The following is a 137885-nucleotide window of genomic DNA, read 5'->3' as shown; positions in this document are numbered from 1 at the left end:
AGGGTGATACTTTTCAACAAAACTTTGCAACTCATTCCACATTCCACACACATCCTTAGTCACTGAAGAAAGCACCTCATCCACTCCCTCTTCCTCCTCCTCTGAAGCAAGTGCCTCGGCTGTGATCTGATGCTGTTCCAGTTGAACCTCTTGCAGTTCGTCAGTGGTTAGCTCTTCCCTGTGGTCCTCCACCAACTCTTCCACATCCCTGTCACTCACTTTATTTGCCAAAGGGCTTGCACTAGCTTTCCTTGGGTCCATGATGACTTATTTAGCAGTTGCAAGCACAAAAAACAGTGGATTATTATGAAATGTATGAACCCGCGGGGTGATGGTCACGTTTTGGTAAACAGTGGCACACTGAGCGTGAATGGCATGGCATGGGAGACTGGCTTTGTGTGCGCGGTGACGGGCGGACGGGTACTGGACGGTCGTCAAAACGCTAGTTTTTTCACTAAACTCGAGGCCAAATTTTTCCAAAAAAACTCACTGAAGGTCGAATTTCGTGAAAGTCAAGGCTTCCGAAACTTGGGGGTCCACTGTACCTTGAAATTGAGCTCAAAGTAGCAGAAATGTTCGATTTTTACCAAAGTTCAAAAGTGAACAAATCATGCTATGCATCCAATACATGTCAACTGGTGAGTCTAATATTCTTTCACAAGTGTGCTGATATTATTTATACCATTTCTACATTAATGCAGTAGTCTGCATAACAGTAAATCTTCTACTTTTTTTGTGAGAATAAAAATTCAAAGAGGAAAGCAAAAGAATGTAAGAGGGGGATGGGGACGTGACTAATGAACAGAGGAAATGTTATTTTAGTGCCAGTAATGTCTCTTGTTTATTCTGGACCCTATTCGGAAATTGGCATGTTTTGAAATTTGTGTGAAATTGGCAAAATTGCTAAATTCTGATCACTGTATTGGATAGTTGAAATCGGTAAATGAGTGGTTTCTTGTACTCCTTCGATAGAAAAAATGGAATTCTAGCGAAATAGTTATGATTTTTGTCGACTAGTACACTGGAATTGGCTGAAAATAGGGCTCAAAGTGGGCAAAATCGCCGATGCGTAAACATCGTCGAGACTGCTAACTTCGCAAGAACATAATTCCCTAAGTTTTCCATCAAATTTCATTTTTTTGGTGTCATTATGATCGGGAAAAGATTATCTTTTCATGAGAAAAAAAATAATTTTTTTTTTTTTTTTTTAAATTGGGTGACCCCGAGAACAAATCTGAGAGGGCCTGGCGACCCTGAAAGGGTTAAAATAGCAATGTTTTCTAAAGTTTTTGGCTCGTGCTTTATAAGAGTGAGAAACCTGCTATCTATACCAAAGATTAAGAACAAGTGAAACTACTTGCCGTGAAAATAATGGATTTGTTAATGTATGCTAATGATATACATGAAGTTAACAGATTAATTTTACTCTCAAATGAGATTCTCAGGGTAACTGAAAAGTTATAGAAATGTGATTCTCCTGTAATGGCTGGAAGCAAAAGTATCAATACCTTAAACAGTCAGATTTGCTCATTTCATATTTGTAGATACAATGCAATATCATTTGTTCTATTGCTACTGCTGTTCTTCATAAAACTTTTTGTCAGATGCAGGCTGGAAAAGCTATGTTCACATGCTGCAGAATTAACAGGCAGAGTAACATTGATGAACACTAGCTTATGCAGATCTCTGAAAGCATTATCTTGAATGCAAGATTTCTCTAGAAATAAAGCATCTTGAGGATTCAGCACTAATGAACCTTTGGTATACTACACAAGTTGTTTGAAAATTGCCTGTATACAGAATTCATTAGTAGTAGTTTTACAATACTGGAAGTTGGGAATCAACACCAAACTCCTGTAAAAGATTGAGTGTATTGTCACACTTTTTTCTTGCTTCACATCATTGCTAGAATCACAGCAAAAGCCAGCTGAAGGTGAGGGGACCAAAGGTGATCATACATTGACATTGTGATTTTGTGGTAGTCTTCACAATTATACCTCTTCAAGGGGGGCTCCTTGGCGTGGTGAAGAGGCTCTTGGTCTGAGGAATTAGACCTGTCGGTCTTCCTCAGACCGAACCTAATTACCCCCCAATCTCCCCTCCCCTATCCCATCCTCCCCTTTTTCCTTTCCTTCTCCTCCTCCCCACCCCTCCCTTTTGCCCTTCGTCTTTTTGGCCTTTGGGATTTCTCCCACAGGCGCGCTAGTTCCTAGGTAGGGGAAAGGATACCGGGGTCCATCCCATTCCGTTGAGGTTCTTGGCGGTGGCGTAGTTTGCCGTGGAATCTGAATCGCCTGGGGATGTCCCGATCCCTCTCCGGTATCCCGGAGTAGCTTTGGGTGTCTTTCGGGCGACGGGTGTATCTCTGGAAGCCACCTTTTGGATTCCGGGGGTGGTGGCCGAAGGAGGTATGCTTTGTGGCGGATATCCGGCCGCCCTCTCTTTTATCCACCGAGGTAGCTCGGCAGATGTGAGGTTGCTATCCCGGATTGCTGGTTTACTGGCATGAAGGGTAGGGTATGGCACAGGTTCCATGCTGCATCTGCGCTACTAGTGGTGCTGATGTCCTCTTGGGCGTGGAGGGAGATTTCCGGCCCTTTCATTCCTCCTGGGAACTATTCCTCCCAGCTCCCCCCTTTTTTTTATTCTTTTATTTTTTTCTTTCTTTTTTTTTCTTAAAAACAAAAAACAAAGGAGTAACCTAACCATGGAGAACCCAATCCATGAACCCACTACCCGCGGGCCCCTTCTTGATACCGCACCCCATTCTGACCCTGCCTTGTGTTTAGACCACTCTTCGGACACTCCTGATGCCCCTGTACCTCTTACTGGTGCTGTTTCCTCACCCTCTTCAGGTACCGGGGCTTCGACTGACTCCTTCGATTTGTCTGAACTCCACTCTCCTTTGACTATGCTTCCGGCTTCTCCCTCTACAGTACGGCAATTTTCGAATCGCCCGCCCATTTCACGCCGGACCAACTCCGGTCCTACTCCTAAACGCCAACGTCAATCTCCTGATGATGCTCCTTCGTTACCTTCCCTTTCTACTTGGAAAAGACCGACACGTCAAGCACTCCCTCTCCACGCTCAGTTTCGGACCACACACTGGACTAAATTTTTTACTTTAAGACCGACTTCTTCTGCCTGCCTTTTTGACCATAGTATTGGCAAAGCGCTCCTGCGTCATGTTGGTAGAGATATTTAATTTCATGCTCTCAAGAGCAGTTCGCGCATCGTCACTGTCCAGAATGCTACCCAAGCTCATGATCTTTCTCTCCTTTCGAATATTGATACTACTCCTATTACTATTGAAAAACATCTTTCTCTCAATTCTTGTAGTGGTACTGTCATTCTGCCCCATACCATAGTCCAACAGAATTTCCAGTCATGTGGCAATGACATTCTTGAACAGCTGGAACTCCAGGATCTCCCAATCCTCAAAGTAGACACTTATGTCCTTCCTGCCCGGGGGCGGAGACATTACCCTTGCAATGTGGCTCGTTTAACTTTTCACAGCCGAGAACTCCCGTCCTCTGTATATGTCGCGGGACATCGGTTACAAGTTCGAAAGGTGATACCTACACCGCAACAGTGTAGAAATTGCAGGCGTTTTGGTCACCCAGCGAAGTATTGCAGATCTATGGCCGAATGCCCAGTCTGTGGTGCCGACGACCATTCTAATACATCTTGCAGTCAACCTTCATCTTGCCTTAATTGTAATGAAGCTCACCCTTCGTACTCCCGCCGTTGCCAGGTCTACTTAAATGAACGTGAAATCCGTTGTCTCAAAGAGGCAGAAGGTCTCCCTTATGCTATGGCAGTTACTCATCTCCGCCTCCAAGGGAGACTACCCCATGTTTCTTATTCTCGTGTTTCAAAACATCCCCCCACTTCTGGGGTCCCATCTTCTGCAGCCTCCTCTGTTGTTACCCCTCCCATAGCCACTCCGGCATCTAATCCTTTTGCTGTCCTTGGCTCTGACATCCCGACTACAACTCAGTCTGTTCTCACATCTTCGCGGCCTTCCTCACAAGCCCCAGTATCGACAAGACCTCATACGACACCTAATACAAATCGCCCCTCTACTTCTCAGAAGTCCAAAAAATCCACATTGCTCAAATCTTCTTTGCCCCTTCCTTCCCTTCTTCCACCTCCACACTTTACCTTTCCAGTCTCTGTACCTAGTTCTTCCCCTCTCTCTGGCTCTATTAGAACCTGGAGACCTGGAGAGAGTTCCAGGGGTCAACGCCCCCGCGGCCCGGTCTGTGACCTGGTGGATCAGAGCTTGATCAACCAGGCTGTTACTGCTGGCTGCACGCAAACCAACGTACGAGCCACAGCCCGGCTGGTCAGGAACCGACTTTAGGTGCTTGTCCATGGCCAGCTTGAAGACTGCCAGGGGTCTGTTGGTAATCCCCCTTATGTATGCTGGGAGGCAGTTGAACAGTCTCGGGCCCCTGACACTTATTGTATGGTCTCTTAACGTGCTAGTGACACCCCTGCTTTTCATTGGGGGGATGTTGCATCGTCTGCCAAGTCTTTTGCTTTCGTAGTGAGTGATTTTCGTGTGCAAGTTCGGTACTAGTCCCTCTAAGATTTTCCAGGTGTATATAATCATGTATCTCTCCCGCCTGCGTTCCAGGGAATACAGGTTTAGGAACCTCGAGCGCTCCCAGTAATTGAGGTGTTTTATCTCCGTTATGCGCGCCGTGAAGGTTCTCTGTACATTTTCTAGGTCAGCAATTTCACCTGCTTTGAAAGGTGCTGTTAGTGTGCAGCAATATTCCAGCCTAGATAGAACAAGTGACCTGAAGAATGTCATCATGGGCTTGGCCTCCCTAGTTTTGAAGGTTCTCACTATCCATCCTGTCATTTTTCTAGCAGATGCGATTGATACAATGTTATGGTCCTTGAAGGTGAGATCCTCCGACATGATCACTCCCAGGTCTTTGACGTTGGTGTTTCGCTCTATTTTGTGGCCAGAATTTGTTTTGTACTCTGATGAAGATTTAATTTCCTCATGTTTACCATATCTGAGTAATTGAAATTTCTCATCGTTGAACTTCATAGTGTTTTCTGCAGCCCACTGAAAGATTTGGTTGATGTCCGCCTGGAGCCTTGCAGTGTCTGCAATGGAGGACACTGTCACGCAGATTCGGGTGTCATCTGCAAAGGAAGACACGGTGCTGTGGCTGACATCCTTGTCTATGTCGGATATGAGGATGAGGAACAAGATGGGAGCGAGTACTGTGCCTTGTGGAACAGAGCTTTTCACCGTAGCTGCCTCGGACTTTACTCTGTTGACGACTACTCTCTGTGTTCTGTTAGTGAGGAAATTATAGATTCATCGACCGACTTTTCCTGTTATTCCTTTAGCACGCATTTTGTGCGCTATTACGCCATGGTCACACTTGTCGAAGGCTTTTGCAAAGTCTGTATATATTACATCTGCATTCTTTTTGTCTTCTAGTGCATCTAGGACCTTGTCATAGTAATCCAATAGTTGAGACAGACAGGAGTGACCTGTTCGAAACCCATGTTGCCCTGGGTTGTGTAACTGATGGGTTTCTAGATGGGTGGTGATCTTGCTTCTTAGGACCCTTTCAAAGATTTTTATGATATGGGATGTTAGTGCTATCGGTCTGTAGTGTGGAGATTCACCCTCCTCCTCGTACTATGCCTTCCACCCCCGTCCCCTCCCAAGTTTCTCCCTCTTCTGCCACCTCCCAGGTTTCTGCCTCTTCTGTCCCCCCCCACACTTCATCTCCAGTCCCTTACACTCTTCCCTCCCCCTCTACTTTGGTACAGTCCATTACTGTCCCAGTCTTTACTCGCCCTCCTCCTTCTATCTCCAATATGGTCTCCCATACATCTTTGAATTCAGAAACACGAAGCCATTTCAGAATATATTGCAGACTAAACCTTCAATGGACACTGATTCACTTCCTGTTCCTTCTCTTCCCTCTCCTCCATCTTCACAACCCCATTCTTCGCAATACTCCGTTCCTTCGCTGCTTGAACGTCTTCCAATACCACCACACGTTGACTTTTCTAACCCCTCTAGTCCGTAGGTGCCTTTCCCTACAGATTCCTGGTATTTTCTTCATTGCCAATCATGGCCTATTTACAGTGGAATATCCGCGGCCTCGGGTAATCAGGGCGAGCTTCAGATGTTGCTTTCCAGGTTTTTCCCCTGTTGGTGCTTGCTTACAAGAACCAAAATTACACTCGGCTGTTTTCCAACCTATCTCAGGCTATAATTTATTGTATTCTTCGGATCCTTTCTCAGATGGGACCTTTAATGAAAGTGCCCTTCTTCTACGCAATGATATTCCGTACTACCAACTATTTGTCCATACCTCGCTGTATTACACTGCAGCCCGTATCCACTTGAATAAGTGGTTTACAATATGTTCTTTATATCTCTCTCCTTCTCGAGCATTTTCTATCCCAGACTTTGCCTTTCTTGTTTCATCCTTACCACCACCACTTCTGTTACTTGGTGATTTTAACGCCCACCATTTCCTCTGGGGGGGGGGTCTCATTGTGACTCACGTGGCATCCAGTTGGAGGCTTTTCTCGCCTCTCACCCCCTCCATGTTTTAAATACAGGTACTCCCACCCATTTTGATCCTCGTACTCATACTCTCTCTTGCATCGATCTATCAGTCTGCTCTTCCTCCACTGCACTAGACTTCACCTGGTCTGTTCTACCGGACTTACATGACAGCAATCATTTTCCAATTGTTCTTACTTCTCCTTCCTATTCACCACCTTTCCGTAGCCCTCACTAGCAATTTGATCGGGTAAATTGGGATCTTTACTCACACCTCACTGCTTTTAGTGGGTTCCTTCTTCATCCTCCATTGATGAGCTCCTACACCTCTTCTCGACGTCAGTTTATACCGCAGCTTCTCATTCTATACCCCAAACCTCAGGCAGGCATTCTCAGAAGTGCGTGCCTTGGTGGTCTCCTGCCTGTGCTCATGCAGTACGTTTGAAACGCGCTGCGTGGGGCAGGTACCGGTACAATAGAACCGCTGAGAGACTTCTTGATTTTAAGCAGAAGCGTGAGATCGCTCGCCGTGTCATCCGTGAAGCTAAACGCACGTGTTGGCGAGACTGTTTCCACCATCACCTCTGCTTCTTCTATGAGTGCAGTCTGGAAAAAAGTGAGGAAATTGAGTGGTAAATACTCTCCTGACCCGGCTCCTGTTCTACGGGTCACTGGTGTTGATGTAGCAAACCCTCTCGACGTTGCCATTGAACTTGGCACACATCTGGTCCATATTTCCCGGGGGCTCCATCTATGCCCTTCGTTTCTTTCCTCAAAGTCTGCCAGAGAGTTAGTACCCTTGGACTTTTCTTCTCTCAGAAAAGAACAGTATAATGTGCCTTTTACACTTCAAGAACTAGAGGCAACGCTCTCAGCTTGCCGATCATCGGCAGCTGGGCCTGACGACATTGATATTCGTATGTTACAACATTTACATCGGTCAGCCCTTGTATTCCTCTTACACCTCTTCAATCTTATTTGGGCACAAAGAGTTCTTCCCCAGCTGTGGAAATTTGCCATTGTTCTCCCTTTCCGCAAACCGGGTACTACAGGACATGATGCCTCCCACTATTGTCCCATCGCTCTTACTAGTGCAGTTTGCAAAGTGATGGAAATTCTCGTAAATCGACGTTTAATGATGTATTTAGAGACACACAACAGTCTCTCCGCTAGTCAATATGGCTTTCGTAAGGGTCGTTCTACCATAGACCCCTTACTACACTTTGATACGTATATTCGTAATGCCTTTGCGAATAATCACTCAGTTATTGCCATATTTTTTGACCTTGAGAAGGCATATGACACAACTTGGAGGTATAATATTTTGGCCCAGGCCCATTCCTTAGGCTTCCGAGGCAATCTACCATCCTTCCTTAAGAACTTTTTAACTGGCAGACATTTCCGTGTTTGAGTCAATAATGTTCTTTCCCCGGACTTCGTCCAAGCTGAAGGTGTCCCTCAGGGATGTGTTCAAAGCACAACACTTTTTCTCCTTGCTATAAATGATTTGGCCTCTGTTCTTCCACCCAATATTTGGTCATCACTCTATGTTGATGATTTCGCTATTGCTTGTGCAGGCGCTGACTGTCATCTCATTGCAGTTTCTCTCCAGCATGCGGTCGACCGTGTTTCCACTTGGGCCACCACGCATGGGTTTAAATTTTCAAGTACCAAAACTCGCCAAATTACTTTCACTAGATGCTCTGTCATCTCCGATCATTCTTTGTACCTCTATGGCTCCCATATCCCCGAACGTGATACAGTCAGGTTTCTAGGCCTTCTCTTTGACCGTAGGTTATCCTGGAAACCTCACATTACCTCTCTGAAGGCAACTTGTCACAGCCGGCTAAACCTTCTTAAAACCCTTGCTCATCTTTCCTGGGAGCTGATCGTCGAACTCTGCTTCGCCTACATTCAGCCCTCATTTTATCGAAACTCGATTATGGTGACCAGATTTATTCCGCGGCCTCTCCTGCTACTCTCTCTAGCCTTAACTCTATCCATCACCAAGGATTACATTTGTGCCTTGGTGCTTTTCGCTCTTCTCCTGTTGAGAGCCTCTATGCAGAAGCGAATGTTCCATCCTTGTCTGATCGCCGTGATGCCTATTGCCTTCGCTGCTATGTACGCTCTCACGATCTCCACAATCCTTCCATTTATAGAATGGTCACCGATATTAGTAGACATTCTTTATTCGTTCGCCACCCGTTTTCTCCGTCCCTTTTCTCTTAGCCTACATTCACTCGTCTTCCCTTCAGTTACCACCTTTATATGTTCATGTAGCATCTCACTTTTCCCTACCCCTCTGGGAAGTTCCAGCTGTTCGGGTCTGTTCTTTCTCACTCCCTTGCTCGAAAACTCAACTGCCTACGGTGGCTTCCCGCTCTCTTTTTCTTGATCACTTCCTCTCCCATTCTCATGCCACTGCTGTGTACACAGATGGTTCTAAGTCTTCAGACGGCGTCGGATTCGCAGCAGTGTTTCCGGACAGCGTCGTGCAGGGGCATTTACTATCTTCGGCTAGCATTTTTACTGCTGAACTGTATGCCATTCTTGCAGCACTTATTCGTATCGTATCTATGCCTGTGTCATCATTTGTGGTAGTCTCAGACTCCCTTAGTGCTCTACAGGCTATACGAAAATTTGACACATCTCGCCCCCTAGTTCTCCGTATCCAACTTTGGCTACGCCGTATCTCTACGAAGCATAAAGATATTGTTTTTTGTTGGGTCCCTGGTCATGTCGACGTACAGGGCAATGAACAGGCAGACACTGCTGCGCGGTCAGCAGTACATAACCTACCAATTTCCTATAGAGGTGTTCCATTTCTGGACTATTTTGCTGCAATAGCTACCCACCTTCACGCCCGTTGGCAACATTGGTCAACTCTGCTTGGTAACAAACTTCATTCTATTAAACCGAGCATAGGTTACTGGCCGTCTTCTTGTCATCAGTGCCGTGGTTGGGAGACCACTCTCTCCCGTCTTCGCATTGGCCACACTCGTCTTGCTCACGGGTATCTCATGGAGAGGCACCATGTACCTCTCTGAGCAGTGTCAAGTTCCAGTATTGATTAGACTGCCCTCTCTATCAACGAGCACGCAGAATTTACCTCCAACGCCGTCTTCGTTCTACTACTCTCTCTTTACCTTCCCTTCTTGCTGATGGACCCTCCTTTAATCCTGACTCTCTCATTGACTTCTTGACAACGACTGATTTACTCCACAAACTCTAATGATGATACTTTACGCACTCCCCTCAGCCCTTTCTAGCTCACTCTCTTGCTGCCCTTTACCCTTTCACCATCCACTGCTCCGCTGTTATCCGTAACCTATTACTCATCCACCTCCCTTTTGCCACCTGATGCCCTCGCTTCCTGCCCTGCAGCGCTGTATAGCCCTTGTGGCTTAGCGCTTCTTTTTGATTATAATAATAATTCACAATTATAAGTGTGACTACAAATGACATGTCAGTGAAACTGTATACAGTGGACCCCCGGTTTACGATATTATTTCATTCCAGAACTATGTTCAGATGCCAGTACTGACCGAATTTGTTCCCATAAGGAATATTGTGAATTAGATTAGTCCATTTCAGACCCCCAAACATACACATACAAATGCACTTAAATAAATACACTTACGTAATTGGTCGCATTGGGAGCTGATCGTAAACCGGGGATCCACTGAAGTTCTCTTGTTTCTGTTACCTGTGTGCATTTGAAGTTTTCATGATGTCTAGTAGGGTTGCAGAGGTTGCTAGTAATGTTAATTTGACAGCACAAAAAAACAGTAAAACATTGTATAGCTTCTGGACTAAGGCAAAGAACTTGGTCACTATCTGAATGCTGTGGACACACTTGACCAATGCTAGGTTTATCCTGCGAGTGAAACTGAACGTACACTGCTTGTGGAACTTCTCTGAACTTGTACCATTGCTACAGCCTGATATTACAGCAGTGCCATTGTAACACTGCCCAATACACATGTTTTTGTATAAGTTATAAAATGAGAGAATCTCTGATTTTCTTTATAAGAGAGACTACCTTCAGACCATCTGCTGCTGTGAAACTGAGAAATGACTTATGAATGTCTGCAGTACACATACTGTACCACTACAGATATCTGCTCTTTTTTGCTTGTATATTTTGTTAATTAGATGCACAATGCAGGTTATGTGAAAATATTTCATCCATTGTGGAGTTTATAAATTCACACTGAAAGGATTGGAGAGGTGTCTTTTGGTGACAAAGATGTCATGAAGTTATGTGTGAGTAGCCAGTTGAGTAAGGTTAAGTGATGAACTAGATGCATAAAGGTTTACAATACCAACCAATGAAGGTATACAGACTTGGTGATTGTAGTACAGTGGAACCCTGGTCAAGCGTACCAGTTCTTCAAACAAACCAGTGTCTAATTTTATTCAAAAAAAAAAAAAAAATAAAAAAATTGATCTGGTCTTACAATGTTTTCTAGAGTCCGAACATACGAGCTTGTTAACAATTTAGTTGTCGAAAACCATTTTAAGTGCTCTGAAGTAACCTCTGACACTAATGTAACTCTCAAACGACTTTTAGAAGTGTCAGTTCAGCATCCTCCAGCGTGAGAGTGATAATTACAGCCATGGGAGATATTTCTCAAAGGACAAGTTGTGGCCCGACTTTGTAGCAAGCAGAGACTTTGAGGCGGAGCCAGTGGTTCAGGAAGTCGTCTCCCTAGTGGAGAAATTGCACTTTGACAGTGCTTGGGTAAGCCACATCATCAATTCCTTCAGTGATAATGTGGCTAAACACTTCAGGAAGACTGAGTTTAGCACTTCTTTTTGATTGTAATAATAAGATTGAGGGATAGGCAGACACAGACCACATTGGACAGATTCTTTTAAAACAGAAAAAACAAATGCACCTGCCAGTTCTGAGCCCCCAGAATTTTCCAGTGTTAGTGCAGGGACAGAAACGAGACCATGTCACTTCAACGGTGGAGTTACCAGATGTTTGTATGGAAGATGACTCCCCCTCCACACAGTAGCCGCCTCCTTCCTCTGCAACTTCCACCTGTGCCAGTCAACTAGAGTCAATAAAGGTAAAGTTCTAGTTTGTTCATTTATGTTTTTTTAACAGGCATTATATTAATTACATGCCTTTTTATAGCATAAAAAATTATTACAATATATTGTCAGCTGTTTTTTGGGGGGTAACTTTTCATGGCTCAGAAGTAATGGATTACATTTACATGTACAGTATTTCAATGGGGAGTACATACAGCTTCTCCTCACTTAGCGACGTACTCATTTACTGATGACTCAGACTTGCAACGGGCTCTCTGACCAGTATGCATACCTAATTAATGTATATTAACCCTTTGAGGGTCGACAGGCCCTCTCCGAAACTCGTTCTCAGGGTCGGCCAAATTTAAAAAAAAAAAAAATTATTTTCTCCTATGAAAAGATAGAGAATCTTTTCCCGATCATAACGACACCAAAAGTTTGAAATTTGATAGAAAACTTACGGAATTATGCTCTCGCAAAGTTAGCGGTCTCGGCGATGTTTACGCAACGGCGATTTTGCCCACTTTGAGCCCCATTTTCAGCCAATTTCACTGTACTAGTCGACAAAAAACATGAATATTTCGCTAGAACTCCATTTTTTCTATCGAATGGGTGCAAGAAACCACCCATTTATAAATTCAACTATCCAGTACAGTGGTCAGAATTTAGCAATTTTGCCAATTTCACACAAATTTCAAAAGATGCCAATTTCCGAATAGGGTCCAGAATAAACAAGATAGACATTCCTGGCACTAAAATGACATTTCCTCTAGTCATTAGTCACGTCTCAAGGCCCCTCTTATATTCTTTTGCTTTCCACTTTGAATTTTTATTCTCACAAAAAATATAAGATTTACTGTTATGCAGACTACTGCATTAGTGTAAAAAATGGTATAAATATTATTGGTGCACTTGTGAAAGAATATTAGACTCACCAGTTGACGTGTATTGCACGCTTGGCACGATTTGTTTACTTTTGAAGTTTGGTAAAAATCGAACATTTCTGCTACTTTGAGCTCAATTTCAAGGCACTTTTCATTGTAAAACCAGTCAAAATCATCTCAATTTCAGTAATATGTCTTCCATTCTATAAAATGATACCAAGAAAACTAGAATACAACAATAAATACCATACGAAAATACACTGCAAAGTCGCTGATTTATTAAAAAAAAATGGTCAAAGTTTTTTTTTTCTCATTATGCACTGTGTGCTGCAGGATTTTTTTTAGACTGTGCACACTGACCACATAGACCCATTCTTTCATATGAAGGCCTACCAGCTTTCTCCCACTAGATTTGAGGCCGCTAGAATTTATGAGTACTAGTACGTCAAAAACCCCTACGCGTAAGACGTACTAGTACGACGAAAACCCTCAAAGGGTTAAAGCTGATTTCCTCTGTTCTGTTTAATACAGTATACAGTACACTACTGTATAAACATTTAAAAATATACTAAAAAATGTTATAAATGGTGCAAAGGTGACATTAAAACAATATCAAAGATGATTGACATAAACCCACTACCATTACAATGTGCTCCTCACTTAGCAACGAATTCGTTTACCGACGTGGTCTTAGGAACAGAACTCTGTCGTAAAGTGAGGAGAGGCTGTACCAATTCGGACATTGAACTTTTCGCAGTTCGAACACCACCTGGGTTCGACTGTATTAGAAGAATACGCTCGTAGTAGTAGTTTCTAGAATTATCGACAATGTAGTGGTTCTTTCCCTTTGACTGCGTACTCTTGGATTGTAGACATCAAAGTGTAGTGGCTTCAATTCATGTTTTTCTGTACTGTTACAGTATGCATACCTTCTTGTTCAGGAAACTTTTTTCAGTCCACAGAATATCCTGACCAGTTATAAACCTGTCTAAGGCTTCAATTCCACAGTTTCAAATTAATGTTTGTGATTGTCATTAATTAACCCTTAAAGTATCCAAACATAGATCTACATTTGCTCGTGTAGTGCTCTGAACGTAGATCTATGTTTTTTTACATTGTTTCTTATGGAGAAAATCAAGGTTGGAGTGCTACGCGTGCAAACGTAGATCTACGTTTGGACAATTTAACCCTTTCAGGGTTTCGGCCGTACTAGTACGGCTTACAAGCCAGGGTTTTTGACGTACTAGTATGCCTAAATTCTAGTGCCCTCAAATCTAGTGAGAGAAAGCTGGTAGGCCTACATATGAAAGAATGGGTCTATGTGGTCAGCGTGCGCGGTATAAAAAAAAATCCTGCAGCACACAGTGTGTAATGAGAAAAAAAAACTTTGACCGTGTTTTTGGATTAAAACAGCGACTTTGCACTGCATTTTCGTACGGTATTTATTGTTGTATTCTAGTTTTCCTGGTCTCATTTTATAGAATGGAAGAGATATTACAGAAATTGAGATGATTTTGACTGGTTTTACAAAGAAAAGTACCTTGAAATTGAGCTCTAGCAGAAATGTTTGATTTTTATCAAAGTTCAAAAGTAAACAAATCATGCTATGCATCTAATATATGTCAACTGGTGAGTCTAATATTCTTTCACAAGTGTGCTGATATTATTTATACCATTTCTACACCAATGCAGTAGTCTGCATAACAGTAAATCTTCTATTTTTTTGTGAGAATCAAAATTCAAAGTGGAAAGCAAAAGAATGTAAGAGAGGCATGGGAACGTGACTAAAGAACAGAGGAAATATTATTTTAGTGCCAGGAATGTCTTTCTTGTTTATTCTGGACCCTATTCGGAAATTGGCATGTTTTGAAATTTGTGTGAAATTGGCAAAATTGCTAAATTCTGACCACTGTATTGGATAGTTGAAATCGGTAAATGGGTGGTTTCTTGTACTCATTCGATAGAAAAAAATGGAGTTCTAGCAAAATAGTTATGATTTTTGTCGACAAGTACACTGAATTGGCCGAAAATAGGGCTCAAAGTGGGCAAAATCGCCGATGCGTAAACATCGTCGAGACCGCTAACTTCTCGAGAGCATAATTCCGTAAGTTTTCCATCAAATTTCATACTTTTGGTGTCATTATGATCAGGAAAAGATTCTCTATCTTTTCATAAGAAAAAAATAATTTTTTTTTTTTTTTTTTTTTTTAACCCTTTCAGGGTCCGTCCCGTAGATCTACGGCTTTACGGTGAGTGTCCAAACCGTAGATCTACGCCATGAGCTCAGCTCACTCTGATAAACTGTGAGTGGTACATTTGGGCCTAGATATGAGAGAATACATCTATGTGGTATGTGTGCACCACATAAAACAGATCCTGCAGCAGACTGTGTATAATGAGAGAAAAAAACTGAAATCATGATTTTTCGATTAAAACAGCAACTTTGCAGTGTTTTTTCGTATGTTTTTTATAGTTGTATTTGCGATTTCTTGGTCTCATTTGATAGAATGGAAGACATATTACAGAAATAGAGATGATTTTGATTGGTTTTAGCACTGGAAATGGCTTGAAACTGAGCTCAAAATAGCGGAAATGTTAAATTTTTGCCGATATTCAAGAGTAAACAAACGACCTCACACATCTAATACACGTCAGTTGGTGGGTCTAATATACATTCACAAATATGGTGAAGATATTTATACAATTATTACAGTATTGCATAACAGTAAATCTTCTATTTTTTGGTGTGAATAAAAATTCATTATGTGAATAAAAAATCAAAATGGAATTTATTTGTAAAGCCTCAAAACATAACTAACGAACAGAGGAAATGTTAGTTTAGTGCCAGGAATGCCTACATTGTTTATTCTGGACCCTATTTTGAAATTGAAATATTTTGAACTTTGTGTTAAATTGGCCAAATTGACAATTTCCGATCACTTTATTTTGTAGTTGAAACAGTTGACTTGGCGATTTCTTGTGCTCAATCGATAGAATAGAAGTAATACTAGTGAAATAGCTAAGAATTTGGTTGATTGGAATAATGTAATTGGCCTAAAATGGGAGTCAAAGTCGGCAAAATCGCCGATTCGTAAATATCGCTGACACATCAAAATTCGCGAGAGCATAATTTCGTCAATTTTCCACCAAATTTCGTACTTTTTGTTTTATTACCTTCACAAAAAGATTCTCTACGATTTCATAAGAAAAAATAACATTTTTTTTTTGAAAATTCTTGGACACTGGTGCGTGACTCCAGATTTGGGCCTTGGACCCTGAAAGGGTTAAATTTGGCCGACCCTGAGAACAAGTCCCTGAGAGGGCCTGTCGACCCTGAAAGGATTAAGGGTTAATGATGCTCTTAATTTTCTTTAGAATTAGTAAAAGTGCAAATTAGTATTAACAGAAGTGCAATTTTGTCCCTTCATGTGAAGTGCCTTGATGCTGCTGCTGTTCTCTTAAACCAAGAAATTGTAGTTGAAAAAAAAAAAATGCTAGTGAAGGGCTTTTGGCCCAAGGAATTTGATTTATCCTCTCCTTGGATCAAACCTGAATGCTTCCCATTCCCCAGGCTGTGTGCTATCCACATGGGTTTAGCACTTTCCATTGAATACAAGTATAATAAGCTGTATAAGAGTCAATATATTCATGACTGGGGGTTACAAAAACTACATTTTTACAAAGTACTTTTATCACAGCAATTTATCTTAAATCACTTACATTTTTTTAGTACAAATATTAGTGATTAATGTACAATAGTTTTTTTTTTTTTATATAGCAAATTCATGGAATCTGGGATGTCCCCTTCCTGTGGTCAAACCTGATTGCTTCTCATTCTTTTGTTTAATGTTTCCCCATTTATACAATGTGAGGAATTTTTAGTATAAAGCTAGTATGGCCTTTGATAACATTTCGGTCCATCCTGACCAAAACGTCACCTAGAACTTCCTAAGAGTGGATCATTTATGAAAGCCTAGTAGTATGGCTTATTTCTGTTAGGGTCCTTACCAAGATGCAACCCACAACTGTCTACCAACTCCTAGGTACAGTATTGCTAGATGAATATGAACAGCAAGTTTAAATAACTTACTCATGTCTTGCTCCACTCAGCACTTGAGCTCAGAACTTTCAGATTGTGAGCCTATTGTTCAATCAGGGCTACAGGTCACACTATGATAAGTCAAGTTCTGCCCAGCGTCCAGTGTTCCGGCCAACCTCTCGTCTGATCCTCTCTAGTTCCTGTCAACATCATAACATGTTAAAAAAAAATCTGTCTACACAATGTAAATTTGCTTATTTGCTGGGGAAAATTACTTGTCATGGGTTAAATCATATAAACCTAGTCAATGGATCATTAAGAGCATCTTTAGAGTTGTATCAATGTTCAAATAGTCATGGCCTCGACTTCGGGTCGTAGATTGTATAGTAGTAAGAATCTGTGACCTCGAATCGGGGACTGTGATTATTATTATTATAATCAAGGGGGAAGCGCTAAACCCGTAGGATTATACAGCGCCCAGGGGAGGGGGGATGTGGAAGGCATTCAGGCTTAATTCGGGGAACTGGAGCACAGATCCAATTCCTTAAATCAAGAGCCCCTCACCAACATCAAGGAACCTTCCATGAGGGGTCGGGGACTGTGAATGCTGAAACTTTTTTTTTTTAATAGATGGACTGCATGTTGCTGTTTCAAACTAGTACAAATCTAGAGTCAAGGTGGGAGAGATTGTTTCTACATACAGTATCACTCAGGGAGAGGAAGGGATGGATGGATAATTATGGTGGGGAGACTGTAGGCAGTGAGCATATTAATGAGGATGTCTTCAAAGATTGTATTGTTGCCCTTAGCAAAGATCATAGCTGGTTGTATAATGGTAGTGATCAGACAAATAGCTTGTGACAGCTGAATGTTTATGAGGAGGTCGTTGTGGAAGAGGTAGGGATTGTTGAAAAGTTGGTTGCTGGAGGATGATTCTCCACTCCTGGACTTAAAAAAATAAGTTGGCCAGGTTGTGGTTATAGCTTGAGTATGTGCAGTATGAGGTGTTTGAGGGTAGAAGGCCAGTGTCTGAGAGTTTGTGGCATAGATTCCATGCACTGAATGGAGGGGGTGGTTGTGGGATATAGTGGGAAGAAGCTTGTTGACCTGTGCCTGTGGCATAAGGTACGGAGATCTACACTATCTCGCTTCTAACTACAAACATCCTTTCAGAAGCTGTGCAAACTGTAAGCAATCGAACCATACCACGGGCAGGATTTGAACCCGCAGTCAGAGTCTCTGACCGCGGGTTCAAATCCCGCCCTTGGTATGGTTTGTTTGCAATCGTGTCATTACGATTTCGTGAGTCATGTAAGCAATCTAATAATCAACATTGTCTACATGTTACTGTCATCAACCTCAAGCACATATTACCAGCAATCCTCTACCTGTACCAACAGAAGGAAAAACCATGTCACTCAATAATCCTCTCTTCTCCCAGAGAATTCCAAAGTATACCTGCTATTTTACCCTTGTGGGTTTAGTGCTTAGTATTGAATTCAATTCAATTCAAGTTTATTCTCTATAAGGGTTACAATGTGGGGTTTACAGGTTTTGGGTATTGTGTGGTTTACATGTTATAAAATACTAATTACAGAGGGGGCCACTAGGACACCTAGCATGGCTAGGCATTTCGAGCAGACTTAGATTAATTCTTAACATTAAATCCTTACAGATTATGGTATTAAGGCTAAGTGACTACATCATAATTTGTGAGTTTAGCAATGTGAATGCTTTTGTTTTGGCACAATACAAGGTGTCTATATTGGAGTATCATAGGCAAACTTATGACTAGTTAGGATTTATTATTTTAAGATTAAGATTAGTATTTCTGGGTTTATAGTCAGTGGGTGAGTGAGTGTAATTGTGAACCACCAGGTGGTTATCATGTAGTTAGTTGTCGGGGTGTATCAGGGAGATAAGATGTTTTCTAACTGTAGTTTTGAAAGTGATGAATGTGTCTGCAGTTCTAGAGTTTTCAGGTAGGGTGTTCCAGATTTTAGGTCCTTTGAAATACATTGAATTTTTGTAAAGGTTTAGTCGAACACGGGGAATGTCATAGAGATGTTTGTGTCTGGTGTTATGCCTGTGGATCCTGTCACAACTATCAAGAAAGCATTTTAGGTCAAGGTTAATATTGGAATTTAAGGTCCTGTAGATATAGATTGCACAGTAGTAAGTGTGGATGTTCTGAACAGGGAGTAAGTTTAGATCTATGAAGAGTGGGGGGGGGGGGTGTTGCCAGGGATGGGATTTAGTGATTATTCTTACTGCGGCTTTTTGTTGGGTTATTATTGGCTTTAGGTGTGTTGCTGCAGTTGAACCCCAAGCACAGATAGCATAGGTGAGGTATGGATATATAAGTGAATGGTATAGTGTGAGAAGGGCAGTTTGCGGCACGTAGTATCGTATCTTGGAGAGGATCCCCACCATTTTGGATACTTTTTTTGTTATGTGTTGGATATGGGTGCTGAAATTTAGGTTGTTGTCGAGGTATAGGCCAAGGAATTTGCCCTCATTATGTCTGGCAATTAGAGTGTTGTCGATCTTAATGTTAAGTTGCGCAACACCTGCTCTGCTACCAAACATAATACATGTATAGTAGGTTTTGCCAGTGTTAAGTGTAAGTTTATTGGCTGTCATCCAAGTCGATATTTTGAGCAGCTCCTCGTTAACAATGGTGTTGAGGGTGGCAAGATTAGGGTGGGAGATGACATAAGTCGTGTCGTCAGCAAAGAGAATGGGTTTCAGGTGTTGGGATATGTTTGGAAGATCATTGATGTAAATGAGGAAGAGCAGGGGTCCAAGGACACTTCCCTGCGGAACTCCAGTATCAAGTGGCCGTATTGATGAGGCTGTGTCTTTAATGGTGACATACTGATACCTATTAGAAAGGTAGGATTTAAAATATGCAAGCGCATGGCCTCTTATACCATAGTGGTCAAGTTTGTGGAGTAGGATGCCGTGGTCTACTGTGTCAAACGCTTTTCTTAGGTCAATAAAAATTCCTAGCGGATATTCCTTATTTTCCAATGCTGTGTAAAGCAGGTCTAGCATTTTTATAATTGCATCATTAGTGCTTTTATTTTTCCTGAATCCAAATTGGCAGGGGTTGAGTATGTTTTGTGACATTATAAATGAATATAGTCTCCTGTGCACGAGTTTCTCGAAGATTTTGGATAGCAATGGTAAGTTTGATATTGGCCTATAGTTGTTTACGTCTGTAGGGTCACCACCTTTATGTATTGGTGTAACCCTTGCTGTCTTGAGTAGTGTCGGGAAAGTGCTAGTTTCTAGTGACTTGTTAAAAAGTAATGTAATAGCATGCGAAAGGACATGGGCCGCTCGCTTGTACAAAAATGGTGGGACGTGAGACAGATTCCCTGAGTTGTTTTTAAGTGACTTTATGATCGCAGTGACTTCCGTGGGCTCGGTAGAAGATAGAAGGAATTTGGGAAATTCCCATCTAGGTAGTCCCCAGCACGAGCATTGGTACGTGGGATTTTACTGGCGAGATTAGATCCTATGTTTGAGAAGAAGTCATTTATCTTGTTAGCTGTATCAGTGGGATGCAGTGGTGTTTCATGAGGTTTAGTTAGAACAATATTCTTGTTTTTTTTCAGTTTGTGGGTCCCCAGAATCTGGGAAAGTGTTTTCCAGGTCTTTTTTATATCTCCTCTTGTGTCAGTGAATCTGCTGGAGTAGTACAGTTGTTTGGCTTTCTTTATTAATTTGGTGAGAACTGTTGAATATTGTTTAAGAATATCTTTGTGTATTAAGCCCTGTCTATATTGCTTTTCATATTGGTGTTTCTTATCAATGGATTTCAGAATGCTGCTGGTTAGCCATGGGCAACCAAGCCGTTTATTCGTGATCTGTTTCGTTTTTATAGGACAATGTTTGTTGTATAGTCTAAGTATTTTGTTAAGAAAAATGTCTGTCCAATCGTCAGTACCATTGGCATTGGAGAATTCTGTAGGCCAGTCAACAGTCTCTAGGTCTGCTGTGAAATTCCTTATTGAGGCCTCGTCATGGAGTCTAAATGAAACTTTGTTGTATTCGAGTGGTGACTTACTAATGTTTGTTAAGAGGAAGGTTGGGTAGTGGTCACTAGTGCTGTCTGATTATCCCTGATTTAAGGGGGGCTAGTATATTGGTCCATATGTGGTCTATTATGGTTGCACTTGTCTCAGTCAGCTAGTCAGTTAGTTATTGTTGGTATGAGAAGTTGGCTTAGCACTTTTTTTTATTATAATAATAATAATGGTATGAGAAGTGCATTGTTCATATTGTTGATGAAATCAGTTACAGTTTGATCGTCTGGTAGGCCAAGGTTGATACTGAAATCTCCAGCTAAGAGAAGGTGGTGCTTGTTCATTTGTCTGTTTGTTATTAGTGACTTTAGATTCTCACTGAAGTTTGGGATGTTTGTGTGGGGTATCCGGTATATGGCACCGATTGTTATAGGCGTCTTGAGGTTTTTTACAGTAAAATTAGCAAAAATGTATTCCCCATATTCATCACTAAAGCAATTAGTGCTAATACAAGATACATGTAGTTGGTTAGAGTAATAGATTGCAGTACCACCCTCAACTTGGTATGGTCTGCAGTTGTGGATTGCTGTGTATCCTGGTAGTGGGTAGATATCAATTGTGTCCTGCTTAAGCCAGGTCTCAGTAAGAATAATGCAGGAGAAGGGTGTCTTTAGTGACTCAAGGAGTGCCAGGAGGTCATCATAGTGTTTGCTTAAGGACCTGATGTTGTAGTTAAGAACTGTTAGACTTTGAGCAGTGTTCAGGATAGTGCTGGCTTGTGATGCTGTGTAATAAAGGCAGTTACTTTCCAATAAGTTTTGATTGTGTGTTAGATTATGGAGGTTTAGATCAGGGTCAACGTGATCATTCATCTTTTAGGTTTAAATAGTGGTTGTTTATATCCTGTATTATGTGGTGAGTTCTAATACTGATTTCTGTAGTGGTGGGAGGTTTGGATAAGTATACCGCTAAAGCACTTTGGTCATATAGAGTATAGTCACTAATAAACATAATGAAATTGATATTGTCTATGTGTTGTGCTAGAATGAGCTAAAGTACAACTAGGTATAAACTAATACTATAAAAAAACAAATTACAAGTGGCACCAGACTCACTCTTGTAATTGCACTAAGGTCTAATGTAATGAATTTATTGTTTATGTATTGAGCTAGAATGAGCTAAAGTTCAACTAGGTATAGTTAGTTTAGGTGTTGTCTAAGTATTGAGCTAGAATGAGCTAAAGTACAACTAGGGATAGTTAGTGTAGGTGTTGTCTAAGTATTGAGCTAGAATGAGCTAAGTACAACTAGGTATAAACTTCTAAAAATACAAATTAAAATGGTACTTGCAATTGCACTAGGGTCTGAATACTTTCCATTCCCTTCCCCACACAGGTGTTGTATAATCCCTATGGGTTTAGCACTCCATGATTATAATACCTGAAAATGGCTTGTGGGTTTAGTGCTTAGTTTTGATAATACCTGAAAATGGCAATTCAAATTGCAGTTTAAAGTGCATATTACATGATCAGAGAGTAGGTGACCTCACTGAGACTGAAAAACCCGATGTGCTGCTACTTAGAATCATTGCCTTGCAAACATGTGTTAACACATGGTTACACATTGCAACAACCCCCCACCTGAACCACACGAAGGAGTTGCTATCATTTTCAACAAGTGAAACTCATTCCTCTCTTCTAGGGGGGCTCCTTGGCGTGGTGAAGAGGCTCTTGGTCTGAGGAATTAGACCTGTTGGTCTCCTTCCTCAGACTGAACATAATTACGCCCCCAATACCCCCTTCCCTATCCCATCCTCCCTTTTTCCTTTCCTCCTCCTCCCCCCCCTGTCCCTCCCTTATTCCCTTCCTCTTATTGGCCTTTGGGATTCTTCCCACAGGCCCACTGGTTTTTAGGTAGGGGAAGGGTACTGGGGTCAGTCCCATTCCATTGAGGTTCTTGGTGGTGGTGTAGTTTGCTGTGGAATCTGGATCACCTGGGGATGTCCCGTTCCCTCTCTGGTCTCCCTGGGGGTGGCTTTGGGTGTCTTTCAGGTGATGAGTGTATCTCTGGAGGTCGCCTTTCGGATTCCGGGGGTGGTGACCAAAGGAGGTATGCTTTGTGGTGGATATCCAGCCGCCCTCTTGTCCACCGAAGTAGCTCGGCAGATGTGAGGTTGCTATACTGGATTGCTGGTTTACTGGCATGAAGGGTAGGGTATGGCACGGGTTCCATGCCGCATCTGCACTACTTGTGATGTTGAGGTCCTCTTGGGTGCGGAGGGCGATTTCCGGCCCTTTCATTCCTCCTAGGACCTATTCCTCCCCGTTCTCCCCCCCCCCTTTTTTTTTTTTAATGCTGTATAGCCCTTGTGGCTTAGCGCTTCTTTTTGATTATAATAATTTTCTTAAAAACAAAAAGAATAACTTAACCATGGAAGCCTTAGTCCATGAACCTGCTACCTCCCAGGCCCCTCCTTGATACTGCACCCCATTCTGACCCTGCCTCGTTTTTTGATCACTCTTCAGATGCTCCTGATGCCCCTGTACCTCTTGCTGGTGCCATTTCATCACCCACTTCAGGTACCTGGGTTTTGACTGACTCCTTCAATTTGTCTGACCTCCGCTCTTTGACTATGCTTCCAGCCTCCCCCTCTACAGTACGGCAAATTTCGAATTGCCAGCCCATCCCACGTTGGACCAACTCTGGTCCCACTCCTAAACGCCAACGACAATTGCCTGATGATACTTCGCCACCTCGTTCTACTCGGAAAAAGATCAGCACATCGTGCACTCCCTTTCCATGCTCAGTTTCAGAATGCACAATGGACTAAATTCTTTATGACCAACTACCTCTATTGCCTATCTTTCCGACCACAGTATTGGCAAGGTGCTCCTATGCCATGTTCGTAGAGATATTTTCTTTCATGCTCTTAAGAGCGGTATGCTCATCATCACTGTCCAGAATTCTACCCAAGCTCATGATCTTTCTCTTCTTTCACATATCGATACTATTCCTGTCACTATCGAAAAACGTCATTCCCTCAATACCTGTAGTGGTACTGTCATTCTGCCCTATACAGTAGTCCAACAGAATTTCCAGACATGTGGCAATGACATTCTCGAACAGCTGGAACTCCAAGATTTCCCAAGCCTCAAGGAAGACACTTATGTCCTTCCTGCCCGCGGGCGGAGACACTACCCTTGCAATGTGGCTCGATTAACTTTCGACAGCCGTGAACTCCCATCTTCTGTTTATGTAGCAGGGCATCGGTTACAAGTTCGAAAGGTGATCCCTACACTGCAACAGTGTAGAAATTGCTGGCGATTTGGTCACCCAGCGAAATATTGCAGATCTATAGCCAAATGCCCAGTCTGTGGTGCCGATGACCATTCTAATACATCTTGTAGTCGACCTCCCTCTTGCCTTGTCATGAGGCTCACCCTTCGTACTCTCGCCATTGCCAGGTCTACTTAAATGAGCGAGAAATACGTTGCCTCAAAGAGGCAGAAGGTCTCCCTTATGCTATCCCTTCAATTATTATTATTATTATAATCAAAAAGAAGCGCTAAGCCACAAGGACTATATAGCGCTGCAGGGCAGGAAGGAAGCGAGGGCATCAGGTGGCAAAAGGGAGATGGATGAGTAATAGGTTATGGATAACAGCGGGGTAGTGGATGGTGAAAGGGTAAAGGGCAGCAAGAGACAACTAGAAAGGGCTGAGGGGAGAGCGAAAAGTATCATCAGAGTTTGTGGAGTAAATCAGTCGTTGTCAAGAAGTCAATGAGAGAGTCAGGATTAAAGGAGGGTCCATCAGCAAGAAGGGAAGGTAAAGAGAGAGTAGTAGAACGAAGACGACGTTGGAGGTAAATTCTGCGTGCTCGTTGATAGAGAGGGCAGTCTAACAGAATGTGGCTAATCGATACTGGAACTTGACACTGCTCACAGAGAGGAACAGGGTGCCTCTCCATGAGATACCCATGAGTAAGACGAGTGTGGCCAATGCGAAGGCGGGAGAGAGTGGTCTCCCAACCTCGGCACTGATGACAAGAAGACGGCCAGTAACCTATGCTCGGTTTAATAGAATGAAGTTTGTTACCGAGCAGAGTTGACCAACGGGTGCGAAGGTGGGTAGCTATTGCAGCAAAATAGTCCAGAAATGGAACACCTCGATAGGAAATTGGTAGGTCATGTACTGCTGACCGCACAGCAGTGTCTGTCTGTTCATTGCCCTGTACGTCGACATGACCAGGGACCCAACAAAAAACAATATCTTTGTTTGGTAGAGATACAGAGTAGCCAAAGTTGGATACGGAGAACGAGGGGATGAGATGTATCAAATTTTCGTATAGCCTGTAGAGCACTAAGGGAGTCTGAGACTACTACAAATGATGACACAGGCATAGATGCGATACGAATAAGTGCTGCAAGAATGGCATACAGTTCAGCAGTAAAAATGCTAGCTGAAGATAGTAAATGCCCCCGCACGACGCTGTCCGGAAACACTGCTGTGAATCCGACGCCGTCTGAAGACTTAGAGCCATCTGTGTACACAGCAGTGGCATGAGAATGGGAGAGGAAGTGATCAAGAAAAAGAGAGCGGGAAGCCACCGTAGGCAGTTGAGCTTTCGAGCAAGGGAGTGAGAAAGAACAGACCCGAACAGCTGGAACTTCCCAGGGGGGTAGGGAAAAGTGAGATGCTACATGAACATATAAAGGTGATAACTGAAGGGAAGACGAGTGAATGTAGGCGAAGAGAAAAGGGACGGAGCAAACAGGGGCGGCGAACGAATAAAGAATGTCTACTAATATCGGTGACCATTCTATAAATGGAAGGATTGTGTAGATCGTGAGAGCGTACATAGTAGCGAAGGCAATGGGCATCACGGCGATCAGACAAGGATGGAACATTCGCTTCTGTATAGAGGCTCTCAACAGGGGAAGAGCGAAAAGCACCAAGGCACAAACGTAATCCTTGGTGATGGATAGAGTTAAGGCTAGAGAGAGTAGCAGGAGAGGCCTCGGAATAAATCTGGTCACCATAATCGAGTTTCGATAAAACGAGGGCTGAATGTAGGCGAAGCAGAGTTTGACGATCAGCTCCCCAGGAAAGATGAGCAAGGGTTTTAAGAAGGTTTAGCTGGCTGTGACAAGTTGCCTTCAGAGAGGTAATGTGAGGTTTCCAGGATAACCTACGGTCAAAGAGAAGGCCTAGAAACCTGACTGTATCACGTTTGGGGATACGGGAGCCATAGAGATACAAAGGATGATCGGAGATAACAGAGCGTCTAGTGAAAGTAATTTGGTGAGTTTTGGTACTTGAAAATTTAAACCCATGCGTGGTGGCCCAAGTGGAAACACGGTCGACCGCACACTGGAGAGAAACTGTAATAAGATGACAGTCAGCGCCTGCACAAGCAATAGCGAAGTCATCAACATAGAGTGATGACCAAATATTGGGTGGAAGAACAGAGGCCAAATCATTTATAGCAAGGAGAAAAAGTGTTGTGCTTAGAACACATCCCTGAGGGACACCTTCAGCTTGGACGAAGCCTGGGGAAAGAACATTATTGACTCGAACACGGAAATGTCTGTCAGTTAAAAAGTTCTTAAGGAAGGATGGTAGATTGCCTCGGAGGCCTAAGGAATGGGCCTGGGCCAAAATATTATACCTCCAAGTTGTGTCATATGCCTTCTCAAGGTCAAAAAATATGGCAATAACTGAGTGATTAATCGCAAAGGCATTACGAACATACGTATCCAAGCGTAGTAAGGGGTCTATGGTAGAACGACCCTTACGAAAGCCATATTGACTAGCGGAGAGACTGTTGTGTGTCTCTAAATACCACATTAAACGTCGATTTACGAGACGTTCCATCACTTTGCAAACTGCACTAGTAAGAGCGATGGGACGATAGTGGGAGGCATCATGTCCCGTAGTACCCGGTTTGCAGAAAGGGAGAACAATGGCAGATTTCCACAGCTGGGGAAGAACTCCTTGTGCCCAAATAAGATTGAAGAGGTGTAAGAGGACTACTAGGGCTGACCGATGTAAATGTTGTAACATACGAATATGAATGTCGTCAGGCCCAGCTGCCGATGATCGGCAAGCTGAGAGCGTTGCCTCTAGTTCTTGAAGTGTAAAAGGCACATTATACTGTTCTTTTCTGAGAGAAGAAAAGTCCAAGGGTACTAACTCTCTGGCAGACTTTGAGGAAAGAAACGAAGGGCATAGATGGAGCCCTCAGGAAATACGGACCAGATGTGTGCCAAGTTCAATGGCAACGTCGAGAGGGTTTGCTACATCAACACCAGCGACCCGTAGAACAGGAGCCGGGTCAGGAGAGTATTTATCACTCAATTTCCTCACTTTTTTCCAGACTGCACTCATAGAAGAAGCAGAGGTGATGGAAACATAGTCTCGCCAACAAGTGCGTTTAGCTTCACGGATGACACGGCGAGCGATCGCACGCTTCTTAAAATCAAGAAGTTTCTCAGCGGTTCTATTGTACTGGTACCTGCCCCAAGCAGCACGTTTCAAACGTACTGCACGAGCACAAGCAGGAGACCACCAAGGCACGCACTTCTGAGAATGCCTGCCTGAGGTTTGGGGTATAGAATGAGAAGCTGCGGTATAAACTGACGTCGAGAAGATGTGTAGGAGCTCATCAATGGAGGATGAAGAAGGAACCTCACTAAAAGCAGTGAGGTGTGAGTAAAGATCCCAATTTGCCCGATCAAATTGCCAGCGAGGGCTACGGAAAGGTGGTGAATAGGAAGGAGAAGTAAGAATGATCGGAAAATGATCGCTGTCATGTAAGTCCGGTAGAACAGACCAGGTGAAGTCTAGTGCAGTGGAGGAAGAGCAGACTGATAGATCGATGCAAGAGAGAGTATGAGTACGAGGATCAAAATGGGTGGGAGTACCTGTATTTAAAACATGGAGGGGGTGAGAGGCGAGAAAAGCCTCCAACTGGATGCCACGTGAGTCACAATGAGACCTCCCCCCCAGAGGAAATGGTGGGCATTAAAATCACCAAGTAACAGAAGTGGTGGTGGTAAGGATGAAACAAGTTGAAGATTGAGACACTTATGCAACATATGGGAATCTTTATTTATGAATAAAGATTCCCATATGTTGCATAAGTGCCTCAATCTTCAACTTGTCGGTTTTTCAAACCATTCATCACAACTCTCTGACACTGCAGCATCATGGGATCTTGTTACAAAGAATTCTTCAACACTTGTCCAACCTTTGGACGAAGACCTACTTCGACTAGTGGATGGTACCACTATGACCTCACCTCCTCCTGCTTCGCTTCACCTCACTACAGTATATAAGCCACGTCTACGGCCCTAAGCTGTACATTCTACAAGATTGATGGACTGAACACATCGACTCCAGGCTGAGGGACTGATTACCTCAAACTCCTCCTCTCCTTACGCCTTTCTACTTGTATCGGAGTGATGAAGCCACTGCGTGGCGAAACGTTTCCTGAATAAAGATTCCCATATGTTGCATAAGTGTCTCAATCTTCAACTTGTCGGTTTTTCAAACCATTCATCACATTTTGGTTCTTGTAAGCAAGCACCAACAGGGGAAAACCTGGAAAGCAACATCTGAAGCTCACCCCGATTACCCCTGAGGCCGCGGATATTCCACTGTAAATAGGCCATGATTGGCGATGAAGAAAATACCAGGAATCTGTAGGTAAAGGCACCTACGGACTAGAGGGGTTAGAAAAGTCAACGTGTGGTGGCATTGGAAGACGTTCAAGTAGCGAAGGAACGGAGCGTTGCAAAGATTGGGGTTGTGAAGATGGAGGAGAGGGAAGAGAAGGAACAGGAAGTGAATCAGTGTCCATTGAAGGTTTAGTCTCTGCAATATATTCTGAAATGGCTTCAAGTGTTTCTGAATTCAAAGATGTATGGGAGACCATATTGGAGATAGAATGAGGAGGGTGAGTAAAGATTGGGACAGTAATGGACTGTACCAAAGTAGAGGGGGAGGGAAGAGTGTAAGAAACTGGAGATGAAGTGTGGGGGGGGGACAGAAGAGGCAGAAACCTGGGAGGTGGCAGAAGAGGGAGAAACTTGGGAGGGGACAGGGGTGGAAGGCATAGTACGAGGAGGAGGGTGAATCTCCACACTTGTAATAGAGCCAGAGAGAGGGGAAGAACTAGGTACAGAGACTGGAAAGGTAAAGTGTGGAGGTGGAAGAAGGGAAGGAAGGGGCAAAGAAGATTTGAGCAATGTGGATTTTTTGGACTTCTGAGAAGTAGAGGGGCGATTGGTATTAGGTGTCGTACGAGGTCTTGTCGATACTGGGGCTTGTGAGGAAGGACGCGAAGATGTGAGAACAGACTGAGTTGTAGTCGGGATGTCAGAGCCAAATACAGCAAAAAGATTAGATGCCGTAGTGGCTATGGGAGGGGTAACAACAGAGGAGGCTGCAGAAGATGGGACCCCAGAAGTGGGGGGATGTTTGGAAACACGAGAATAAGAAACACGGGGTAGTCTCCCTTGGAGGCGGAGATGAGTAACTGCCATATAATAAGGGAGACCTTCTGCCTCTTTGAGGCAACGGATTTCACATTCATTTAAGTAGACCTGGCAACGGCGGGAGTACGAAGGGTGAGCTTCATTACAATTAAGGCAAGATGGAGGTTGACTGCAAGATGTATGAGAATGGTCGTCAGCACCACAGACTGGGCATTTGGCCATAGATCTGCAATATTTCACTGGGTGACCAAAACGCCAGCAATTTCTACATTGTTGCGGTGTAGGTATCACCTTTCGAACTTGTAACCGATGTCCCGCGACATATACAGAGGACGGGAGTTCTCGGCTGTGAAAAGTTAAATGAGCCACATTGCAAGGGTAACGTCTCCGCCCCCGGGCAGGAAGGACAAAAGTGTCTACTTTGAGGATTGGGAGATCCTGGAGTTCCAGCTGTTCAAAAATGTCATTGCCACATGACTGGAAGTTCTGTTGGACTATGGTATGGGGCAGAATGAGAGTACCACTACAGGAATTGAGAGAAAGATGTTTTTCAATAGTGATAGTAGTAGTATCGATATTCGAAAGGAGAGAAAGATCATGAGCTTGGGTAGCATTCTGGACAGTGATGATGCGCATACCGCTCTTGAGAGCATGAAATGAAATATCTCTACCAACATGACGCAGGAGAGCTTTGCCAATACTATGGTCAGAAAGGTAGGCAGAAGAAGAAGTCGGTCTTAAAGTAAAGAATTTAGTCCATTGTGTGGTCCGAAACAGCGTGGAGAGGGAGTGCTTGACGTGTCGGTCTTTTCCGAGTAGAATGGGAAGGTAACGAAGGAGCATCATCAGGAGATTGACGTTGGCGTTTAGGAGTAGGACCGGAGTTGGTCCGGCGTGAAATGGGCGGGTGATTCAAAAATTGCCATACCGTAGAGGGAGAAGCCAGAAGCATAGTCAAAGGAGAGCGGAGTTCAGACAAATCGAAGGAGTCAGTCGAAGCCCTGGTACCTGAAGCGGGTGAGGAAACAGCACCAGCAAGAGGTACAGGGGCATCAGGAGTGTCCGAAGAGTGATCTAAACACAAGGCAGGGTCAGAATGGGGTGCGGTATCAAGAAGGGGCCCGGGGGTAGTGGGTTCATGGACTGACTAGGGCTGCCATGGTTAGGTTACTCCTTTGCTTTTTGTTTTTAAGAAAAAAAAAAAGAAGAAAAGAAAATAAAAATAAAAAAAGAATAAAAAAAGGGGGAAGCGGGGAGGAATAGTTCCCAGGAGGAATGAAAGGGCCGGAAATCTCCCTCCGCGCCCAAGAGGACCTCAACACCGCTAGTAGCGCAGATGCAGCATGGAACCCGTGCCATACCCTACCCTTCATGCCAGTAAACCAGCAATCCGGGATAACAACCTCACATCTGCCGAGCTACCTCAGTGGACAAAAGAGAGGGCGGCCGGATATCCGCCACAAAGCATACCTCCTTCGGCCACCACCCCCGGAATCCGAAAGGTGGCTTCCAGAGATACACCCGTCGCCCGAAAGACACCCAAAGCTACTCCGGGATACCGGAGAGGGATCGGGACATCCCCAGGCAATCCAGATTCCACGGCAAACTACGCCACCACCAAGAACCTCAACAGAATGGGATGGACCCTGGTGTCCTTTCCCCTACCTAGGAACTAGCGCGCCTGTGGGAGAAATCCCAAAGGCCAAAAAGAGGAAGGGCAAAAAGGAGGGGTGGGGAGGAGGAGGAGGAGGAATGGAAAAAGGGGAGGATGGGATAAGGGAGGGGAGAATGGGGGGTAATTAGGTTCGGTCTGAGGAAGAAGACTGACAGGGCTAATTCCTCAGACCAAGAGCCTCTTCACCACGCCAAGGAGCCCCCCTTGAAGAGGCTATCCCTTCAAGGAAGGTTCCTTGATGTTGGTGAGGGGCTCTTGATTTAGGGAATTGGATCCGTGCTCCAGTTCCCCGAATTAAGCCTGAATGCCTTCCACATCCCCCCCAGGCGCTGTATAATCCTCCGGGTTTAGCGCTTCCCCCTTGATTATGATAATTGTGGAAAATTTTTTGATTTTCCGAAGCTATAGCGCCTAATAGGTGTTTAATGTGTTGATATGAGTCAAAAATGTATTTGACAATAGGACAGAACCAAGAGTTCCCTTTGCGCATACGCGGATGTGCAGGGGTAGAGGTCGACTCTGGGCATGGGAGAGGCAGGAGTGTTTTGAAGGTAGTGAGGAGGCTGGGAAAGCATGGAACCAGGAAATTGGCATTCACGGCAGCCTAAGGATTAATATAGGCCTCATTTCATAATAGGAAGTGTCGTAACTGTTCCTGGTGGAGAGTGAGGGAACGTGATTTACGGGACCACCGTAATAAAGTGGTAAAATGAGTGAATAAGGGTAGGACCGGGTGACTGGCGCGTCACCATGGACTGTGTCCCGGGGAAAATTACCCTTGGTTTAATCATCACTCATCGGTCTCAGATCTTAATGGAGTGATCTCTAATGTGTATAATAATTATGAGACATTAAATCGTCTTGTGAATTGTAATGTAATTAATGATAATAACGCTAAGTTAAGAGAATGCGTGAAGTGAAATAAGTTGCCTTGCTCTGAGTGAACACGTTAGACCTCGTTGTTCCCGTGATGAGGAAAGTGAAGTTCATTGAGTCACGACTTCTAAACCGGGACAAACCAACAGATACCTCGTCCTGCTGGAATGAGAACCGTGTCGGTGTAGCAGGACATCGAAATGAGATGGTGAATGGAGGAAATAAGGAGTATCAATCACCCACAGTTAAGTAACCCTTCTAGTTATAGCAGACTGATACTGGCCAGTTAGGTATGTTGTAATTGGATAGGTTATGAGTGATCCAGCTACATCAAGTGACCACCAGAGAATATCTGGTAAGTGGAGAGATTATGTACAAGTGTTTTTCCATGATGGATATATCCATGTGTGACCTACCCCCCCCCCCCTTCATTCAGTTACACTAATATAATCTATACAGTCCACAATTAATTAGTAGCACCGTACTCGTGGGTGCTATCCAATCCATACTGGTCTCGGATAGATATGGATAAGATTGTGAGGTCGAAGGGACCACCTGCCATGACCAGGGGTGGTTAAGTTTTCTCACATGTCTACACGGGGTGACTACGGTAAACAATATGGTTGTCTCCCAATGAGATTACTTGTATGTATATAATGTTGAGGTACATACAGGTAATCACTTCTAGAAAATTTTCCATAATAATAATCCCTTATGCTATGGCAGTTTCTCGTCTCTGCCTCCAAGGGAGACTACCCCGTGTTTCTTATTCTTGCGTTTCTAAACATCCCCCCACTTCTGGGGTCCCATCTTCTGCAGCCTCCTCTGTGGTTACCTCTTCCATAGTCACTCCTGTATCTAATTCTTTTGCTGTCCTGGGCTCAGACGTCCCTACTTCAACACCTGTCTGTTCTCACATCTTTGTGTTCTCCCTCACAAGCCCCAGTATTGACAAGACCTCATACAACACCTACCAATTGCCCCTCTACTTCTCAGAAGTCCAAAAAATCCCCATTGCTCAAATCATCTTTGCCCCCTCCTTCCCTTCTTCCACTTCCACATTTTACTTTTCCAGTCTCTGCCTGGTTCTTTCCCTCTCACTGGCTCTATTACAAGTGTGGAGGTTCACTCTCCTCCTCGTACTGTGCCTTCCTCCCCTGTCCCCTCCCAAGTTACTCCTCTTCTGCTGTCTCCCAGGTTTCTGCCTCTTCTGTTCCCTCCCACTTCTTCTCCAATTCCCTACATGCTTTTGTCCCCCCCCCGTACTTTAGTACAGTCCATTACTGTCCCAATCTTTACTCACCCTCCTCCTCCTGTCTCCAACATTGTCTCCCATACAACGTCTTTGAATTCAGAAACACTTGAAGCCATTTCAGAGACTAAACCTTCAATGGACACTGATCCTCCACCTGTTCCTTCTCTTCCCTCTCCTCCATCTCCACAACTCCATTCTTCACAACGCTCCGTTCCTTCGCTGCTTGAGTGTTTTCCGATGTCACTGCTCATAGACTTTTCTAACCCCTCTAGTCTGTAGGTGCCCTTACCTGTGGATTCCTGGTATTTTCCTCATTGCCAATCATGGCCTATTTACAGTGGAATAACTGCGGCCTCGGGGTGAGCTTCAGATGTTGCTTTCCCCTGTTGATGTTTGCTTACAAGAACCAAAATTACACTCAGCTGTTTTCCAACCCATCTCAGGCTATAATTTATTTTATTTGGATCCTTTTTCTGATGGGACCTTTAATAAAAGTGCCCTTCTTCTACGCCAATGATATTCCGTACCATCAACTATTTGTTCATACCTCACTGCATTACACTGCAGCCCGTACCCACTTAAATAAGTGGTTTACAATATGTTCTTTATCTCTCTTCTTCTCGGGCATTATCTATTCCAGATTTTGCCTTTCTTGTTTCATCCTTACTGCCACCACTTCTGTTACTTGGCGATTTTAATGCCCACCATTTCCTCTGGAGGGTCTCATTGTGACTCGCGTGGCATTCAGTTGGAGGCTTTTCTCGTTTCTCACCCCCTCCATGTTTTAAATACGGGTACTCGCACCCATTTTGATCCTCGTACTCATACTCTCTCTTGCATCAATCTTTCGGTCTGCTCTTTCTCCACTGCACTAGACTTCGCCTAGTCTGTTCTACCTGACTTACATGGCAGCGATCGTTTTCCAATCATTCTTTCTTCTTCATATTCACCACCACTTCGTAGCCCTTGTTGGCAATATGATCGAGCAAATTGGGACCTTTACTCGCAGTCGCTTTCAATGAGGTTCCTTCTTCATCCTCCACTGATGAGCCTTTACACCTCGACGTCAGTCTTAACTGCAGCTTCTCATTCTATACCCCAAACCTCAGGCAGGCATTATCAGAAGTGCATGCTGTGGTGGTCTCCTGCTTGTGCTCGGGCAGTATGTTTGAAATGCGCTGCATGGGGCAGGTACAGGTACAATAGAACCACAGAGAGACTTCTTGATTTTAAGCAGAAGCGAGTGGTTGCTCGTCGCGTCATCCGTGACGCTAAATGCACTGGCTGGCGAGGGTGTTTCCACCATCACCTCGGCTTCCTCTATGAGTGCAGTCTGGAAAAAGGTACAGAAACCGAGTGGTAAATACTCTCCTGACCCAGCTCCTGTTCTGCAGGTTGCCATTGTTGACATAGCAAACCCTCTTGACGTTGCCATTGAAATTGGCAATCATCTGATCCATATTTTTCGGGCTCCATCTATGCCCCTTGTTTCTTACCTCAAAGGCAATCTACCATCCTTCCTTAAGAACTTCTTAACTGACAGTCATTTCCGTGTTCCGGTTAATAATATGCTCTCTCCGGACTTTGTCCAAGTTGAAGGTGTCCCCCAGGGATGTGTTCTGAGCACAACACTTACTCTCCTTGCTATAAATGATTTGGCCTCTCTTCTTCCAGTTTCTCTCCAGCATGCGGTCGACTGAGTTTCCAATTGGACCACCATGCATGGGTTTAAATTTTCCAGTACTAAAACTCGCCAAATTACTTCCACTAGATGCTCTGTCATCTCCACTCATCCTTTGTACCTCCATGGCTAGTGTGGAAAATTTTTGATTTTCCGAAGCTATAGCGCCTAATAGGTGTTTAATGTGTCGATATGAGTCAAAAATGTATTTGACAATAGGGTAGAACCAAGAGTTCCCTTTGCGCATGCACGGATGTGCGGGGGTATAGGGGGACTCGGGCCATGGGGCAGGCGGGAGTGTTTTGAATGTGGTGAGGAGGCTGGGAAAGCATGGAACCACGAAATTGGCATTCACGGCGGCCTAAGGATTAATATAGGCCTCATTTCATAATAGGAAGTGTCGTAACTGTTCCTGGTGAAGAGTGAGGGAACGTGATTTAGGGGACCACCGTAAAAGGGTGGTAAAATTAGTGAATAATGGTTTGACGGGGTGTGACTGGTGCACGGCCATGGTGTGTGTCCAGGGGAAATACCCGTGTGTTAATCTTCGCTCATCGGCCTCAGATCTTAATGGAGTGACCTCTAATGTGTATAATAATTATGAGAGGTTAAATCGTCTTGTGAATGGTAATGTAATCAGTGATGATAACATTGAGTTAAGAGAATGCGGGATGTGAAATAGATCGCCCTGTTCCGAGTGAATGTGTGATTCGTACCGAGGATAATGAAGCTTTATGGAATCACGACTTCTAAACCGGGACAAACCGACGGATACCTCGTCCTGCTGGAATGAGAACCGTGTCGGTGTAGCAGAACATCGAAATGAGATGGTGAATGGAGGAAATAAGGAGTATCAATCACCCACAGTTAAGTAACCCTTCTAGTTATAGCAGACTGATGCTGGCCAGTTAGGTATGTTGTAATTGGATAGGTTATGAGTGATCCAGCTACATCAAGTGACCACCAGAGAATATCTGGTAAGTGGAGAGATTATGTACAAGTGGTTTTCCTTGATGGATATATCCATGTGTAACCTACCCTCCCCCCTTCATTCAGTTACACTAATATAATCTATATAGTCCACAATTAATTAGTAGCACCGTACTTGTGGGTGCTATCCAATCCATACTGGTCTCGGATAGATATGGATAAGATTGTGAGGTCGAAGGGACCACCTGCCGTGACCAGGGGTGGTTAAGTTTTCTCACATGTCTACACGGGGTGACTACGGTAAACAATATGGTTGTCTCCCAATGAGATTACTGGTATGTATATAATGTTGAGGTACATACAGGTAAGCACCCTAGAAAATTTTCCATAGCTAGCATATCCCTGAACATGATACGGTCAGGTTTCTAGGCCTTCTCTTTGACCGTAGGTTATCCTGGAAACCTCACATTACCTCTCTGAAAGCAACTTGTTACAGCCGGTTGAACCTTCTTAAAACTCTTGCTCATCTTCCACGGGGAGCTGATCGTCGAACTCTCCTTCGTCTACATTCAGCCCTCATTTTATTGAAACTCGATTATGGTGACCAGATCTATTCAGCAGCCTTTCCTGCTACTCTCTCTAGCCTTAATCCCATCCATCACCAGGGATTACATTTATGCCTTGGTGCTTTTCGCTCTTTCCCTGTTGAGAGCCTCTATGCTGAAGCGAATATTCCATCCTTGTCTGATCACCATGATGCCCATTGCCTTCGCTATGTTTACTCTCATGATCTCCGTAATCTTTCCATATATAGAATAGTCACCAATGTTAGCAGACATTATTCATCGCCCCTGTTTGCTCCATCCCTTTTCTCTTCGCCTACATTCGCTCTTGTTTTCCCTTCAGTTACCACCTTTCTATGTTCATGTTGCATCTCACTTTTCCCTGCCCCCTGGGAAGTTCCAGCTGTTCGAGTCTGTTCTTTCTCACTCCCTTGTGCGAAAGCCCAACTGCCTACTGTAGCTTCCCGCTCACGCCATCGCAGTGTACACAGATGGCTCCAAGTCTTCTGATGGCATTGGATTCGTAGCAGCATTTCTGGACAATGTCGTGCGAGAACATTTACTATTCTCGGCTAGCATTTTTACAGCTGAATTGTATGCCATTCTTGCAGCACTTATCGGTATTGCATCCATGCCTGTGTCATCATTTGTGGTTGTCTCAGACTCCATTAGTGCTTTACAGGCTATACGAAAATTTGATACACCTCACCCCCCTAGTTCTCCGTATCCAACTTTGGCTATGCCACACCTCTACCAAGCATAAAGATATTGTTTTTTTGTTGGGTCCCTGGTCATGTTGACGTACAGGGCAATGAACAGGTCATGTACTGCTGTGCAGTCAGCAGTACATGACCTACCAGTTTCATATAGAGGTGTTCCATTTATGGATTATTTTGCTGTAATAGCTAACCACCTTCACACCCGTTGGCAACAACGGCCATCTTGTCATCAGTGTCGAGGTTGGGAGACTACTCTCTCCCGTCTTCACATCGGCCACACTCGTCTTACTCATGGGTATCTCATGGCAAGGCACCCTGTTCCTCTGTGAGAAGTGTCAGGTTCCAGTAACGGTTAGCCACATTCTATTAGACTGCCCTCTCTATCATGAGCACGCGGAATTTACCTCCGTCGTCGTCTCTGCTCTACTACTCTCTCTTTACCTTCCCTTCTTGCTGATGGACCCTCTTTTAATCCTGACTCTCTCACCGACTTCTTGATAACTGATTTATTCCACAAACTCTGATGATACCATTCACACTCCTCTCAGCCCTTTCTACCTCAATCTCTTGCTACCCTCTACCCCTGCACTATCCACTGCCCTGCTTTTCTCGGTAACCTACTAATCATCCCTCTCCGTTTTGCCACCTGATAGCCTCGCTTCCTTCCTGCCCTGCAGTGCTGTATAGCCCTTGTGGTTTAGCACTTTTTTATTATAATAAATCCTCAACTTACCCTTCACATTCCAACAATCTTGTATTTAAAATACACAGTACACAATACTGGACATTATCTCATCCTCATACCCATGACTCAGACCATTAAATACATCACGTTCCCTGAATTAAGCCTGAATATCTTCCAAAGGCCCCAGTGGAAACAAGTCAGTCTGACTTTTTTGGGTTATCCTAGGTTCTTTACACATGCTGCAGTATACGATAATCTGTAACTATTAGTGTTAACCTGAATAAACTAACACATCCCCCCCACAGGTGTTGCATAATCCTACGGGTTTACCACACACCGCTTGATTATAATAACACATACCTGAAGTACACTATCCCCTCAAGGGAGGTTCCTTGATGCTGGTGAGGGGCTCTTGATCTAGGGAATTGGATCTGTGCTCCAGTTCCCTGAATTGAGCCTGAATACCTTCCATCACCCCCCCACAGGCACTGTATAATCCTACAGGTTTAGCGCTCCCCCATTATATAATAATGCCTGAAATAACATAACCAGCATGACGCAACTATACCAAATAATTGGAAAGAAACACCTTGGCCCCAACTTTCAACATCTGTTTTACATACCGTGGATATGGGAGACCAAACATTATTCTCACTAACAGGACAAACTCCCATCTTCAACACTATATAACATCAGAACTTCACACAATTTCCGATTATATCACACACTGCATGTATCTCAGACCCCAATTCTCATCCGTTACTATTCCCTTTCTATATTTTACCATTGATAATACATCCTTTCATATAACAGTGTCAACTAGGAAGCCTTTAACCAACATAGACAATACCAACCCATCACAAGCATCAACACTGTTTAATACATGTGGAATTTTTTTACATAATTCCCTAAATGTAGAACATATACATGAATATAATTGTGCAATGATATATGATGATAATTTGATCCTTTCGAGAAATTTCGAGTGAGGTGGGTGTAGAACAGCTGCGGAGTAACGCCATATTGAATTTAATGTGTGAACACTGGACTGGATTGTGCAATATAATCGGGCATTCTCCAAGGTCAATTGGTGTATATCGGCGTCAGTCCGTAATTTAGAAATTGCTGACATGTTCCTGCTGAAGAATTAAGATAGTGTGGAAAATACTTACAATTCGGCAATCAAGACAGAAAAATAGAGGACACCAATTCTCCCAGGAGCACACCTCAGTTAAGTGATGTTTATCTATAACGTACAGTAGTTTTTACGCTGGCCATCGTGAATTTTAGCTGCTAGGGTAAGGTTAGGGTGTGTTCCATCACCATTAAGTGTCTTCCTGTGATAAATGCTAAGTGGTGATACTAATTTCTTTTGTGTACCCAGCAAGCCTAATCATATACAGTCCACAACTTTAATTTACCAGAGTAGCTGGTTTTAATATTGTAATTATTAATTTATTGTCAGGTCTAGCTTTTTGCGAGTGGTAGGGAGTGGGCATCGAGGGAGTTACAGTGACCTGCTGTGACTTACCTCGCCCAAATTACTTGCAGGTAATAATTCAGGTAATGCCCTGTAAGCCTCCTGCAGGTGATTTGCTCACATAATTCACAATACAAAAAAATACAAGCTGCAGATAAGAAAACACCTGTAAAACGATACTCAAGTACTCCTGCCAGATCAAAATACTACATAGTCTACCACAACCAGTTTTTCACAAATAAGGTTACATACTATGGGATTTCAACACTCCTTGGAACTACATCCTGGTCTAGAATCTCTAGATGAAGACCACAAACACTGGCTCTCACTCCTACAAAAATCAGAATAATGTATCACCACTCCAAAAGATTTATTAGGTTTCAATAAAAAGTTAAAGGAACTCTCAGATAAATTCAAACATTACACATAACAGCACTGCATAACCCTAGAGAGTTTAGCGATTCTTTTTTATTATAATCATCATAATGACACAACGAGAACATATCCTACCCAGAAGAAGCTACATAAATTTCCAAATCTATTTGGAAAAACATTTTTCTTAATCACCACCTAACCCCACTGCAGTCTAAAACACCCTTGATATACAGAACTGGAACCTACTACAAACATCAGACTACACCTCACAAATTTACCTCATTGAAGCCACTGGTTTATCAAGATCCCATGATGTTGCTGTGTCTGACAGGTATATATAAATGATCAATCATCATCTTGTTGCTGTAAGACCCTGGCCCCTCAAGGGAGGTTCCTCGACTCTGGTGAAGGGTTCTTGATCTAGGGAATTGGATCTGTGCTCAGGTTCCCTGAATTAAGCCCGAATACTTTCCATCCCCATGGGTTTAGAACAGGTCGCTCCTGTCTGTCTCAACTATTGGATCACTACGACAAGGTCCTAAATGCACTAGAAGACAAAAAGAATGCAGATGTAATATATACAGACTTTGCAAAAGCCTTCGACAAGTGTGACCATGGCGTAATAGCGCACAAAATGCGTGCTAAAGGAATAACAGGAAAAGTCGGTCGATGGATCTATAATTTCCTCACTAACAGAACACAGAGAGTAGTCGTCAACAGAGTAAAGTCCGAGGCAGCTACGGTGAAAAGCTCTGTTCCACAAGGCACAGTACTCGCTCCCATCTTGTTCCTCATCCTCATATCCGACATAGACAAGGATGTCAGCCACAGCACCGTGTCTTCCTTTGCAGATGACACCCGAATCTGCATGACAGTGTCTTCCATTGCAGACACTGCAAGGCTCCAGGCAGACATCAACCAAATCTTTCAGTGGGCTGCAGAAAACAATATGAAGTTCAACGATGAGAAATTTCAATTACTCAGATATGGTAAACATGAGGAAATTAAATCTTCATCAGAGTACAAAACAAATTCTGGCCACAAAATAGAGCGAAACACCAACGTCAAAGACCTGGGAGTGATCATGTCGGAGGATCTCACCTTCAAGGACCATAACATTGTATCAATCGCATCTGCTAGAAAAATGACAGGATGGATAATGAGAACCTTCAAAACTAGGGAGGCCAAGCCCATGATGACACTCTTCAGGTCACTTGTTCTATCTAGGCTGGAATATTGCTGCACACTAACAGCACCTTTCAAGGCAGGTGAAATTGCTGACCTAGAAAATGTACAGAGAACCTTCACGGTGCGCATAACGGAGATAAAACACCTCAATTACTGGGAGCGCTTGAGGTTCCTAAACCTGTATTCCCTGGAACGCAGGAGGGAGAGATACATGATTATATACACCTGGAAAATCCTAGAGGGACTAGTACCGAACTTGCAGACGAAAATCACTCACTACGAAAGCAAAAGACTTGGCAGACGATGCACCATCCCCCCAATGAAAAGCAGGGGTGTCACTAGCACGTTAAGAGACCATACAATAAGTGTCAGGAGCCCGAGACTGTTCAACTGCCTCCCAGCACACATAAGGGGGATTACCAACAGACCCCTGGCAGTCTTCAAGCTGGCACTGGACAAGCACCTAAAGTCAGTTCCTGATCAGCCGGGCTGTGGCTCGTACGTTGGTTTGCGTGCAGCAACAGCCTGGTTGATCAGGCTCTGATCCACCAGGAGGCCTGGTCACAGACCAGGCCGCGGGGGCGTTGACCCCCGGAACTCTCTCCAGGTAAACTCCAGGTAATCACCTCCCCCACATTCGCTGTATAATTCTACGGATTTAGCGCTCCCCATAACTATAATATCCTACGGGTTTAGCTCTCCCCATTATAATAATATATGACCCTGGTGATTTAGCGTTTAGTTTTGATTATAATCATCATGTTGTTGGCTTTATAAACCATTTATAAATTTATTTAGGCACAGGTACACATAAGTACAGTTATTATATAGTGTAAATTACTTAGGATAACGCCAAAAAAATCAAGCGACTTATTCCCACTGGGATCCGTCGGATAGCACGCGATCTGTTAACAAGCTTTGTAAAATGGCAGCATATTTTTAGTGTACACTCCGTAAAAATCAATTTACATGGTAGAGTATATGAAGGGTAAAATGTGGTACACGCCACAGTCTTCCCCTTCTGCGTCACAGTGAGACTCAGGGCCAGTCTATTGTCTTATTACCCAATGGGTGAGTACAAAGTACTGGGTGAAGAACGGTGAGTGAAGAAATCACGGAATGAGAGAGGTTTGAACCCATGGCGAATGAGTCTTAAAACTCACCTGGCATGGGTTCAAACTCAACCCGTTCCGTGATTTATTTGCAATCGTGTTATTACGATTTCGTGAGTGAAGATGTGAGCAAAGAGGTGAGTGTGACCCGCAGGTGAGTGATGTACCTGTCGTCCCATGTTCCCTTCACCCACTGTACATCCCATGTAGCACTGGAGCGAATAGTCAGATGTGCACTGGTGTAGGTGTGGGTAGAGGCAGGTGGGTGATGACAAGTGTTTTGAGGAGAGGTGGGTGCAGGCGGTATGGGAAGGGGGAAGCGTAATGGGAGTATGTTAGGTAAGACACATATGCAACAGTTAGGTATCTTTATTATGAAACGTTTCGCATTGTTCCATAGTATAAGAACATAAGAACGAAGGAACACTGCAGAAGGCCTACTGGCCCATGCGAGGCAGGTCCAAGTCTCCTACCGGCTTAAGCCAATGCACCCAACCTAGTCAGGTCAGGTCACATTGACTTAAGGGAGGAACACGGCAACCGACCTGGTAGCACAAGCTATCAGGTCTAACTCACACCCACCCACATCTACTCATGTATTTATCCAACCTATTTTTAAAGCTACACAACGTTCTGGCCTCTATAACGGTACTTGGGAGTTTGTTCCACTCATCCACAACTCTATTACCAAACCAGTACTTTCCTATATCCTTCCTGAATCTGAATTTTTCCAACTTAAAACCATTGCTGCGAGTCCTGTCTAGGCTAGATATTTTCAGCACACTATTTACATCCCCTTTATTTATTCCTGTCTTCCACTTATACACCTCAATCATATCCCCCCTAATTCTACGTCTTTCTAGAGAGTGCAGTTTCAGGGCCCTTAGTCTATCCTCATAGGGAAGGTTTCTGATACATGGGATCATCTTTGTCATCCTCCTTTGTACATTTTCCAGAGAATTTATATCCATTCTGTAATACGGTGACCAAAACTGTGCAGCATAATCTAAATGAGGCCTAACCAAGGATGTATAGAGTTGAAGAACAACCTGAGGACTCCTATTATTTATGCTTCTTGATATGAAGCCAAGGATTCTATTAGCTTTATTGCGAACACTTATGCACTGTTGTCTTGGTTTCAGATTACTGCTAACCAGAACTCCTAAATCTTTTTCGCAATCCGTAATATTAAGATCTACATTATTTAGTTTATATGTGGCATGGTTATTGTCCTGTCCAACATTTAGAACTTTGCATTTGTCTATATTAAACTGCATCTGCCACTTCTCCGACCACTGCATCAGTCTATTCAAATCTTCCTGGAGTGCTCGAATGTCCTCGTCAGAATGAATTCGACGGCCTATTTTGGTGTCATCGGCAAACTTGCCGATGTCGCTCTTTATGCCCTCATCTATGTCGTTTATGTAGATTGTGAACAGCAGGGGGCCCAACACTGACCCCTGTGGAACACCGCTCGTGACGCTACCCCACTCTGATTTCTCCCCATTTATGCAAACTCTCTGCTGCCTATTTGTCAACCATGCCTCTATCCAGGAAAAAATTTCTCCTCCTATTCCATGTGCTTTAATTTTCCTCAATAGTCTCTGATGTGGGACCCTGTCAAAAGCCTTACTGAAGTCCATATACACAATATCATATTCATTACCATGATCTACCTCCTCAAATACCTTAGTGAAAAAAGTTAATAAATTCGTAAGGCAGGAACGCCCCTTTGTAAAACCATGCTGAGATTCGTTGATTAATTTATGCTTTTCAAGGTGGCTACGAACTGCCTCGGCAATTATTGATTCCATAAATTTTCCCACTATGGAGGTTAGGCTTATTGGTCTATAGTTCGAAGCTAAGGACCTGTCACCTGTTTTGAAAATAGGTATCACATTTGCCATTTTCCACTTATCTGGCACCATGCCAGTTTGTAGTGATATGTTGAAAAGATTAGCCAAAGGTGTGCTAAGCTCCTCTTTACATTCCTTTAGAACCCTTGCATACAGTTCATCAGGGCCTGGGGATTTGTTAGGTTTTAATTTATCTATTTGCCTAAGGACCATGTCACTTGTGACCCTAATAGTGCACAGTTTATTATCGTCCTGTTCTACATAATTTATCATTACTGGAATATCGCTGGTATCCTCCTGTGTAAAAACTGAGAGGAAGTATGTGTTAAAAATTCTACACATTTCCTTATCACTGTCAGTGAGCTGACCCGAGGAACTTTTGAGTGGGCCTATCTTGTCCCTGATCTTACTTCTGTATACCTGAAAGAATCCTTTTGGGTTAGTCTTCGATTCTCTTGCAACTTTAACCTCATAATCTCTTTTTGCTTTTCTAATTCCCTTTTTTATTTCTCTCTTTAACTGAATATATCGATTTCTTAATTGCCCCTCTCCTCTTTTGATTTGCCTATATATGCCTCTCTTTTGACCAATCAGATATTTTAATCTATTGTTCATCCATTTAGGATCATTTTTGTTTGATCTGATTTCCCTATTTGGAACATAATTTGACTGAGCAGCTAGAACTATGCCCTGGAAAGCATCATATCGGCAACCATCACCACCTACCTGACCCTTAGTCAGGTCATTCCAGTTCAGCCCACCTAAGTAATTTTTCAGTCCTATGAAATCAGCCAAGCGAAAGTCAGGGACGGAGACTTGATTGCCATTATTAGGGGAATTCCATGATATATTAAAACTGAGTGATTTGTGATCACTTTCCCCAAGCTCATCATTAACCTCAAGATTATTAATTAGTGTTTCCCTACTGGCAAGAACCAAGTCAAGGAGGTTATTTCCCCTAGTTGGCTCTGTCACAAACTGTTTTAAAAAACAATCCTGGATCGTATCAAGAAAGTCACCCGACTCTAAATTTCCTGTCAAATTGCTCCAGTCAATCTGTCTATAGTTGAAATCTCCCATTAGCACAACATTTTCGTATGTAGATGCCTTACGAATTTCGTCCCATAGAAGTTTACTGCACTCCCTATCAAGATTTGGGGCCCTGTAAATCACACCCAAAATTAGTTTTTCTCGGCCCTCGAGAAGCTGTAACCAAACAGATTCAGTGGCTGACGCTTCTAATTTAATATCTTGTCTAACACAACAATTTAAATTGTCTCTGACATACATCGCTACTCCACCACCTTTCCTGTTGACCCTGTCAGTGTGGAATAATTTATAGCCTTGTATGTGACATTCAGAGGGCATCTCTCTATCTTTCAGATTGAGCCAGGTCTCTGTTATAGCAATAATATCTATGTTTCCTGCACTTGCAATTAATCTTAGCTCATCTATCTTATTTCTAACACTCCTGCTATTAGTATAGTAAACCTTAAGGGAGCTAGTCCCTTGCTGCCCTCTGCTGTCCCCCTTTGTTTGCTGACCTGTTCTATTGTCTTTATTTATAACTTCATGCTGAATGCCTTTTATACATTTACTGTTTCCAACCCTAGTGTTGCAACCTGCTTGTTTCCCACACACACCCATACCTCTATCTTCCATCAGTTTAAAATCATAGGCATTTCACCAATGGCCTTCTCAATCGAGTCTGCAAGTGCTACCACCCCTGCCCCAGAGAGATGTACCCCATCCCTTGCATACATATCATGTTTGCCATAAAAGTTGTTCCAGTTGTCAATGAATGGGATTGCAAGTTCCTTGCAGTATCTGTCTAGCCAGCAATTTACACCAATTGCCCTAGACAACCATTCATTTCCTACTCCCCTTCTAGGCAAGATGCTACATATGATTGGGATCCCTCCCTTAGACTTAATGAAATCTATAGCTGACCTGTACTTATCTAGCAGCTCTTCTCTCCTACCCTTCCCAATATCATTTCCACCAGCACTGAGACAGATAATGGGCTTGTTCCCATTACCTGACATGATATTATCCAGCCTGTTGACAATGTCCCCAACACCAGCTCCAGGGAAGCACACTCTATCTCTCATCTTCTTATTCCTATTACAAAAAGCACGGTCAATATATCTTAACTGAGAGTCACCAACCACAAGAATGCGCTTACCTTCATTAGCAGGGGCAGTAGTACCCTTACCTTCACTGGCCACTGAAGTACATTCATCCTGGAGAACAGAGAAGCGATTTCCTACCTTCAGATCTTCACTCTTAACTTTCCTTACTCTGATGCGCCTCCCATTACTGTGAACCACTCGCCACTTGTAGCAGGTGCTGGGCTGCACCTCACTGCTGGTAGCCGTTGCTACCTCCCCAACTACAGCCTCCTCACAGCAAGAGACAGACTGCACCTCACTGCTAGAAGTCTCATTCCCCACAACTCCAGCCACCTCACACTCTCTCCCAGACCCATTGAGGTGGACCTTCAGCCTCCTAATCTCCTCCTGGAGAAGCAAGACCTCCTCCTTCAACTCTCCAACCTCAGTTTTTAAAACACTGCAGAAGCAAGCCATGCTTTGTAACCGTCCACGCTAATCCCCAAAGCAGCTCAGGGTCTCTTCTCCAGACTGAGGGACTGACCACCTCAAAACTTTAGGGTGATGGACTGATTACATCGTCTTCAAGTATCTTCTGCTTCTATCAACTTTTCTGTACTCGACTGAAGAAGCCTACTGTGTAGGCGAAACGTTTCATAATAAAGATACCTAACTGTTGCATATGTGTCTTACCTAACAACCTGTCGGTATTTTATACCATTTTAATGTTCAATGGGAGTATGGGTGGTGTGGGTCCACAGCTGTCCTGCCCTCCCACATATGGGCAGGAGGTTGGGGGCATGTGTACTCCCTCTCTGACTCTGACAGCAACAGATTTATTACACACTTTGATTATACTTCCTTTAGCACCTCACACCGCCCTTACTAACTCTACCTCTTGTTAACTCTCCACCCTTTAGCAAACACTACCCTGCAACGCTGTATGACCCTTGTGAGTTTAGCGCTGACCTATAATTATAATAATGAGGGAATGTGTATGACGGGATGGGTAAAGGTGAGTGAGGGCTAAAACACATGGGTAAGAGTGTGAAAAACATGGGATGGCGTTAGGCATGGGGGGTGAAGGTTAGTGTTTAGCAGGCTAAGTGGAAGTGAGGCTCAACGCTTCGGTCATACACAAATAACCCGCACATAGAAGAGAGGAGCTTACGACGACGTTTCGGTCCAACTTGGACCATTTACAAAGTCCAGTACTAATGTGCCATACCTCAGCCCACACCAACTGGCCTGCGGTCAATTGCTCATTCAACCTCCCCCTCCCCCCGGTGGCAACACCCCCTCGCTGTACACCCAACAACCTAACCCATACCATCCACAAGCCCCATCTATACCACCCGCCTCTGTATTTCCCCCACGGCCACACTTTCACCCACACCATTCCAACTAACAACCTCCACCCACACAACTCTCCCACGGCCACACCATACTAACCAACAGCCTATTTTTCCCATGTTCTTCAGTTCTGTTTACACGATTTTGATTATTACAGGCCGGTGGAATGTAACTATCGTGTTATCGATAGTCTGCTGTACTTGACAGACACAACAACATCTTGGGATCTAATACAGAGAATTCCTCAATGCTTACCTAACCTAGGGATAACCTATTTCTACTAGTGGATTTTTTCCACCTTTGACGCCGCTTCCAACTGCTTCAGCTCACCTGTCTACAGTACATAAGCTCCTTCTCACATACACTGTACATTTATCAAGACTGATGGACTGAACACGTCTCCAGGCTTGAGGACTGATTACCTCAAACTCATCATCTTCCACCGTTCTTTTTCTGTAACTGACTGATAAAGCCACTGGCTGGTGAAACGTTTCCACATAACGATACCCAAATTTTGCACAAGGGAAACTACGTAATACACACAACCTAACCTACTGACTCTACACACCTGCACATATCCCACTATAACACTACATACCCATTTCTTCACTAGGCCTGTTTGTAATGAGGAGTGTACTCAACATATTAATACATGTGTTGCCTTTTCTGACCCAATCCATTCCTAGACCAGTTATGCATAAATAAAGGTCGTATGGTTTATAAGCTTTAAATCCAATTAACCAGTCCGAAATGTATTGCATTCTAGTGGCTTTCTTTTGTTCCTTTGTTTTGTTACATGTAAATTACATTATTTTTGTACTGCAAGGAGAAGTTAGCAGCAGACAACAGGACACTTACGTAGTGACCAGCACTTTAGAGTAAGGACACGTGGGTCCTAAGATAAGATTTTCTTTGGATTTTTAACCTCGGAGGGTTAGCCACCCAGGATAACCCAAGGAAGTCAGTGCGTCATCGAGGACTGTCTAACTTATTTCCATTGTGGTCCTCAATCTTGTCCCCCAGGATGCCACCCACACCAGTCAACTAACACCCACGTACCTATTTGCTGCTAGGTGAACAGGACAACAAGTGTAAGGAAACGTGTCGAAATGTTTCCACCAGCCGGGAATCGAACCCGGGCCCTCCGTGCGTGAAGCGGGAACTTTAGCCACCAAGCTACCTGCACTTTCTAGGTGAGAAGAGTGGACATTGTCCACAAGTTACTGGACCAGGAGGCCTGGTCACAGACCGGGCCGCGGGGGCGTTGACCCCCGGAACTCTCTCCAGATATATATAAGGTTATCATTCATCGTCATCACTTAAGTTATCGGCCAGTGGACGTCCTGGCTGGGTCAGAAAGTGTTCACGATGCTCACAACACTAGTAGCCGGTGGAATACTAGTCCCCTTCCCCTCGATCATAAGTTTATTTAGGTAAAGGTCCACTTAAGTACAACTGTCATACACATTCACATGTGTAAATTACTTAGGATAACCCCCCAAAAAATTCAGTGACTTAATTCCAACAGTGATGCATTGCGACATTTAGTGGTATAATATCAGTAATATATAACGTCGACTTTTTACCACTACAGTATTGAGACTGTCAGGGGAAGGTGTAGCAGTATCCGGGGTGCTGTGACCATAATGTATTACATAACACTAACTCACAGTTGACTAGTGAAGTGATATGTTTCAGTGTTACTGTGACAATGGAGTTGCATACACTTGCAACATTGGTGACTAGTGAAGTGTTGGTATTGCAACACCAGTGATTACCGGAGACACAACACATTCAGGATGACAAGTGGTGAAACAATACCTAGTGGGAAGATTTTGTGGTGAACAATTTCTACCATGCGCTGTTGTCTCTCTCAGTCTTCCAGTAAAGTTGTCACTGAATTTTTAACTGTGTGAACATACCAATCCTAGGCTGGTGTTCCTTCTTTTTCAGGTCACCCTAACTCGGCGGGAGACGGCCGGTGTTTAAAAAAACATATATATATTAAATATATACGTACACATAATATATCATTATATTAAATACACGAAAAAAAAGTCCAAAAACGGACAAAATTTTGGTTATAGAACTATCCATTCTTGTTCTTGTAAAAACGATCTTCTCTTTGACCAGTACCATTACAGGTCACCAACTACCCTAGTCGATACATTGTTTTATGTTAATTAATGTGGTTTATTAGCAAAATAAACAGTAAAATAAGACTGACCTCGTCTTTCTGGGTCCTGAGGTTATCTACGTCAGGTTCAGCATAGGTAGGATCTCTGCTAGGATCCTCCGGTAATACTGAAGACCGCTCCTCATTTTCCTGCCAATAATAATAATAGGCAGCTGTTAGTTACTACACAAGAAGTCTTAATATACTCTAGTTTTTAAGTAGCATGTAAGCCTCATGATTAATTGCACGAAATGCGTCGCATAATTAGTAATAATATATTTACAGTACTACATGTACAAGGTACATAGACCATAGCTGACACCAATATATATATAGAAAGCCCCTTGTTATGCTGAACATTCCCCACCAATTAGGTTCTTGCCCCAGGATGCGACTCACACCAGTCGACTAACGCCCAGGTACCCATTTTACTGATGGGTGAATAGGGACAACAGGTGTAAAGAAACACGCCCAGTGTTTCTACCCTCCCTGGGAATCGAACGCAGACCCTCGCCGTGTGAAGCAAGAGCTTTAGTGATCGTACCTACTACTGAACTAATTCACATATATCTGCTGCATTCCTTTTAATTCTGAGTCACAAGGAATGCAGCAGATATATGTGAATTAGTGCAGTAGTAGGTACGAAAGGAAGCCACTAATTATGCAACGCATTATGGTCAATTAATCATGAGACTTAAATGCTACTTTAAAACTAGAGTATATTATGTTAAGACTTCTTGTGCAGCAACAGTGAACAGCTGCGTCTTCTAACCTGACGTAGAAGCATCATCATAGCTGCCATTATTACCCCTAGACGGAGGTTTCCTCATGCTGGTGACGGGATCTTAATCAAAGGAACTGGACCTTTTCTGTTCCTCGGATCGAACCTGAGTGCCTCCTATTCCCTCAAGCTTTACGATCTTACAGGCTTAGCTCTAATCAGTAAATATAATACTAAGCTAGTAAATAGTTCATTACTTCCGTTCGTCTGTTGTTTTTAGTAACTGAGGGACGACCCCCGTGTCCATGCTCCCTCTCCAAGGATGGAAAAGGCTCGTGATAGGGGCTTCTTGCAGTTCTTGATGAACACAGAGTTCTACATGGGCATGTCATTTATCGCCTTAAATTTGGCGTCACTCGGATAGGCTTGTGTTAATCAAATTTTGTGGCTCTCTCATAAAAAATTCATTTTGAGTATATTATGTTAAGACTTCTTGTGCAGCAACAGTGAACAGCTGCGTCTTCTAACCTGACGTAGAAGCATCATCATAGCTGCCATTATTCTTTTCCGTCCCCTAGACGGAGGTTTCCTCATGCTGGTGACGGGATCTTACTTTATGTTTTTGTTATTGAAGTTGAATTTGGTGAATGCTCCCTCGTGACTAGTCTCATTTTGTCGGTCTGGGGCTCCACGCATACATGTCTGAACCTCAATTATGTTGTGATCTGAGTATATTGTTTTTGATATGGTGACATTTCTTATCAGATCATCATTGTTAGTGAAGATGAGGTCTAGTGTATTCTCCAGTCTAGTAGGCTCTATTATTTGCTGGTTTAAATTGAATTTTGTGCAGAGATTTAAAAGCTCGTGTGAGTGTGAGTTTTCATCAGAGCTGCCTCCTGGTGTTATTACTGCAACAATATTATTTGCTATATTCCTCCATTTTAGGTGCCTTAAGTTGAAATCCCCCAGGAGCAAGATGTTGGGTGCAGGAGCTGGAAGATTTTCCAGACGCATTATGGTCAATTAATCATGAGACTTAAATGCTACTTTAAAACTAGAGTATATTATGTTAAGACTTCTTGTGCAGCAACAGTGAACAGCTGCGTCTTCTAACCTGACGTAGAAGCATCATCATAGCTGCCATTATTACCCCTAGACGGAGGTTTCCTCATGCTACTTTAATCAAAGGAACTGGACCTTCTGTACGTCGGTCTGCGTGCGGCCAGCAGTAACAGCCTGGTTGATCAGACCCTGATCCACCAGGCGGCCTAGTCACAGACCGAACTGTGAGGGCGTTGATCCCCGAAACCCTCTCCAGGTATACTCCAGGTATACCTTAACTTGCTTAACAGACAAAATATTGGGCCCAGTTCCTGAGCCCATTCTGTGTCTGATCTGTTTAGTACCCCATATATTACCTGGAGGCTACCTGGAGGGCATTCCGGGGACCAATGCCCCATCGGCCTGGTCCACGACCAGGACTCCCGGTGGATCAGGGCCTGATCAACGAGGCTGTTACTGCTGGCCGCACGCAGTCCAACGTACGAACCACAGCCCGGCTGATCCGGCACCGTCTTTAGGTATCTGTCCAGCTCCCTCTTGAAGACAACCAGGGGTCTTCCCGTAATGCCCCTTATTGCTGGTGGGAGGCTGTTGAACAGTCTTGGTCCCCGGACACTTATTGCGTTTTCTCTTAAGTGTACCAGTGACGCCCCTACTTTTCACTGGGGGTATGTTGCATCGCCTGCCAAGTCTTTTGCTTTCGTATGGAGTGATTGCTGTGTGCATATTAGGGACCAGTCCCTCCAGAATCTTCCAGGTGTAGATTATGATATATCTCTCTCTCCTGAGCTCTAGTGAGTACAAGTGCTTCCAGGCGCTCCCAGTAGTTAAGGTGTTTGATGGAACTTATGCAGTAAAGGTTCTCTGTACATTCTCTAGTTCTGCAGTTTCACCTGCCTTGAATGGGGATGTTAATGTACAGCAGTATTCCAGCCTAGAGAGAATAAGTGATTTAAAAAGGATCATCATTGGCTTAGCATCTCTTGTCTTGAATGTTCTCAGTATCCATCCTATCAGTTTCCTCGCAGATGTGATAGTGGCATTGTTGTGGTCCTTGAAGGTGAGGTCTTCGGACATTACCACACCCAGGTCCTTCACATTACTTTTCCGCTCTATTGTGTGATTGGAGTTTGTAGTATACTCAGTTCTAGTTATTATTTCCTCCAGTTTTCCATAACGGAGTAGTTGGAATTTGTCTTCCTTGAACATCATATTGTTCTCTGTTGCCCATTGGAAAACTTGGTTTATATCTTCTTGGAGCTTTGCCGTGTCCTGAATGGATGACTCTCTCATGCAGATCCTAGTATCGTCTGCAAAAGATGATACAGTTCTGTGGTTTACATCTCTATGTCTGATATGAGAATAAGGAACAGGATAGGTGCGAGTACTGTGCCTTGTGGGACAGAGCTTTTCACTATGGCAGCATCTGATTTAACTCTGTTTACCACTACTCTTTGTGTGCGATTGGTCAGAAAGTTGAAGATCCATCTGCCTACTTTGCCATCTTTCCCTTTAGCACGCATTTTGTGTGCTATTACACCATGGTCGCACTTGTCAAAGGCTTTAGCAAAGTCTGTGTATACTACATCCGCATTCTGTTTGTTTTCCAGTGCATCTAGGACCATATCATAGTGGTTATGCAATTGCGAAAGGCAGGAGCGACCTGCTCTGAAACCATGTTGCCCTGGGTTGTGCAATTTTTGGGAGTCCAGGTGGTTTGCTATCCTGCTTCTTAGAACTCTTTAAAAGATATTTATGATGTGGGACGTTAAAGCTACTGGTCTATAGTTCTTAGCTACTGCTTTGCTGCCACCTTTATGGAGTGGGGCTATATCTGTTGTTTTTAGTGACTGTGGAATCTCGCCTGTGTCTAAGCTCCTCTCCATAGCATACTTAGGGCCCGTGAGAGGGGTTTCTTGCAGTTTTTAATGAACACAGAGTTCCACGAGTCTGGGCCTGGGGCTGAGTGCATGGGCGTGTCGTCGATGGCTTTCTCAAAGTCTAGTGGAGTTAGGGTTATGTCATAAATCTGGCCTACATTGGCAGGGTTTTGAGGCTCATTCATGAAAAAAATTTTTGGATTGTCTATCTTTAAACTGGTTAGTGGCTCGCTGAACACTGAGTCATACTGCAATTTCTGTATCTCGCTCATTTCTTTGTTGTCTGTGTAGGATCCGTCTTGTCTGACCAGGGGCCCTATACTAGAAGTGGTTTTTAACTTGTTTTTGGCATATGAAAAGAAATATCTCGAATTTCTTTCAATTTCATTAATCGCTTTTAGCTCCTCTTGTCTCTCCTGGATCCTGTATGAGTCCTTTAGCTTTAGTTCAATATTTTCCACTTCCCTGGTTAGCACTTCCTTCCGTGTATCAGACATCTGGCATTCTTGAGGAGCTCAATGATTCTTCGTCTTCTCCTGTTTACCTGGAGTTTACCTGGAGAGAGTTCCGGGGGTCAACGCCCCCGCGGCCCGGTCTGAGACCAGGCCTCCTGGTGGATCAGAGCCTGATCAACCAGGCTGTTGCTGCTGGCTGCACGCAAACCAACATACGAGCCACAGCCCGGCTGATCCGGAACTGACTTTAGGTGCTTGTCCAGTGCCAGCTTGAAGACTGCCAGGAGTCTGTTGGTAATCCCCCTTATGTGTGCTGGGAGGCAGTTGAACAGTCTCGGGCCCCTGACATTCTGCATTCTTTTTGTCTTCTAGTGCATTTAGGACCTTGTCGTAGTGGTCCAATAGTTGAGACAGACAGGAGCGACCTGTTCTAAACCCATGTTGCCCTGGGTTGTGTAACTGATGGGTTTCTAGATGCGTGGTGATCTTGCTTCTTAGGACCCTTTCAAAGATTTTTATGATATGGGATGTTAGTGCTATTGGTCTGTAGTTCTTTGGTGTTGCTTTACTGCCCCCTTTGTGGAGTGGGGCTATGTCTGTTGTTTTTAGTAACTGTGGGACGACCCCCGTGTCCATGCTCCCTCTCCATAGGATGGTAAAAGCTCGTGATAGGGGCTTCTTGCAGTTCTTGATGAACACAGAGTTCCACGAGTCTGGCCCTGGGGCAGAGTGCATGGGCATGTCATTTATCGCCTGTTCGAAGTCATTTGGCGTCAGGATAACATCGGATAGGCTTGTGTTAATCAAATTTTGTGGCTCTCTCATAAAAAATTCATTTTGATCTTCGACTCTCAGTCTGGTTAGCGGCTTGCTAAAAACTGAGTCATATTGGGACTTGAGTAGCTCACTCATTTCCTTGCTGTCATCTGTGTAGGACCCATCTTGTTTAAGTAGGGGCCCAACACTGGACGTTGTTCTCGATTTTGATTTGGCATAGAAGAAATACTTTGGGTTTCTTTCGATTTCATTTATGGCTTTTAGTTCTTCCCGCGATTCCTGACTCCTAAAGGATTCTTTTAGCTTAAGTTCGATGCTTGCTATTTCTCTGACCAGTGTCTCCCTACGCATTTCAGATATATTGACCTCTTTTAGCCGCTCTGTTATTCTTTTCCGTCGCCTGTAAAGGGAGCGCCTGTCTCTTTCTGTTTTACATCTACTCCTCCTTTTTCTTAGAGGAATAAGCCTTGTGCATACATCGAGTGCCACCGAGTTAATCTGTTCTAGGCATAAGTTGGGGTCTGTGTTGCTTAGTATATCTTCCCAGCTTATATCGGTTAGGACTTGGTTTACTTGGTCCCACTTTATGTTTTTGTTATTGAAGTTGAATTTGGTGAATGCTCCCTCGTGACTAATCTCATTATGTCGGTCTGGGGCTCCGCGCATACATGACTGAACCTCAATTATGTTGTGATCTGAGTATATTGTTTTTGATATGGTGATATTTCTTATCAGATCATCATTGTTAGTGAAGATGAGGTCTAGTGTATTCTCCAGTCTAGTAGGCTCTATTATTTGCTGGTTTAAATTGAATTTTGTGCAGAGATTTAAAAGCTCGCGTGAGTGTGAGTTTTCATCAGAGCTGCCTCCTGGTGTTATTACTGCAACAATATTATTTGCTATATTCCTCCATTTTAGGTGCCTTAAGTTGAAATCCCCCAGGAGCAAGATGTTGGGTGCAGGAGCTGGAAGGTTTTCCAGACAGTGGTCAATTTTTAACAGCTGTTCCTGGAATTGCTGGGATGTTGCATCCGGAGGCTTGTAGACTACCACAATGACTAGGTTTTGGTTCTCGACCTTTACTGCTAAAACTTCCACTACATCATTTGAGGCATTTAGCAGTTCTGTGCAAACAAGTGACTCTGCAATGTACAGGCCAGTTTACTTTTTCTTTTCTTTTGTCTTGTAGGAATATTTATTTATTTATTTATTTATTTATTTATTATAAATTTGTGCACACATACAGAGGTACAAAAAAAAAAAAATACAGATAAGAGCAGTATGCCAAAGCCACTTATACTATGCATAGCATTACGGGCTGGCTTAAAATTAACTTAAGATTAACTAAGCAATGATGAAGTCAGTGATAAAACATTAATGTAAACAGATTACTATAAAGCACAAGTGAGTATTACAAAGACAGGTCATATGAAGGATTCTGTTAGGTAGTGTATTTAAAAAATAATAAAGTTAGATTCGGTTTTAGGTTTAACATTTATGTGATATAATTGTGAGTAACATATAGGATATACAATTTATAAGGTTCAGTTATTCAGTATTTATTTGGTTTTGGGTGAGTAAGTGATCTTTGAGTAGAGACTTGAATTTATAAACAGGTAGTGTTTCTTTTATATTTACAGGTAATGAATTCCAGATTTTAGGGCCTTTTATGTGCATTGAGTTTTTGCATAGTGTGAGATGAACACGAGGAACATCAAAGAGTGATCTGTGCCTTGTGTTATGGTCATGTGTTCTGTTGAGGTTGGCAAGGAGATGTTTGAGGGGAGGGTTAATATCAGAGTTAAGTGTTCTATGTATGTAATAGGTGCAGTAATAAGTATGGATGTTTTGTATGGTGAGTAGGTTTAGTGTATTGAATATTGGTGGAGTGTGCTGCCTGTAGTGAGAATTTGTTATCATTCTAACTGCAGCCTTTTGTTGGGTAATTAGTGGTCTGAGATGGTTAATTGTTGTTGAGCCCCATGCACAAATTCCATAGGTGAGATAGGGGTAAATAAGAGAGTGATATAGGGCCAGGAGGGCTGACTGTGGAACATAGTACCGTATCTTCGATAGTATGCCTACAGTCTTGGAAATTTTCTTAGAAATTTGTTGTATATGTGTATGAAATTTGAGTCTATTATCAAGGTGGATTCCTAAGAATTTTCCCTCTGTTAGCTTTGTGATAGGTGATCCGTTTATCATTATGTTAAGAGGGACATCTGTAGCTCTGTTACCAAACTGAATGAAGTAGGTTTTGTCAATGTTTAGTGTAAGTTTGTTAGTCCTCATCCAGGTAGATATTTTCTGTAATTCGGTATTTACAGTATTGGCTAGTGTGACTGGGCTCGGGTGAGAGAAGACGTATGTAGTGTCATCTGCAAATAGTGTGGGTTTGAGTAATTGCGAAGCATTTGGAAGGTCATTTATGTATAGGAGAAAGAGAAGAGGGCCAAGGACACTTCCCTGTGGGACACCAACTGTAATTGGTTGCGCAGAAGAGTTTGCCCCATTTGCGTACACATATTGGCTTCTGTTGCTGAGGTATGACTTGAGGTAGTTGAGGGAGTGCCCTCTTATACCATAGTGTGACAATTTTACGTGGAGCAAGTCATGGTCAACTGTATCAAAAGCTTTACGTAAGTCAATGAAGATCCCCAGTGGGACTTCTTTTTTCTCTATTGCAGTGTATATATGTTCTAGCATGTGTATAATAGCATCATTAGTATTTTTATTAGGCCTGAATCCAAATTGGCAGGGGTTGAGTATGTTTTGGGAGATAAGGTAGGAGTAGATTCGTTTATGAATTAATTTTTCGAAGATTTTTGAGAGAGGGTGTAAGTTGGATATTGGCCTATAGTTATTCAACTCTGTTTGGTCTCCTCCTTTGTGGATCGGGGTGACCCTTGCTATTTTGAGTACTGTAGGGAAGGTGGAGGATTCAATGGATTTGTTAAAGAGTGTTGCAATGATTGGAGATAGCACTTGTGACACTTTTTTGTATATAAAGGGTGGTAAGGTACTTAAATCTCCTGCCTTGTTTTTTAGTGCATTGATAATAAGGGAGACTTCGTATGGGTTAGTCGGAGCTAGGAACAGTGTGTTCGGGTAGTTGCCGGTGAGGTAGTCATTTGGTGGGGTATCTGAGCTTGGGATTTTATTGGCAAGGTTTTGTCCTATAGTGGAGAAGAAATCATTGAGTCTGTTTGCTGTTTCTGTTGGTGGGAGTTGGGGTTCATCTGATTTTGCTAATTTTATTTCGCTATTTCGTGATATCTTTTTTGTTCCCAGAATTTCTGATAGGGTTTTCCAGGTCTTTTTTATATCACCTCGTAAGTTGGATAATCTGTTCTCATAATACAATTTTTTTGCCCTTCTTATCAGGCTGGTTAGGATTGACGAGTAACGTTTTGTTTGGTCTCTGGTTATGTGACCCATTCTGTACTGTTTTTCATATTGGTGTTTTGTATTTATGGATTTGAGAATGCTGGGTGTTAGCCAGGGACTGTTCAGTCTCTTTGCTGTCATCTGTTTAGTTTTTTTAGGGCAGTGCTTGTTATAGAGGTATTGGGTCTTTTTTAGAAAATTATTAATACATTCGTCAATATCTGTATAGATTTCTAGCTCAGTGTGCCAATCAATGTTTGCTAATGCTGTTGTGAAGTTATTAATGGCTGCCTCATTGTGAAGTCTGAAGGTGACTTTAGTAGTGTCTTGGGGTAGTTTACCAAGAGTTGTTATGAGGAAAGTAGGGTAGTGGTCTGTGGTATTATCTGTAATTATGCCTGATTTTAAAGGGGATATGGTGTTGGTCCAGATGTGGTCAAGTAGGGAAACACTAGTCTCTGTAACTCTTGTAGGTTTTGTTACTGCTGGTAGTAACATACAGTTACTCATTGTGTTTGTGAATTCAGTAACGTGTGGGTCCTGGTCTTGCAGGAGATTTATATTGAAGTCACCTGAGAGTAGTAAGTGATCTTTGTTCATGCGTGCATCAGTTATCATACTCCCTAGATTTTGACTAAATTGTGCTATACCTTGAACATACTTCAGCTACCAGGAGGGTGATCATTTCGAGGCATTGGTTAGGGTCCATGTAATTTAAAATATCCTCCCAGCATGTTTCATTTAGGGCATAGTTTACCTGATCCCAGATGATGATCTTGTTGTTGAAGTTGAATTTGGTAAAGGTACTCTCATAACTGTATACATCTTGCCGATCAGGACTCCTGTGCATGCAAGTCTGGACTTCGATTAGATTGTGATCAGAATTTGTTGTTTTTGATATTGTTATATTCCTTACCATGTCCTAATCATTTGTGAAAATAAGGTCAAGTGTGTTCTCCAGTCTTGTATAATTAATCTTGTATAATTAATCTAACCTAGCCTGGCCAGGTCCGGTGTTGTCTCTCCTGGGGTACACAAATAACCCGCGTGTATTGTTCCAGTCACGGTACTGTGCCTTTGTGTTATTTATCCTGGGGCAGTCTAAACTAACTTCAAGTTGAACGCTAACAGCACAGAAATAACACACGAGTCGTATAACGGAAAGTTGTGTTATAAGGATAGTGTGTCAGTGTGACTGATTTATGTGAGTTAAACACTTACCTGAGGGAACCTAGTAGTGTACAGGTGCCTCCAGGAGTCCAGGTTAAGCTCATCATTCATGTTAATGGTAGCCAGACTGTCACTGCCGGCTGGGATGATCAGTGGCTGGTTGTAGTCCTGTGCTAGGCTCCGGCTGCCAATACATTTATAACGAAATAAAACATTTATTTATTTTGAATATATGTTACAATTTACAGTTCGTTTGGTTATAAATTAGTTACGAAAGTACATAAATCTTGCATATTCTAAGGAAAGCCTTTTGTTTTACAAAGCATTTCAGGGAAACTAATTCAAGGCTTCACGAGAAAGATTTTATGTATTGATGGGCGTAACTCAGGCTAACTCAAGAAAATGTGGACTATTTCCACTGGGAGTCCTTAAGTTCTCTTTCCCAGGATGCCACCCATAACGACTAACACCCAGGTACCAGGGGTACAGATTAATAACTAAAATAAATTACTCAGTATTACCATGACTCAGTAATGAATATTACCATGACTCAATAATCAATATCACCATGTAGATAAATGGTTTAGAGAACCGATAAGTTGATAAATTAGACATGTGCAACACTTGTGTTCAACATGTCTGAAGTAATTAGTCCCTCAACCAGGCTGAGGGACTAATTACTTCAGTCTCCTTCTGATCTTTGCTATTCTTTGTATTGGACTGATGAAGCCACTGTGTAGCGAAACGTTTCCACAATAAAAGTGCCCAAGTGTTGCACATGTGTTTACTTTATCAGTACCACCATGATCCAGTTATTAATGTTAGAAAGTCTGACCTCTCCGTGGTGCCAAAAGCGTAATGGCTGAGAAGTTCCTTGGTCTTCTTGACCAGACCTGCGTCCTTAGCTGAGAAGAAGTGTAGTGATGCCCCGTGTGTGTGTGTCACAAACCTGCAGTGTACACACATGTTGATTACGTACATATTTTCATGTAGAACCTATGGTACAAGTACTCCTGTATGTTACAAACCTGCAGTGTACACATGCTAATTACGTGAATACGTTCATGTACAACCTGTGGTACTACTACACATGCGCGCATGTACACACATGCAATTTCGTGAATGCGTTCATGTTCAGTTTCAAAATTTATTTCCACAAGATACATCATATGTACAAAATTTGAAGACGTTACATAACACATGGAAAGTACCTTTCCACGTACACACGTGTGCATCACGAACCTGCAGTGTGCACATGCTGATTTTAAGCGCATACGTTCATGAACAACATATGGTGTAAGTATATATCAGAATAGTTTTAAATTCCATATACAAAAGGATAATTACATTAAAGTGTCCTAAAATAATATTTCCATATCCTTATGAGTATCCTAGAGAATTTCTGGTGAAGTGACCAAAGCCACTGTTAGCGGACAGAGGATCGAGCCTCCAACAATCTGCGGGTTTCAACATCTCACAAAATATAACACGATTCAATTAAAAAAAAAACTTACCTAAGTGCTCGACATATTAGCTTCTTGCCTTCAGGTTCCAGGTCCTTAAAAATGTCGTACTTTCCTCCTATAATCACAAGAGGAACCAGGAACGGCGTCACTTCCTGATCCACCTACCATAAACATTATTATTATTATAGCACCGAGGTAGGGTGACCCGAAAAGGAAGAAACACTGTCACAGTCACTCATGCAATCGCCGTCTTGCCAGAAGCGTGCTGACACCATCCCCACCTCTCCTTCAGAGTGCAGGTACTGTACTTCCCACCTCCAAGACTCAAGTCCAGCTAACCGGGTTCCCCTGGCTCCATAAATGTTACCTTGCTCACACTCCAGTAGCGTAGTTGTCATAAAAACCACTTAGTCTCCACTGCTAATACGCTCACATAAACCTGAGGGATGTTCAAGCCCCAATCAGTCAAAACCTTTTTACCTCTCCCTCCCTTCATCCCTTCCTTGGATGACCCCTACATCTTCCTAGTCATCCTATTTTGTTCCATCTCTAAATGTCCAAACCACCTCAACTATTATTATTATTATTATTATTAAACTCGTGGAGGTCGCAGCGACTGAGGAATGGGAAGCGATCCGATTCGATTCAAGGGAAGATTCAATTCCTTTGATCAAGAGCACCTCGCCAATATTGAGGAACTTTCCTTGATGAGATGTTAACTTGCAACTTCAGATGGAAGAGTCTGGCCGCAAGTTTGTCTTGCTATTTTGCAGACAGGTGATCGAGTCTCCATACGGTTGGTTTGGCTTATAGCCTATCAACTAGAGTCCTGGACTGTATCACTTGGATACCAAAACGAGGCTGCCAAAATAGCCACTAAAGATGAGCATGTACGTGTGTCAGTATTTGCACCAATAACTCATTACAGTTGTGACCGGGTGTGGAAGTGTGAATTGCTCATTACTCTAATTTGTTCATGATTGTACCCATGCATAAACGTAAGTAACCATTCTTACAGGATTCATTACCTTTGTAACTTGTGAGTTCATTACCTTTATATCTAGTTCAGCTATCAAAACTTTGGGGGCCCAGTCCCTGGACCCATTATGTACCTCTGTAATCTTTTGACTACCGCCCACGGGATAGGTATGAGGTGCATAATAAACATTAAACTAACTGGTTCCCATACCAATTAGCCAACGATAGACTAAACGTAAGTTAAAAAAAAAACTGGAAGACAAACATAAGAGCCCCTCTGCCACACACCAATATCAAAGATGTAGTAAAAAAAACAAAAAACAAAAACAAAAGCTGCACAGTGACAACCCTCACCTGCCAACAGGGACATCACTGGACGTTATGGTATGTACAGCTTTTCATCGGCTGCGTCTTGATTACCCTAACAAAAAAAAAAGAAAAATAACGGAGAACGCGACAGAATGCCTGCGCTGCTACCACACAGCCGTTAATTGCTAGAATGCCAGATGACAATGTCACTACAAAGGTGCCTGATACTCCCACCGCTGTTGCACCAGAAGACTTCCCGAGCTACCGCCCTTCTTGTATTCCTAGGGGTAAATGATCTAAAGATACTGATATTCCTAACGACATATCCATAAATGATCAAAGAATATTGATGTTCCTAACGGCATAGTCATCTCCATAATAACTTTGTTACACTAAAAAAATGGGGGGGTTAGAGTATACCTACAGGAGATGTGCGACTCATCGTAAATCACACGCCAGCACTGAAGAGAGCCAAGTGCTTTAATACGGACACAACACAGTTTGTAAGATACTCATAACGAAGTAGTGAGCAGGTTATCATATGATTAAAATTTCCATCAGCTGATGTCCCGTGACAAATTAAGAACTGAATGTCACTGTATGGTTCCACTGTCTTGGGGCAGCTGCCAGTCCACAACTCGGGTTGCACTACGGTTTTAGACTTTTTCCATATATTTTACGAGACTCTGGCAGCATAGACTCATCAAGGGGGGTTCCTTGATACTGGCAAGGGGGGGGCGGCTCTTGATCTAAGGAATTAAATCTGTGCTTCAATTCCTTGAATCAAGTCTGAATGCCTTCCACCCCCCCTTCAGACGCTGGATGACCCCTATGGGTTTAGCGCCCCACCATGAATGTAATACGTAATATGAGAGCACTGCAAGTCTGCAGAGACCTCCGTCTGTGTGTGCATCATGAATCTCAATGGCAGCTACCCGCTGAACTCTTGAAAATTTTGATATTCCATTTTGAAAGTGCAAAGGGACGAGTTGGTAGCGCGAAACTGGGGAATTTCATATGTTTTTGCGATTTTATGTTGAAGTTGGTGTGAGCGAAGGCATATATCCAGAGATTCTTCACAATCATCGCTGTTGTAAAAGTTTCTGGGAAAATATGGAGGTGAAAAATAATATATGAAGTATTTAGGCAGCTAATCTTGTGTTCAATTAAGATATGCACAGTACTGGGAGAACTTTATTAAATAACATTTCGCTCAGTAAGATCTTTATTAATGTGACAGAGAATGTGTTGAACTGCAAAACTCGAGGTGAGCGAAACTTTTCATTAATACAAATATCTTAGCAGTACCCATATCTTCAAGAAGAATTAGACAGGTGCAATATCCAGTCCACAGACTGAACACATTGACTCAACGCTGAGGGACTGACTACCTCAAACACTTCCTTTTCCACATTTTCCCGCATTGGACTGAAGAAGCCACTGTGTCACGAAATATTTACAGAATCAAGATACCCAAATGTATGCATGTATGCGTGTACTCACCTATTTGTCCTCACCTATTTGTGGTTGCAGGGGTCGATTCATAGCTCCTGGCCCCGCCTCTTCGCTGATTGCTACTAGGTCCTCTCTCTCCCTGCCCCATGAGCTCTATCATACCTCGCCTTAAAACTATGTATGGTTCCCGCCTCCACTACGTCACTTTCTAGGCTATTCCACGGCCTGACAACTCTATGACTGAAGAAATACTTCCTAACATCCCTTTGATTCATCTGAGTCTTCAACTTCCAATTGTGACCTCTTGTGTCTGTGTCCCTTCTCTGGAACATCACGTCTTTGTCCACCTTGTCTATTCCGTGCAGTATTTTATATGTCGTTATTATGTCTCCCCTGACCCTCCTGTCCTCCAGTGTCGTCAGGCCGATTTCCCTCAACCTTTCTTCATAGGACAATCCCCGTAGCTCTGGGACTAGTCTTGTTGCAAACCTTTGCATTTTCTCTAATTTCTTGACGTGCTTGACTAGGTGTGGATTCCAAACTGGTGCTGCATACTCCAGTATGGGCATAACGTAAATGGTATACAGAGTCTTGAATGAATCCTTACTGAGGTATCGGAACGCTATCCGTAGGTTTGCCAGGCGCCCGTATGCTGCAGCAGTTATCTGATTGATGTGCGCCTCAGGAGATATGCTCGGTGTTATACTCACACCCAGATCTTTTTCCTTGAGTGAGGTTTGCAGTCTTTGGCCATCTAAACTATATTGTGTCTGCGGTCTTCTTTGCCCTTCCCCAATCTTCATGACTTTGCATTTGGCAGGATTAAACTCAAGGAGCCAGTTGCTGGACCAGGCTTGTAGCCTGTCCAGGTCTCTTTGTAGTCCTGCCTGATCCTCATCCGATTTGATTCTTCTCATTAACTTCACATCATCTGCAAACAAGGACACTTCTGAGTCTATCCCTTCCGTTATGTCGTTCACATATACCAAGAACAGCGCAGGTCCTAGGACTGACCCCTGTGGAACCCCGCTTGTCACAGGCGCCCACTCTGACAACTCGTCACGTACCATGAGTGTACAATGTGTGTGTGTGTGTGTGTGTGTGTGTGTCCCAACAATTAATATTTGCACTAATAACTCATTACAGTTGTGACCAGGTGTGGAAGTCTGAATTGTTCATTACTGTATAATTTGTTCATGATTGTAGCCATGTATGAACATAAGAAAGTAAATTTACTTACAAGATTAATTACTTTTGTACCTTGTTCAGCTATCAAAACTTTGGGGACCAGTCCCTAGACCAATTATGTACCTCTGTAATGTTGAGGTACAGTCCCTAGACCAATTATGTACCTCTGTAATGTTGAGGTACAGTCCCTAGACCAATTATGTACCTCTGTAATGTTGAGGTACAGTCCCTACACCAATTATGTACCTCTGTAATGTTGAGGTACAGTCCCTACACCAATTATGTACCTCTGTAATGTTGAGGTACAGTCCCTACACCAATTATGTACCTCTGTAATGTTGAGGTACAGTCCCTACACCAATTATGTACCTCTGTAATGTTGAGGTACAGTCCCTACACCAATTATGTACCTCAGTAATGTTGAGGTACAGTCCCTACACCAATTATGTACCTCAGTAATGTTGAGGTACAGTCCCTGGACCCATTATGTACCTCTGTGATGTTGAGGTACAGTCCCTGGACCAATTATGTACCTCTGTAATGTTGAGGTACAGTCCCTAGACCAATTATGTACCTCTGTAATGTTGAGGTACAGTCCCTAGACCAATTATGTACCTCTGTAATGTTGAGGTACAGTCCCTAGACCAATTATGTACCTCTGTAATGTTGAGGTACAGTCCCTAGACCAATTATGTACCTCTGTAATGTTGAGGTACAGTCCCTAGACCAATTATGTACCTCTGTAATGTTGAGGTACAGTCCCTAGACCAATTATGTACCTCTGTAATGTTGAGGTACAGTCCCTAGACCAATTATGTACCTCTGTAATATTGAGGTACAGTCCCTAGACCAATTATGTACCTCTGTAATGTTGAAGTACAGTCCCTAGACCAATTATGTACCTCTGTAATGTTGAGGTACAGTCCCTAGACCAATTATGTACCTCTGTAATGTTGAGGTACAGTCTCTAGACCAATTATGTACCTCTGTAATGTTGACGTACAGTCCCTAGACCAATTATGTACCTCTGTAATGTTGAGGTACAGTCCCTAGAACAATTATGTACCTCTGTAATGTTGAAATACAGTCCCTAGACCAATTATGTACCTCTGTAATGTTGAGGTACAGTCCCTAGACCAATTATGTACCTCTGTAATGTTGAAGTACAGTCCCTAGACCAATTATGTACCTCTGTAATGTTGAGGTACAGTCCCTAGACCAATTATGTACCTCTGTAATGTTGAGGTACAGTCCCTAGACCAATTATGTACCTCTGTAATGTTGAGGTACAGTCCCTAGACCAATTATGTACCTCTGTAATGTTGAGGTACAGTCCCTAGACCAATTATGTATCTCTGTAATGTTGAGGTACAGTCCCTAGACAAATTATGTACCTCTATAATGTTGAGGTACAGTCCCTGGACCAATTATGTACCTCTGTAATGTTGAGGTACAGCCACTGGACCAATTATGTACCTCTGTAATGTTGAGGTACAGTCCCTGGACCAATTATGTACCTCTATAATGTTGACGTACAGTCCCTGAACCAATTATGTACCTCTGTAATGTTGACGTACAGTCCCTGGAACAATTATGTACCTCTGTAATGTTGAGGTACAGTCCTTGGACCAATTATGTACCTCTGTAATGTTGAGGTACAGTCCCTGGACCAATTATGTACCTCAGTAATGTTGAGGTACAGTCCCAGGACCAATTATGTACCTCTATAATGTTGAGGCACAGTCCCTGGACCAATTATGTACCTCTGTAATGTTGAGGTACAGTCCCTAGACCAATTATGTACCTCTGTAATATTGAGGTACAGTCCCTAGACCAATTATGTACCTCTGTAATGTTGAAGTACAGTCCCTAGACCAATTATGTACCTCTGTAATGTTGAGGTACAGTCCCTAGACCAATTATGTACCTCTGTAATGTTGAGGTACAGTCTCTAGACCAATTATGTACCTCTGTAATGTTGACGTACAGTCCCTAGACCAATTATGTACCTCTGTAATGTTGAGGTACAGTCCCTAGAACAATTATGTACCTCTGTAATGTTGAAATACAGTCCCTAGACCAATTATGTACCTCTGTAATGTTGAGGTACAGTCCCTAGACCAATTATGTACCTCTGTAATGTTGAAGTACAGTCCCTAGACCAATTATGTACCTCTGTAATGTTGAGGTACAGTCCCTAGACCAATTATGTATCTCTGTAATGTTGAGGTACAGTCCCTAGACAAATTATGTACCTCTATAATGTTGAGGTACAGTCCCTGGACCAATTATGTACCTCTGTAATGTTGAGGTACAGCCACTGGACCAATTATGTACCTCTGTAATGTTGAGGTACAGTCCCTGGACCAATTATGTACCTCTATAATGTTGACGTACAGTCCCTGAACCAATTATGTACCTCTGTAATGTTGACGTACAGTCCCTGGAACAATTATGTACCTCTGTAATGTTGAGGTACAGTCCTTGGACCAATTATGTACCTCTGTAATGTTGAGGTACAGTCCCTGGACCAATTATGTACCTCAGTAATGTTGAGGTACAGTCCCAGGACCAATTATGTACCTCTATAATGTTGAGGTACAGTCCCTGGACCAATTATGTACCTCTGTAATGTTGAGGTACAGTCCCTGGACCAATTATGTACCTCTGTAATGTTGAGGTACAGTCCCTGGACCAATTATGTACCTCTGTAATGTTAAGGTACAGTCCCTGGACCTATTAGGTACCTCTGTAATGTTTTGACTACCACCCACAGGATGGGTTTGAGGTGACTACCACCCACAGGATGGGTATGGTGTGACTTCCACCCACTGAATGGGTATGAGGTGACTACCACCCACAGGATGGGTATGAGGTGACTACCATCCACAGGATGGGTATGAGGTGACTACCACCCACAGGATAGGTATGAGGTGACTACCACCCACAGGATGGGTATGAGGTGACTACAATCCACAGGATAGGTATGAGGTGACTACCACCCACAGGATAGGTATGAGGTGACTACCACCCACAGAATGGGTATGAGGTGACTACCACCCACAAGATGGGTATGAGGTGGCTACCACCCACAGGATGGGTATGAGGTGACTACCACCCACAGGATGGGTATGAGGTAACTACCACCCACAGGATGGGTATGAGGTGACTACCACCCACTAGATGGGTATGAGGTGACTACCACCCACTAGATGGGTATGGGGTGACTACCACCCACAGGATGGGTATGAGGTGACTACCACGCACAGGATGGGTATGAGGTGACTACCACCCACAGGATGGGTATGAGGTGACTACCACCCACAGGATGGGTATGAGGTGACTACCACCCACCGGATGGGTATGAGGTGACTACCACCCACAGGATGGGTATGAGGTGACTACACCCACAGGATGGGTATGAGGTGACTACCACCCACAGGATGGGTATGAGGTGACTACCACCCACAGGATAGGTATGATGTGACTACCGCCCACAGGATGGGTATGAGGTGACTACCACCCACCGGATGGGTATGAGGTGACTACCACCCACAGGATGGGTATGAGGTGACTTCCACCCACAGGTTGGGTATGAGGTGACTACCTCCCACAGGATGGGTATGGGGTGACTACCACCCACAGGATGGGTATGAGGTGACTACCACCCACAGGATGGGTATGAGGTAACTACCACCCACAGGATGGGTATGAGGTGACTACCACCCACTAGATGGGTATGAGGTGACTACCACCCACAGGATGGGTATGAGGTGACTACCACCCGCAGGATGGGTATGAGGTGACTACCACCCACAGGATGGGTATGAGGTGACTACCACCCACCGGATGGGTATGAGGTAACTACCACCCACAGGATGGGTATGAGGTGACTACCACCCACAAGATGGGTATGAAGTGACTACCACCCACAGGATGGGTATGAGGTGACTACCACCCACAGGATGGGTATGAGGTGACTACCACCCACAGGATGGGTATGAGGTAACTACCACCCACAGGATGGGTATGGGGTGACCACCACCCACAGGATGGGTATGAGGTGACTACCACCCACAGGATGGGTATGAGGTAACTACCACCCACAGGATGGGTATGGGGTGACTACCACCCACAGGATGGGTATGGGGTGACTACCACCCACAGGATGGGTATGAGGTGACTACCACCCACAGGATGGGTATGAGGTAACTACCACCCACAGGATGGGTATGAGGTAACTACCACCCACAGGATGGGTATGAGGTAACTACCACCCACAGGATGGGTATGAGGTAACTACCACCCACAGGATGGGTATGAGGTAACTACCACCCACAGGATGGGTATGGGCTGCATAATAAACATATTAATCTAAAAACTATCAACGTGTCGGTTTTGTTAATCATTTATTCCCGTCCCTTCCATGATGATAGATGTCTCGTTGTTACGAGGTTATAGTTAGGTGTTTACCAGCAACGTTGAGGGAGTAGCCAGGACTGTGCCTAGAACTGTGTTTACCAGCAACGTTGAGGGAGTAGCCAGGACTGTGCCTAGAACTGTGTTTACCAGCAACGTTGAGGGAGTAGCCAGGACTGTGCCTAGAACTGTGTTTACCAGCAACGTTGAGGGAGTAGCCAGGACTGTGCCTAGAACTGTGTTTACCAGCAACGTTGAGGGAGTAGCCAGGACTGTGCCTAGAACTGTGTTTACCAGCAACGTTGAGGGAGTAGCCAGGACTGTGCCTAGAACTGTGTTTACCAGCAACGTTGACCAGCAACGTTTTACCAGCAACGTTGAGGGAGTAGCCAGGACTGTGCCTAGAACTGTGTTTACCAGCAACGTTGAGGGAGTAGCCAGGACTGTGCCTAGAACTGTGTTTACCAGCAACGTTGAGGGAGTAGCCAGGACTGTGCCTAGAACTGTGTTTACCAGCAACGTTGAGGGAGTAGCCAGGACTGTGCCTAGAACTGTGTTTACCAGCAACGTTGAGGGAGTAGCCAGGACTGTGCCTAGAACTGTGTTTACCAGCAACGTTGAGGGAGTAGCCAGGACTGTGCCTAGAACTGTGTTTACCAGCAACGTTGAGGGAGTAGCCAGGACTGTGCCTAGAACTGTGTTTACCAGCAACGTTGAGGGAGTAGCCAGGACTGTGCCTAGAACTGTGTTTACCAGCAACGTTGAGGGAGTAGCCAGGACTGTGCCTAGAACTGTGTTTACCAGCAACGTTGAGGGAGTAGCCAGGACTGTGCCTAGAACTGTGTTTACCAGCAACGTTGAGGGAGTAGCCATTACTGTGCCTAGAACTGTTTGGTGTGGAGTAAGACACTAATGTACAGTTCACGTCATTTATTAGAAAAAACGTTTCGCTACTCGTGTCGAAACGTTTCATCTGTCATGAAATGTATGTAAGTGTTTTTTGTCACAAGTTGTCGGTATCACCATACCATTTTTGTGTGTTTAGGTCAGGATTGTGTTTAAATGTTAGCCAGGATTGTATCTAGCTGTTAGCCAGGACTGTATCTTAGCTGTTAGCCAGGACTGTATCTAGCTGTTAGCCAGGATTGTATCTAGCTGTTAGCCAGGACTGTATCTTAGCTGTTAGCCAGGACTGTATCTTAGCTGTTAGCCAGGACTGTATCTAGCTGTTAGCCAGGATTGTATCTAGCTGTTAGCCAGGACTGTATTTTAGCTGTTAGCCAGGACTGTATCTAGCTGTTAGCCAGGACTGTATCTAGCTGTTAGCCAGGATTGTATCTAGCTGTTAGCCAGGACTGTATCTTAGCTGTTAGCCAGGACTGTATCTAGCTGTTAGCCAGGATTGTATCTTAGCTGTTAGCCAGGATTGTATCTAGCTGTTAGCTAGGATTGTATCTAGCTGTTAGCCAGGACTGTATCTAGCTGTTAGCCAGGATTGTATCTAGCTGTTAGCCAGGATTGTATCTAGCTGTTAGCCAGGACTGTATCTTAGCTGTTAGCCAGGACTGTATCTAGCTGTTAGCCAGGATTGTATCTTAGCTGTTAGCCAGGATTGTATCTAGCTGTTAGCCAGGATTGTATCTTAGCTGTTAGCCAGGACTGTATCTTAGCTGATAGCCAGGACTGTATCTTGCTGTTAGCCAGGACTGTATCTTAGCTGTTAGCCAGGATTGTATCTAGCTGTTAGCCAGGATTGTATCTAGCTGTTAGCCAGGACTGTATCTAGCTGTTAGCCAGGATTGTATCTAGCTGTTAGCCAGGATTGTATCTAGCTGTTAGCCAGGACTGTATCTTAGCTGTTAGCCAGGATTGTATCTAGCTGTTAGCCAGGATTGTATCTAGCTGTTAGCCAGGATTGTATCTAGCTGTTAGCCAGGATTGTATCTAGCTGTTAGCCAGGACTGTATCTAGCTGTTAGCCAGGACTGTATCTAGCTGTTAGCCAGGACTGTATCTAGCTGTTAGCCAGGATTGTATCTAGCTGTTAGCCAGGATTGTATCTAGCTGTTAGCCAGGACTGTATCTTAGCTGTTAGCCAGGACTGTATCTTAGCTGTTAGCCAGGACTGTATCTAGCTGTTAGCCAGGACTGTATCTAGCTGTTAGCCAGGACTGTATCTAGCTGTTAGCCAGGACTGTATCTAGCTGTTAACCAGGACTGTATCTAGCTGTTAGCCAGGACTGTATCTAGCTGTTAGCCAGGACTGTATCTTAGCTGTTAGCCAGGACTGTATCTAGCTGTTAGCCAGGATTGTATCTAGCTGTTAGCCAGGATTGTATCTAGCTGTTAGCCAGGACTGTATCTAGCTGTTAGCCAGGACTGTATCTAGCTGTTAGCCAGGACTGTATCTCGCTGTTAGCCAGGATTGTATCTAGCTGTTAGCCAGGATTGTGTCTAGCTGTTAGCCAGGATTGTATCTAGCTGTTAGCCAGGACTGTATCTAGCTGTTAGCCAGGACTGTATCTAGCTGTTAGCCAGGACTGTATCTAGCTGTTAGCCAGGACTGTATCTTAGCTGTTAGCCAGGACTGTATCTTAGCTGTTAGCCAGGACTGTATCTAGCTGTTAGCCAGGACTGTATCTAGCTGTTAGCCAGGACTGTATCTAGCTGTTAGCCAGGACTGTATCTAGCTGTTAACCAGGACTGTATCTAGCTGTTAGCCAGGACTGTATCTAGCTGTTAGCCAGGACTGTATCTTAGCTGTTAGCCAGGACTGTATCTTAGCTGTTAGCCAGGACTGTATCTAGCTGTTAGCCAGGACTGTATCTAGCTGTTAGCCAGGACTGTATCTAGCTGTTAGCCAGGACTGTATCTTAGCTGTTAGCCAGGATTGTATCTAGCTGTTAGCCAGGATTGTATCTAGCTGTTAGCCAGGACTGTATCTAGCTGTTAGCCAGGATTGTATCTAGCTGTTAGCCAGGACTGTATCTAGCTGTTAGCCAGGACTGTATCTTAGCTGTTAGCCAGGATTGTATCTAGCTGTTAGCCAGGATTGTATCCAGCTGTTAGCCAGGATTGTATCTAGCTGTTAGCCAGGATTGTATCTAGCTGTTAGCCAGGTCTGTATCTAGCTGTTAGCCAGGACTGTATCTAGCTGTTAGCCAGGACTGTATCTAGCTGTTAGCCAGGATTGTATCTAGCTGTTAGCCAGGATTGTATCTAGCTGTTAGCCAGGACTGTATCTTAGCTGTTAGCCAGGACTGTATCTTAGCTGTTAGCCAGGACTGTATCTAGCTGTTAGCCAGGACTGTATCTAGCTGTTAACCAGGACTGTATCTAGCTGTTAGCCAGGACTGTATCTAGCTGTTAGCCAGGACTGTATCTTAGCTGTTAGCCAGGACTGTATCTAGCTGTTAGCCAGGATTGTATCTAGCTGTTAGCCAGGATTGTATCTAGCTGTTAGCCAGGACTGTATCTAGCTGTTAGCCAGGACTGTATCTAGCTGTTAGCCAGGACTGTATCTCGCTGTTAGCCAGGATTGTATCTAGCTGTTAGCCAGGATTGTGTCTAGCTGTTAGCCAGGATTGTATCTAGCTGTTAGCCAGGACTGTATCTAGCTGTTAGCCAGGACTGTATCTAGCTGTTAGCCAGGACTGTATCTAGCTGTTAGCCAGGACTGTATCTTAGCTGTTAGCCAGGACTGTATCTTAGCTGTTAGCCAGGACTGTATCTAGCTGTTAGCCAGGACTGTATCTAGCTGTTAGCCAGGACTGTATCTAGCTGTTAGCCAGGACTGTATCTAGCTGTTAACCAGGACTGTATCTAGCTGTTAGCCAGGACTGTATCTAGCTGTTAGCCAGGACTGTATCTTAGCTGTTAGCCAGGACTGTATCTAGCTGTTAGCCAGGACTGTATCTAGCTGTTAGCCAGGACTGTATCTAGCTGTTAGCCAGGACTGTATCTAGCTGTTAGCCAGGACTGTATCTAGCTGTTAGCCAGGACTGTATCTAGCTGTTAGCCAGGACTGTATCTAGCTGTTAGCCAGGACTGTATCTAGCTGTTAGCCAGGACTGTATCTAGCTGTTAGCCAGGATTGTATCTAGCTGTTAGCCAGGACTGTATCTAGCTGTTAGCCAGGACTGTATCTAGCTGTTAGCCAGAACTGCATCTTAGCTGTTAGCCAGGACGGTATCTTAGCTGTTAGCCAGGACTGTATCTAGCTGTTAGCCAGGACTGTATCTTAGCTGATAGCCAGGACTGTATCTAGCTGTTAGCCAGGACTGTATCTAGCTGTTAGCCAGGACTGTATCTTAGCTGTTAGCCAGGACTGTATCTAGCTGTTAGCCAGGACTGTATCTAGCTGTTAGCCAGGACTGTATCTAGCTGTTAGCCAGGACTGTATCTAGCTGTTAACCAAGACTGTATCTACCTGTTAGCCAGGATTGTATCTAGCTGTTAGCCAGGATTGTATCTAGCTGTTAGCCAGGACTGTATCTAGCTGTTAGCCAGGACTGTATCTAGCTGTTAGCCAGGACTGTATATTAGCTGTTAGCCAGGATTGTATATTAGCTGTTAGCCAGGATTGTATATTAGCTGTTAGCCAGGATTGTATATTAGCTGTTAGCCAGGACTGTATATTAGCTGTTAGCCAGGATTGTGTATTAGCTGTTAGCCAGGATTGTATATTAGCTGTTAGCCAGGACTGTATATTAGCTGTTAGCCAGGATTGTATATTAGCTGTTAGCCAGGACTGTATATTAGCTGTTAGCCAGGATTGTATATTAGCTATTAGCCAGGATTGTATATTAGCTTTTAGCCAGGATTGTATATTAGCTGTTAGCCAGGACTGTATATTAGCTGTTAGCCAGGATTGTGTATTAGCTTTTAGCCAGGATTGTATATTAGCTGTTAGCCAGGATTGTATCTTAGCTGTTAGCCAGGATTGTATCTTAGCTGTTAGTCAGGATTGTATCTTAGCTGTTAGCCAGGATTGTATATTAGCTGTTAGCCAGGATTGTATATTAGCTGTTAGCCAGGATTGTATCTTAGCTGTTAGCCAGGATTGTATCTTAGCTGTTAGTCAGGATTGTATCTTAGCTGTTAGCCAGGATTGTATCTTAGCTGTTAGTCAGGATTGTATCTTAGCTGTTAGCCAGGATTGTATATTAGCTGTTAGCCAGGATTGTATCTTAGCTGTTAGTCAGGATTGTATCTTAGCTGTTAGCCAGGATTGTATATTAGCTGTTAGCCAGGATTGTATCTTAGCTGTTAGCCAGGATTGTATCTTAGCTGTTAGCCAGGATTGTATATTAGCTGTTAGCCAGGATTGTATCTTAGCTGTTAGCCAGGATTGTATCTTAGCTGTTAGCCAGGATTGTATCTTAGCTGTTAGTCAGGATTGTATCTTAGCTGTTAGCCAGGATTGTATCTTAGCTGTTAGCCAGGATTGTATCTTAGCTGTTAGCCAGGATTGTATATTAGCTGTTAGCCAGGATTGTATATTAGCTGTCAGGATTGTATATTAGCTGTTAGCCAGGATTGTATCTTAGCTGTTAGCCAGGATTGTATATTAGCTGTTAGGATTGTATATTAGCTGTTAGCCAGGATTGTATCTTAGCTGTTAGCCAGGATTGTATATTAGCTGTTAGCCAGGATTGTATCTTTGCTGTTAGCCAGGATTGTATCTTAGCTGTTAGCCAGGATTGTATATTAGCCGTTAGCCAGGATTGCGTTTAATAAAAGTAGAATCTGAGTTTGATAAGTACAGGTATTTTGGGTATAGTGTGGATAGTAATTTCTAAATATTTTGGTTCTAAGTGATAATTGCTTACTGAATCATGTTAAATATCTGTACGTCTTTGTGTGGCGTGCAGTGTTGCCATTTATTTCAGGGGAAAATCACGTGCGTCTTAATGGTTAATTAAGAATATCTTAAAGACTGTTAGGTTAGGTAAGATTCGTCAGGAAACAGGACAAGTGTTTCCTGACGCGGGTCTTAGTCATATGATGACCCACAGCTGGAGCTTTTGGTCATCTGACCGAGACCTTCCATTGGCTTACCCGTCCATCATTTTAAAAAGTAAAACTATAATTACAGCCATAGCGGTGATTTAAAAACTGTGTCAGCGCTGAAGCTATTGTGTAGTTCTTCAGTGATCCGTGACAGCCGATTACCGGACGGAGGATCAAGCTTCCACCACTCATCCTTACATTAAATGACCCTCACGGGCCTAGAGCTTCGTGAAATATAATAAAATGTGTAGTTCTTCAGTGTAATCGAAATTGAATTGAGGATTGACAGAGGAAGTGATGGCGGAACATTAATAGTGCATCATAACATTCACTTTCATGAGACGAACCTTGAGCAACCTTACCTCCCACCAGCTTCTCTCTCCCTCCCTCCCTTACTCCCTCCCTCCCCCCTCCCTCCTCTCTCTCCCTCCCTCCCTCCCTTACTCCCTCCCTCCCTCCCTTCCTTCCTCCCTCCTCCCTCTCCCTCCCTCCCTTCTCTCTCTCCCTTCCTCCCTTCTCTCTCTCCCTCCCTCCTCTCTCTCTCTCTCTCTCTCTCTCTCTCTCTCTCTCTCTCTCTCTCTTACATCACCACTGGTTATTGATGCTTTATTTACAGTGGGCAAAGTCTGGGTATTTTTCCAGAACGGTTGTTAATATGCTACTGTGGATAAAATATTTTGACATTTCTGAGTGAGTTGTCTCTGAATTCATTAATTTTATTGCACTCCAGTACATAATGACGCAATATGTAACGCATTCCAGTTCATAATGACTCAAGGTGTGACAATTCTCCATCTGGCAGTTTACATTCGTTTGGTCTGCGTCTGGTGGTGATTATTTTAACCTGCCAAAGATATAATGGTAACCCAGCCGGAACCTGCCACTAGTAACATCCAAGAGTCTGCTTATTTTGTTGGATGCACCAGACATATGGCTCTTCCTGCATGATAGAGTAATGATAGGTGCACTGAGTGATGTTGATCCCAAGTCACTGAAGTTCAACTGAAATTCTTTCTGTATTATTGTTCTCAAACTGCTAACTGACAACCCAAGATTGAAATCTACTCCCTCTTTGAAAGCATACAACTTAGCCAATTTATCAGTTCTATCATGCATCTGAAGACCAATGTGAGATGGAATCCACAGCATGTGCACTCTGACTCCACTGTCCACAATCCTGCTATACCTGTCTGGCTTCTGACACAAACATTGGTACAATTGAACTTAAGGTGTTAAGAGCATTTATGGATGATAAAGAACCAGCTACAGTTAAAGTGTCAACCTTTGATACATGGACGCAATTGAGTGGAAGGAGTATGTCAAACAGTTTGAAGGGTAGGGGCCCAGTTATTGATGCGTCCTCCAATTTCTATGAGCCATTTCTCTGACAACAGCAGGACTATTAGCTGCAGCAGTGGACTGGTGAACAGTACCATCAACATGCATAATTTTTAGTGTGCTGTGTGACTAAAGCTTCAATACAGCTTGAGGCATCCTGCTTGGCTTCGAGGTGAAGCTTTCCTTGTGATTTAAGTTTTTTTTTTGTGTGTGGGGGGGGGGGGAGGAAGAGGGATAATGTAAATCCTAGCATAGCTTTTGTCGAGACTTCATGTTTTGACTCACGAAATCTTAATAACACGATTGCATATAAACCAGGGTACGGGCGGGGCTCGAACTTACAGCCGGGAGCTTTACGACTCACTTTGCTGTGAGTTCTAACCCCAGGCGTCCAGAGGCTTCTTCTTGTTTTGATCTTTGTTAGATCTCTGATGGTGGTGGTACTGACCGGCGCTGCTCCGATGCTACAAGTTGAGGACTCAGTAAACTTCTCACTTACGTTGTTGTTTGGGAAATGATGCAAGATTTAAGAGTGGCTTCTGTTCTCGAGCGCAGAGCTCTCCCTCGCACTCCCGCCGGAAATGCGACGGTAATTTTTCTGTGAACACTCGACAGGTATTTCACACTGCAAATTCTGTATGCTCGTAAGTGAAAGCCTATAATTACCCCACGTTTGTGTGTTACGGAGGAATACAAATGAAGTAGATCGTTCTTGTTGGTGGGTTTACGAAATGCCAGGAACTTTGGGTTTACGAAATACCAGGAACTTTGGGTTTACGAAATACCAGGAACTTTGGGTTTACGAAATACCAGGAACTTCAGAGTGTTAACTCTATGTTAAAACAACGAGGAAGGCGATCCTCTTACATGTTTCTTCTTCAAAGAGAAATCAGATGGACATTTCCACCTGGTTAACTCCATCTGGGGCGATAAATACAACAGAACCTCGTATATCACACCTCCCAGGAGCGCATTATATTTTAATTGCGAGTGACACATTATACACACCACAAGTTCTTATTGTGTGAGGAAAAGTGGCAGTGTCTCAATCCTTCGACGAGTCGCTGGATATATTAAGCTAAATGTTAGGCTAGGTCAGGCTCGTCAGGAAACAGGAAAAGTGTTTCCTGACGCGAATCTTAGTCATACGATAACCCGCCATTGCAGCTTTTGGTCATCTGTCCGAGGCCTTCCACTGGCTTAACCACCCCTTTAAAAATTAAGATTGTTAAAGGATTCAGAAATGTAAATTGTACATTAAAATCCATAGAATGACTGTGGACTTACTGACAAATTTGATTAATATGGTTGAATATCTCAATGTCAGAAATTAGGGTTTTTGTGTATTTATATAAAGTAGGAAAATCTGGATTTTGAAAAAAGTATATTTTGAATATTGTAAGAATATTAAACAAGCAATTTAACATAATACAAAATCTGCATAAACCGTATTTAATTTTATTTAGCTAGGTGTATTTATACACCATAGGGAGGTTAGCATGGGCCACCACTGTGACTATTTATGAAGATTTTTACAGACGAGTCCCACACTAGCGTGGCTATAGCAAACTCTAGCTCAAGTCCCTTCAAGACCGCCATCATGACTCACGAAATCGTAATTACACGATTGTTTGCAGTCTTGTTATTACGATTTCGTGAGTCATTTTAAGCAATAGAGTAACGTGACGACATGATAGGTGAGTTTGCCCTAACTAATACAGTAAGAAAAAGGAAGTATGTAAATATTCCTGAGTAATACAATAACAAGAGATACTCGCCTGGTGGTGTGAGTGAATCCTCTTCTTGGCAGCCTCTTGCAGTGAATCCCTGAGCCCTGGCACTGTTGCGACCACCTTGTTCACCTGTAACTGTGACAACACTCACCTTACACACCATTCACCAGGGTATATCTTCCGAGAGGTGTGTATCTGTGTGTATATACACCAAGAGGTATGTATCTGTGTGTACATACACATGACTTCCTTTAATCCCCTTCTACCTATATTATGTTATTGCTATACACACGTTGGTTGGCTGGTTAATGAGGTTTAAAGTCTATCAACTACACGAGGGTCACTCAAGACTGCATGTAACCTTCTAATACCTGAAAAATAGAGTAGGTAGTTATAATGTTCGTCAGGAAACATGACAAGTGTTTCCTGACGCGGGTGTTAGTCATGATGACCCGCCGCTGGAGCTTTTGGTCATCTGACCGAGACCTTCCGCTGGCTTACCACTCCACCATTTTCAAAATAATGATTATAATTATAACCATTAAATTTTGCTGAAAAATATGAAGTTATAATGATATATTTAACTTGAAGTTACAATTATCCAAAAAAATTTAATATTTTTTAAATATTTTTATTGCTTAATTTTAGTTATCAAACGTTTTAATTTCATCATTTTTATACTAAATATTTATAGGTAATGAAATTTAAATTATAATTCATTTATTTTCTGTTATATATGAATGTTTTAATTACTTAAATGAGGTATAACTCATATATATACTGAGATGCATTTCTCAGTGATATGGTGAGAGTTTAATTCCTATTTTATGGATTAAAATATTTTTGTTTGGTGGTGAAAAGGTCACGTGCAGCTTTCCTGACCATCATGTAGTTGATAGGCTTTAAACCCCATTAACCAACTCTGAGGTATAACACTTGTCATTATCACGTCATTATGTGACACAAATCACTGTTAAAACCCACCCAAAGTTCTCAGGCCAATTATTCTTTCTTTCCTCTCTCATACTGTTTATCAAAAGTCTTCCTCACTGCTCTGTCCTATCCTAGTTCATACACATAACTCGCACGTACGACAGAGGAGCTTACGACGACGTTTCGGTCCGATTTGGACCATTTACGAAGTCACACTAACACAAAAGAGGTAAGGTTTGTTAGGAAACAGGACAAGTGTTTCCTGACCCACAGCTGGAGCTTTTGGTCGTCTGACCGAGGCTTTCCACTGGCTTACCTCTCCACCCCTTTAAAAATTAAGGTTATAAGACAAAAAAGTGAGGGAGCCAGTATATATAGGAGAGGGAGAGGGACGAGATCAAGAGAGGAAGAACAAGAAGTGGTGGTGGTAATGCTGGTAGTAAGCTTCTCTCTCTCTCTCCTATGAGTAGATACTGAATGGTTATAACTATGATTATAATTTTTAAAGGGGGTAGACCGGTAAGCCAGCGGAAGGCCTCGGTCAGATGACCAAAAGCTCCAGCTATGGGCCATCATAAGACCCGCGTCAGGAAACACTTGTCCTGTTTCCTGACAAACCTCACCTAACTTAACCTATGTACGGGTTATTTGTGTATTGTTCCAGTCACGGTATTGTTCCAGTCACGGTATTGTTCCAGTCACGGTATTGTTCCAGTCACGGTATTGTGCCTTTTTACCCTAGTCCATCTCCCCCAGTCTTCCTATTCCTCTTGTTCTAGCAAAAAAAAAAAAAATATGCATGTACCGAAAGGTATCTGTCAATGCATATAAGTTAAGAGTTAACTTTAATCCTTATTTTAAATATTAAGTTATTCTTTACTGGTAGTGTACCAGTTACATGTAGCTTTACTGGTAGTGTACCAGTTACATGTAGCTTTACTGGTAGTGTACCAGTTACATGTAGCTTTACTGGTAGTGTACCAGTTACATGTAGCTTTACTGGTAGTGTACCAGTTACATGTACAACATTTGGGTATCTTTAAAGATACCCAACTGTTGTACATAGGCATGAGTAAAAATTACTAATGCCTATATTCATAATTATAATTTTTGAAGGGGTGGAGGGGTAAGCCAGGGAAAGGCCTCGGTCAGATGACCAAAAGCTCCAGCTGCGGGTCATCATATAATTAAGACCCGCAGTCAGGAAGCACTTGTCCTGTTTCGTGACAGCCTTTACCTAACCTAACCTAACCTAACCTGAGAAACCTTACCTTACCTAACTTAACCTAACCTATCCTAGCCTAACCTAACCTGACCTTATCTTACCTAACCTAACCTGTCGCACATGCATCTTACTCAACTTAAAATTGTTCAAGATGGCCCTCGAATGGTCGATATTTTTCAACCCCCCCCCCCCCCATTAACCGTCTAAAATTTATGAAACGTCAAAGAGAAATGTTTATCCATACATTCAGCATTTTTAAATATACTGTGTATTATGTATTGGTCCTTTCTTCATTACACAGTAACAACCACCAACTTTCTCACCGTTCGTCTGAAAACGCACGTTCCATTTTTTTACACAGCATCCCGCGCTGCCAGACGTAACCCACCAATTTCTATAAATTTCGTAATTTTCTGTAAAATTGTACCTAAATCTGAATATACCCGAGAATAACGCATTAATATTTAAGAAGAAATCGATCGCCTGGAAATACAGGAGAGGCAGTTTGTCAGATAATTAACACGATCACTGGAGGACCTGCATACTGGGTGTACGTTTATCTCAGGTGTGTGATAAACCGTTTAAAAAACCCACAAGTTGAAGAACTGGGTGTACGTTTATCTCAGGTGTGTGATAAACCGTTTAAAAAACCCACAAGTTGAAGAATAAGACACTTGTGCAGCATTTCGGAATCTTTAGTGACGAAACGATTCGCTACACAGTAGCTTTATCAGTTCAGTACAAAGTAGTATGGTGGCCTATTGATGAATAAGATAGGTAGACTAGCCTGTTGATGAACAGATATATTCAACACTATCTTCACTGACCCAAGAATAATACAGTATACATAATACAGTATACATAATACAGTATACATAATACAGTATACATAAAGCTAAAAAATATAATGCAGACTTACCTTGAGGGAGGAGAGAAGTGTCTCGAGGTCAGACCAGATGGTGTGAGGTCGTGAGAGGTCAACCATCAGTAGGAGAGTGAGAGAGGTCATGACCCGGGTGGTGAGGGGGGTGGATAGTAGGGGGGTGAAGAGTGCTCCTCCCCCCAGCTCCCATAGGTGACACACGTCTTTGACCTGCCAACACAAACTTGAAGATTATTACATAAAATATAACAGGTAGTGGTAGTGGACGGAGGGTCGAGCCTTCACCACTTCTTGTACTACAGTAGGCCTACTGGCCCATGCTAGGCAGGTTCGGTTTGCATGGGAGAAGCATCTGGGAAATGCGAGGCAACCAGGTTCAATCCAAGGCAATGGAGGACAGGTACGATTCCTTGCATGAATGTTATACAATAATAATTGAAAATAAAAAACAAAATAATAAATGAAAATGATATTAATAATAATAATAATAATAATAATAATAATAATAATAATAATAATAATAATAATAATAATTGTGGAGTAAAATAAGGGTTGGATGTGAAAAGTGGGTTATAGTAAGCGTCTATGCACCTGGAGAAGAGAGAAGTGTAGAGGAAACAGAGAGATTTTGGGAAATGTTGAGTGAATGCGTGGGGAGTTTTGAACCAAGTGTGAGAGTACTTGTGGTTGGGGATTTCGGTGCTAAAGTGGGGTAAAAATGTTGTGGAGGGAGTAGTAGGTAAATTTGGGGTGCCAGGGGTAAATGAAAATGGGAGCTTTAATTGAGCTATATAGAGAAAGAGGTTTGGTAATAAGTAATACACATTTTATGAAAAAGGGGATAAGTATACAAGGTATGATGTAGCACGTAATGAAAGTAGTTTGTTAGATTATGTATTGGTGGATAAAAGGTTGATGGGTAGGCTTCAGGATGTACATGTTTATAGGTTGGCAACTGATATATCGAATAATTATTGAGTTGTAGCTACAGTTAGAGTAAGAGGTAGATGGGACGAAAGAAAAATGGAAACAACAATTAAGAGAGAGGTAAAAGTGTATAAAACTAAGGGAGGAGGAAGTTAGGGTGAGATATAAGCAACTATTGGAAGAAAGGTGGGCTGGTGCAAGTATGAGTAGTGGGGGAGGGGGGGTTGAAGAGGGTTGGAATAGTTTTAAAAATGCAGTATTAGAATGCGAGGCAGAAGTTTCTGGCTGTAGGATGGTGGGTGCAGGAAGAGGAGTGATTGATGGAATGATGAAGTAAAGGGTGTGATAAAAGAGGAAAAGGTAGCTTATGAGAGGTTTTTACAAAGCAGAATTGTTATAAGAAGAACAGAGTATATGAAGAGTAAAAGAAGGGTGAAAAGAGTGGTGAGAGAGTGTAAAAGGAGAGCAGATGATAGAGTGGGAGAGGCACTGTCAAGAAATTTTAATGAAAACAAGAAAATTTTTTGGAGATAAACAAGTTAAAAAAGCCTAGAGAATGAATGCATTTGTCAGTTAAAAGCAGAGTAGGGGAGTTAGTAGATGGGGAGCTGGATGTATTGGGTAGATGTTGGGAATATATTGAGGAACTTTTAAATGTCGATGAAAAAAGGGAGGCGGTAATTTCATGCACTGGTCAAGGAGGTATAACATCTTTTAGGAGTGAAGAAGAGCAGAATGTGAGTGTGGGGGAGGTACGTGAGGCATTAGGTAGAATGAAAGGGGGTAAAGCAGCAGGAACTGACGGGATCATGACAGAAATGTTAAAAGCAGGGGGGGAGATGTAGCGTTGGAGTGGTTGGTATTTTTGTTTAATAAATGTATGGAAGAGGGGAAGGTACCTAGGGATTGGCAGAAAGCATGTATAGTTTCTTTATATAAAGGGAAGGGCGACAAAAGAGATTGTAAGAATTATAGAGGAATAAGTTTACTGAGTATACCAGGAAAAGTGTATGGTAGGGTTATTATTGAAAGAATTAAGAACATAATAAAGAAGGAACACTGCAGCAGGCCTACTGGCCCATGCGAGAATTAGAGGTAAGATAGAGAGCAGGATTGCAGATGAGCAAGGAGGTTTTAGAGTGGGTAGGGGATGTGTAGATCAAGTGTTTACATTGAAGCATATATGTGAACAGTATTTAGATAAAGGTAGGGAAGTTTTTATTGCATTTATGGATTTAGAAAAGGCATATGATAGAGTGGATAGGGGAGCAATGTGGCAGATGTTGCAAGTATATGGAATATACTAAATGCTGTAAAGAGTTTTTATGAGGATAGTGAGGCTCATGTTAGGGTGTGTAGAAGAAAGGGAGATTACTTCCCGGTAAAGTAGGTCTTAGACAGGGATGTGTAATGTCACCATGGTTGTTTAATATATTTATAGATGGGGTTGTAAAAGTAGTAAATGCTAGGGTGTTCGGGAGAGGGGTGGGATTAAATTATGGGAATCAAATACAAAATGGGAGTTGACAGTTTCTTTTTGCTGATGATGCTGTGCTTATGGATGATTCTAAAGAAAAGTTGCAAAGGCTTGTGGACGAGTTTGGGAGTGTGTGTAAAGGTAGAAAGTTGAAAGTGAACATAGATAAGAGTAAGGTGATGAGGGTATCAAGTGATTTAGATAAAGAAAAATTGGATATCACATTGGAAAGAAGGAGTATGGAAGAAGTGAATGTTTTCAGATATTTGGGAGTTGATGTGTCAGCGGATGAGTTTTTGAAGGATTTGGTTAACCATAGAACTGATTAGGGAAAAAAGGTGAGTGGTGCGTTGAGATATATGTGGAGACAAAAAAACGTTATCTATGGAGGCAAAGAAGGGAATGTATGAAAGTATAGTAGTACCAACACTCTTATATGAGTGTGAAGCTTGGGTGGTAAATGCTGCAGCGAGGAGGCGGTTGGAGGCAGTGATGTCGTCCTGTCTGAGGGCAATGTGTGGTGTAAATATTATGCAGAGAATACGAAGTGTGGAAATTAGGAGAAGGTGTGGAGTTAATAAAAGTATTAGTCAGGGCTGAAGAGGGGTTGTTGAGGTGGTTTGGTCATTTAGAGAGAATGGATCAAAGTTGAATGACATGGAGAGCTTATAAATCTGTAGGAGAAGGAAGGCAGGGAAGGGGTCGTCCTCGAAAAGGTTGGAGGGAGGGGGTAAAGGAGGTTTTGTGGACGAGGGGCTTGGACTTCCAGCAAGCGTGCATTAGCGTGTTAGATAGGAGTGAATGGAGACGAATGGTTTTTGGGACCTGAAGAACTGTTGGAGTGTGAGCAGGGTAATAGTGAAGGGATTCAGGGAAGCCGGTTATTTTTATATAGCCGGACTTGAATTCTGGAAATGGGAAGTACAATGCCTGCACTTTAAAGGAGAGGTTTGGGATATTGGCGGTTTGGAGGGATGTGCAATAGGACGGTATATGTATAACTGGCGCCCTGGTATTATATTCTATAGGGCGTTTATATTATTTCAAGTCACTTTTTATATTGTATCTTTTTATATGCTTCTAAACTGTTGTATCTGGGCACCTCTGCAAAAACTGATTATGTGTGAGTGAGGTGACAGTATTGAATGATGATTAAAGTATTTTCGTTTAGGGATTTTCTTTCTTTTTGGGTGATCATGCCTAGGTGCGAGACGGCCGACTTGTTGAAAATAACAACAACGACTTACCATAGTTTTACCAGTTTTTCTTCCATAGGTATACTCTAGTGCCAGGGTCTGGCGGGGAACATCCTCTCTGTCTAGGAACCTTTGGATCAGCGTCGTCTTGCCCTGAAACATATCATGCTAACACGTCTCTAAACATGTCTAACACACATTTAATGTCTCTAACAAGTCTAGTGTATGTAAGATGTCTCTAACAAGCCTTGTATATGTAAGATATCTCTAACAAGCCTCGTACATGTAAGATGTCTCTAACAAGCCTCGTACATGTAAGATGTCTCTAACAAGCCTCGTACATGTAAGATATCTCTAACAAGCCTCGTATATGTAAGACATCTCTAACAAGCCTCGTACATGTAAGATATCTCTAACAAGCCTCGTACATGTAAGACATCTCTAACAAGCCTCGTACATGTAAGATATCTCTAACAAGCCTCGTACATGTAAGATATCTCTAACAAGCCTCGTACATGTAAGATGTCTCTAACAAGCCTCGTACATGTAAGATATCTCTAACAAGCCTCGTACATGTAAGACATCTCTAACAAGCCTCGTACATGTAAGATATCTCTAACAAGCCTCGTACATGTAAGACATCTCTAACAAGCCTCGTACATGTAAGATATCTCTAACAAGCCTCGTACATGTAAGATATCTCTAACAAGCCTCGTACATGTAAGATATCTCTAACAAGCCTCGTACATGTAAGATATCTCTAACAAGCCTCGTACATGTAAGATATCTCTAACAAGCCTCGCATGTGTGTCTAACTTCTTACATATTTAATACGCTTGTGTGTGACAGGAATTCAATACATAATAAATTAATAACTAAATATTATTCGTTTTAACGGGGTTCTGTTTTAAAATTTTGAAATTAAAATCGACATAAAAATAGATTTTTCGATTATTTTTCAGTGTTGCCTTCACAATTACATTTCGCTCAAAATTCTGGAGGATATATACACCGTGAGGCCTGTGTCTTTCAGAGTATATATACTTAGAAGACAGTGTGGCAGGATCTTGGACTCGTCTGTACATCAGTGTATTAACGTTGGTAGATTTACCCATAATATGCTAGATAAAAGGTCACAAGTGCAAGTAATGTGACATTTTATTGTTGTAACGTTCCGCTCTCCAGGAAATGTTACGTAACTGATTGATAAAGCTCCTGGAGAGCGAAACGTTGCCACAGTAAAATGTCACATTAGTTGCACTTGTGTCCTTTTACCTAACATATCTAAGAGTGCCTGCACTCTGAGAGGTGGGGATAAGTTGAAGTTTAATAACTGTAGTGTCAGCACACCTCTGGCAAAACAGTGATGGAGTGAATGATGGTGAAAGTGTTTCTCCCTTTTCGGGTCACCCTGCCTTGGTGGGAAACGGCCTGTGTGTTAAAAAAAAAAATACAACATAACTGAATCCCTTGCCAGGAAACTTCTCCATTGTTATCCTACATAGCAACGAACCTACTTGCCCATTCCGTGTAAGTCTATCTCACATCCAACCTGCTCAACATTCTCCACCTGACTCTCCAAGTCACTGTGTTCCATATATATACTCATGTACTCTCTGCTTAGGCTGACACACACGGGGCCAGGAGCTACGAATCGACCCCTGCAACCACAATTAGGCAAGTACACCTAAAGAGAATCTCCTGAGTCACTCTGGCACTCGGGCTGCAGCCTGGGTGCCGGGAGTGGCTCCGGTGGAGCAGAACGTTTAAGTTGAAAACCTCATAATAATAATGATAATAATAATAATAATAATAATAATAATAATAATAATAATAATATCTTTATTTCTACAAGTACATGTACAAGGTATACAGACCATAGCCAACATTAATAACATACTAATATATAGAAAGCCCCTTGTTATGCTGAGCATTTCCCGCAAATTAGGTCAGTTTTGTCCCAGGATGCGACCCACACCAGTCCATTAACACCCAGGTACCCATTTTACTAATGCGTGAGCATAGACAACCGGTGTAAGGAAACACGCGCAATGTTTCTACCCTTGCTTCTACCCAGCGAGAACAGACCTGACACCACTTGAACCCAAGACGTGCTGTACCGCAGCTACAGGGAGTCACGACGATTGTAGCTAACTGCTACACCACTTGTGCTGAAGAAGCCCTTGTTATAGTGATGCCCTCGCCATAGGGCTGTAAATAGTACTCCACTTGATGGTTCACGGCGCCCATGTCATAGGACTCTAAACGGTGCTCCATTTGACTCGAATACTCATCGTGCCCCCGCCATAGGGCTGTAAACGGTGCATCACTTGTACAAACTCCTACACAACTTCGGGAGTCACTGTCAGGTCAACACATGGAGAAAACCCGGCCAGGACCCGTCCTCGCAAACTTACATGAACATCTTGTGTTTGTGACTTGATAAAGTCCACTGTGTGGGCGAAACGTGGTCAATAAAGGATCGCATTACACTGTACTGGTGTCTATTTTTCTATCGTGTCGGGCCAGGAACTGGAGGCCAAGTCAGTCTAACACTGAAAATATTTATGCAGCAACAATACACACAGTAGACAGGGCAGGTGTCAGTGTTTCCTGGGATAACAAGACCCAGAAACGTCAAATATCTAACTAAAGATGTGCTCGAGCAGTATAAAAGTAGATTTTTTGGTCGGTAAGTTTTCCGAAAGAAACTTACTAAACAACTTTCAGTCCCACATATATTCAACTTAAGTCACTTTGAAAACTATCACAAACAGTACACAAATAACCCATACAGAGGAGAGGAGCTTACGAAGACGTTTCAGTCCGACTTGGGCCATTTACAAAGTCACACTGACTTTTAAATGTTGAAAATCGGAGCGAAACGTCGTCGTAAGCTCCTCTCTCCTAGCAGTAACTAGGCACCTGAGCGTGTCACCTTACACCTGCTGATTCTGTTTACCTAGCAGTAAGTAGGTACCTGGGTATTAGTCACCTTATACCTGCTGTCACTGTTCACCTAGCAGTAAGTCTGTATCTGGGTATTAGTAAAGTGGCGTGCATGGCATCCTGGAAGACAAGACTGAAGGACCATAATGGAAATAAAGACAGTCCTCGATGACGCACTTTCTTGAGTTATCCTCGGTAGCTAACTCTCAAGGTTATAATCCGAACAAATCTTATCTTATCTCACCGCAGAGCGAGTTCCGACGATGAGCAGTGTGGCTTCCCTGGGCAGCTTATCCAGCTCGAGGCTGGAACCTTCAGTACGTCTCCTTCTGGATTCCATGACAGCCACATCCCACACACTAATATTGCTGCTGGCGCCACCCACACTGACGGTACCTTCAGTGCTGACTTTGGCCATGTTGCTGGGCCTGCTGGTGCTGCTGTTCACCCTGGTGTTACTGCCAGCTCTGCTGCTGATGCTCTCAACTCGGATGGTGGTCGCTTCCTTGCTGCTGCTTGCCCGGCTGCTGCCTGCCCGGCTGCTGCTGGTGCTACTCATGCCAGCACTGTAACAGCAGACTATGATTATCCTACAGCTCTGTCACTACTACTCATAAAAACAACAGTATCTTTATTTTTGCAAGTACATGTACAAGGTATACAGGCCTAGCTGACATCAATAACATACTACTATATAAACCATACCACGGGTGGGGATAGAACCCGCGGTCAGAGTCATAAAACTCCAGATCGACGCATTTGCCACTGGGCCAACGTCGGTCTGGAGTTGTACGACTCCTTGATCGCGGGTTCTATCCCCGCCCGTGGTATGGTTTGTTTGCAATCATGTCATTACGATTTCGTAAGTTATTACTATATAGAAAGACGCTTGTTATGCAGAGCATTTCGGGCAAATTAGGTCAGTTTTGTCCCAGGATGCGACCCACACCAGTCTACTAACACCCAGGATGCGACCCACACCAGTCTACTAACACCCAGGATGCGACCCACACCAGTCCACTAACACCCAGGATGCGACCCACACCAGTCTACTAACACCCAGGATGCGACCCACACCAGTCCACTAACAACCAGGTACCTATTTTGCTGATGGATGAGCATAGATAACTAGTGTAAGGAAACATATCATGTGGGGTTCGAACACGTGGATAGGGTAAAGAAATACTCACGTAGGCTGGAAGTACGTATATTACGGATAATGTGGGAAGCGCCAAACAGCCGGTGACCTGCTTCCTTGCTCTCTCTCGTAAGACTAACTAACCCCAGTACCCATATGTGAGGGGGTGTTTGAAATACTGCTGTGGTCAGCACAATATGAATACAGACAGTGATTCACACAGAGACGGTTGGTAGTGAGTCATCTACTGGTACACTGGTTACTGGTAACTGGTTACTACTACTGAGAGCTCGGCGACGCTAACGTATGTCGTCCCGACATACAACTAATACAAACTAGAGATAGCAGGTATATGGCTTGGACTGATTCTATACAATGTCAAAGTACACAACAATTGAACATTTTAACATACATAAGTAGAACATTGGAATGGAAGCTTACTTAATTGAAACTGTAATGCAATACAAGGTATAATATAGCACAACTCATCGAATGAAACTCAATGTTGGGATTACACAATACCTGGAGTTTACCTGGAGAGAGTTCCGGGGGTCAACGCCCCCGCGGCCCGGTCTGTGACCAGGCCTCCTGGTGGATCAGCGCCTGATCAACCAGGCTGTTGCTGCTGGCTGCACGCAAACCAATGTACGAGCCACAGCCTGGCTGATCCGGAACTGACTTTAGGTGCTTGTCCAGTGCCAGCTTGAAGACTGCCAGGGGTCTGTTGGTAATCCCCCTTATGTGTGCTGGGAGGCAGTTGAACAGTCTCGGGCCCCTGACACTTATTGTATGGTCTCTTAACGTGCTAGTGACACCCCTGCTTTTCATTGGGGGGATGGTGCATCGTCTGCCAAGTCTTTTGCTTTCGTAGTGAGTGATTTTTGTGTGCAAGTTCGGTACTAGTCCCTCTAGGATTTTCCAGGTGTATATAATCATGTATCTCTCCCTCCTGCGTTCCAGGGTTTAGGTTTAGGAACCTCAAGCACTCCCAGTAATTGAGGTGTTTTATCTCCGTTATGCGCACCGTGAAAGTTCTCTGTACATTTTCTAGGTCGGAATAGAAGTGATAAATAGAAGTGAAGAATAGAAGTGATAAAAAAAAATTTGATTGATCGATCTGTATTCATGTGATCTATGGATTCTGAGGAAGGAATATATACAAAGAAAGAGTGTTTAACAGAAAGGCAGATTCGGTGCACTCAAATCTAGACTGTTAACTCTCAGAATTCGGAGAAAACGTGAACACACAAAAAAATTCTTGAATACTGATAAGTTGATACTGTAATTATTCATCTATACAGGTTATTTACATTTAACCCCAACTCTACTAGGGTAAGATTGACATATGCAGAATGGGTGTCATCTCTGGGAGGATCAAACTCTGTTGCATTGGCTAACTCATGCTGTATTTGAGGCAAATCTGAATTGGAAGTTACAAATGATACTTGAGGATTTCTCAATACCTGTCGTGTACGTAGGGAATAACGACACTCAGGTTGATCGTCTGACTGAGTATCAGAGGAAGAGAGTACAGGATCAGGAGGATTGTCAGAGTCTGTCACATTAGTCTGGGTTGGAACATCATTATCATCACATACTAACTTCATATGATCTAAATGCGATTCTTTATACTGACCAGTACTAATTTCTCTAACCTTATACTTATTACCAGTGATGTGCTCAACTACTCGATAAGGACCAACAAACTTTTGATCAAGCTTTGGCATTGCAGACGTTTTGTTAAAGTTAGTCAGCATAACTCTCGAACCTACTTTGATTTTGGATGGCTTTGTTCGAGTGTTTGCGACTCTTGTAAATTCTACTGTTCATTTATGAAGTGTTTCACGGATTCTTCTAAAAACACTTTGAGCTAAGCTGGTATGAGTTGCTATGAAATCATCAGGGTTGTAATTTGGTTTCGGATTAGAATATAGCAACTCATAAGGCAAACGTTTATCTACACCATACAATGCATAATGTGGAGTGTCACCTATAGAAACATTGTAAGCAGAATTTATAGCACACTGCACATCAGGTATAACTTCATCCCAAGTTTCACTGTTGGGATTGATAGTGGCTCTCAAGACATCAAGTACTTTCTTATTGGTTCATTCCGCTAACCCATTGCTGGCAGGATGATGAGGAACAATGGTGGATTTGGAGATCTTGTACAAGGTGCACAAATTTTCAAGAATCTCATTACAGAATTCACCTCCAATATCTGTTACTAGGGACTTAGGAGTGGTATGCCTGCAGATGCGTTCTTTAAACACTTTAGCTACTGTCTCAGCAGTCTTATCTGCAATAGGAACTAACTCACAATATCTGGTGAAATGGTCTACCATAACACACAGATGTTTGTTGCCTTGGAGGGAACATTGGAAATTAGTTAACAAATCTAGCGCAACTCTTTCCCAAGGTTCGCTAGTGGTTGGATATACTTGGATTGGATTAGGACCATTAGCATTACCTTTATGTTGCATGCAGACACTACATTTCTTAACATACTCAGAAATATCAGTTGCCATACGAGGCCAAAAGTATTTCAATCTGGCTTGTTTTACTGAACGATCCACACCAGGGTGTGCAACACCTGGTACATCGTGAACTAGCTGTAAGGCTACATTCACTAGTGACTGTGGAATTACTAACTGGTATACTCTTCTGCTAGGAGTACCCAACTCGGCTGTTCGATACAGTAATTCTTGGTTCATGACAAAGTCACTGATGGGTGCTGGTGGCTTCACAGTCAGAATAAGATCTTCCTGGAGCAGGAATCGAATCACACCAGACCACATGGGATCTGTTCGTTGAGCATTCTTTACATCTTCAGCACTAAATGAAGGGTCTGCAGTTACTATACTAACATGTCGCGATAAGGCATCTGCGACTACATTTGACTTGCCAGGTAAGTGTTCAAAGGTGGGATTGAACTCTTGGATAGTCAAGGTCCATCTGGCTAACCTTCCAGTAGGTTCAGTTCCTGATCAGCCGGGCTTGGGCTCGTACGTTGGTTTGCGTGCAGCCAGCAGCAACAGCCTGGTTGATCAGGCGCTGATCCACCAGGAGGCCTGGTCACAGACTGGGCTGCGGGGGCGTTGACCCCCGAAACTCTCTCCAGGTCCAGGTAAACTCCAGGTATCAGTGGAGCATGGTCTGTCAAGACATGAACAGAGTACTGATAAATAATGTCTCGGAAGTGCTTTAAAGACCATGCTATTGCTAAAGCTTCTTGCTCAGTTACTGTATAATTATGTTCAGCCTTTGTAAGGACTCGGCTAGCAAATGCAACTGCGTTGTACTTGCCATCGGTCTTCTGAGCTAGTACGGCGCCTATGCCAATTGAACTAGCATCAGTTGTCAGATAGAAGGGCTTAGAAAAATCTGGAAATTTCAAAATTGGAGCAGTTAGCTTTTCTTTTAGAGTTTGGAATGCTCTTTCTTGATGGAAGGTCCAACCAAAAGGAGCATCTTTCTTAAGCAACTCAGAGGAGCAGCTATGGAAGAAAAATTGGCAATGAAAGATCTATAAAAACCTGCTAAGCCCACAAAGGATCTTACGGCATCAGCAGTTTTGGGTGTTGGAAAATTTAGTACTGCAGTTACTTTACTTTTGTCAGTCGTAACCCCTCTAGGAGTGACTACGTGACCAAGAAACTTAATTTCTGATCTGAAAAATTGACATTTAGACACACACATTGACATTTGACATTTAGACAGTTTGATCTTTAAATTGGCTTCTTCAAGCTTACCAAGTACTACATCAAGTCTTTTCAAGTGTGTATCCACGTCTTTAGACATGACGATTACGTCATCTAAGTACACCATAAGTGCATTACCTATGAGACCTCTAAAGATTAGTCATGAGCCTTGAGAACATGATAGGGGAGGATCGTAATCCAAACGCCATACGGAGGAAGTGATAATGACCTGTAGGAGTGGAGAATGTAGTTAGCTCTTGGCTGTCCTCGTGAAGAGGGGCTTGCCAAAACCCTTGTAACAAATCCAGGGTTGAAAAGAGTTTGTTATCTCCAATGTTATGTAAAAGATCACCCAGTACAGGGAGTGGGAAGCGATCTGGAATAGTTTTCACATTTAACTTCCTAAAGTCAATCACTGGGCGCCAAGTACCATCCTTCTTAGGTACTAGGATCAAGGGTGCATTCCAAGGTGAATTGCTAGGTGCAATAACTCCATCATCAAGCATTTGATTGATCAATTCTTCTGCGACAGCAACTTGTGAACGAGGCATTCTGTACGCAGGTATGTAGATAGGTCTAGTACCAGGTTCAAGTGGAATACGATGGGACAATAAGTTCGTTATACCCAGCTTCTCACCTGGTAAGGCAATGGCTTTACGACGTTTGTTCAACAGAGTCAACAAACGCTTGACTTCATCTGGGAAGTCAGTGGGAGCTAAGTCTTTCTCCTCAACTGGTGGAACAGATTGATCCAGTGAAGTGGATGAGGTCTCCCCGGCAGAAATAGCACCGACCCACTGGTCAGGTGACAACTCATCCTCTACCTGAACAGGGTAAGGATAGTGAACAAGGTCAACAAGATTGGTATTGGCTCTGAGACGAACACTGTGACCAGAAGTGTTAGGTAGGAAGAAATGGATCTTACTATCTCTTACAACATGTAAGGATGGTTCAACAAATAGACCTTTTACTTTGCAGGAATCACTGTCAACTAGGACGTTATCACCATCTGGAACACTAGGAACAACTACAGACACTCTAGTGAGAGCACTAGCCGCAACAGAGACGTCTTTCTGCAGACGGCATGTGACATCAACAAGAGATGGCACTACTAGTTTCAAGTAATCGTTTTCTGACAAGGCATCCCCTGTGGAGAAACTACTACTCGAACTAGCAGTCATTGCAAGGATAGGTTGTGCACTCAAGGCAGTCTGAGTGTCCTCGGACACTTGAGGCAACACACTATCCTGCAAGTCTGAAGGTATAGGTGGAACACAGACGGGAGTGACAGAATTACCAGTGCCTGACCGCTTGGGTATGCTACTGGAGAATGCATTGGCTTGTAAGGACTTAATCCATACATCATACTCTGCAGCAGTATGACAGATTTCTGATCCAAGCTGGTAACCCCAGAATGGAACGATCAAGTCGTCAATTTGGGCATGCCATCGGTACGGGTCGAGCACAATGCGTAAGTCTCGCATGGAAGCAAATCCCAGTAGAAGGTCACCAGGGAAAGTAATCTGGTCGACAACAAGGAAGCAGTGAAGTCTCTACCTTGGATAGAAAAAGTTAGGGAAGTCCGACCTCGGACACGCAGGTGAGAACCAACTACTCCACTAAGGGAGGACACATGAGTCGGTTCTACGAGAAGGACATGTCGTAACTGCTTATCCTTAAACAAACTAGACCTAATAATATTGACTTGCGCACCAGAATCCATGAACAAATGAACGGGCGCATTATGAACAGATGCTTGCACTATAGGGCCTATGGTTGCATTGGAAGTTATGTGCAAACAAAAAGGTGGATTGTCATCAGAAAAGACTTGTTCCACTTCATCCCCAAAATCATCTATGTCAGAGACATGTGAAGCAACATCATCAGCAGGATTGTCATTCTCGAGACTGCTTAAGGCTTCAAAGGAATTGTGAACGGGAATGGTGTACTCATTATCACCTACTGTCACCATGGGACGGTTTGACTGGGGCGCTCGAATTCCCCCAAATTGGAAGAATGAGCCTGGTTCTGGTTAGTTTGAGAACCACGACGTCTGTTTCCTCTACGGGTTCTGCGGTTGGAACGGCCATGGAAAGACCTAGAGTACTGAAGGTTGTAGAGAGCACTGCACTCAGATGTGTCATGTCCATGTATTCTATGATAAGTACAGTAGGGAAGATCTGACTGGTACTCATCATCAGTACGACGCCTCTTAGGGTAACTATCAGGACAATTAATTGCAATATGGCCACGGAAACCACAGTTGTAACAAGTCCGCTGACTATGGTTACTGAATGTACTATGAATACTACGAGGTTTATAATGACTCTGTACACTGGTCCTTGGTGATCGCGGAGATGGTTGATGACCACGATTTGTCTCTGTGGCGCAAACAAGAGGTGGTGCAGACTGAGGCATAGGTGTGAAATTACTTTTAATACATGGAAAAGTACCCTGGGGGCACAAGGAACGTACATGATTTAGGGCTGTAAGTGGTTCCATCGTCACAGTTGGAGGATTAGCCTCATAAGCACGCATGGAAGCAGGTGGCATTAGTTCTTTAATTAATTGCTCCAAAAGCTGCTATTTTAGCAAACGGTTCTGTGAATGGTTTAACCTCGTCAGGTACAAAAGCTGAGGACTGGACAGCATTGATAAATGATGATAAAAGTTTGTCTAATCTAACAGCAAAGGCACTCAACGATTCATTAGTCATGGGTGCAGCATTCACTAGTTCCCGAAGAACGACATATGGATCAGCTGTTTTTACTGGTACAAGGAAAGAACGAATCAGTTCCTCATATTGTGACCACTTAGTAAGATTCCTGAAGTCACGCATATCAAGGAGATCAACAACGTGAACAGCAGCAGGGGATCGATGAAGAGCTTCTTTAGCAAGTCTGACAAGACTTTCCTCTGAAGGAGGACCTTCAACTAGAGCATTAGCACGAGAACGAATGCCAGTAAACCATGCTTCAAGACTATGTACATGGCCATTGAATAAAGGTAACGCATCAAGGGAATCACGAGTATAACTATAGTATCTCAGTGTCTGGGTCGGTCTGTCAGTCGATAAGGAACCGTGAGGACTGATGACAGGAGCAGCAGTAGCCTGAGAGGTCTGAGTGTCGACATTCACTAAAGTATCACTTGACGGCATGTGAGACATAATGGCAGTTGCACGAGAACAAATAAGGCAAAAATAATGAACAATAAAAATTATACAAAATACTAAAATTGAAATAAAAGAGATGCAACTAATTCTGCAGAAGTAATAAAAAAAATGTCTAAGATACACTGCAAGAGGAAGGACAACTCAATGTAAAGGACTGTTGGCCAAGATAAAAATTACATTGAAATTTACAAGTAAAAATATTACTGGAGACTGAATTAAATGCAAAATGAGCTGTCTTTACTCTTGCTAATAAAGGAATTAACTAATAAAATTTTAAATCAATGTAAAAAGGATAAAATAAAATCACTAAATTGTATGCAACGAGAGATAACTGGGAAATTTAAATATTTTCTAAGAATGCATAAACAAAATTAAAATATAATGCAAAGACAACATCAGGAAAATTAATAAAATGAAAAACAAGATGCAATAATAAACTGAGAATAATAATGCATAAAAATATCAATAAAAGAAAATAATTCACTGCAGAACAAGTTCAACAAAATAATTCACTGCAGAACAAGTGCAACAAAATAATTCACTGCAGAACAAGTTCAACAAAATAATTCACTGCAGAACAAGTGCAACAAAATAATTCACTGCAGAACAAGTGCAACAAAATAAGGTGTAGAAATAATCACTGCAATAATAAAGTCTCACTGGGAAAACTCAGGTTAAATAATAAAATAAAAATATGAAGAAAAACTGATGTTGTGATAGAAACACAGGCCTTATCTCTAGGCTTTATTGAACATAGAATCTTCATAGTACTTCTGCAACAACAAAATATAATGACTAGTACATCTAATAATGGCTTCTACAGGGATGGTGATGTCTTGCATATGTCAAGAGAAAAGTTATAACTACAGGCCACATATTTAAACTCACCATGTAATCTGCATCGCTGATAAATGGATAAAGTAGGAGAGAATCACACACCATGTGTTGGTGCCCATGACACACACCAAACTGTTGTTGTTGTTAAGGGCCCCTAGAGGTGGTGCAGTATTATCCTGCTGCTGCTCCCCACAGGACCAGTATCACTACAATCTCCCCCTTCTAAAATATCAGAGACAGTAATCTCCCAAACTGTTAGGTGGGCGACGTACACGTCCCGACCTTCGTAGCCCTTGAGCCTCTTCACCAGGTTCGATATTTTCCAGCGGGGTTTGATTAACTGCTGGAGCAGAATCCTCTATTTCCATAGGGGTAGTCTCAAGGGGCTTTCCAGGAGAAAACGAAGCATCTTTCACATCTATTGGTGTATCTTGAGATTCCACACTAATAGGGATTTCAACTGGGGCTAAATGTCTTGTAGATACTGTAGTCTCTTCACCATTTTGGTAGCGAATGTGGGCGTAATGTGGATTAGCTTGCAGGAGCTCTACCTCTTCCACTAAAGGATCCGTCTTGTTCATCCTATGGTGACTCTTCAGGAGAACGGGTCCAGGATGACATAACCAAGTGGGCACGGAGGCTCCCGTAGAGGAACGACGTGAATAGTTGAGGAGTCTTTCATGAGGGGTTGCATTAGTAGCTGTGCACAGCAGTGATCTAATAGAGTGAAGAGCATCAGGTAGGACAGTTTGCCAGTGTTGAACAGGTAGATTGCGCGACTTTAATGTCATTGTAACTGCCTTCCATATAGTACCATTGAACCGCTCCACTTGACCATTGCCTTGAGGGTTGTAGCTTGTTCTGCTGCAGGCAATACCTTTGCTAGCCAAAAACTCCTGAAGTTCGTTACTCATGAACGAGGATCCCCTGTCTGAATGGATATAAGCTGGCATACCAAAAATAGAGAACAACTGTGAAAGACAACTAATAACAGTTGAAGCAGCCATATTTGCACAGGGGAATACAAAGGGAAATCTTGAATATTCATCTACTATGTTAAGGAAATACCTATTCTGATTTGTGCTTGGTAGAGGTCCTTTGAAATCTATATTCAATCTTTCGAAAGGCTGGGTGGATTTTATGAGATGAGTCTTCTCTGGCTGATGAAAGTTTGGCTTGCACTCTGCACATACTCTGCATGCTCTGATCACTTGTCGCACATCTTCCACTGAGTAGGGCATGTTCTTTGATTTGACAAAATGGTACAGGCGTGTAACTCCTGGGTGACACAAAGCCTTGTGGAGAGCTGAGAGTGATTGCAAATCATGACATGCTGCTCCACAGTGGGACCTAGAGAATGCATCAGGTGAGATGTTCTCTTGACCCGGTCGGTACAGAATATCAAAGTCATAACACGGTAGTTCCATCCTCCAGCATAATATCTTGTCATTCTTTATCCTACTTTTGTGCCTCTTGTCGAACATATACATCACGGACCGTTGGTCAGTCCTTATGGTGAAATGTCTACCAGTTAAATAATGCCTCCAGTGGCGAACTGCTTCTATGATGGCCTGGGCTTCCTTTTCTACAGCAGCATAACATTTCTCTGATCCTTGAAAAGTTCTCGAAAAGAAGGCTACTGGTCGTCCTGCCTGAGATAAGACTGCAGCAATGGCAATGTCAGATGCATCCGTTTCCACTTCGAATGGTAGGGACTCATCAATGGCTTGAACTACTGAGTTTTCAATGTCCTGTTTGAGAGTATGGAAAGCGGCTTCTGCTTCCTTTGTCACAGGAAATGTGGTAGCACTCAATGGGCGGACTTTACTTGAATAGTTGTAGATCCATTGTGAGTAATAAGCAAAGAGACCAAGAGTTCTTCGGAGTGACTTTTTGTCTTGAGGCATTGGAAGTTCCCGTAGAGGTCGTAGTCGTTCAGGGTCTGGGAATATTGAACCTCCTTCCACTACATAACCAAGGATGCTAAGCCTTTTAGTTGAAAAAGTGCACTTTTCCTCATTGTAACTGATATTTTTCTTCTTGGTGGCTTCCAAAAACTTATCAAGGTTTGCATCATGTTCCTCCTGGGTCTTGCCACAAATGGTAACATTATCTAAATACGCGTAGGTTCCCATGAGTTGCTCTTCCTGAATGAGTGAATCCATAATTCGTTGGAAGCAGGCTACCCCATTTGTGACTCCAAAAGGGACTCTGGTAAACTGATACAGGCCATCACTAGCCTGAAACGCTGTGTATGGTTTATCTTCATTCCTTATAGGGACTTGATGATAGGCACTCTGCAGATCAATTGTGCTAAACACGTAGTACTGAGCAATTTTGTTCACTGTATCGTCAATCCGAGGTAGAGGGTACCCATCAAGAAGTGTAAATTTGTTTATTGTCTCAGAGTAATCGATAGCCAGTCTCCGTTTCCTATAACCATCTTTAACAACAACAACCTGTGCACGCCAAGGGGAATCACTCGGTTCTATAATACCCTCCTTCAGCAGCCTCTGAGTTTCTTTCTCAATGAACATCCGATCCTCATAAGAATAGCGGCGTGACTTAGCTGATATAGGATGGCAATCCGCGGTAAGATTTGCAAACAGCTTTGGTGGGTCTACCCTTAAAGTGCTAAGTCCACAGACAACAAGAGGAGGCAGTTCACCTCCATATGTTAAGGTGACACTACCATGCAGCTTCTGAAAGTCCTGACCAAGGATAACATCAGAGCACAGTTGTGGCAGAATAGCTAAATGTACATCTTGATAATCCTTTCCATTAACTCTGAGATTTACCTTACAAAACCCTAAGGTCTGAATAGAGAGAGATGTTGATGCCATGGAAACGGTACCTGATGAGTGATGTAGAGTCAAGGAGAGCCGTTTAACTAAGTCAAGGTTGATGAAACTCTCTGAGCTGCCACTATCAATAAGACCATCTACTTCTGTTCCTTTGATGAATACTTTCACAACTGCCTTTGACAGTGAATTTGGAGTAGCCGCAGAAGTCACTGTTGCTAGAGTCGCATGATCACTGGAATGTGTGGAGGCACTAGCTCTTGTTGATGCATTAGCACGACATACTTTAGCAAAGTGACCTTTCTTGTGGCATTTATGGCACATTGCTTCACGAGCAGGACACTTTGGACGTGGATGTCTTGAAAAACCACAAAAGAAACACACCGTACCTGCTGCTGCTGTCACTGAGGAAGGTTCCCCAGTAACTTCATTGCAAGAGTCTTGGTCAGGAATTGCAGCACTTACCACTCGAGAAGGCTGAGTGGTACTGTATACTTCAGAATTCTTCTGGGCTGAATCTAGAGCTCTTGCCTGGTCAAAGGCAGCAGCTAAGTCGAGAGTTTTATTCTCCAATAAACGCTGCCTTATTATTGGTGATTGCAGGCCACTGATAAAAGCATCCCTGATGGACTCTTCACAATACTGAGCAGCTGTCACTGCTTGGAAGTGACAGTCCTTACCTAAAATTTTCAGTGCTTGAAAGTATTCCTCTAAGGACTCATCAATCTGCTGGCGGCGAGTTGCAAGGCGATAGCGTGCAAAGATTTCATTTGTAGGTTTAATATACTGAGACTTGAGGGTTTTGATAGCATCTTCGTAGGTATTACACTCAGAAATAGCCTCATATATCTTAGGTGACACAAAATTGATGAGCAGACTTAGTTTATCTAGATCTTCTTTAGGAAGGGCTCCCAAGAAGTTTTCGAAAGTCTTAAACCAGTGCTTCCATTCCTGAGCAGCCGTTGATAAGCTGGGGTCACAGTCTAGCCTCTCAGGTTTCAGTAAACGCTCCATGTTGTGATGTAGTCTAGCGCAGGATCACCACCAGGTAGCCCAGGATTCTATGTTCAATAAATTGTTGTGATAGAAACACAGGCCTTATCTCTAGGCTTTATTGAACATAGAATCTTCATAGTACTTCTGCAACAACAAAATATAATGACTAGTACATCTAATAATGGCTTCTACAGGGATGGTGATGTCTTGCATATGTCAAGAGAAAAGTTATAACTACAGGCCACATATTTAAACTCACCATGTAATCTGCATCGCTGATAAATGGATAAAGTAGGAGAGAATCACACACCATGTGTTGGTGCCCATGACACACACCAAACTGTTGTTGTTGTTAAGGGCCCCTAGAGGTGGTGCAGTATTATCCTGCTGCTGCTCCCCACAGGACCAGTATCACTACAACTGATTGAACACTTTAACTCTTAATTGTAAATTAGACAAAACAATTTACTCAAACAGAGTAAAGAAAACACTTTACGTTAAAAAGAAATTGAAATTACATCAAGAGTGAATTTGTTCAAAGAAATATGAACAATGCACTAGAAGACAAAAAGAATGCAGATGTAATATATACAGACTTTGCAAAAGCCTTCGACAAGTGTGACCATGGCGTAATAGCGCACAAAATGCGTGCTAAAGGAATAACAGGAAAAGTCGGTCGATGGATCTATAATTTCCTCACTAACAGAACACAGAGAGTAGTCGTCAACAGAGTAAAGTCCGAGGCAGCTACGGTGAAAAGCTCTGTTCCACAAGGCACAGTACTAGCTCCCATCTTGTTCCTCATCCTCATATCCGACATAGACAAGGATGTCAGCCACAGCACCGTGTCTTCCTTTGCAGATGACACCCGAATCTGCATGACAGTGTCTTCCATTGCAGACACTGCAAAGCTCCAGGCAGACATCAACCAAATCTTTCAGTGGGCTGCAGAAAACAATATGAAGTTCAACGATGAGAAATTTCAATTACTCAGATATGGTAAACATGAGGAAATTAAATCTTCATCAGAGTACAAAACAAATTCTGGCCACAAAATAGAGCGAAACACCAACGTCAAAGACCTGGGAGTGATCATGTCGGAGGATCTCACCTTCAAGGACCATAACATTGTATCAATCGCATCTGCTAGAAAAATGACAGGATGGATAATGAGAACCTTCAAAACTAGGGAGGCCAAGCCCATGATGACACTCTTCAGGTCACTTGTTCTATCTAGGCTGGAATATTGCTGCACACTAACAGCACCTTTCAAGGCAGGTGAAATTGCCGACCTAGAAAATGTACAGAGAACTTTCACGGCACGCATAACGGAGATAAAACACCTCAATTACTGGGAGCGCTTGAGGTTCCTAAACCTGTATTCCCTGGAACGCAGGAGGGAGAGATACATGATTATATATACCTAGAAAATCCTAGAGGGACTAGTACCGAACTTGCACACGAAAATCACTCACTACGAAAGCAAAAGACTTGGCAGACGATGCAACATCCCCCCAATGAAAAGCAGGGGTGTCACTAGCACGTTAAGAGACCATACAATAAGTGTCAGGGGCCCGAGACTGTTCAACTGCCTCCCAGCACACATAAGGGGGATTACCAACAGACCCCTGGCAGTTTTCAAGCTGGCACTGGACAAGCACCTAAAGTCAGTTCCGGATCAGCCAGGCTGTGGCTCGTACGTTGGTTTGCGTGCAGCCAGCAGCAACAGCCTGGTTGATCAGGCTCTGATCCACCAGGAGGCCTGGTCACAGACCGGGCCGCGGGGGCGTTGACCCCCAGAACTCTCTCCAGGTCTCCAGGTAAATATGAATAAAAATAAAACAAAGGAACAAAACGGGAAGTGTAACACTTACAAGTGGTGAGGCAAGTGTAACACTTACAAGTGGTGAGGCAAGTGTAACACTTACAAGTGGTGAGGCAAGTGTAACACTTACAAGTGGTGAGGCAAGTGTAACACTTACAAGTGGTGAGGCACACAACACTTACAAGTGGCGGTGCACACAACACTTACAAGTGGCGGGGCACACAACACTTACAAGTGGCGAGGCACACAACACTTACAAGTGGCGGGGCACACAACACATAATCATGTATTCATTATTTTAGTATATTCTTACAACAAAATCTTGCTGTGACTGATACGACAAAAATTTGCTGGCAAAAATAATGGTACACAAGTCTGCGAAAAAATTAGAGGAATGAGACACTGCTGGCATACGAAAAAAGACACACATAGAAATAAATAGATAATTTGGTAAACTGGGGTGAATATCACTGCATGAAATACAATGACAATTACTGGAGAATACAATGCTGAAAGAATACAATAAAAAAAATGAATCACTTCACACAGAGTGACTGACTGATACACTACACAATAATACTTACTACAGACAGAGAGTAGCATAAAATAAAACACAGATAAAAAAAAATATAAGATGAGTGAAAACACTGAAAAATATTGCAAAAATAACGAGTCAAAGAAACACTGAGTCTACACTGAGTACACAAAAAAATTCACTATAAATGTCTCACACATGCAAATGTCTTTAAATGCAAGAAAAATGTCTCTAAACAGAAAATTATGGAGTCTGGAGTGGTCGACGGTGATGGTGACGAGGGTAGGTTGTCGGGTTGTCCTGCGCGGTGATGACTGACGCCTCCTACACTCACTGTTGTCGGAAGAAATGCGCTTTCTCGGTGAACTCACATAACAGCTACAATCTCTTGACCAATTATGTGAGCCAAAACAGTATTAGGACCCGGTACAAGGGTGCAAACAGCCACAGGTAGATGAGGTGGATGGCTGGTGGTGGTGGTGGTAGTGGTGGTGTGAGGAGAGTGGTGGTGGTAGTGGGAGTGACTCTCGCTGGCACTCACTGGCGCGCACTCCACTCACTACCCACGAAGGTGGCTTGATAAGCCACTCTATGCCACAGGGATGGTGAGGACCACTCTTAGCATCCAACTGGGAGCACAAAGCGATATATGAGACAATACTTCAGAGGAACTTGCGTGGCTTACTTCTCTCTCTCAGCTGGGTTAGAAGCTGGGTTGGCTGACTGGCTTAACCCACGAGAATGGCTGACTGGAAGACGGGTAACGATGCACACAGCATGAAGGAGCAGGTGGATGACAGGAGACAAGCTGGATGACAGGCTGACTGGCGTACTTCCACAGTCTGGCTTACTGACTGGCTTAATTGCAAAATCCGGGTCAACCCCTCGGAGATTGAAGCAATTAGCACACGAACTAAGCCAGGAAGCTTGAAAAACAGCTGCAACAGGCTTGCAGGCTGGAGTACAGGGTGGTGGTTGTGAGTGAGGGTAAGCGGCTAGCTACGGTTCACCTTTGACCCGCCGGCTCCCCACAAACAGTCTTCTAACGTCTTGAAATACCCTTAAAAAGCTTAAATCCATGCTATCCCACCACTGTCACCATTTATCATGTGGGGTTCGAACACGTGGATAGGGTAAAGAAATACTCACGTAGGCTGGAAGTACGTATATTACGGATAATGTGGGAAGCGCCAAACAGCCGGTGACCTGCCTCCTTGCTCTCTCTCGTAAGACTAACTAACCCCAGTACCCATATGTGAGGGGGTGTTTGAAATGCTGCTGTGGTCAGCACAATATGAATACAGACAGTGATTCACGCAGAGACGGTTGGTAGTGAGTCATCTACTGGTACACTGGTTACTGGTAACTGGTTACTACTACTGAGAAACATGCCCAATGTTTCTACCCTCGCCGGGAATCGAACCCGGTCGGGTTCGATGTGAGGCGTTGTAAGGTGACTGTGAGGTGTTGTAAGGTGACTGTGAGGTGTTGTGAGGTGACTGAGGTGACTGTGAGGTGTTGTGAGGTGACTGTGAGGTGTTGTGAGGTGACTGAGGCATTGTGAGGTGACTGAGGCGTTGTGAGGTGACTGAGGCGTTGTGAGGTGACTGAGGCGTTGTGAGGTGACTGAGGCGTTGTGAGGTGACTGTGAGGTGTTGTGAGGTGACTGAGGCGTTGTGAGGTGACTGTGAGGTGTTGTTTATTGTGATCTTATTTGTATATATATTTTTCTTCTTTCAACAAACCGGCCGTATCCCACCGAGGCAGGGCGGCCCAAAAAGAAAAACAAAGGTTTCGGAGGAAGAATTCTTTTCCACTTCCTCAAAACCATGGTGAAAGTTTTTGCTAGACAATGGTGACAAAGCTGTACCATGGGTGAAATGACGCACAGTAAAAACCTGTCAAGGATGAAACGTTGTACAGTAAAATTCCCATTGTGTATCAAGCGCATAATAAATTACAACTGTGGGTGAAACGTATGGTACAAGTTATCCCCTTGTTGGTTTATACCATTCTCTACAAGTCTTCATGCATACATAAAAACTGTAAACGTACAGTCATTCAACCTAGTACAGGGGTCTCCAAACTTTTCACTAACTATGGCTGCTTTCCATATTATACACATCTTCGCCGGCCAAAGAAAATATAAGTCTTATAAATATATATATATATATATATATATATATATATATATATATATATATATATATATATATATATATATACATATATATATATATAAATCACGACACCACAATAACCACTACACTACCATCACAACACTACAATCACCAGTACACTAACATCACAACACTACAATCACCAATACACTATCACAACACTACAATTACCAGTACACTACCATGACAACACTACAATTACCAGTACACTACCATCACAACACTACAATCACCAGTACACTACCATCACAACACTACAATCACCAGTACACTATCACTATCGGGGCCAGGAGCTGAGTCTCGACCCCTGCAACCACAATTAGGTGAGTACAACACTACAATCACCAGTACACTATCACAACATAACTGCTGCAGCATATGGGCGCCTGGCAAACCTGAGAACAGCATTCCGATACCTTAGTAAGGAATCATTCAAGACACTGTACACCGTGTATGTCAGGCCCATACTGGAGTATGCAGCACCTGTTTGGAACCCGCACTTGATAAAGCACGTCAAGAAACTAGAGAAAGTACAAAGGTTTGCGACAAGGTTAGTTCCAGAGCTAAGGGGAATGTCCTATGAAGAAAGATTAAAGGAAATCGGCCTGACGACACTGGAGGACAGGAGGGTCAGGGGAGACATGATAACGACATATAAAATACTGCATGGAATAGACAAGGTGGACAAAGACAGGATGTTCCAGGGAGGGGACACAGAAACAAGAGGCCACAATTGGAAGTTGAAGACACAAATGAGTCAGAGAGATAGTAGGAAGTATTTCTTCAGTCATAGAGTTGTAAGGCAGTGGAATAGCCTAGAAAATGACGTAGTGGAGGCAGGAACCATACACAGTTTTAAGACGAGGTTTGATAAAGCTCATGGAGCGGGGAGAGAGAGGGCCTAGTAGCAACCGGTGAAGAGGCGGGGCCAGGAGCTAGGACTCGACCCCTGCAACCACAAATAGGTGAGTACAAATAGGTGAGTACAACACTACAATCACCGGTACATTATCACAACACTACAATCACCAATACACTATCACAACACTACAACCAGTACATTGTCACAACACTACAATCACCAGTACACTACCATCACAACACTACCATCACCAGTACACTATCACAACACTACAATTACCAGTACACTGTCATCACAACACTACAATCACCAGTACACTACAATCACCTGTACACTACCATCACACCACTACAATCACCAGTACACTACCATCACACCACTACAATCACCAGTACACTACCGTCACACTACAATCACCAGTACACCACTACCATCACACCACTACAATCACCAGTACACTACCATCACAACACTATAATCACCAGTACACTACAATCTAACAGCACCTTTCAAGGCAGGTGAAATTGCTGACCTAGAAAATGTACAGAGAACCTATACGGCGCGCATAACGGAGATAAAACACCTCAATTACTGGGAGCGCTTGAGGTTTCTAAAAATGTATTCGCTGGAACGCAGGCGGGAGAGATACATGATTATATACACCTGGAAAATCCTAGAGGGACTAGTACCGAACTTGCACACGAAAATCACTCACTACGAAAGCAAAAGACTTGGCAGACGATGGAACATCCCCCCAATGAAAAGCAGGGGTGTCACTAGCACGTTAAGAGATGGTACAATAAGTGTCAGGGGCCCGAGACTGTTCAACTGCCTCCCAGCATACATAAGGGGGATTACCAACAGACCCCTGGCAGTCTTCAAGCTGGCACTGGACAAGCACCTAAAGTCGGTTCCTGACCAGCTGGGCTGTGGCTCGTACGTTGGTTTGCGTGCAGCCAGCAGCAACAGCCTGGTTGATCAGGCTCTGATCCACCAGGAGGCCTGGTCACAGACCGGGCCGCGGGGGCGTTGACCCCCGGAACTCTCTCCAGGTAAACTCCAGGTAATCACCAGTACACTACAATCACCAGTACACTACCATCACAAAACTACAATCACCAGTACACTACCATCACAACACTACAATCAAAAGTACACTATCACAACACTACAATCAAAAGTACACTGTCACAACACTACAATCACTACACTACCATCACAACACTACAATCACCAGTACACTACCATCACTACAATCACCAGTACACTACCATCACAACACTACAATCACTACACTACAATCACCACTACACTAACCATAGCCATACCCTCGCCATTACACTACCATCATAACACTTCAATCACCACTACACTACCATCACAATATTACAGTCACCACTACACTAACCATCACCAGTTACCATCACTACACTACCAACACAACAATCACCACTACCCTACCATCACTTCTACACTAACCATCACCACCACACCACAACACTATCATTACAACACTACAATCTCCACTACACTAGCCACCACTACACTACCATCACCACTACTCTACCATCACCACTACACTGCCGTTACAACACTACAATCACCACTACACTACCATCAAAGCACTACAATCAACACTACACTACCATCACAACATTACAATCACCACTACATTACCCTCACACTACAATCACCACTACACTATCCTCACACTACAATCACCTCTACCATCACAACACTACAATCATCACTACCATCACTACCATCCATGCCCGGTGGCCTGGTGGCTAAAGCTCCCGCTTCACACACGGAGGACCCAGGTTCGATTCCCGGCGGGTGGAAACATTTCGACACGTTTCCTTACACCTGTTGTCCTGTTCACCTAGCAGCAAATAGGTACCTGGGTGTTAGTCGACTGGTGTGGGTCGCATCCTGGGGGGACAAGATTGAGGACCACAATGGAAATAAGTTAGACAGTCCTCGATGACGCACTGACTTTCTTGGGTTATCCTGGGTGGCTAACCCTCCGGGGTTAAAAATCCAAACGAAATCTTATCTTAATACCACAATCATCACTACTCTACCATCACAACACTACAGTCATCACTACTCTACCATTACAATCACTACCATCACACTACAGTCACTACCATCACAACACTACAATCACTACACTACCATCACAATACAATCACTACACTACCATCACAACACTACAATCACTACTCTACCATCACAACACTACAATCACTACACTACCATCACAACACCACAATCACTACACAACCAGCCCCCAGCCTTACTGCCAGCCCAGACTCTACTAGGGACCCTACCACAACCACCACTAAAACCGTAAATATACAACCATCATTGCACAAGACCATGGCCCACAGTACAGATGTACGAGAGGAGTCTCATAATTCTTCCTCTACTGAGGAAAGTAGATGGAATCCAGGACGGGCTGGCCCTGGCTTGGATACTGAGGATTATAGTGCAGTCCCAGAACCTGCAGAAATTGACAACACACCTCCCAACAATTCTCAACCAAAGGTGAATTTATGCAAATATGCTTGGGGCATCTGTAAGCATGGAATATCAGGAAAAAAATGGGACATGCAACTTTGAGCATCCCAAAAAAATGTAGCGACCTCCTATCTAAAGGAGTGTGTCGTTCTTCTTCCTGTACTTTCTTTCACCCAAAAATGTGTCACTCCTCGGTCCTCCAGAAGCAGTGTTACAACATCGACTGTCCTGCATACCATCTAAAAGGGACCAGGAGGCACAGACCCTACAAGACAAACAATAGTAGCTACGACAACCCAACTCCAGGTAATTTTTTAGTGGCAGGAAACGGAAAAAGAAAATGGAAGGAAATAACAAAAATAGTCCACCACCTTGGAGCCTTGTTGGACTGGAGGCGCAGCCAGTGGCCACCCATGGCCCTCCAGAATTACAACTACTGATGCCAATAACAAAATCCCCCCAACAAACACAGAATACAACCTCGTTCATATTTGCTAATATACAGGGCCTTAAGCCATCCACCACCAACAAAATACTTTTTACCAGTGGACTTCTAGAGGAGTCTAATGCAATGTTTGCAGCCTTCACAGAGACTCACACAAAGGATCACATTGACAGTGAAATATGGATAAGTGGTTACAACCTTTTTAGATGCAACAGAATGAACAGGCAACAAGGGAGGGTTGGCCTGTATGTCAAAGAGTCCCTCATCTGCACGGAGTTGCTGAACACCACAAATGAGGTAGTTGAAGTTCTATCAATAAAGATCGAGAACCAAAACCTAGTCATTGTGGTTGTATATAAGCCACCAGATGCAACCTCCCAACAGTTCAAGGAACAGCTACTGAAAATTGATTACTGTCTGGAAAGCCTTCCAGCTCCATCCCCAAACATCTTACTGCTTGGTGATTTCAACCTAAGGCATACAAAATGGAAGAATAGCAAATAATGTTATAGCTGAAACAATCCCCGGAGGTAGTGCAGATGAAAGGTCACACACACGAGCTACTAAGCCTCTGCGAAAAACACACCTTAAGCCAGCAGATAGTGGAGCCAACAAGACTAGAAAACACACTTGACCTTATCTTCACAAATAATGAGGACCTGATAAGAGACATAAGAATATCAAAAACAACTAATTCCGATCACAACCTAACTGAAGTCCAGACGTACATGCATAGGGGTCCTGATCAGCAGAATGCATGTACCTGTGAAGGTGTCTTCACAAAATACAACTTCAACAACAAGAACATCAACTGGGACCAGGTAAACCATGTCCTGTGCCTTGAAAGGATCAACTTTCTGGCAGCTGAAGCATGTACTAGGCATATTCCCCTAAGAAAGAAGAAGAGCAGGAGTAAACTGGAGAAAGATGCTCCCTCTGCAGAAGACGACGAAGAGTCACTGAGCTCCTCAGGAGTGCTAGAATATCTGATACACAAAAGGAGGCGCTGACCAGGGAAGTGGAAACTATCGAACTAAGTTAAATGACTCTTACAGGAACCAGGAGAGACAGGAGGAGCTTAAAGCTATTAGTGAAATTGGAAGCAATTCAAAATATTTCTTTTCATATGCCAAAAACAAGGCAAATACCACATCTAGTATCGGGCCCTTACTCAGACAGGATGGGACTTACACAGATGACAACAAGGAAATGAGTGAAATATTGAAATTCCAGTACGACTCTGTGTTTAGTGAACCACTAATCAGTCTGAGGATCGACGACCCAAATGATTTCTTCATGAATGAGCCTCAAAACTCCATAAATGTATGCCAGATTTCCGACATTACCATAACTCCGATAGATTTCGAAAAAGCCATTGACAACATGCCCATGCACTCAGCCCCGGGCCCAGACTCGTGGAACTCTGTTTTCATTAAGAACTGCAAGAAACCCCTCTCGTGTGCCCTAAGTACACTATGGAAGAGGAGCTTGGACATGGGTGAAATTCCACAGTCACTTAAAACAACGGATATAGCCCCACTCCATAAAGGTGGCAGCAAAACATTAGCTAAGAACTATAGACCAATAGCTCTGACGTCCACATCATAAAAATCTTTGAAAGAGCGCTAAGAAGCAGGATTGCAAATCACCTGGATTCCCAAAATCTGCACAATCCAGGGCAACATGGGTTCAGGGCAGGTCGCTCCTGCCTCTCACAACTACTGGATCACTATGATATGGCCTTGGATGCACTGGAAGAAAATCAGAATGCAGATGTAATATACACAGACTTTGCAAAAGCATTTGACAAATGCGTAATAGCCCATAAAATACGTGCTAAAGGAATAACTGGGAAAGTGGGGAGATGGATCTTCAACTTCCTAACAAATCGAACACAAAGAGTAGTGGTCAATAGAGTTAAATCGGAGGCTGCCATAGTGAAGAGCTCTTTTCCACAAGGCACAGTACTCGCCCCCATCTTATTCCTCATCCTCATATCAGACATGGACAGAGGTATACATCACAGCACTGTATCATCCTTTGCGGATGATACTAGGATCTGCATGAGGCTGTCATCTGCTGAGGACGCGGTTAACCTCCAAGAAGATATAAACAAAGTTTTCCAGTGGGCAACGGTAAACAATATGATGTTCAATAAGGACAGATTCCAGCTACTCCGTTATGGAAAACTGGAGGAGATAATAACTGGAACAGAGTATACTACAGACTGACCATACAATAGAGCGGAAAAATAATGTAAGGGACCTGGGAGTAGTAATGTCTGAGGATCTCACTTTCAAGGATCACAACAGTGCCACGATCGCACGTGCAAAGAAAATGATAGGATGGATAATGAGAACGTTCAAAACGAGAGATGCCAAGCCAATGATGATCCTTTTCAAATCACTTGTTCTCTCTAGGCTGGAATACTGCTGTACATTAACATCTCCATTCAAAGTAGGTGAAATCGCAGATCTAGAGAGTGTACAGAGATCCTTTACTGCACGTATAAGTTCTGTCAGCACCTTAACTACTGGGAACGCATGGAAGCACTTGACTTGTACTCGTTTGAACGCAGGAGGGAGAGATATATCATAATCTACACTTGGAAAATCCTGGAAGGAATGGTCCCAAATCTGCACACAGAAATCACTCCCTACGAAAGTAAAAGACTGGGCAGGCGATGCAAAATGCCCCCTGTTAAAAGTAGGGGCGCCATTGGTACACTAAGGGAAAACACCATAAGTATCCGGGGCCCAAGACTGTTCAACAACCTCCCATCAAGCATTAGGGGAATTGCCAGTAAACCCCTGGCTGCCTTCAAGAGCTGGACAGATACCTAAAGCCAGTGCCGGATCAGCCGGGCAGTGGCTCGTACGTTGGACTGCGTGCGGCCAACAGTAACAGCCTAGTTGATCAGGCCCTGATCCATCGGGAGGCCTGGTCATGGACCGGGCCGCGGGGGCGTTGATCCCCGGAATAACCTCCAGGTAACCATCACAACACTACAATCACCGCTCTTCTACCATCACAACACTGTAATCACCACTACTCTACCATCACAACCCTACAATCACCACTTTACTACCATCACAACACTACAATCACCACTACTCTACCATCACTACACTAAAATGACCACTACACTAATACAACACTATAATCACCACTACACTACCATAACAACACTACAATCGTCACGATACTATTGGTACACTACCATCAACACTACACTACCGTGGCAACACTAACCATCACTGCACTACTATCACACCATTACAGTCACGACTACACTATCATCACACTATAATCACCACAGCACTAACCAACATTACTACACTACTATCACAAAAGTACAATCACCACTACACTGACATTACGACACTACAGTCACCACTACACTATCATTACAATACTATAACCACTACACTAAACATTACCTATACTTTACCATTACCACTACACTACCATCACAACACTATAATCACTACTACACGGTGCTATGTGGCCTGGTGGCAAAAGCTCTCGCTTCACACGGTGAGGGTCCGGGTTCGATTTCCGGCGAGGGCTGAAACATTGGGCGTGTTTCCTTACACCGGTTGTCTGTGTTCACCCATCAGTAAAATGGGTACCGAGTGGACTGGTGTGGGTCGCATCCTGGGTGTTAATGGACTGATGTGGGTCGCATCCTGGGACAAAACTGACCTAATTTACGGGAAATGCTCAGCATAACAAGTGGCTTTCTATATAGTAGTATGTCACTGATGTCAGCTACGGTCTGTATACCTTCTACACGTACTTGTAGAAATAGATATACTACCATCCAAATTATCACTACACTACCATCACAACACTACAATCACCACTACACTACCATAAAACTATAATCACTACACAATCACCACGCCACACTATCACCACAATCATCATAACACTACAGTCATCCCAGCACTCAACATTACACTACCATCACAGCACTACAATTACCCCAGCACTCAACATTACGCTACCATCACAACACTACAACTATTACACTACCATCACAACACTACAATCACCATTACACTACCATCACACCACTACAATCACTTCACTACAATCAATACTACACCATCATAACACAATCACCACTACACTACCGTAACACTACAATCACCACTACACTACCATCACAACACTACAATCAACACTACCATCACAACGCAACAGTCACCACTACACTACCATCGAAACACTACAATCAACACTTCACTACCATCATAACACTACACTCAACACTACCATTACAACACTACAATCATCACTACCATCAACACTAGTATCACATTACAATCAACCCTACACTACCATCACAACACTATAATCACCGCTACACTACCATCACTACACTACCATCACAACACTACAATCAACAATACCATCACAACACTACACTAACCATTACTTTACCATCACTACACTACCATTACAACACTACAATCAACACTACATTACCATCACAACAATACAATCAACATTACACTACTCTACCATCACCACTACCATACCATCAGAATACTACCATCACTACAGTACAATCATCACTACATTACAATCACCATTACACTAACATCACCATTACACTAACATCACCGCTACACTACCATCACCACTTCTTTACCATCACTACGCTACACTATCATCACCACTACAATACCATCAGAACACTACACTACCATTCCCACATTAATTCCAACATCTCTATTTTCGACTGCCAAAATGCAGGAGAAATATATGGGGCTCATCACAATAAACTTGCATATTCAGGGGTCCTTGTAATATCTTATTATATTAACTTACTTAAGCACCCAACTGTTGCACTTGTCCTACTTATCTGTAGTACTGTGATATAACCTTGAAAAATGTCACGTAAATTTGTGAAGTTTATTACCACTAACTTTCCCAGTCCCTGGACTTATTATGTGATTTTGTAATCTCTTGACTACCGCTCATAGGATGGGTATGGTGTCCTTAATCTACGCCAAATGTCAAGGTAGTGGCATAATGCAGTATATTAAACCCTTATAAAGAATAATATTATTATTATAATCAAAAAGAAGCGCTAAGCCACAAGGGCTATACAGCATAAAGAATAATAGAAATGGTTAAAAATTGCCACTTGAACAGAACAGACTTAAAAATCGATTCATACATGACCAGAATACACTGACAAACACGCAAATCAATATCATTATATATTTAAGAACGATGAGGCTACATTGTACTTACAAGGATCTTACCTAAATTACAAAAGGTTTATATTTATTTTCAGTATTCAAATATGATAAAAAATGCAGCTTGAATATAATGTAATTTATTCATGATTGTAACCATGTATAGGAGTGTAGATGGTTCATTACCTTTGTAACTAGTTCAGCTATCATAACTGTGGTACAGTCCCAGGACCCATTATGTACCTCTGTGATATTTTGACTACCTCCCACAGGATGGGCATGGGGTGACTACCACCCACAGGATGGGTATGGGGTGACTACCACCCACAGGATGGGTATGGGGTGACTACCACCCACAGGATGGGTATGGGGTGACTACCACCCACAGGATGGGTATGGGGTGACTACCCCCACAGGATGGGCATGGGGTGACTACCACCCACAGGATGGGAATGGGGTGACTACCACCCACAGGATGGGTATGGGGTGACTACCACCCACAGGATGGGTATGGGGTGACTACCTCCCACAGGATGGGCATGGGGTGACTACCACCCACAGGATGGGAATGGGGTGACTACCACCCACAGGATGGGTATGGGGTGACTACCACCCACAGGATGGGTATGGGGTGACTACCACCCACAGGATGGGTATGGGGTGACTACCACCCACAGGATGGGTATGGGGTGACTACCGCCCACAGGATGGGTATGGGGTGACTACCACCCACAGGATGGGTATGGGGTGACCACCACCCACAGGATGGGTATGGTATGACCACCGCCCACAGGATGGGTATGGGGTGACTACCACCCACAGGATGGGTATGGGGTGACTACCGCCCACAGGATGGGTATGGGGTGACTACCGCCCACAGGATGGGTATCGGGTTCATAAAAAAGATATTAAATAAACTTGAACATGAGGTAGCTTAATGACCAACAAAATGGTTGGAGGTAGTTTCAGGTGTATGACACTGGAAAAACTTACCTTCTAGTCATGGTAGGATGTTATGAAACCTCTTCCTGAGTATAATGTATGTTAGTTGAGTGTACTAGATGCCAGCGGGTGATATAGTGGTTGTAGAGAGACTTGAGGTGGCCAAACACTAGTGTGTGGACGAGTGAGTCACCACCTGTGTTGTGAGACAGAGAGGAATGTGACGCGCATGTGTACTGCACACCTTACCTACACCTGCTCCAGCACGAGTGCTGCTACACCTGCTCCAGCACGAGTGCTGTTGCTACACCTGCTCCAGCACGAGTGTTGCTACACCTGCTCCATCACGAGTGCTGTTGCTACACCTGCTCCATCACGAGTGCTGCTACACCTGCTCCAGCACGAGTGTTGCTACACTTGCTCCAGCACGAGTGCTGTTGCTACACCTGCTCCATCACGAGTGCTGTTGCTACACCTGCTCCATCACGAGTGCTGTTGATACACCTGCTCCATCACGAGTGCTGTTGCTACACCTGCTCCATCACGAGTGCTGTTGATACACCTGCTCCATCACGAGTGCTGTTGCTACACATGCTCCATCACGAGTGCTGTTGATACACCTGCTCCATCACGAGTGCTGTTGCTACACCTGCTCCATCACGAGTGCTGTTGATACACCTGCTCCATCACGAGTGCTGTTGCTACACCTGCTCCATCACGAGTGCTGTTGATACACCTGCTCCATCACGAGTGCTGTTGCTACACCTGCTCCATCACGAGTGCTGTTGCTACACCTGCTCCAGCACGAGTGCTGCTACACCTCCTCCATCACGAGTGCTGTTGCTACACCTGCTCCAGCACGAGTGCTGTTGCTACACCTGCTCCAGCACGAGTGCTGTTGCTACACCTGCTCCAGCGCGAGTGCTGCTACACCTCCTCCATCACGAGTGCTGTTGCTACACCTCCTCCAGCGCGAGTGCTGTTGCTACACCTGCTCCAGCACGAGTGCTGTTGCTACACCTGCTCCAGCGCGAGTGCTGTTGCTACACCTGCTCCAGCACGAGTGCTGTTGCTACACCTGCTCCAGCACGAGTGCTGTTGCTACACCTGCTCCAGCACGAGTGCTGTTGCTACACCTGCTCCAGCGCGAGTGCTGTTGCTACACCTGCTCCAGCGCGAGTGCTGTTGCTACACCTGCTCCAGCGCGAGTGCTGTTGCTACACCTGCTCCAGCGCGAGTGCTGTTGCTACACCTGCTCCAGCGCGAGTGCTGTTGCTACACCTGCTCCAGCGCGAGTGCTGTTGCTACACCTGCTCCAGCGCGAGTGCTGTTGCTACACCTGCTCCAGCGCGAGTGCTGTTGCTACACCTGCTCCAGCGCGAGTGCTGTTGCTACACCTGCTCCAGCGCGAGTGCTGTTGCTACACCTGCTCCAGCGCGAGTGCTGTTGCTACACCTGCTCCAGCACGAGTGCTGTTGCTACACCTGCTCCAGCACGAGTGCTGTTGCTACACCTGCTCCAGCGCGAGTGCTGTTGCTACACCTGCTCCAGCGCGAGTGCTGTTGCTACACCTGCTCCAGCGCGAGTGCTGTTGCTACACCTGCTCCAGCGCGAGTGCTGTTGCTACACCTGCTCCAGCGCGAGTGCTGTTGCTACACCTGCTCCAGCACGAGTGCTGTTGCTACACCTGCTCCAGCGCGAGTGCTGTTGCTACACCTGCTCCAGCGCGAGTGCTGTTGCTACACTTTCTCCAGCACGAGTGCTGTTGCTACACCTGCTCCAGCGCGAGTGCTGTTGCTACACCTGCTCCAGCACGAGTGCTGTTGCTACACCTGCTCCAGCGCGAGTGCTGCTACACCTACTCCAGCACGAGTGCTGTTGCTACACCTGCTCCAGCACGAGTGCTGTTGCTACACCTGCTCCAGCGCGAGTGCTGCTACACCTACTCCAGCACGAGTGCTGTTGCTACACCTGCTCCAGCGCGAGTGCTGTTGCTACACCTGCTCCAGCGCGAGTGCTGTTGCTACACTTTCTCCAGTACGAGTGCTGTTGCTACACCTGCTCCAGTACGAGTGCTGTTGCTACACCTGCTCCAGCACGAGTGCTGTTGCTACACTTTCTCCAGCACGAGTGCTGTTGCTACACCTTCTCCAGCACGAGTGCTGTTGCTACACCTGCTCCAGCGCGAGTGATGTTGCTACACCTGCTCCAGCACGAGAGCTGTTGCTACACCTGCTCCAGCGCGAGTGATGTTGCTACACCTGCTCCAGCACGAGTGCTGTTGCTACACCTGCTCCAGCGCGAGTGATGTTGCTACACCTGCTCCAGCACGAGTGCTGTTGCTACACCTGCTCCAGCACGAGTGCTGTTGCTACACCTGCTCCAGCACGAGTGCTGTTGCTACACCTGCTCCAGCACGAGTGCTGTTGCTACACCTGCTCCAGCACGAGTGCTGTTGCTACACCTGCTCCAGCGCGAGTGCTGTTGCTACACCTGCTCCAGCGCGAGTGCTGTTGCTACACCTGCTCCAGCGCGAGTGCTGTTGCTACACCTGCTCCAGCGCGAGTGCTGTTGCTACACCTGCTCCAGCGCGAGTGCTGTTGCTACACCTGCTCCAGCGCGAGTGCTGTTGCTACACCTGCTCCAGCGCGAGTGCTGTTGCTACACCTGTTCCAGCGCGAGTGCTGTTGCTACACCTGCTCCAGCACGAGTGCTGTTGCTACACCTGCTCCAGCACGAGTGCTGTTGCTACACCTGCTCCAGCGCGAGTGCTGTTGCTACACCTGCTCCAGCGCGAGTGCTGTTGCTACACCTGCTCCAGCGCGAGTGCTGTTGCTACACCTGCTCCAGCGCGAGTGCTGTTGCTACACCTGCTCCAGCACGAGTGCTGTTGCTACACCTGCTCCAGCACGAGTGCTGTTGCTACACCTGCTCCAGCACGAGTGCTGTTGCTACACCTGCTCCAGCACGAGTGCTGTTACTACACCTGCTCCAGCACGAGTGCTGTTGCTACACCTGCTCCAGCACGAGTGCTGTTGCTACACCTGCTCCAGCGCGAGTGCTGTTGCTACACCTGCTCCAGCATGAGTGCTGCTGGAACACCTGGTCTGGGGCGTGTTATGCTACACGTGCTCCAGCTCAAGTGTTACACATGCTTCAGCACATGAGACCATACAATAAGTGTCAGGGGCCCGAGAATGTTCAACTGCCTCCCAGCATACATAAGGGGGATTACCAACAGACCCCTGGCAGTCTTCAAGCTGGCACTGGACAAGCACCTAAAGTCGGTTCCTGACCAGCCGGGCTGTGGCTCGTACGTTGGTTTGCGTGCAGCCAGCAGCAACAGTCTGGTTGATCAGGCTCTGATCCACCAGGAGGCCTGGTCACAGACCGGGCCGCGGGGGCGTTGACCCCCGGAACTCACTCCAGGTAAACTCCAGGCTATTACTACTACTACGACCTTGCTACTACATACATACGTTATACCTGACCACTACTGTCACAGCAGTTACATCTACTACGACAACTTCAACTATTATCATTACTACGACTAGGCTGAAATTGGTATAATATATAAATAAATAATATCTTTATAGATGTGAAGGAGTGGTGTTAATGTTGCAGTTTTACAACTAGTGTAGGGGCGCCTCTGGCAAGACAGTGATGGAGTGAGTGATGGTGAAAGTTTTTCTTTTTTGGGCCACCCTGCCTTGGTGGGAGACGGCCGATTTGTTAATAAAAAAAATGTACATGGTATACAGACCATAGCTGACATTAATAACATACTAATATATATATAGAAAACCCCTTGTTATGCTGAACATATCCCGTAAATTAAGTCAGTGTTGTCCCAGGATGCGACCCACACCAGTCCACTAACACCCAGGTACCCATTTTACTGATGGGTGAACATGGACAGCAGGTGTAAGGAAACATGCCCAATATTTTCACTACTTCTACATTGGGCAAATGTGACACCACCTATGGCTGCTGCACCTCTCTTGCCTACGGTTTATAAGCTGTTTCTCCGCTCATAAGCCGTATTCTATTCAAGATTGATGGACTGACCACATCGACTCAAGGTTGAGGGACTGATTACCTCATTCTCCTCCTGTTCTTCAAGCTTCCCCTGTGTATGGACTGATGAAGCCACTGTGTGGCGAAACGTTTCCTTAATAAAGATACCCAAGAGTTGCACATGTGTCTAACTTCTTGATATAAATCCCAATAATCTATTTGCCCTAATACGTACGCTTAGGCATTGCTGTCTTGGTTTAAGGTTGCTGCTCACCATAACCCCCAAGTCCTTTTCACAATCTGTATGGCTAAGTTCTACATTATTTAACTTATAAGTGCTAGGGTTATGGACACTCCCGAGCTTCAGAACCTTGCATTTATCTACATTGAACTGCATCTGCCACTTTGCTGACCAGGTATTGAGTTTGTCTAAATCCTCCTGAAGTTCCCTGATATCTACGTTTGAATCAATTATCCTACCTCTTTGTGTCATCGGCGAATTTGCTCATTTCACTAGTAATTCCCTCATCAAGATCATTGATATATACTATAAACAACAACGGGCCCAAGACTGATCCCTGTGGTACGCCACTTGTTACACAGATCCCCACTCGGATTTAACCCCATTTATGGACACTCTCTGCTTCCTGTCTGTGAGCCATGACTCGATCCACGAGAGCACTTTTCCCCCAATGCCATGAGCTGCCACTTTCTTTAACCATCTTTGGTGCGGAACTCTATCAAAAGCCTTACTAAAATCTAAGTAAATAATATCAAATTCTTTATCGTGATCAACAGCCTCAAAAGCTTTACTGAAGTTAATAAATTAGTTAGACAAGAACGGCCTCTCGTGAATCCATCCACCTAAACTTTCGTAACTGTTCTTGTGTGTAGCTATACCTAAACTTTCGTAACTGTGCTTGTGTGTACCTATACCTAACCAAACTTACTAAAAGTTACAGCGTGATAATGGTATACAATACCGACAGGTTGATAAGTAAGACACATGTGCAGCAGTTAGGTTTCTTTATTCCGAAACGTTTCGCCTACACAGTAGGCTTCTTCAGTCGAGTACTGCAGCAGCAACAGCAGCAGCAGTAGCAGCAGCAGTAGCAGCAGCAGCAACAGCAGCAGCAGCAACAGCAGCAGCAGCAGCAGCAGCAGCAAATCAAATCAAGTTTATTCTCTATAAGGGTTACAATGTGGGGTTTACAGGATTTGGATATTGTGTGGTTTACATGTTTGATCGATCGATCTGTATTCATGTGATCTACGGATTCTGAGGAAGAAATATATACAAAGAAAGAAGTGTTTAACAGAAAGGCAGATTTAGTGCACTCAAATCTAGACTGTTAAATCTCAGAATTCCGAGAGAACGTGAACACAAAAAAAAAAATTCTTGAATATTGATAAGTTGATACTGTAATTATTTATCTATTTTTTTTTTATTATTAACACACCGGCCGATTCCCACCAAGGCAAGGTGGCCCGAAAAAGAAAAACTTTCACCATCATTCACTCCATCACTGTCTTGCCAGAAGGGTGCTTTACACTACAGTTTTTAAACTGCAACATTAACACCCCTCCTTCAGAGTGCAGGCACTGTACTTCCCATCTCCAGGACTCAAGTCCAGCCTGCCGGTTTCCCTGAATCCCTTCATAAATATTACTTTGCTCACACTCCAACAGCACGTCAAGTATTAAAAACCATTTGTCTCCATTCACTCCTATCAAACACGCTCACGCATGCCTGCTGGAAGTCCAAGCCCCTCGCACACAAAACCTCCTTTACCCCCTCCCTCCAACCTTTTCTAGGCCGACCCCTGCCCCGCCTTCCTTCCATTACAGACTGATACAGGTTATTTACATTTAACCCCAACTCTGCTAGGGTGAGATTGACATATGCAGAATGGGTGTCATCTCTGGGAGGATCAAACTCTGTTGCACTGGCTAACTCATGCTGTATTTGAGGCAAATCTGAATTGGTAGTTACAAATGATACTTGAGGATTTCTCAATACCTGTCGTGTACGTAGGGAATAACGACATTCAGGTTGATCGTGTGACTGAGTATCAGAGGTAGAGAGTACAGGATCAGGAGGATTGTCAGAGTCTGTCACATTAGTCTGGGTTGGAACATCATTATCATCACATACTAACTTCATATGATCTAATGCGATTCTTTATACTGACCAGTACTAATTTCTCTAACCTTATACTTATTGCCATTGATATGTTCAACTACTCGATAAGGACCAACAAACTTTTGATCAAGCTTAGGCATTGCAGACGTTTTGTTAAAGTTAGTCAGCATAACTCTCGAACCTACTTTGATTTTGGACGGCTTTGCTCGAGTGTTTGCGACTCTTGTAAATTCTGCTGTTGATTTATGAAGTGTTTAACGGATTCTTCTAAAGACGCTTTGAGCTAAGCTGGTACGAGTTGCTATGAAATCATCAGGGTTGTAATTTGGTTTTGGATTAGAATATAACAATTCATAAGGCAAACGTTTATCTACACCGTACAATGCATAATGTGGAGTGTCACCTATGAAAACATTGTAAGCAGAATTTATAGCACGCTGCACATCAGGTATAACTTCATCCCAAGTTTCACTGTTGGGATTGATAGTGGCTCTCAAGACATCAAGTACTTTCTTATTGGTTCATTCCGCTAACCCATTGCTGGCAGGATGATGAGGAACAATGGTGGATTTAGAGATCTTGTACAAGGTACACAAGTTTTCAAAAATCTCATTACAGAATTCACCTCCATTATCTGTTACTAGGGACTTAGGGGTGGTATGCCTGCAGATAATACGTTCTTTAAACGCCTTAGCTACTGTCTCTGCAGTCTTATCTGCAATAGGAACTAACTCACAATATCTGGTGAAATGGTCTACCGTAACACACAGATGTTTGTTGCCCTGGAGGGAACATTGGAAATTAGTTAACAAATCTAGTGCAACTCTTTCCCAAGGTTCGCTAGTAGCTGGATACACTTGGATCGGATTAGGACCATTAGCATTACCTTTATGTTACATGCAGACATTACATTTCTTAACATACTCAGAAATATCAGTTGCTGTATGAGGCCAGAAGTATTTCAATCTGGCTTGTTTTACCGAACGATCCATACCCGGGTGTGCAACACCTGGTATATCGTGAACTAGCTGTAAGGCTACATTCACTAGTGACTGTGGAATTACTAACTGGTATACCCTTCTGCTAGGAGTACCCAACTCGGCTGTTCGATACAGTAATTCTTGGTTCATGACAAAGTCACTGATGGGTGCTGGTGGCTTCACAGTCAGAATAAGATCTTCCTGGAGCAAAAATCGAATCACACCAGACCACATGGGATCTGTTCGTTGAGCATTCTTTACATCCTCAGCAATAAATGGAGGGTCTGCAGTTGCTATACTAACATGTCGTGATAAAGCATCTGCGACTACATTTGACTTGCCAGGTAAGTGTTCAAAGGTAGGATTGAACTCTTGGATAGTCAAGGTCCATCTGGCTAACCTTCCAGTAGGTTGCTTGTTCTGGAATAAAGGTATCAGTGGAGCATGGTCTGTCAAGACATGAACAGGGTACTGATAAATAATGTCTCAGAAGTGCTTTAAAGACCATACTCTTGCTCAGTTACTGTATAATTACGTTCAGCCTTTGTAAGGACTCGGCTAGCAAATGCAACAGCGTTGTACTTGCCATCAGTCTTCTGGGCTAGTACGGCACCTATACTAATAGAACTAGCATCAGTTGTGAGATAGAAGGGCTTAGAAATATCTGGGAATTTCAAAATAGGAGTGGACATTAGCTTTTCTTTTAGTGTATGGAATGCTCTTTCTTGACGGAAGGTCCAAATGAACCCTTTGAGGGTCGACAGGCCCTCTCCGAAACTCGTTCTCAGGGTCGGCCAAATTTAAAAAAAAAATTATTTTCTCTTATGAAAAGATAGAGAATCTTTTCCCGATCATAAAGACACCAAAAGTTTGAAATTTGATAGAAAACTTACGGAATTATGCTCTCGCAAAGTTAGCGGTCTCGGCGATGTTTACGCATCGGCGATTTTGCCCACTTTGAGCCCCATTTTCGGCCAATTTCACTGTACTAGTCGACAAAAAACATGAATATTTCGCTAGAACTCCATTTTTTCTATCGAATGGGTGCAAGAAACCACCCATTTATGAAATGCAACTATCCAGTACAGTGGTCAGAATTTAGCAATTTTGCCAATTTCACACAAATTTCAAAAGATGCCAATTTCCGAATAGGGTCCAGAATAAACAAGAAAGACATTCCTGGCACTAAAATGACATTTCCTCTAGTCATTAGTCACGTCTCAAGGCCCCTCTTATATTCTTTTGCTTTCCACTTTGAATTTTTATTTTAAAAAAAAATATAAGATTTACTGTTATGCAGACTACTGCATTAGTGTAAAAAATGGTATAAATATTATTGGTGCACTTGTGAAAGAATATTAGACTCACCAGTTGACGTGTATTGCACGCTTGGCACGATTTGTTTACTTTTGAAGTTTGGTAAAAATCGAACATTTCTGCTACTTTGAGCTCAATTTCAAGGCACCTTTCATTGTAAAACCAGTTAAAATCATCTCAATTTCTGTAATATGTCTTCCATTCTATAAAATGAGACCAAGAAAACTAGAATACAACAATAAATACCATACGAAAATACACTGCAAAGTCGCTGATTTATTAAAAAAAATGGTCAAAGTTTTTTTTTTCTCATTATGCACTGTGTGCGGCAGGATTTTTTTTAGACTGTGCACACTGACCACATAGACCCATTCTTTCATATGAAGGCCTACCAGCTTTCTCCCACTAGATTTGAGGCCGCTAGAATTTATGAGTACTAGTACGTCAAAAACCCCTATGCGTAAGACGTACTAGTACGACCAAAACCCTCAAAGGGTGAAAGGAGCATCTTTCTTAAGCAACTCAGAGGAGCAGCTATAGAAGAAAAATTGGCAATGAAAGCTCTATAAAAACCTGCTAAGCCCACAAAGGATCTTACAGCATTAGCAGTTTTGGGAGTTGGAAAATTTAGTACTGCAGTTACTTTACTTTGATCAGTCGTAACCCCTCTAGGAGTGACTACGTGACCAAGAAACTTGATTTCTGATCTGAAAAATTGACATTTAGACAGTTTGATCTTTAAATTGGCTTCTTCAAGCTTACCAAGTACTACATCAAGTCTTTTCAAGTGTGTATCCACGTCTTTAGACATGACAATTATGTCATCTAAGTACACCATAAGTGCATTACCTATGAGACCTCTAAAGATATTAGTCATGAGCCTTGAGAACGTCATAGGGGAGGATCGTAATCCAAAGGCTATACGGATAATGACCTGTAGGAGTGGAGAATGCAGTTAGCTCTTGGCTGTCCTCATGAACAGGGTCTTGCCAAAACCCTTGTAACAAGTGCAGGGTTGAAAAAACTTTGTTATCTCTAATGTTACATAAAAGATCACCTAGTACAGGAAGTGGGAAGTGATCTGGAATAGTTTTTGCATTTAACTTCCTAAAGTCAATCACTGGGCGCCAAGTACCATCCTTCTTAGGTACTAGGATCAAGGGCGCATTCCAAGGTGAATTGCTAGGTGCAATAACTCCATCATCAAGCATTTGATTGATCAATTCTTCTGTGACAGCAACTTGTGAATGAGGCATTCTGTATGCAGGTATATAGAAAGGTCTAGTACCAGGTTCAAGTGGAATACGATGGGACAATAAGTTCATTATACCCGTCTTCTCACCTGGTAAGGCAATGGCTTTACGACGTTTGTTCAACAGAGCCAACAAACGCTTGACCTCATCTGGGAAGTCAGTGGGAGCTAAGTCTTTCTCCTCAACTGGTGGAATGGATTGATCCAGTGAAGTGGATGAGGTCTCCCCGGTAGAAATAGCATTGACCTACTGGTCAGGTGACAACTCATCCTCTACCTGAGCAGGGTAAGGATAGTGAATGAGGTCAACAAGATTGCTATTTGCTCTGAGACGAACACTGTGACCAGAAGTGTTAACTAGGAAGAAATGGATCTTACTATCTCTTACAACATGTAATGATGGCTCAACAAATAGACCTTTTACTTTGCAAGAATCACTGTCAACCAGGACGGTATCACCATCTGGAACACTAACAACAACAGACCCTCTAGTGAATGTAGCCTTACCTGGAAAGGTCTAGCTAGTTCACGATATACCAGGAATGCGCACCCTGGTATGGATCGTTCACTAAAACAAGCCAGATTGAAATACTTTTGGCCTTGTATGGCAACTGATATTTCTGAGTATGTTAAGAAATGTAGTGTGTGCATGCAACATAAAGGTAATGCTAATGGTCCTAATCCAATCCAAGTGTATCCAGCTACTAGCGAACTGTGGGAAAGAGTTGCACTAGATCTGTTAACTAATTTCCAATGTTCCCTCCAGGGCAACAAAATCTGTGTATTATGGTAGACCATTTCACCAGATATTGTGAGTTAGTTCCTATTGCAGATAAGACTGCAGAGGCAGTAGCTAAAGCATTTAAAGAATGCATTATCCGCAGGCATACCACCCCTAAGTCCCTAGTAACAGATAATGGAGGTGAATTCTGTAATGAAATTCTTGAAAATTTGTATACCTTGTACAAGATCTCTAAATCCACCATTGTTCCTCATCATCCTGCCAGCAATGGGTTAGTGGAACGAACCAATAAGAAAGTACTTGATGTCCTGAGAGCCACTATCAATCCCAACAGTGAAACTTGGGATGAAGTTATACCTGATGTGCAGTGTGCTATAAATTCTGCTTACAATGTTTCTATAGGCGACACTCCACATTATGCATTGTACGGTGTAGATAAACGTTTGCCTTATGAGTTGTTATATTCTAACCCGAAACCAAATTACAACCCTGATGATTTCATAGCAACTCGTACCAGCCTAGCTCAAAGCGTCTTTAGAAGAATCCGTGAAACACTTCATAAATCAACAGCAGAATTTACAAGAGTCGCAAACACTCGAGCAAAGCCATCCAAAATCAAAGTAGGTTCGAGAGTTATGCTGACTAACTTTAACAAAACGTCTGCAATTCCTAAGCTTGATCAAAAATTTGTTGGTCCTTATCGAGTAGTTGAACATATCACTGGCAATAAGTATAAGGTTAGAGAAATTAGTACTGGTCAGTATAAAGAATTGCATTTAGATCATATGAAGTTAGTATGTGATGATAATGATGTTCCAACCCAGACTAATGTGACAGACTCTGACAATCCTCCTGATCCTGTACTCTCTACCTCTGAGACTCAGTCAGATGATCAACCTGAATGTCGTTATTCCTTACATACACGACAGGTATTGAGAAATCCTCAAGTATCATTTGTAACTACCAATTCAGATTTGCCTCTAATACAGCATGAGTTAGCCAGTGCAACAGAGTTTGATCCTCCCAGAGATGACACCCATTCTGCATATGTCAATCTTACCCTAGCAGAGTTGGGGTTAAATGTAAATAACCTGTATAGAAGAATAATTACAGTATCAACTTATCAATATTCAAGAAATTTTTTTTTGTGTTCACGTTCTCTCTGAATTCTGAGATTTAACAGTCTAGATTTGAGTGCACCAAGTCTGCCTTTCTGTTAAACACTTCTTCCTTTGTATATATTTCTTCCTCAGAATCCGTTGATCACATGAATACAGATCGATCGATCAAATTTTTTATTATCACTTCTATTGTGTAATCCCAATGTTGAGTTTCATTCGATGAGTTGTGCTACATCATACCTTGTAATGCATTATAGTTTCATTACAGTAAATTACATTAGCTTCCATTCTAATATTCTACTTATGTATGTTATAATGTTCAATTGTTGAGTACTTTGACATTGTATAGATTCAGCCCGACCAGTATGTTTTAAATAAGTGACCCACTGATCAGATCAGACTGGTTCCGAACCCTCGACTGGTCTGAACCCTTGACTGGTCCGAACCCTCGACTGGTCCAAACCCTTGACTGGTCCGAACCCTCGACTTGTCCGAACCCTTGACTGGTCCGAACCCTTGACTGGTCCAAACCCTTGATGGTCCGAACCCTTGACTGGTCACAAACGGTTTCGTTGGACAATAAAGCAGACTGTAAATGGATGGGGTTGTAGGTGCCCTTATCAAAAACAAACAATAAATATAAATCAGGAACGTACACGGTAAGCTGTCCAATATACAAGTACAGTCAGAAATAGAAATACAAATAGCTAGAGCTTCATTTAAGGAGGTTATTAATAGAGTATTCAAGAGGTTGCTAGTAGAATTAAAGTAAATCAACCATTCAAATCATTATGAAGCCCTGTGTAGTCTGCGGTCAATCAAACAAACGGGCTTCCACATGGATAAATTGTCATTTTTGTGGAAATTGGTGTCACGCCCCTTGTGCAGATATCCAAGAACTAGGTACAAGCAGTATTAAAACAGGGAAGTGTTTTTGGTTATGCCCAAATGAGATAAATCTGTGGACTAAAATCACAAGGGTATTAAAAGAGGATAACATCAAAGCTGCTTTCATAGAAAACCTGGAAGCTTTCTACAACAGATGGGAACATAAAAAGTCTGGGCTGAATGGTACTGCCCTTGATACTGGCCATGTAGTCAGAAACTGTAAGGCTGGAGGTGATGTCCTGGTAGTCAGTAAATGTGGGGCTGATAGTGCTGTCCTGGGAGACAGTAATGGTGAAGCTGGAGGTGCTGTCCTGGGAGACAGTAATGGTGAAGCTGGAGGTGCTGTCCTGGGAGACAGTAATGGTGAAGCTGGAGGTGCTGTCCTGGGAGACAGTAATGGTGAAGCTGGAGGTGCTGTCCTGGGAGACAGTAATGGTGAATCTGGAGGTGCTGTCCTGCGAGACAGTAATGGTGAAGCTGGAGGTGCTGTCCTGGGAGACAGTAATGGTGAAGCTGGAGGTGCTGTCCTGGGAGACAGTAATGGTGAAGCTGGAGATGCTGTCCTGGGAGACAGTAATGGTGAAGCTGGAGATTTTGTCCAGGTAGTCAGGAATTATACGCAGGAAGGAATACATATAAATGACCTCATAGGGGACAGGAGCCGTAGTAGGGAAACAAGTGTAGTCAAAGATAAGATAAAACCAATATTGCAAACTAGAAATACCACAGGAAATAGCAAACAAGAGGACTCCACTAGCAATAGTGAGGATATATTACCAAAAACAACTGGTGGGAGCTCCATTGTTGGTGCTAGGGAGGATAGGAATAAGACAGGGAAACATGCACCAACAGGGAATACAGTCACAGAAACCCAAGGCAAACGGAAACCAAGCCTGTGCACATACTATGCACTTGGTATCTGCAGACATGGGAAATCTGGAAAAACAGACGGGACATGCAACTATGACCACCCTAGAAAATGCCATGCCCATATGACAACAGGAAAATGCAAACTCCCTTCCTGTAAGCTTTTTCACCCTGAACTGTGTACCTCTTCAGTACAGGAAAGACTGTGCTATAACTTAAATTGCCAGGCACACCATCTAAAGGGGACAAAAAGATACAAAACATCCAGGCCATGGGAAAACCTGGGTAGCCACAGCCACTCAAGAGGGAGAGGTTTTTTAGTGCCAGGTAGGAAAAAAAACTGGCAGGAAATGGCAGAAATCGTACACCAAATCCAGTCATTCCTAGAGTGGAACCACAGTCGATGGTCTCCACTCCAAACCAACAGATACAGATACTAATGCTGGAAAAAAAATCCCCCCCAGTACCAACAATACCACCAGTCCGATGACATTCTTCTTTGCAAATATACAGGGTCTAAAGCCAGCAACAAACAACAAAATACCTTTCATCCGTGGACTGCTTGAAGAGGCAAAGGCAATGTTCGCGGCTTTCACTGAGACCCACATAAAGGATCACTTGGACAACGAAATATGGATCCCAGGTTACAACCTATACAGATGTGACAGAGTGAACAGGCAAAAGGAAGGGGTTGGCCTGTACATTGCAGAGTCACTTGTTTGCACAGAACTGCTTAATGCCTCAAATGATGTAGTGGAAGTTTTAGCAGTAAAGGTCGAGAACCAAAACCTAGTCATTGTGGTAGTCTACAAGCCTCCGGATGCAACATCCCAGCAATTCCAGGAACAGCTGTTAAAAATTGACCACTGTCTGGAAAATCTTCCAGCTCCTGCACCCAACATCTTGCTCCTGGGGGATTTCAACTTAAGGCACCTAAAATGGAGGAATATAGCAAATAATATTGTTGCAGTAATAACACCAGGAGGCAGCTCTGATGAAAACTCACACTCACACGAGCTTTTAAATCTCTGCACAAAATTCAATTTAAACCAGCAAATAATAGAGCCTACTAGACTGGAGAATACACTAGACCTCATCTTCACTAACAATGATGATCTGATAAGAAATGTCACCATATCAAAAACAATATACTCAGGTCACAACATAATTGAGGTTCAGACATGTATGCGTGGAGCCCCAGACCGACATAATGAGACTAGTCACGAGGGAGCATTCACCAAATTCAACTTCAATAACAAAAACATAAAGTGGGACCAAGTAAACCAAGTCCTAACCGATATAAGCTGGGAAGATATACTAAGCAACACAGACCCCCAACTTATGCCTAGAACAGATTAACTTGGTGGCACTCGATGTATGCACAAGGCTTATTCCTCTAAGAAAAAGGAGGAGTAGATGTAAAATAGAAAGAGACAGGCGCTCCCTTTACAGGCGACGGAAAAGAATAACAGAGCGGCTAAAAGAGGTCAATATATCTGAAATGCGTAGGGAGACACTGGTCAGAGAAATAGCAAGCACTGAACTTAAGCTAAAGGAATCTTATAGGAGTCAGGAATCACGGGAAGAACTAAAAGCCATAAATGAAATCGAAAGAAACCCAAAGTATTTCTTCTATTATGCCAAATCAAAGTCGAGAACAACGTCCAGTATTGGGCCACTACTTAAACAAGATGGGTCCTACACATATGACAGCAAGGAAATGAGTGAGCTACTCAAGTCCCAATATGACTCAGTTTTTAGCAAGCCGCTAACCAGACTGAGAGCCGAAGATCAAAATGAATTTTTTATGAGAGAGCCACAAAATTTGATTAACACAAGCCTATCCGATGTTATCCTGACGCCAAATGACTTCGAACAGGCGATAAATGACATGCCCATGCACTCTGCCCCAGGGCCAGACTCATGGAACTCCATGTTCATCAAGAACTGCAAGAAGCCCCTATCTCGAGCCTTTTCCATCCTATGGAGAGGGAGCATGGACACGGGGGTCGTCCCACAGTTACTAAAAACAACAGACATAGCCCCACTCCACAAAGGGGGCAGTAAAGCAACAGCAAAGAACTACAGACCAATATCACTAACATCCCATATCATAAAAATCTTTGAAAGGGTCCTAAGAAGCAAGATCACCACTCATCTAGAAACCCATCAGTTACACAACCCAGGGCAACATGGGTTTAGAACAGGTCGCTCCTGTCTGTCTCAACTATTGGATCACTACGACAAGGTCCTAAATGCACTAGAGGACAAAAAGAATGCAGATGTAATATATACAGACTTTGCAAAAGCCTTCGACAAGTGTGACCATGGCGTAATAGCGCACAAAATGCGTGCTAAAGGAATAACAGGAAAAGTCGGTCGATGGATCTATAATTTCCTCACTAACAGAACACAGAGAGTAGTCGTCAACAGAGTAAAGTCCGAGGCAGCTACGATGAAAAGCTCTGTTCCACAAGGCACAGTACTTGCTCCCATCTTGTTCCTCATCCTCATATCCGACATAGACAAGGATGTCAGCCACAGCACCGTGTCTTCCTTTGCAGATGACACCCGAATCTGCATGACAGTGTCTTCCATTGCAGACACTGCAAGGCTCCAGGCGGACATCAACCAAATCTTTCAGTGGGCTGCAGAAAACAATATGAAGTTCAACGATGAGAAATTTCAATTACTCAGATATGGTAAACACGAGGAAATTAAATCTTCATCAGAGTACAAAACAAATTCTGGCCACAAAATAGAGCGAAACACCAACGTCAAAGACCTGGGAGTGATCATGTCGGAGGATCTCACCTTCAAGGACCATAACATTGTATCAATCGCATCTGCTAGAAAAATGACAGGATGGATAATGAGAACCTTCAAAACTAGGGAGGCCAAGCCCATGATGACACTCTTCAGGTCACTTGTTCTATCTAGGCTGGAATATTGCTGCACACTAACAGCACCTTTCAAGGCAGGTGAAATTGCTGACCTAGAAAATGTACAGAGAACCTTCACGGCACGCATAACGGATATAAAACACCTCAATTACTGGGAGCGCTTGAGGTTCCTAAACCTGTATTCCCTGGAATGCAGGCAGGAGAGATACATGATTATATACACCTGGAAAATCCTAGAGGGACTAGTACCGAACTTGCACACGAAAATCACTCACTACGAAAGCAAAAGACTTGGCAGACGATGCAACATCCCCCCAATGAAAAGCAGGGGTGTCACTAGCACGTTAAGAGACCATACAATAAGTGTCAGGGGCCCGAGACTGTTCAACTGCCTCCCAGCATACATAAGGGGGATTACCAACAGACCCCTGGCAGTCTTCAAGCTGGCACTGGACAAACACCTAAAGTCGGTTCCTGACCAGCCGGGCTGTGGCTCGTATGTTGGTTTGCGTGCAGCTAGCAGCAACAGCCTGGTTGATCAGGCTCTGATCCACCAGGAGGCCTGGTCACAGACCGGGCCGCGGGGACGTTGACCCCCGGAACTCTCTCTAGGTAAACTCCAGCCCAAGCAATACGCCTGCTGTCTCTAGTTTGTATTAGCTGTATGTCGGGACGACATATGTTAGCGTCACCGAGCTCTCAGTAGTACCAGTTACCAGTAGCCAGTTACCAGTAGATGACTCACCACCAACCTTCTGTGTGAATCACTGACTGTTATTCACGTTGCTGCTGACCATAGCATGTTTTTGAACACTGCTCTCCCTCTAGGCACTGGTGGGTCAGTCTGAGATAGAGAGCAGAGAGAGGCAGGATAAGAACATAAGAACATAAGAACGAAGGAACACTGCAGAAGGCCTACTGGCCCATGCGAGGCAGGTCCAAGTCTCCTACCGGCTTAAGCCAATGCACCCAACCTAGTCAGGTCAGGTCACATTGACTTAAGGGAGGAACACGGCAACCGACCTGGTAGCACAAGCTATCAGGTCCAACTCACACCCACCCACATCCACTCATGTATTTATCCAACCTATTTTTAAAGCTACACAACGTTCTGGCCTCTATAACTGTACTCGGGAGTTTGTTCCACTCATCCACAACTCTATTACCAAACCAGTACTTTCCTATATCCTTCCTGAATCTGAATTTTTCCAACTTAAAACCATTGCTGCGAGTCCTGTCTAGGCTAGATATTTTCAGCACACTATTTACATCCCCTTTATTTATTCCTGTCTTCCATTTATACACCTCAATCATATCCCCCCTAATTCTACGTCTTTCTAGAGAGTGCAGATTCAGGGCCCTTAGTCTATCCTCATAGGGAAGGTTTCTGATACATGGGATCAACTTTGTCATCCTCCTTTGTACATTTTCCAGAGAATTTATATCCATTCTGTAATACGGTGACCAAAACTGTGCAGCATAATCTAAATGAGGCCTAACCAAGGATGTATAGAGTTGAAGAACAACCTGAGGACTCCTATTATTTATGCTTCTTGATATGAAGCCAAGGATTCTATTAGCTTTATTGCGAACACTTATGCACTGTTGTCTTGGTTTCAGATTACTGCTAACCAGAACTCCTAAATCTTTTTCGCAATCCGTAATATTAAGATCTACATTATTTAGTTTATATGTGGCATGGTTATTGTCCTGTCCAACATTTAGAACTTTGCATTTGTCTATATTAAACTGCATCTGCCACTTCTCCGACCACTGCATCAGTCTATTCAAATCTTCCTGGAGTGCTCGAATGTCCTCGTCAGAATGAATTCGACGGCCTATTTTGGTGTCATCGGCAAACTTGCCGATGTCGCTCTTTATGCCCTCATCTATGTCGTTTATGTAGATTGTGAACAGCAGGGGGCCCAACACTGACCCCTGTGGAACACCGCTCGTGACGCTTCCCCACTCTGATTTCTCCCCATTTATGCAAACTCTCTGCTGCCTATTTGTCAACCATGCCTCTATCCAGGAAAAAATTTCTCCTCCTATTCCATGTGCCTTAATTTTCCTCAATAGTCTCTGATGTGGGACCCTGTCAAAAGCCTTACTGAAGTCCATATACACAATATCATATTCATTACCATGATCTACCTCCTCAAATACCTTAGTGAAAAAAGTTAATAAATTCGTAAGGCAGGAACGCCCCTTTGTAAAACCATGCTGAGATTCGTTGATTAATTTATGCTTTTCAAGGTGGCTACGAACTGCCTCGGCAATTATTGATTCCATAAATTTTCCCACTATGGAGGTTAGGCTTATTGGTCTATAGTTCGAAGCTAAGGACCTGTCACCTGCTTTGAAAATAGGTATCACATTTGCCATTTTCCACTTATCTGGCACCATGCCAGTTTGTAGTGATATGTTGAAAAGATTAGCCAAAGGTGTGCTAAGCTCCTCTTTACATTCCTTTAGAACCCTTGCATACAGTTCATCAGGGCCTGGGGATTTGTTAGGTTTTAATTTATCTATTTGCCTAAGGACCATGTCACTTGTGACCCTAATCGTGCACAGTTTATTATCGTCCTGTTCTACATAATTTATCATTACTGGAATATCGCTGGTATCCTCCTGTGTAAAAACTGAGAGGAAGTATGTGTTAAAAATTCTACACATTTCCTTATCACTGTCAGTGAGCTGACCCGAGGAACTTTTGAGTGGGCCTATCTTGTCCCTGATCTTACTTCTGTATACCTGAAAGAATCCTTTTGGGTTAGTCTTCGATTCTCTTGCAACTTTAACCTCATAATCTCTTTTTGCTTTTCTAATTCCCTTTTTTATTTCTCTCTTTAACTGAATATATCGATTTCTTAATTGCCCCTCTCCTCTTTTGATTTGCCTATATATGCCTCTCTTTTGACCAATCAGATATTTTAATCTATTGTTCATCCATTTAGGATCATTTTTGTTTGATCTGATTTCCCTATTTGGAACATAATTTGACTGAGCAGCTAGAACTATGCCCTGGAAAGCATCATATCGGCAACCATCACCACCTACCTGACCCTTAGTCAGGTCATTCCAGTTCAGCCCACCTAAGTAATTTTTCAGTCCTATGAAATCAGCCAAGCGAAAGTCAGGGACGGAGACTTGATTGCCATTATTAGGGGAATTCCATGATATATTAAAACTGAGTGATTTGTGATCACTTTCCCCAAGCTCATCATTAACCTCAAGATTATTAATTAGTGTTTCCCTACTGGCAAGAACCAAGTCAAGGAGGTTATTTCCTCTAGTTGGCTCTGTCACAAACTGTTTTAAAAAACAATCCTGGATCGTATCAAGAAAGTCACCTGACTCTAAATTTCCTGTCAAATTGCTCCAGTCAATCTGTCTATAGTTGAAATCTCCCATTAGCACAACATTTTCGTATGTAGATGCCTTACGAATTTCGTCCCATAGAAGTTTACTGCACTCCCTTTCAAGATTTGGGGCCCTGTAAATCACACCCAAAATTAGTTTTTCTCGGCCCTCGAGAAGCTGTAACCAAACAGATTCAGTGGCTGACGCTTCTACTTTTATATCTTGTCTAACACAACAATTTAAATTGTCTCTGACATACATCGCTACTCCACCACCCTTCCTGTTGACCCTGTCAGTGTGGAATAATTTATAGCCTTGTATGTGACATTCAGAGGGCATCTCTCTATCTTTCAGATTGAGCCAGGTCTCTGTTATAGCAATAATATCTATGTTTCCTGCACTTGCAATTAATCTTAGCTCATCTATCTTATTTCTTACACTCCTGCTATTAGTATAGTAAACCTTAAGGGAGCTAGTCCCTTGCTGTCCTCTGCTGTCCCCCTTTGTTTGCTGACCTGATCTATTGTCTTTATTTATAACTTCATGCTGAATGCCTTTTATACATTTACTGATTCCAACCCTAGTGTTGCAACCTGCTTGTTTCCCACACACACCCATACCTCTATCTTCTATCAGTTTAAAATCATAGGCATTTCACCAATGGCCTTCTCAATTGAGTTTGCAAGTGCTACCACCCCAGCCCCAGAGAGATGTACCCCATCCCTTGCATACATATCATGTTTGCCATAAAAGTTGTTCCAGTTGTCAATGAATGGGATTGCAAGTTCCTTGCAGTATCTGTCTAGCCAGCAATTTACACCAATTGCCCTAGACAACCATTCATTTCCTACTCCCCTTCTAGGCAAGATGCTACATATGATTGGGACCCCTCCCTTAGACTTAATGAAATCTATAGCTGACCTGTACTTACCTAGCAGCTCTTCTCTCCTACCCTTCCCAACATCATTTCCACCAGCACTGAGACAAATAATGGGCTCGTTCCCATTACCTGACATGATATTATCCAGCCTGTCAACTATGTCCCCAACACCAGCTCCAGGGAAGCACACTCTATCTCTCATCTTCTTATTCCTATTACAAAAAGCACGGTCAATATATCTTACCTGAGAGTCACCAACCACAAGAATGCGCTTACCTCTGTTAGCAGGGGCAGTAGTACCCTTACCTTCACTGGCCACTGAAGTACATTCATCCTGAAGAACAGAGAAGCGATTTCCTACCTTCAGATCTTCACTCTTAACTTTCCTTATTCTGATTCTCCTCCCATTACTGGTTACCACTCGCCACTTGTAGCAGGTGCTGGACTGCACCTCACTGCTGGTAGCCGTTGCTACCTCCCCACCTACAGCCTCCTCACAGCGAGAGACAGACTGCACCTCACTGCTAGAAGCCTCATTCCCCACAACTCCAGCCACCTCACACTCTCTCCCAGACCCACTGAGGTGGACCTTCAGCCTCCTAATCTCCTCCTGGAGAAGCAAGACCTCCTCCTTCAACTCTCCAACCTCAGTTTTTAAAACACTGCAGAAGCAAGCCATGCTTTGTAACCGTCCACGCTAATCCCCAAAGCAGCTCAGGGTCTGTGACCTCACGTGACGACTGACCACTGAAGACTTACTTGCCACATTAATGTTCATAAGGAGGGAAAATAAGCAGTCCTGCCAGAGTGCAAAGTGTTTACTAGACTGCCATTTTTCGCTCATATAAAATATTCCAGACTACGGTGTTGTTCACTTGCTCCTAGGCTCAGGGGGTTGATTACTTCGTCTTTCACTATCTGCTGTGTATATTTTTACAATCTTCACATTATGTCCATGTATTGTATTGATAAAGCCAATGAATGGCGTAAGGTCAACGTGGCCTGGCTGGCAAAGCTCTCGCTTCACACACGGAGGGCCCGGGTTCGATTCCCGGCGGGGTGGAAACATTTCGACGCGTTTCCTTATACCTCTAGTACTGTTCACCTAGCAGCAAATAGGTACCTGGGTGTTAGTCGATTGGTGTGGGTCGCATCCTGGGGGGTGAGACTGAGGACCACAATGGAAATAAGACAGACAGTCCTCGATGACGACCTGACATTCTTGGGTTATCCTGGGTGGCTAACCCTCCGGGGTTAAAAATCCGAGCAAATCTTATCTTATTTTAAGGCTATTGTAGGAAGTGGGACGATATAGACAGCTAAGTGGTAGAAACAGAATCCATACATATTCAATTCAATTCAATTCAATTCAAGTTTATTCTCTATAAGGGTTACAATGTGGAGTTTACAGGTTTTGGGTATTGTGTGGTTTACATGTTATAAAATACTAATTACAGAGGGGGCCACTAGGACACCTAGCATGGCTAGGCATTTTGAGCAGACTTAGATTCATTCTTAACATTAAATCCTTACAGATTATGGTATTAAGGCTAAGTGACTACATCATAATTTGTGAGTTTAGCAATGTGAATGCTTTTGTTTTGGCACAATACAAAGTGTCTATATTGGAGTATCATAGGCAAACTTATGACTAGTTAGGATTTATTATTTTAAGATTAGTGGGGCTAGATTAGTATGTTCGAAGTTCTGGGTTTATAGTCAGTGGGTGAGTGAGTGTAATTTTGAACCACCAGGTGGTTATCATGTAGTTAGTTGTCGGGGTGGATCAGGGAGTTAAGATGTTTTCTAACTGTAGTTTTGAAAGTGATGAATGTGTCTGCAGTTCTAGAGTTTTCAGGTAGGGTGTTCCAGATTTTAGGTCCTTTGAAATACATTGAATTTCTGTAAAGGTTTAGTCGAACACGGGGAATGTCATAGAGTTGTTTGTGTCTGGTGTTATGCCTGTGGATCCTGTCACAACTATCAAGAAAGCGTTTTAGGTCAAGGTTAATATTGGAATTTAAGGTCCTGTAGATAAAGACTGCACAGTAGTAAGTGTGGATGTTCTGAACAGGGAGTAAGTTTAGATCTCTGAAGAGTGGGGGGGGGGGTGTTGCCAGGGATGGGATTTAGTGATTATTCTTACTGTGGCTTTTTGTTGGGTTATTATTAGCTTTAGGTGTGTTGCTGCAGTTGAACCCCAAGCACAGATAGCATAGGTGAGGTATGGATATATAAGTGAATGGTATAGTGTGAGAAGGGCAGCTTGCGGCACGTAGTATCGTATCTTGGAGAGGATCCCCACCGTTTTGGATACTTTTTTTGTTGTGTGTTAGATATGGGTGCTGAAATTTAGGTTGTTGTCGAGGTATAGGCCAAGGAATTTGCCCTCATTATGTCTGGCAATTAGAGTGTTGTCGATCTTAATGTTAAGTTGCTCAACACCTGCTCTTCTACCAAACATAATATAGTAGGTTTTGCCAGTGTTAAGTGTAAGTTTATTGGCTGTCATCCAAGTCGATATTTTGAGCAGCTCCTCGTTAACAAGGGTGTTGAGGGTGGCAAGATTAGGGTGGGAGATGACATAAGTCGTGTTGTCAGCAGAGAGAATGGGTCTCAGGTGTTGGGATATGTTTGGAAGATCATTGATGTAAATGAGGAAGAGCAGGGGTCCAAGGACACTTCCCTGCAGAACTCCAGTATCAGGTGGCCGTATTGATGAGGCTGTGTGTTTAATGGTGACATACTGATACCCATTAGAAAGGTAGGATTTAAAATATGCAAGCGCATGGCCTCTTATACCATAGTGGTCAAGTTTGTGGAGTAAGATGCCGTGGTCTACTGTGTCAAACGCTTTTCTTAGGTCAATAAAAATTCCTAGCGGATATTCCTTATTTTCCAATGCTGTGTAAAGCAGGTCTAGCATTTTTATAATTGCATCATTAGTGCTTTTATTTTTCCTGAATCCAAATTGGCAGGGGTTAAGTATGTTTTGTGACGTTATAAATGAATATAGTCTCCTGTGCACGAGTTTCTCGAAGATTTTGGAAAGCAATGGTAAGTGTGATATTGGCCTATAGTTGTTTATGTCTGTAGGGTCACCATCTTTATGTATTGGTGTAACCCTTGCTGTCTTGAGTAGTGTCGGGAAAGTGCTAGTTTCTAGTGACTTGTTAAAAAGTAATGTAATAGCATGCGAAAGGAC

At 43.4% G+C, this 137885-nt stretch overlaps 1 protein-coding gene across 1 annotated transcript; it reads right to left on the bottom strand.

Moving 5' to 3' along the window:
• Positions 1-16319: 16319 nt before the first annotated feature.
• Positions 16320-114398, bottom strand: LOC128687215 (cytoplasmic dynein 2 light intermediate chain 1). The gene is made up of 10 exons (XM_070098472.1): positions 114259-114398; positions 87279-87600; positions 84137-84238; positions 80522-80695; positions 77490-77579; positions 60062-60174; positions 59383-59496; positions 58599-58731; positions 49144-49242; positions 16320-16725 (listed from the first exon to the last, which is right to left on the bottom strand). The coding sequence occupies exons 1-10, from the start codon at positions 114267-114269 to the stop codon at positions 16657-16659; spliced, it is 1227 nt and encodes a 408-aa protein (XP_069954573.1). The 5' UTR covers positions 114270-114398; the 3' UTR covers positions 16320-16656.
• Between the last annotated feature and the right edge of the window lie 23487 nt (positions 114399-137885).

This window comes from Cherax quadricarinatus, chromosome 62 (assembly GCF_038502225.1).
Source record: "Cherax quadricarinatus isolate ZL_2023a chromosome 62, ASM3850222v1, whole genome shotgun sequence".
Classification (NCBI taxonomy): Eukaryota; Metazoa; Arthropoda; class Malacostraca; order Decapoda; family Parastacidae; genus Cherax; species Cherax quadricarinatus.
The sequence above is the reverse complement of the archived record's forward strand: the minus strand, read 5'-3'. Positions and strand labels throughout refer to the sequence as shown.

What these genes read in the sequence shown, in the direction of transcription:
- LOC128687215 (XM_070098472.1), bottom strand. An exon ending in CTAATATGTCGAGCACTTAG is followed by an intron (nt 59,497 to 60,061) that starts GTAAGTTTTTTT and finishes TGTACACTGCAG; the next exon opens with GTTTGTGACACACACACACG. An exon ending in TCAGGACCCAGAAAGACGAG is followed by an intron (nt 16,726 to 49,143) that starts GTCAGTCTTATT and finishes TGATGTTGACAG; the next exon opens with GAACTAGAGAGGATCAGACG.